The sequence below is a fragment of the Humulus lupulus genome, chromosome 9 (assembly GCF_963169125.1).
Source record: "Humulus lupulus chromosome 9, drHumLupu1.1, whole genome shotgun sequence".
In the NCBI taxonomy this organism is placed as follows: domain Eukaryota; kingdom Viridiplantae; phylum Streptophyta; class Magnoliopsida; order Rosales; family Cannabaceae; genus Humulus; species Humulus lupulus.
The window spans coordinates 70,268,225-70,412,403 of NC_084801.1; positions in this window are offsets into that span (position 1 = coordinate 70,268,225).

The following is a 144,179-nucleotide window of genomic DNA, read 5'->3' on the forward strand; positions in this document are numbered from 1 at the left end:
GACTAAAATGTCCCTACATGGGAAAAATGGTTTAGAATTATTAGGGAGGGCATTTTGGTCTTTAGGCTTGTTAGAGATAAGTTAAAGGGAGCTTTATACTTAGTGGAATTGTTAGAAAAAGTGTTAAGGCTGAAAAAGAAAGAAAGAAGGAAGTAATAGGAAAAGAGAGGAAAACAGAAGGGTTTTGTTCCAAAAGAATCGGTTTGTGGCTCTCCCACCATTTCCCTTCATTTTTCTTGGAGTTAAGCTCAGTGGCGAGCTAGGGTACGCGGAGCATCAAGGAACCTAAGCTAGACTTGAGGATTGGCAAGGGATTAGCAAGATCACATCAGAAATTTGAGGTGAGTTCTTGGAGATTTCAATCTTAGGGCTTGACTGGTTTGAGCTGTGTATTTGAGCTAAATTGATGGGATTTTTGGGGAAATCAGGTCAAGGTTGTGAAGGAGCAAGCTAAGGAGGTATATGGTTCAACTCAAGGTTGAATTTCTATCCACGGTATGATTTCTAAGACCTTATCTTTGATGTTTGAATGAATTTCTGGTTTTAGGGTTCATTATGGTGGACCTTAAGTTTTGGGTTGCTTGAGCTTGGGGTATGAGTTCTTGGGATGCTTGGGATGAGTGTGAGGTGTTGATAAGTTTGTTTTTGGGCTTGGGAAAGATTTGGACAAGTTTGGGGTTGAATTGGTAGAAGGAAATCGCAGGAAGCGATTTTGGGTATGGCCGGTCTGCAACTAGCGCTACAGCGCTAGTTAGTGGGCGCTGTAGCGCTAGCCCCTATTTCTGGGGGGTGTGGTTCTGCTTGTAGCACTACAGCGCCCTCTTTAGAGCGCTGTAGCGCTACACTGTTCACAGAAGGGGATTTTTGGGCTTTTGTTGAGGGATTTTGACCTAGGGTTCGGGGCTCGATTCCACCACTTTGTTTTGGGGATCTAGGACTCCCCGGGGGCTCGGGATTGGTCCCAAGGCTAGGTTTTGGACTTGAGGCTTGGTAATGACTTTGACTTATGGATTTTGCATAGGTGAGCGCTAAGGCTCGAGTAGGATCGTGCTCAAGGAGTCAAGTGATCAAGGCTATCGAATTGAAAGGTAAGAAAACCGTAACACCCGAGATCAGGGCATGGGCCCACAGTGCTATTGCAGGGCATAGCCCTAGATTGTATTATGTGAAAATGTATAACCTTAAGTGAATTATTATATGTTTGAATGATTATTTCGAAATGTACTATATGTGTGATTATAATGAAATTAACGGCTAAGGCCGAGAGCGGCGAAGGACGGGTACGGCCTTGGGGCCGAAAGTAACACTTAGCACATGGGGTGCTTATAGCCAGGGTGGGACCCAAGGGATACATGAGTTATCCTTACGGTGGGGACCGAGACCCCAGGCGTTGGTAAGGCCTCTGGGGCAGCATGGCCGTGCTTGTTCAGTCTGATGGTTTTCCTATTTATCAGTGGGTTATGTCAGCTATATTCTATGCATATGTTATGTACTATTTGGGTTTTCTTGCTGGGCCTCGGCTCACGGGTGCTCCGTGTTTCAGGTAAAAGCAAATAGTCAGTCAACCGGCCATGAGTATGGAGAGCGTGGGGGCGGTGCGTACATGTTCGGCCTGGCCGTCCGCTTTGGTTGGGGGCATTTTGTATATGGCTGTATTAACTTATTCTTTTGATAGTTATCCTGGTGTAAATCCATTTTTGAGTTGTAAATATCTTGTAAACCTTATTTTTGGGATCCCAGATGTTTGATACTTAATGTTTTCAATGAAACTAAATATTTTCAAAGAGTACAGCCTTAAACTCTGGTTTAGTCACACTTTTGGTTTTAGAAACCACGTAGGAGTCAGTCAAAAGCACGATTTCTGTTTTAAACTCACTTAGTAACGACTCTAAGGTAGTAGGGCCTTACAGCTTACCACTTTGAAGGGTTTTCTATGTCTTGGATAAAGACCTAAAGGCCTTGGAAGAGCCCAAGGAAGATGATACGCAAGAAGTTGTGAAATAAAGGAAGAAGTGCGAAGAAGATGAGTTGATATGTAGGGGTCACTCCTCAATGCCCTCTCGGATAGGCTCTACGATCTCTACACCAACACCAAGACCGCCAATGAGATTTTGGGAGGCCTTGGAAAAGAAGTACAAAGCAGAAAAGGAAGGTACAAAGAAATTCCTTATTACTCAATATATGGAATTTAAATTTTATGATGATAAAGCCCTTCTCCCTCAAAGTCATGAGCTGCAAATTATTGTGAATAAATTGTAAAGTCCTAAAATTGTATTGCCGGAACAATTTCTTGTTGGTTCCATTATAGCCAAGTTACCTCCTTCATGGAGAGGCTATAGGAAAAAGATGATCCATAGAAATGAAGAGATTTCTTTGGAGGAAATTCTCAAACACTTGAGAATTGAGGAGGAATCACATTCTAGATATTTGAATGATGAGAAGTCTAATAGAGAGATTTCTACGGCCAATTTTGTGGCAAATCCTCTTGACAAAGGCAAGGGAAATTTCAAGAACAAGGGCAAGGGTCAAAAACCCTTGGGGCCCAAGAAGAATAAAGGGCGATTCAAGAGTTCCAAGGACCTTGCTATGTGTGCGGCAAGAATGACCACTTTGCGAGAGATTGTAGGTTCAAGAGGAGCCATAACAATGATGCAAAGGTGAACTCGAGTTAAGAGGAGCTAGTAGCCACACTTAGTAAGGGAAATGCCATTCATGGAAAGAGGAATGGGTGATGGTATGATACTTATCCTACCATTCACGTAACCTATGATAGATCTCTATTCAAGACCTTTGAATCTTTAAAGGAAGGGAATGAAATTCAAATGGGCAATGAGAAAAGATCCAAGGTTGAAGGAATGGGAACTATTGACTTTTTCTTCACATTCAGCAAGAAGGTTCTCTCACTAATGTTTTGTATGTACCGAAAACGAGTAGAAACCTTGGGAGTGCAATTTTCTTGGAAAACCGGGTGTAGCACCCCAAATTTACTAATAAGGCTTAGGGTCTTGATTAGTGTGTCGGGAGGGCAATAATTGATTTAATTGTGATATTATATGAACTTGATAATTATGTGATTGGACATGCATGATTGCGTGTATTAAATATGCATGTGGGCCCATTTCTGTGAATAGGGGCGTGTTTGTAATTTTGGCCCGTTGGGGGGCATAAATGTGGATATGCATGTGTTGTGAGTGAGACCCTAGTATTATGGGGATATATTTGAGATGTGTGATCTGAGACAATCCTAGGGAGCAGTTTAGATAGAAAGTCATAACGGGGTCTGTTTACCGAGTTTTTCGGAAATGAATAACTGACAGAATAATAAAAAGATAAGAACTGTAGAAATACTGAAATGTAACTAAACAAACAGTGTTTTTACGTGGTTCAGGCGTTAACAAGCCCTAGTCCACGAGTCGATGTTATTATACTTGGAAAAGGTTACAGTAAGATGGCTGGTGCATAAGAACTTCACACACTCACAATGTTTCTCTCGGGTTCTCTTGAAGAAGATGAAGCTAGAGAGATTTTGGTAGAGTTTTTGCTATGTGATCTCTCGGTCCCCCCTCTTCTTGTAAAATGAAGGGGCCTTTATAGCTAGGGTTTCGGATTAGGGTTTTTCTCCACGTACATGGGTCTTAATTACACCAGCCATAAATAGGGGATACAATTACTGTAGTCGCATGGCTACAAGACTCTATGTGGATATATTTACGTGAAAGTATGGGGAACACACAAAGTCAGGCGTCTTTTCCAAGTTGTCAGCGGAACAGTAGGCGAAAAGGTACCTTTAGGCGTGTTGGGATGTGTGCGGCTTTGTCCTGACGGGCGTGTCAGGCGGGATCCTGTGTCAGACGGATATCATTCCAAATATGCCCTCTCCCGGACTCGACAGTTCGGTTTTGTTCTGTGCGAGGCACGGAACTGTTTCCGCGGAGACTACTCGAAGGGCCTCTCCTGGAAGGGGCCTCCCCGAGGGGTATCCTTCGGGAGTCCGGGAGAGTCAACGAGTTTCCGTGTTGTGCTTGCTTTGAATAGTAATCCGGATATCAAACAGGGGAGGCGAAGCCTTTCTGTCCATCCGCGAGCTCTGGTCACCTACCGTGAAAGACATCGATAATTCTGCTTCTCCGAAGTCATCAATCTAAACGCTATCCGGAAATCTGGATAACATTAACCCCCCAAGGTCCAGGAGCTTTGAGAGATCCGGGAGCTTGTACAATCAGTTTCTTAGACTAGGCGAGGGGGCACCTTCTGTGTTCCCGAAGAGGTTCCTTTTTCCCGCCTGAGTATTAGTATGAAAGAGAAAAGGAATTTCTTCTGTTTGAGACCAAGTACTCAAGTGCGGCAAGGATCACGTGTCATTCTGGGAATGGTTCTGCGACCAAGACGTGTGCGTGAGGCGACTGGTTGAGGATGCGTGCGTCAGTCATCTGACCAATGATTTGACGGTTTTTAATGGTACTCAGGGCCCGAGGTGGTGTAATGATGGGAAATAAATACTTTATTCCCATCCGAGGAGTCATAAATAGGATCGTCGCTTCCTCTCCAGCCGTTGGATCTGATGCACACGGAATGGGAAGAACGGGACCGTCCATTTGAGGAATTCGAAACGGCCTCTTCCCTGCTATAAAAACGAGGGAAAGGACCTTTCTTCCTCTTTACGCTTTCAGATTCTCCATCTTTAGGATTTTCAGATTTCCAAACCTTCGAACTCTCAGGCTTCCCAGCTTACGTTCCTCCGAACTTGCCATTTCTTTTGGTAAGTATCTGGAAACTTTTCTTTTTGATTTGGCAGTGGGTTTATTCCCCGAAGTTCCTGGTTTGAATCGCCGTTCGTCTTTGCAGCTTTTACTTCTCGCGATCGTGCTGTGCAGTGATCCAGTTACTCCTTCAACCTCCACCTACCCGAATATCAGTAAGTATTTCTACTTTGCTCTTTCCTCCCAAACCTTAGGTTGTTGGTAGTTGTTAGAGTAGAGGTTTCTGCCATTATTGCTTATGTGCATGTGTGAATAGGGCTTTGGTAGGCATGTGATTGATTGTGAGTCGATAAGTAGCCTTTTCTGCGTGTTTTGGCGATTTGCGTTTGGAAAGTCGTCCCTTGTTTTGCTGTTTTAGGGCATAAGCATGAACGCCTTTAGGGTGTCTTTCTCTGGAAAAACACTTCTTTTGGTGGGCTTAGGCTCGGGGTCTGAGTCTGGTTCCTTGCTGTCCTTCGGGTGGCATGGTGCCAATCCCTCGGCAAGCTCGGTGGGAGCCTCTCCAAGCAGTTTTCGGGGAGGGTCTCCCCGACGCCTTTGATACCACTAGGGTATGACAAGGGTGCTGACTGCATAGAGTGTTTTCTTCTTTCTTTTCTTTTGTCCAGTGACGAACATCTCGAAGGAACAAATCCTTGCTGCGGGGGAGGCTGAATCTGCCCAAGAGAAGGGCTCTCCTGTCGCTGGTGGAAAGGGGAAAGGAAAGGCGAAAGCGGTCGCGGCTAGCCCACCAACCTCCAATAGTTCCATCTGGGAGATGGACCAAAAACCGAACCTTTTCAGGAATTATGGCATGCTAGAGCTGTATTCCTCTGAGGCAGGCCTGAAGAACATCCCAGGTCTGATGTGGCACCGTCTGTCGGTGCTGGGCGAGTCAGCTAGCCAGAACCACGAGGGCTCTGGTGCCTGGAGCTGGGCACACATAGTGTGCGGAGCGCACTTGCCCCTAAGGAGTTACTTCGCCAATTTCTGTGTGAAGGCGGGGATTGCCCCCTTCCAGTTAATTCCTCCCAGCTACAAGCTCTTAGCGGGGTGGTTCATCTTTTGCAAGTCCCGGAGACTGGAAGCTCCTACCGCGGAGGAGGTGCTATATTTTTATGGGTTGAAGTCTCAGCCTATGAGGGGTCACTCAGACAAGGTGGGGTTTTACAGGCTAGAAAGGCACCCGGATGTGATGTGCCCCACTTGTCATACCGCGATGGTTCCAGACCTCCGGGAATACTGGTTCCTGACGACTGGCTTCCCGCTGAAGAGGGTGCCAGCCCTATCTTTGGACTTCAAAATCCCTGGTAAGTGTTCCTTCTTTTCCTTTTCAACTTTGTTTCTTTGCGTTTGATTTGCCTTTTGGGAGGATCTCTAACGCTTGTATTTGATTTTTGCAGAAGTCGTTCCGCGGACACCTCGCTGCGCGGAGATGATAAGGAGGTCCAAGTTCTACGAAGGGCTTTCTGAGGAAGAGTTGAGAGTGGAAGGACTTGTGACCTCCGAATCGTTGAGGGAGTATGGGTTACTCGCCTCCTTCCAAAATATCGAGCCAGTAAGTGGTAGGGGGCAGACTCAGGTGTCGGCTGACATCCGGGAGCAGATTGCCCTGGAGCTGTCTAAGGGAATCACCCAAGCCGCTCGGGACGAAAATACTCTACCTCCTAGTTGGGCGGAGAGGTTCCCCGACCCCCAGCCGAAGGGAGAGGAGATCGAGGCTCGCCACGCCGCGGCTTACCCTAACGAAGGGGCTCCGGGGGCTAGTTCCTCCGGGAGAGGTAAGACTAGTTTTCGATTGATCCACACCCCCAGCCTGTCTGAGGTTTCCCAGACCTCTCAGATGGGGTTTGATCCCCGTTTCCTTAGGCTAGATCCGCGTAGGATACCTTTCGACAGGTACTATGATAGGGTAGATGAGCTCCTCTGGTGTCTGAGTGATGGTAGTCTGCCAGAAGGTGTCATCATGGTTGACCCTTCTTCTCTCAGCATGTTCTTCCCGGACTTCAAGGAGTACGGGAGCTTCCTGGAGCAGGAAGCGATGTTTTGTTTTGCTCGGGGAAGGCCATCCACGTTTCTCGTGCATGGTCGTCCCTTTCAAACTTTTCTTTTTCTTGTTTCTTGTTCCCTGCTGGCGGGCATGCTTGTACTTTTATGTTGCTGATTGTCTTGTCTTCCGCTTATCTTCTTTCTCATTTCTTGTTGGTTCGTTAACCTTGCTTTGTACGTTTCTTGCAGAGTATCCCGAAGCCAAGATGTTGGGGAGGGTTACTTTGCTTATTAAGAAGGCTGCCACCAGCCAAGACCCGCCCACGGGGAAAGGACGGAAGACCAAGGCTGGTAGGGGAGGTAAGGCTGCCTCCCCCAAGAAGACAAGTGGCGAGGCGCAAGCGTCTCCGAGGGTAGAGAAGTCCCCTGCTGAAGGGCCTTCCGAGACTATGATGGTCTCGAGTAGCAGTAGCGACGGGGAAGGGCTTGTGTTCCCCGTGAGGACAACTGGGGTGAGCAAGCGTCCCGGAGAAGATGCTGAGGGTGCTAAGAACAAACGCCTTAGACACTCTTCTCCCGGTCGAAGGCAACAACAACAGCAACGACAGCAATCACAACTACAACAACAGCAGCAACAGGAACAAGAGAGACAATCACCAACGCAGCAGTAGCAACAAGGGCAATTACTTCTGCTACCGCAGCAGCAAAAGCAACAGACCGGGGCCTTAATACCCCGGCTGCCTCCTCCTCCAGCCCAAAGGGGGTCCACCCTTCCGGGGTCTCCGTCTTCTCAGACAACCAATCTTCCCCTGCCTGGCCTGAAGTTCCACTTTCCGCGGAAGCCAACCAGTTTTCCCGCTGCCCTCCTGGAGGGTGTAAGACGGGCCGATAGTTTTTTGAAGAGGCGGCTAGAGGCGGAGAAGGCCGTTACTCAGGGAAGGGCAGATAACTTGTCTGCCGTGAAGAGGGCTGAGCTGGCCGAGGGGGTGAGATCTCCTCACCCGGCCGGAGCGGTTCTGGATGGTCCAGCCTTGGAGAAGAGGCTGGTGCCTAGGCTCGGACGTGCATTGGCGCCGTTCGGAGCTGAGATGATGGAGGACATGGCCCTGAGCTTATGCGAGCTCAATTCTGAGAAATGGGCCATCAGCAGCAGCAAGGATCCGCTGTTGCTGACACACGCTGTGAAGCAGCAACTGTCCGGGGTAAGCCGTCAGTTGTTATTATTTTATTATTTTTTTTTTTTGTGGGACCACCTGTCTTTTGGTCCTGCTTTAGCTCATTCTGTTGTCTTTCCTTGCAGGCCTCTATGATCGCGGAACGCTCGTTCCGGGAGGTTGGTGCAGCTCTGGTTCAGCTGGAGGAGAGCCAACTGGCTCGCCAGGCCTTGGAAGCGGAGAAACAGAAACTGACCCAACAGGCCTTGGGGGCTTCGGAGAAGATTGATCAGGCCCGGCGCACGGCTGAAGAAGAGGCGGAGAAGAAATATCTTGCCAAATATCAAGAGTACCGGGCCAAGGCAGAGAATGAGTTTAGACAGCGGTCGGATGGGATTAAGACCGAAAACTCCAAGCTCTGGGAAGAGCTGTCCCAAGCCAAGGTGGAGAAAGATACCCTGGAAGCCCGCTTGCAATCAAAGAACGATCTCCTCCTTAAGCGGCAAGAGGAATATTCCACTCTTTAGAGTAAGCTGCACGACGAGGAGCAACTCCATAAGAGGAGCAGGGATCTCGTGTCTATGCTTCAGTTGGGGCTCGCCGAGAAGGATAAAGAGATCGGGGCTTTGCAATTCACTGCCAGGGGGCATGTGACCGAGAAGCAATCCGTGCTGAACCAAAATAGGGAGCAGCGTAAGGCGATTGATTCTCTTAAGGGGGAGCGGGATGCCTCCAAGGCCGAAATGGAAAAATTGAGGGCCCAACTAACTGCCGCGGAGGCACAGCTGGCAACCTCCGAGACGGAGCGGTTGAAGGAGAAGGAGGATGCTGAGGTGATACTGAACAGGACTATTAATATATCGCATGTGGTCCTCATGCATCAACTCTGGAAAGTGAACCCGGAGGTGTTAGGCTATCTGGGAGATGATGCCGAAGCCATGAGGGAGAAGCTACTCGTGTGGGATCAGGGCCCAGAGGCGTACGTCCAAACTTATAACATTGACGAACGTGCTGAAGCTCCTGAGGCGGGAGATCCCGGAGAGGCGGGGACCTCTGAACCTTCTCATGACCAAATCCCTCCTTCCAATGAGCCGACTCCGCCAGCCTCAGCTGAAACAGATGCCCCCGAAGCTGCGGTCGTGGACACTGTAGTTACCCCCAATGCTTGAAGGGGTTTTATCTTTAATTGTTTTTCATTTTGAGTTTTTCATTGCGGACATTTTTGCCATAATCATAGCATTCTCCTTTCTTTTCTGCCGAGTTCTTTATTTATCTTTGCGCTTAGGGTAGACATTTATACGGTAGAAACTGTTGTAGGGGCGTATGGGGTTTTGGTTCCAACGGCCAAAACTTATGCACTTCCCACTTGAAGCTTTAACGGATGATGTCTTTCCCCACGTAGTTTCTAGGTTACGAAGGTCTTCTGGTTCCAACGGCCAGGCTCCTTTCACCGTACTTTATCTTTCCTGAGGCAAATAGCCAATCCCGGGACTTGTAGTTATACTGTTCGCTGGGATTGCTAAGGTGAGTCGTTCCATTGTTTGGAACGGGAGTTCTTTTGGTGAGCGTCGCTAGACTTAAGGTTAGATCTTTGCGAAGCAAAACTAACTGTTGTTGCGAACCTCATGGTGGCTGGCTTCAGGGACCTGGCATGGAGCCCTGCGAGGCTAGATCCGCGCGAAGCAAAGCTTTAGAGCGCTCGCGAATCTTGCCATCTTTTGCCTTGCGGGATCCGGAGCTGGAGCATGCGAAGCAAAGCTTTACAGCGCTCGCGGATCTTGCCATCTTTCGTCTTGCGGGACCTGGAGCTGGAGCTTGCGAAGCAAAGCTCTTCAGCGCTCGCGGATCTTGCCATCTTTCGCCTTGCGGGACCCGGAGCTGGAGCTTGCGAAGCAAAGCTCTACAGAGCTCGCGGAGAATTCTGCAAAGGACTTGTCAAGGAGTTGGGGGTGTTTTGGCGTAGCTCTATGAACGTGCCTCAACCCCCAGTCCCGTCCATCGCTGGGCTACACAAGAGATAATTCTCATGATACATAATGGCAGGCATTTCTGTGGCAATTTTCACTTAAGCACATAATGCACATATGACACGTAATGCAAGCATGTTCATGGAAACAAATAAACCTAAGCTTAACAATTAGAGCAAAACAATTTAAAAACTTCAAACACAATGCTAGCACATAAGTGGTGTTCTGTGTACGTTTTGTTCAAGGGGCGTATGGCTAAGCCTTAGCCATGTATACCCCCCAAGTGAGCGTGGGGTCCGGACGTCTCCGGACCGCGTGGTCACTTGTTAAAACGCAGCTTTGAACATAGGGATAAAAAGTGCAGTAAAAGCGGAGTGAATCCCTCCGTGTTTCATTAAAATAGCCTGCTAGGCGTTAGTTTTACAACAGGGAGGATTATTTCCACATTTTTCACTTTTGTTATTTTCACCAAGGACTTCCGACTGGATGGTCCGGGGCCTACTGGTAGTAACGGCGGAGGTGCTCCGCGTTCCAGGCGCGCGGGACTTTAGATCCGTCGAGTCTCTTTAAGTGATACGTCCCATGGCCCACTTTTTCTTGGACTTCGTAGGGGCCTTCCCAGTTGGGTCCGAGGACTCCTACTCCCGGATCCTGCGTAGCAGGAAATACTCTCCGTAGGACAAGGTCCCCAACTTCGAATGCACGGCTCTGGACTCTCGTGTTAAAGTGTCGGGCTATCTTGCCTTGGTACATTTTTAGTTGGACCTGCGACTGCTCCCGGAGCTCTTCGATCATGTCTAAGGACTCCTGGAGGAGGGCATGGTTCCGGGTAGGATCGTAGGTGTCTTGCCTGTGAGAGGGGATCATAGCTTCTACTGGGATGACGGCCTCGCAACCGAAGGTCATGGAATAAGGCGTGTGCCCCGTCGAAGTTCTCTCTGTTGTGCGATAGGCCCAAAGTACTCGCGGAAGTTCTTCCGGCCAGTGAGCCTTGCAGGCTTGGAGTTTTTTCTTCAACGTGGTCTTTAATATTTTGTTTACAGCTTCCACTTGTCCATTAGCCTGGGGTCTGGCGACTGCGGAAAAGCTTTTGATAATTCCATGCGAAGCACAGAAGTTCGTGAAGTGTTCACTGTCAAACTGCTTTCCGTTGTCGGACACAATTTTCCGCGGAAGCCCAAAACGACACACTATATTCCTGATGACAAAATCCAGTGCTTTTTTAGATGTGACCGTGTTCATAGGTTCAGCTTCAGCCCATTTGGTGAAGTAGTCTACCGCGACTAGGGCGTACTTCACTCCACCCTTTCCAGTGGGGAGGGAACCTACTAGGTCAATGCCCCAAACGGCGAACGGCCAAGGGCTGGTCATTAGGGTAATTTCCGTAGGCGGCGCTCGCGGAACCTTGGCGTACCTCTGGCACTGCTCACACTTCCTGACATAATCCACACAATCCTTCTTCATGGTGGGCCAGAAGTATCCTTGTCGAAGGATTTTTTTGGAGAGGCTCAGCCCGGAGGTATGGACAACCCCCTGCGGTAAAGCTTTCCATCCATAACCACGTATCGGGGAGCTTGATACTGGAGCTTCCTTGCGTCAGCTTTATCGGTGGGGAGTTCTCCGGTGGTGAGAAATCTGAGGATGGGTCCTATCCAGGAGTGGGAATGGTCGATGATGGCGTTTATCCTTCGCGTCTCAGTACTGGGGGCTTCTAAGTGCCCGATGGGGACTAAGCCATACTTTTCAATCTCCGGGTCCGTTGCAAGCTTGGCCAGCGTGTCCGCGAGTGAGTTCTGGTCCCGGGGGACCTGGCGGATTTGGTAGCCTTTGAAATGCTGCAGTAGGTCGCGGGAGAGAGACACGTAGGCAGCCATCCTTTCGCCTTTCGTCTGGTATTCCCCGGATATTTGGTTTACCACAAGTAGGGAGTCGCTGTACACTTCGATTTTTTGGGCTCCGACTTCTCTGGCCAGTCGTAACCCAGCTAACATGGCTTCGTGTTCTGCCTCGTTGTTGGATGCTGGGAATGCGAAACGGATGGCGCTCTGGAGCTGATGCCCTTGGGGAGATACTAGGATGACCCCCGCTCCAGCTCCTTTTTCATTTGAGGCTCCGTCTACGTAGACCTTCCAGGTGGGAAGTTCCGGGACAGGATCTTCTGGGAGGTCATTCATTCCCGAGCACTCCACAATAAAGTCCGCGAGAGCTTGACCTTTTATGGAAACACGCGGTTGGTAGTGGACGTCGAACTGGCTTAGTTCCATGGCCCACTTAAGCAATCTGCCAGAAGACTCGGGCTTCTGCAGGACTTGTCGGAGAGGGTGGTTGGTGAGTACTTTGATGGTGTGCGCCTGGAAATATGGCCTCAGCTTCCGTGAAGGGATCAGCAAGCAGAGGGAGAGTTTCTCGATCATCGAATATCTGGACTTGGCGTCCAATAACCTCTTGCTTACGTAATACACAGGGAGCTGGATACGGCCATCTTCCCGGACGAGAGCGGCACTTACTGCGTGCTCCGTCACAACTAGGTATAAGAACAACGCCTCTCCTTCGACCGGCTTGGACAGAATGGGGGCTCGGGTTAAATGTTCTTTGAGGTGTTGGAAGGCCGCTTCGCATTCGGGGGTCCACTCGAACTTCTTGTTCCCTCGCAGAACATTGAAGAAGGGGATACACTTGTCGGTGGCCTTGGATACGAAGCGGCTGAGAGCAACTATCCTTCCGGTAACGCTCTGGACATCCTTATGCTTCCGGGGGCAAGGCATATCTATGAACGCCTTTATTTTCTCAGGGTTGGCTTCCACTCCGCGGGAGCTGACAATAAAACCGAGGAACTTCCCAGACGAGACCCCGAAGGTACATTTCTTTGGATTTAGTTTCATCCCGTACTTTCGGATCACGGTGAAAGCTTCCTCAAGGTCGTTACTGTGGTCCTCGGAGGTCTTGGACTTTACCAACATGTCGTCCACGTACACCTCCATGTTCCTCCCCAGTTGGTCCTTGAACATTCTGTTTACCAGACGCTGGTAAGTCGCCCCAGCATTCTTCAAACCGAAAGGCATGACCACGTAACAGTAGACACCCTTATCCGTGAGGAAGCTGGTGTGTTCCTGGTCCGCGACATGCATCTTGATCTGGTTGTATCCGGAGTACCCATCCATGAAGGATAAGAGTTCGTACCCGGAAGTAGCGTCCACCATCTGATCGATTCGCGGGAGAGGGAAACAATCTTTCGGGCAGGCCCTGTTTAGGTCCGTGAAGTCAATGCACATTCTCCAGGACCCATCGGGTTTCGGGACCAGAACTGGGTTGGCCAACCACACGGGATAGTGCGACTCCTGGAGAAAGCCTATGGACATCAATTTGTCCACTTCAGCTTTGACGGCTTCGGCTCTCACTGGGTCCAGCGGCCTCCTCTTTTGGCGAATTGGAGTTGCAGCTGGGTCTATGTTGAGTGCGTGGCACGCAACATTGGGATTAATCCCCGTCATATCAGCGTGGCACCATGCCAGGATATCCTGATTATCCTTCACAGTGGCCACGATCTTATCTCGAACGGCCGACGGCAGGTTTTTCCCCACCTGAATGACCTTGGTGGGTTCTCCCGGATTGAGGATCACCTCTTCGACTTCCTCCATCGGCTCTATTGCTTTCTCGATTCCCACTCTTGGGTCGAGTTCGTCAAAGTATGCCTCCTGAGCATCCCTAGTTTCTGGCAATACTTCCGCCAAAGGAATGGCAGCAAACGTCTCTCGGACCGTGTAGACGGCTCGGACGGAGACGTTATAACAGCTCCGTGCACTTCTCTGGTCTCCTCGGAGGGTGCCAATACGCCCATCGTCGCAGGGAAACTTCAAGCATAAGTGACGTATCGAGGTTATGGCCCCACAATCGATCAGGACCGGTCGGCCTAAGATGGCATTATACGCCGTGGGGCAGTCGACCACCACGAATGTGCTATGCTTGAAGGCACAAGCGTCGCTTTCTCCTCTGAGGGTGACCAGAAGTTGAATTTTGCCTAATGGCATGAGTGCGTCCCCATTGAAACCTTGAAGCTGGATGGGGCATGGGGCCAGGTCCGTCTCGGTCAATCCGATCGCGTGGAAGGCCGCTTTGAAGAGGATGTTCACGGAGCTTCCGTTATCGATCAAGATCCGTGAGACCTTCTTATTGGCAATCTGGGCTTCCACCACGAGGGGATCGTTGTGGGGGAAGTGCACATGTCGAGCATCATCCTCCGTGAAGGTGATGGGAAGACCCATCATTCGGGGACGTTGAGCAGGTGATTGGACCAAGGCGCACATCTCCTCGGCGTGCTCTAACTCCCTCAAGTACCTCTTCTGGGAGTTGCGGGTGCTTCCGGCAAGGTGTGGTCCTCCGGAAATGGTGGCGACGTGTCCGTCAACGGGTGGCGGAGCAAGGCCGGGTGGATATGGGTTGCCTGGCCCTGGAGCCAACAAGGCAATGGGCGCCGGAGCAGGTGGAGGAGGAAGTGCTGGGAACTGAGACCCGGGAGCTTGGGGGTGACCGGCTCCAGGAGCGCTAGCGGCCCCCCTCTGTCCCGGTGAATATGCAGCTCCGTGAACTATCCCCTGTCCGGGATAGATTATGGGTATTCTCACCCACTGACCGAGGTGTCCCGCTCTTGCCAGGGACTCGATCTCATCCTTCAGCTGAAGGCACTCATTCGTGGTGTGCCCCACGTCTCCGTGGAACTCACACCTCTTATTGGAGTCTCGCGGACGCCTTCCTCCGTGAGACACTTTCGGGGGCTTCCTGTAGTTGACCATATTACAGGTCGCCCGATAGACATTCTCTCGCGAGTCTATCAAACTGGTATATTCCGTGAACTTGGGCTCATAATCCTTTCGGGGTTTCTTTGAATGGTCTCCCCGGTTGGAGTTTCTTCCGCTTTGTTTGCTCTGTGATTGGCTCAAACTTCGTTCCGGGGCTTCCGCTTGCGGCTGCGGCATGCTAGGAGCGATACTACATCCAGTTTGTACTGCTCCATACCCAGAGAAATGGGTTTGACCCGGCGTCTGAGCAGACGCGGAAGGCCCATACACACTCGGAGTGAATCGGGCTCCTGGAAGCGTGAGGGCTGGTGCGGGAGCTTGCGAAGCAAAGCTCGGCGCAGTCACGGAAGGGGTTGGAGCCGGGGGAACACCAAAGGCTTGCTGGTAGGCATCCTCAAGGTTGATGATTCCCTGAGCTTTTGACATGAATTCGGACAGGGTTTCTGCCCGTCGCCTTTGCATTTCCCCCCATAGCAGGGAGCCGACAGTAAGGCCCGATTGAAGGGCGATCAGCTTCATGTCATCGCTGACCTTGGTTTTTGCAGCAGCTTCCATCATTCTCTGAATGAAAGCTTTGAGGTTCTCAGTGGGTTGCTGCTTGATGTTGGTTAAGGAACCAACCTCCATGTCGTGGTCGCGGGCAGCAATAAACTGCCTCCTAAACGCGGACTGTAGCTCCTTCCAACTGTGGATTGATCCGGGAGCTAATCTTTTCCACCAGTCCTCCGCGGATTTGGTAAGGGTGAGTGAGAAGCACATGCATTTGGCGTCCTCACTGACGCGCGCCACTTGCATCATTTTATTGTATTTAGCTAGGTGGGTACGCGGGTCTGTCCTCCCATCATATAATTCTATGTGAGGCATTTTAAAGTTATCCGGGAGGGACGTTTCCGCGATCCTCCTAATACATGGTTCCGGGTCTTCCTCCTCAGAATCTGACAGGGCCCCACTTTGCTTCCGGACCAGCTTGGTCAAGGCAGCAATCTGTTCCTCGAGCCTCTTCGTATCACTTTCCGGGAGGTCACGTCCCCGTAGCTTGTCATTAATATGATTTCGGAGGTCATCTCTGCGAGGCCGGGCTTTTTCCCCTTTGGCCTTCTCATACTTGGCCTCCAACCTTCTTCTTAGGTCCACCGTGGACCAGCTATCTTCGGAGTGCGAGTTCGCAGCCCGACCGTCCTGATTGACGGAATCATTGGGGAGGTTGTTCCTTCCCCTAGGCCTGGGTGCCTTAGCACCGGGCCCTTTAGGCACAGAGTGCCCCCTTGGGGCTGAAGGGCGTCTGGGCTTAGGAGCGCCAGAGACCTTCTGCGCGCGGGGGGGGGGCAGTCGGCCTGGTGATTCACGCCTTTAGGAGGTGCAGGGGCGTCAGCGCGCACAGGCTTTCCAACTTTTTCTTTGCCCTTGTTAGGGGCGGCTTTGGATGGTCCAGCAGTGGCTGGATCCGGCATGGGGGCATCAGCACCACCTCGAACAGAGGTATCCTCGTCCGAGTCGCCTAGATCTCCGAACTTACTTTGGAGGCGTTCCATCATGCGTTGCATTCTTTCGGAGACGCGCTCCTGCTCAGCAAGCTTGGCCTTAGTGGCCACCAGTTCTTCGTCTACTTGGACCAGTTCTGGGTCCTTCTCATAGTAGCAGCCGTCCTTGTAATAACCGTCTTGGACATACTCTTCTTCGTCTTCTAAGTATGTTGTATCTTCGGTACTGACCTGATCCTGGCGGGATGTCGGGTCTTCACCTCGGTAGTCTAAGGGTTCGCTTTGCACCACATCTTCCATCACGGTATCGGGGTTGACCGTAGCATTTTTGTCAACAGCGGATTTTCGCGTAGTCACCATCTCTTTAGTACGAAGTGAATACAAAAAACGTACACAGAAAAAGAGCTGACTAACAACTTCCTACAGCTCTCAATGAAAGCACCAAAATGTTTACCGAGTTTTTCGGAAACGAATAACTAACAGAATAATAAAAAGATAAGAACTGTAGAAATACTGAAATGTAACTAAACAAACAGTGTTTTTACGTGGTTCAGGCGTTAACAAGCCCTAGTCCACGAGTCGATGTTATTATACTTGGAAAAGGTTACAGTAAGATGGCTGGTGCATAAGAACTTCACACACTCACAATGTTTCTCTCGGGTTCTCTTGAAGAAGATGAAGCTAGAGAGATTTTGGTAGAGTTTTTGCTATGTGATCTCTCGGTCCCCCCTCTTCTTGTAAAATGAAGGGGCCTTTATAGCTAGGGTTTCGGATTAGGGTTTTTCTCCACGTACATGGGTCTTAATTACACCAGCCATAAATAGGGGATACAATTACTGTAGTCGCATGGCTACAAGACTCTATGTGGATATATTTACGTGAAAGTATGGGGAACACACAAAGTCAGCCGTCTTTTCCAAGTTGTCAGCGGAACAGTAGGCGAAAAGGTACCTTTAGGCGTGCTGGGATGTGTGCGGCTTTGTCCTGACGGGCGTGTCAGGCGGGATCCTGTGTCAGACGGATATCATTCCAAATATGCCCTCTCCTGGACTCGACAGTTCGGTTTTGTTCTGTGCGAGGCACGGAACTGTTTCCGCGGAGACTACTCGAAGGACCTCTCCTGGAAGGGGCCTCTCCTGGAAGGGGCCTCCCCGAGGGGTATCCTTCGGGAGTCCGGGAGAGTCAACGAGTTTCCGTGTTGTGCTTGCTTGGAAGAGTAATCCGGATATCAAACAGGGGAGGCGAAGCCTTTCTGTCCATCCGGGAGCTCTGGTCACCTACCGTGAAAGACATCGATAATTCTGCTTCTCCGAAGTCATCAATCTAAACGCTATCCGGAAATCTGGATAACAGGGTCAAATAACCGGCTCAGGAGGAGCCTAAGGTTATTTATAGGGATATAATATGTGTTCGAGAATTATTGAGTAATAGATGGTAATTTTTCAGTGACTTAGTATGTCGGGAATAAATGGGGATTTATAGGAAAACACGAGGACTTAACAAGATTTGGTAGATGACGAAATTGCCCTTAGAGACACTTGAGGATTTAAGATAAGCTTAGGGGCAGGTTGGTCTTTTTGATAAGTGGATATACACTGGGTTGGGGAATGTCCTGGAACAAAAAAAAAAAGGAAATGAATAGAAGGGATACTTAGCTTCTTTGGCTCTCTCTCTCTCTCTGCCGATTCTCTTTCTTGGGGTTTTGGAACTTTAGAGGAAATCTTGAAGAATTTGGGCTGGTGAATTGGGGGATTAAGGAGCTTGGAACTAAGGGAGTTGGTTCAGAGGAGTAATTAAACTCAGAGGTAAGACTTCTACTTGATCACTTAGGTTGCATCTAGCTGTTGAATTACTTTGAATGTGTTTAGGACTTAAGCTTGCATTTGAGGTGTGGTTTGGTTAGATATGCTTGGTTTGAATTTTGGTGTTGGTGAGGATTAGAGGGTTGTTCTTAAGTGGATATGATGCCTAGGTTATGTAGACAAGGAATCTAGGTTCAATTCTGAGTTTAAGTGGTGTTTGAATTGTGAGAATTTGGGTTAGGATTAAAGAAAACGTAGGAAAATGGTGGGGTTTCTGGGTGTGAGCCATGACCCAACGCTGGGCATGCCGCGGCTCGTGTGTGCGTGAGGCCTGGGGAGGCCTTTGTTCTTGAGGCGCGCCGCGGGGCTTGGCTAAGCATGACGCGGCCTGTGTCTTTTTCCAGGAAGGTGTTTTGCCTCTGTGTTGAGGGATGTCGCGGCCCTAGTTCAAAATATTGGTTGTTTTGTGGGTTTTTGGCTTGGGAATCCAATTGTTAAGGCTCTCGATGGATTTTATCACCCGGATTGATATAATTCAAGGTTCTGGGGATTAGAATGGTAGCTTGAAGTTATTTATTAGAATAGATATTGATGGATGGCTATTGTTGATGCGTTGTGGCTAGGTCTTACCACTCAGGATTAGGATCATGCTCGGGATCGCTTTGGATTGTCAGCTCGGGACACTAGGTAAGAGAATTGTTTGTACCTGTAGACCTATGTGGTGTATTGTACTATATGTATTGTTGGTATCTGTTATGTCATATATGTGAATATGACTGTTCGGCAGGAGCCGGGAGCGGCAAGAGTTGGGAGCAGCAGAAGCCGAGAGAGGAAATAGTTGAGTACGGCAAGGGGCTGAGAGCAGCATTAGCACGCAGAGTGCGAGTTGCCAGGGCGAGACCCTAAAGGATACCTGGGATATCCTCACGGTGTGGACCGCCAACCTAGGGCTTGGTAAAGCGCTTGGGACGACATGGCCACTATGTGTTTTAGCCTATTGGTGTTTTATTATATGCTATGTTTGTATTGAGCTGCTGCGTTGCTATGTTGTTGTATTACTACATTGTCCGGTTATATTACTAGTGTGTTAATGCACTGTTGTATTACTAGGCTGTTATGCTATTGTGCTTTTGAGCTGGTCTAGATGTTGAATCTTTGAGCATGCTAGTAGGATACTGTATCTGTTTGTTGCTCTGATTGAGTATGGTTTATTGCATGAGATATTCTTATTGCATGATATGCTTGTAGTTCTTTTGCTGGGCCTCGGCTCACGGGTGCTCTGTGGTGCAGGTGAGAGGTAGGAAACTGGGTCTTACAACCATGAGTTGGAGGGCATGGAGCGGTGTGTACATGTTTGGCCTGCTTGGCCACCACAACTGGGGTATTTTAAGGAACACGTGATAAATGTTCGGTTTTGTAGCTTAGGTCGATTGTACTATATCTTTTGTTTGTGACTGCATTTCAAAACATTGTTTTGGGATCCCAATGTGATATTTTTACGAATTTTAATAAAAGACCAAATTTTTATACTTAATGTTTATGACATGAGTCTTTATTTTTATCTGAACACACTTTCTAGTCTTAAACCTCGATTAGCAAGCAAATGGCACATTTATAAATCACTTAGTAATGGTTCTAAGGAAGTAGGGCATTACAACTTGGTATCAGAGCATGCCATGGTTTATGGTTCCTGGAGATTGATCAAACATGTACGCTCGCTGCCAAAGACAAGCTCGAATCATGGTTGGTATTAAGTGCGATATTTGTTTAATTGTTTGTGTGAGTTGCGTTATCTGCTATAATAGAGAGCATGATAAATATGTATGTGAATTGTGGGAATAAGGTTTGATGATTGATGCATGAGCACTTTGGTTTTGTATTGTAGTATATGTATGTTTTGGCTATTATGTTGATTGGCCTTGCTATGGTATAGCGTTGTATAAGAATATTGGGGCTAGAAGACTAGGCTGATGGCTGCAGACAGAGTTGGAAGTTTTGTGTATTTGAGGCAGGCGGTTGGATCTCGTGGTTTGTGTGATGGAAGTTAAGGCTAGAATCATCCACGTGGTTGCTAACAAACAAATAGGATTGTAAAGGCAAAAGGAAGAAATTAGGTGATTGAGATAGTGGGGTTCCATCAGGGAACGCTGTCTTATGAGGGCTGGCACTAATGGCACCAGTTATGATTTAACTTAATAGTGGAAATAGATGGGGATTACAACATGAAAAGTTTTAGCAGGGTTAACCTCCAGTCTCTGAGGGAGGCGTTGACTAATCTAGAATTGAGCGGTGGATGAGCATGGCTAGCCTCGTCCTCGACTTTATAGGAGTGAAAGGTGATGATGGGGTGGTTTGTGCCACGTACGTTTTGCGGGAGGATGCCCAAACGTGGTGGGAAGTTATATCCCAGACTCAAAATATTGTTGTGATAGGTTTAAAAGAAACTCAAACAAAGGTTTAGCAAAAGGCACTACAGAGACGCAGTTTGAGTTGCAAGGACTGATGAATTTATGAACTCGGTTCAGAGTGTGATAGTGACAGGGTATTGTAGTAAGTTTTGTAGATCGACCCAAATCTGTGTTGTGTTTGGTACCCATGGATGAGTCTCGAAAAGGGTGATCTACCCGAGGATTGAACCCTGGGATGGTCAGTGTGTCAAGATCGCTCTAGTGTAGGAGATCGTTACATATGCTTGGACAGTAGGGAGGACCCTTATTATGGAGGATGCAGGAATCGAGACATGAAGTAAGAGTGTCGATGGGTAGAAAGCTTTGCCAAAGATATCATCATTTGCAGAAGAAGGTAGGGACGGAGGCCCAGTAACCAGGGAAGAAAGATTTTTGATGGTTCTGTTACTCCTGGTCGTGATAGGAGAGTTCGTAATGTTCAGGACGGTCCTTTGGACAACAGTGAGGTCTAGAGGGGTTACATGGTATGTGTTGGGCGCAGGAGACATCATGTGAGTGAGTATTGATTGAAGGTATGTTATTAGAGAGAAATTGAAGGGCTTATCAAGGAGAGTTGCCCGAAGACATAGACAGAAGAACTACAGAGTACAGATAACTCTACCTCAGCTCACGTGAACGTTTTGATGTGGTTAGAATTCGAGGTTGGTCCTCAAAGGTGACTTGTTGGTTTTCTAGTTCTTGTTTCTGCTTATAAATTGAATTGAATAAGGTGGTTTTACGAGGACTATGATGAGGTGATCTTGATGGTGGATTTGCCGGTCAAATCAAGGACAACCGTGGATTGAAGAGGAAGATGGGGACTTCTGAGGTTAAAAGGAAAGGGCCTGGTTATAGTTGCTGGGTGCCTAGTTGTTGAGGAAGATACCACTGAGGTTATATCAGGTAGACCAGGAGAATACTAGATCGGTAGATAAGGTTCCAGATGGATTTATAACGATTTGGTGGGATAATTGCCACATTTGGGAAAAGTGCATGTAATGGAATTAAGGCAGAGATAGAAGCGATATCCAAGACATTATGAAGTATAGCTTTAGCTCAGCGGGAAGAATTAAGGCTTAGTTGAAGAAGTGTCTGACTTGAGGATTGATCATCATGGGACACGTCAATACGGGTTGACAAGAAAAGGGGCCAAGTCTACGGGGATAGGATAATGTGTAACGCCCTGGATAGCCAAGACCGTTACACTATGTGTTCATTAAGTGCTAGACTTGCTAATCAAGCCATTAAAGTAAAATCGTGTTACTGAAACAGTAGAGGAACTAGGGTTCAAAGCGTTTTGGTCTCAAAAGTCACATTTTCACTTCTAGACATTGTTTATTTACACGGGATCCCAAAAATGACAGTTTAAAAGCCATCTACAAAGGTTACAAAGTTTAAATACATTGACCAGCCATACTAAGGCAAAAACGAGCAGTTAGGTAATCCCTGTCCTGACACATTCCTCGACCATGGTGATCGAACAACTGGCTATGTACATTTCACCTCGGAGCTCTCCACCTCAGGCTTGGTCCAGCTTGCTCTTGCCTTTACCTGCACCACGAACCACCCGTGAGCCAAGGCCCAGCAAGAAAACACAGCAATAACAGAGCATGAACAACTAGCAGACAAGTCAATTACACGTATAGCATCTCATAAATTCAAGTATATCATCAGTCAAGTATCTCATATATCAAGCATCTCATCTCATAATACACAATGCATAGACGATAACCAGGGCTAGCGCTCACAGGCTGCTCCCCTTTGCTATCCTTTTGTTTCTGGCTCCCAGTGGCCAATTCGCGCCCCGTGCGCTAAAGTCATGTACGGTACTCTTAGACCGCTTTTACGTGTCCCTTGGCATAATACCAACATTGACACAATGCAATTCTCGGGAGCACTTAGTCCCATTACAACCATACACTCGGGTGCAGTTTTCTTACCTTTAGCTTTCAAATGAGTTAGTTACGGGCGATACTCCTTGAGCGCGATCCGATCCTCGAGCCCTAGCTCAACACCTAGTCACAACCATGAAGAAAGACACCGTTAACAACCTTAAATGAGCTTCCAAGCCAAGTTCTAGTACTCGAAACATTGAACTTCACCAAATATGGTAAAAGACTCAACCCCGAGCACCCTAGGTTAAATTCCCAAGCCTAAAATCTCAAAATCCCAAAATCCCTTAAGCGCCGCAGCATAGGCCACCCATGCCGCGGCATGTCCCCCAAACAGAGCCATCCAAGGCACAAAAACAGGTAAGGGCCGCGGCATTGCTTGGACCATGCCGCGGCCCGCCCTTCTTCCTCAGCATGCAACACCCTTGAAGGGCCGCGACTCTCCAAGAACCATGCTGCGGCCCGACCCTTCGAACCCAGAAAAAAAAACCATTTTCAACCTCCAAACCTCACCTAAAGCTATCCCAAAGCCCCCAAACCAAAACCAATTAACTCCCAACCTTTTTAACATGATCTAAGCAACATAATTCCCCAGAAAACACTACCCAACACACTTCAATCTCTTCCTTCCAACTTCTGAAATCCAAACCCAAAGAACTTAAAACCAGCCATGATAACCCCCAAATTCAACCATCAAACTATAATTTAAACCTTACCTCAGCTGTAGAATCGATTCTCCAAGAGTCCCCTGACCGATCTTCAAAGTCCCAAGCCTCAGTTTCCACCTTAAACGTCAAAACCATAACCATTTAAAACTCAGCCATTTCTTTAAGTTCCTAACCCCCAAAAATGAAAATTCAAAACTTACCTTAGCTCTATTTCAGACCTTGATCAGTTCCTGAGCTAATCCTTCAGATTACTTCCTTCAATTCCCAAAGGCACAGCTCAATTCCAGCAGTTCCCTCTCAAACTCAGTAGTTTTTCCTTTGTTTTTTCTGTGTTTTTCCTTTCTTTGGTTTCCTTTGAGCGTGTAAGTGAGCTGAGAGAAATATACTTAGTCGGTTTGTGCTTTCTTCTAAAGGCTTCCTTAAATCTAACTTATCCTTTAAATTAATCCCAAGGCTCGGGGTACCGGAAACGTCCCCGAGGTCAAAACAGTAAAATCCCCCAATAATCCCACCTAGACATCCTAACCTCAAATATATCTCCAATTATTTATTTTCATCACCCGATAGTCCAAATCACTACCTGATACTTAAAATACCCCTGACTTGTCCAAAGTCATTTATAATACCCCGTTGTGACTTTTCCCGCTATCTAGCCCTAGGATCGCCTCGAGTCATCGGCTGCAGATTCATCCACATCATAATGTGGTTCTCGCATATATCACATATCATATTATCGCATAGTATAATCAATTATCATATAAGCATCATTAAACATATAATTACTCATTAAATCACAATTATTCCAATAATGCCCTCCTGGCACACTAATCAAGGCCCTTAAGCCTTATTAGTGAATTTGGGTCATTACAACTATCCCCTCCTAATGAGAATTTTGTCCTCGAAATTTACCTGAACTACTCCTGATACTGATCTCGCATAGCTGTCTCAAGCTCCTAGGTCGCCTCTTCGACCTTACTGTTCCTCCACAGTACTTTAACCAAAGGAATTGTCTTATTTCGCAATACCTTATCTTTTCGATCTAAGATCTGAACTGGTCATTCATCATAGGCCAAATCTGCCTGTAACTCCAGATCTTCATGCCTCAATACATGAGTCACATCTGAGACATACTTCCGAAGCATGGAGACATGGAACACGTCATGAGCTCCAGACAACGATGGCGGCAAGGCTAAGCTATAAGCCACCTGACCAATCCTTTCCAGGATCTCGAATTGTCCAATGAATCTAGGGCTTAGCTTTCCCTTTTTACCAAACCTCCTCACCCCTCGCAGAGGTGAAACTCGAAGAAAAACGTGATCACCAACCTGAAACTCCACGTCTCTACGCTTAGGATCAGCGTAGCTTTTCTGCCTACTCTGAGATGCGAGCATCTTAGCCTGAATCTTCTCTATGGCCTCACCTGTCCTCTGAACCATATCTGGCCCCAAGTATCTCCTCTCACCCATCTCATCCCAATGGATAGGTGATCTACACTTCCTCCCATACAACATCTCATAGGGAGCCACTCCAATCGTTGACTGATAACTATTATTGTACGAGAATGCAATCAACGGAAAGTACTTACTCCATGAACCCTCAAAGTCAATCACACAAGCTCTAAGCATATCCTCCAGCACTTGGATCGTCCTCTCAGACTGCCCATCAATCTGAGGATGAAACGTTGTACTGAACTTCAACTGAGTTCCTGCAAACCACCCCAAACCTTGGAAGTGAAGATAGGATCCCGGTCTGACACAATAGACTTAGGAACCCCATGGAGACGTACAATCTCTTTCACATACAGCTCAGCGTACTGATCCACAGTATAAGTTGACCTAACTGGAAGGAAATGGGCTGACTTGGTGTATCTATCCACTATCACCCATACTGAGTCATGAAACCCTACTGTCCTAGGTAGACCTCCTACAAAATCCATAGTAATATCTTCCCATTTCCACTCTGGAATACCCAAAGGCTGAAGCAACCCTGCTGGTCGCTGATGCTCAGCTTTCACCTGTTGACAGGTTAAGCATCTGGCAACGTACTCTACCACATCCCTCTTCATCCCGGGCCACCAATACAAAGTCCGTAGATCCTGGTACATTTTTGTGGTACCCAGATGAAGCGAGTATGGCGTCGTATGAGACTCATCTAGTATCTCCCGTCTGATCCCCTCATCAGCTGGAACACAAATCCGCCCCTGATACCGAAGTAAACCAACCTCTGAAACAGAATAGCTCTTAGCTATTCTTGCTAAGACATCCTCTCTAACCCTCTGTAACTGAGCGTCTGTCAACTGCCCCTCTCTGATCCGCTCTAGCAGGGTCGACTGTAGAGTAATATTAGCCAACCGGCCCACAACCAATTCTATCCCCGCTCTAATCATCTCATCAGCCAACTCCCTCGAGATCTGAACAGCGCAATATAACTGACCTGGACCTCTGCGGCTCAATGCATCAGCCACCACATTGGCTTTCCCTGGATGGTAAAGAATATCACAATCATAATCTTTCACCAGCTCCAACCAACGCCTCTGTCTCATATTCAGGTCCTTCTGTGTAAAGAAATATTTCAGGCTCTTATGGTCAGTGTACACCTCGCACTTCTCCCCATAAAGATAATGCCGCCAAATCTTCAAGGCAAAAACCACTGCTGCCAGCTCTAGGTCATGAGTAGGATACCGCTGCTCATACTCCTTCAGCTATCGTGATGCATAAGCTATCACCTTCTCATTCTGCATCAGCACATAGCCTAAGCCCAACCTCGATGCATCACAATAAACAACAAACTTCCCTTCCCCTGAAGGCAAACTCAACACTGGAGCAGTAATAAGTCGTCGCTTCAATTCTTGGAAACTGCCCTCACACTTGTCTGACCAAATGAACTTTAGATTCTTTCTTGTCAATTCTGTCATCGGTGCTGCTATCTTCGAAAAGCCCTCTACAAACCGCCTGTAGTAGCCTGCCAAACCCAGGAAGCTTCGCACCTCCGAGGCGTTTCTTGGCCTCGGCCAATCTCTAACTACCTCTATCTTAGACGGATCCACCTTAATCCCATCTGCACCTACAATGTGTCCAAGGAATGTCACTTCAGGTAACCAGAACTCGCACTTCTTAAACTTAGCATATAATTGATGCTCCCTCAACCTCTAAAGAACCAGTCGAAGATGAAACTCGTGTTCTGCCTCTGAACTGGAATACACCAGGATGTCATCGATGAAGACTATAACAAACTGATCTAGAAAATCTTTGAATACTCTGTTCATTAAGTCCATAAAGGCTGCTGGGGCATTGGTCAAACCAAAAGACATGACCAGGAACTCATAGTGCCCATATCGCGTCCGGAAAGCTGTCTTAGGTATGTCCTCCTCCTTGATCCTTAGCTGGTGATAACCAGATCGAAGATCAATCTTTGAGAACACCATCATACCCTGCAACTGATCGAACAAGTCGTCAATCCTCGGTAGGGGATACTTATTCTTAATAGTTAACTTGTTCAATTCCCGATAGTCAATACACATTCTCAGAGTCCCATCCTTCTTCTTAACAAATAAAACCAGAGCACCCATGGCGAGTAGCTAGGTCTAATGAACCCTATATCCAGAAGTTCTTGCAGTTGTATCTTTAACTCCTTCAATTCTGCCGGTGCCATCCTATACGGTGCTTTTGACACTGGCTCTGTCCCTGGTGCCAATTCAATAACAAACTCAATCTCTCTACGTGGCGGCAACCCAGGCAAATCCTCCGGGAACACATCTAAGAACTCACAAACCAATCTGGTCTCCTCTGGTCCAACTGGTGTAACCTTGGTGGTATCCACCACACTAGCCAAGAAGCCTATACATCCACCCTGTAACAAATCTCTGGCTCTCAATGTAGATATCCTGGGTACGCGGGGTCCATGCACCTGTAACGACCCAAAATCGCTAATAAGGCTTAAGGGCCTTGATTAGCATGCCTGGATGGCATAAAGGGATTTATGTGTGATTTTATGAGTTAAATGCATGGTTATGATTTAAAGCATGTTATTTGGCTATTTGTTTATCTGAGATGCATGACTACGTATATTAGTATGCATGTAGGCCCGGATCGTGTTAGAAAGGGCGTAATTGTAATTTTGGCCATGTTGGGCATAACTGTATTAGTATGTGATAATTGTATTCTGTGAGTTGTACCACGTGAGTGTGGCTTTATTATTGTGATGCACGTGCCGAGACGGTCCTAGAGAGCTAGTTAACTCAAGAGTCACAATGGGATTTCTATACCCGGCTCGGGAGGAGCCTAGGGGTACTTTGGGAGTTTTATGGTTAAGTTGAGATTTAGCGGGTAATGGTTATTGGAGATTTAGTAACCTGGGTAACCATTAGTTACTGCTGTGGGTAACAAGTTTTAAGGTAAAAAGTGATAGAATTGAAATGATGTGTAAAGACTTAAGTGCCCTTGAAGGTTTAGTTAGGAGGGATTAGTAGGAAAGGGTAAAATGGTCTTTTGGCAAGGGTTATAGACATTTTGCAGCTGGGATTTAGGGATATACGGTTTGGGCATTTATGTCACTTGTGGCTTTGATAAAATTAGAAGAGAAGGAAAAGAAGAGGAGAGAAAGACTAGGGCAAGGAGAAGAAAGAAGAAGAGGTGTTGAAGGGGGCTGAAGTGGGAAGCTTAGGAGGGGATCAAGGAAGTTTTAGGGTGGATTCTACTCTTGAGGTAAGGATCTTATGCTTATTTAAGTTTGTTTTCTGTGTTGATTTGAGGAATGTAATGCTTGAGTTAGGATTTTCATGGGTTTTGTTTGAGTTACTGAATTTGAAGATCAAAGGTTTGGATCTTGGGTGTGTTGATGTTTTGATCTTGTTTCTAAGTGTCTATAGGTTATTAGATTGTTCATATGAAGTGGGGAATTGAGTTTGGGGTTGAGATATGTGTTTGGGGTTGGTTTGGAGGTATTTTGGATGAAGGATTTGAAGGAGAAAAACCCAGATTTTCGGGTTCGTAAGGGCGCGCCGCGGCCCTGTTCTTGGGCGCCGCGGCGCGAGGCTGGTTCCAGGCGAGGGGCTCTCTGACGTGCTTTAGCGCCGCGGCCCTGTAGGGCTGAGCTGCGCCGCTAGGCCATTTTCAGGGCACCAAAATTCCATTTTTGAGCTTTTGCTCCAGGGGTTCGGGGGATGTTTCCGATGAATTGTTTTAGGGATTTGGGAGTCCCGAGAGTGTGGGATTGGTCCCGGGAAGCAGTTTTTGATTTGATTAGTATTGAGGGATGTTTCTTGTGTGTTGTGACTAGGATGTTGGTGAGGCTCGTGCTAGAGGACCGTGCTCGCGGCTTTAGTGCATCAGGAGGCTCGGAATACAGGTAAGAAAACTATAACACCCGTAGGATAGGGCGTGGGCCCATAGTGTGATTGCGGGGCATGGCCCTATATTGCATGATGAGACGATTGCTGGGCATGGCCCTATATTGCATTACATGTTAGGGTGTAGACTTACATGTATTGATAATTGTATGAATGTTGTTTGATTTATGCTATGTAAGATTATAATGAAATGAACGGCAAGGGCCAAGTGCGGCGTAGGCCGGGTACGGCAGCGGAGCCGGAAGTAACACCTAGCACATGGGATGCTTATGGTGAGGGTAGGACCCAGGGGATACGTGTGATATCCCTGCGGTGAGGACCGAGACCCCAGGCTTCGGTAAGGCTTCGGGGGCGGCATGGCCGTGTTTGCTTAGTCTAGTGGTTGACTTGTTTGTATGTGGATTATCTGTTATGATAAACTGTATAAATTGCATATGTTATGTTCTGCGTGAGTTTTCTTGCTGGGCTTCGGCTCACGGGTGCTCTGTGTTGCAGGTAAGGGCAATGTCTGAGTCAACCATCCATGAGTACGGAGAGCGTGAAGCGATGCGTACATGTTTGGCCTGCCCGGTTGCTTTGGCTGGGGGTTTATTCGAAAAAATGGCTGTAATAATCTAGGATTTTTATGATTGATCAACTGTAAACTCATTTTAAGATGTAAATAGTTTTCAAACCTTATTTTGGGATCCCAAATGTTTAATACTAGAAGTTTTCATTGAATCAACGCATTTTCAAAGATTACAGCCTTAAATTTTAATTAGTCACACTTTTGTAAGAAAACCTCGGTTAGCGAGTTCTTTGCACACTGTTTTGTCTTAAAACTCACTTAGTAACGGCTCTAAGGAAGTAGGGCGTTACAGCACCGCTCCCACAAAAACGAAGGGATCCTCGCCCTCCGGCTCAAAGGTCACCATCTTCTTTCTACAATCAATGGTAGCTCCATATCTAACCAGCCAATCCATACCTAAAATCATGTCAAAGTCCTCCATACTTAACTCAATCAAGTCTACTGACAACTCTGTACCATCAACTAACACTGGCAGTGCCCTAACCCATCTCCTAGACACCACCAACTCTCCTGTAGGCATTATAGTCCCAAACCCTGAAGCACTAAACTCACTAGGTCTACACAATTTATCAATCACCCTATTAGATACAAATGAATGCGTAGCACCAGAATCAATCAAAACAGTAAAGGAAGTGCCAGCACTAGAAAGTTGACCTGTCACTACCAAGGGACTAGCCTCGGCCTCTGCCTGCGTCAAAGTGAACACTCGAGCTGGGGTCAAGCTGTCCACCTTCCCTGTCTCCCCCTTCTTCGTGGTCGGGCAATCTTTCCTGAGGTGTCCCACCACCCCGCATACATTACAGGCCCTAGCCTGACACTCGCCCAGATGGCGTCTCCTGCACCTCGTGCATTCTGGGTAAGTCCTCCACGAATCACCGCCTCCCCGACGGCCACCCTGAGTACCCCGACCTCCTCTATCAAACCTAGGAGCAATTGGGGCATCAGGAGTCTTCCTCTTCAAATCACTAATACCTCCACCTCTACTAGAACCAGAGTATGGAGGCACCGGCCTACAGCCCTCCCTTCTTGCTGCACTATCCCTCCATATCCTATTCTCTGCTTCCTCAGCAGTCAGAGCCCTCTCCACAGCCTGGGCATAGGTAGTCACTCCAGGAACTGTAGTAATCCTTACATCCCGAGCTATCATGACATTCAGCCCTCTAACAAATCTGTCTAACCTGGTCGCATCAGTAGGCACAAGATCTGGTGCGAACTTTGCAAGTCTGTCAAACTTCAAGGCATATTCTGTGATGGTCATACTACCCTGAATGAGCCCCACAAACTCATTCACCTTCGTTGCCCTGATGGCAACGTTATAGTACTTCTGATTGAACAAATCCTTAAACTCTTCCCAAGTCAACGCGGCAACATTTCTAGTCTGTGATGCCACCTCCCACCAGATTAAGGCATCCTCTCTCAGCATATAAGTGGCACAGGCCACCCTATCATGCCCTTCCACTTTCATAAAATCAAGTATGGTGGTGATCAGGGTCATCCACTGCTCAGCCTTTAGTGGATCTGGTCCACCCTCAAAGATCGGGGGCTGCTGCTTCCTGAACCACTCATACAACGGTTCCACTTTATTGCCAACATCAACGGGCTGTACCACAGGTACCAGTGCCGGTGGCCTAGCGGGGGCAACACTCCCAGATGGAGCCTGCTGCAGAATTCTGATCAATTCCTCTTGGCTTTGAAGCCTAGCTTGCATTTCTGCCACTAACTGTTGCCAGTTCTCAGGGGCTGGCGGAGGGGTTGGGCCCTGGTCATCCTCTCTAGCCCCAGACCTGCCGGCTTGTCGTGTGGATTTCCTTGAACGCATCACTATTCAAGTCAATCTGCAAACAAAAACTCGGCAATTAGGCTATGATGACAGGGTAATAATCTCTCCATAATCCACCACCGAAACTCCAATCATTCATAAGCAAACAAGTATAACAATTTATCCAAATATTCATTCACATGCACAGCAATGCTAATAAGCACGCCTCAATAGCATCATGCAATAGTACAGGGCCAGGCCCTATCAGAATCTCATGCTCCCTATTCATCAGACAGATATCAACATTCATAGCTCACTCAAATCACTTAAGCACATAATCATGCATATACAATTACCAAACCCTGAGTTGTGCTTGTCTCCCGCAGCGAATGTACATATCCAGCCAATCTTCAGGACCCATAAACCTAGGACTCTCTGATACCAAGTTGTAACGCCCTGGATAGCCAAGACCGTTACACTGTGTGTTCATTAAGTGCTAGACTTGCTAATCAAGCCATTAAAGTAAAATCGTGTTACTGAAACAGTAGAGGAACTAGGGTTAAAAGCGTTTTGGTCTCAAAAGTCACATTTTCACTTCTAGACATTGTTTATTTACACGGGATCCCAAAAATGACAGTTTAAAAGCCATCTACAAAGGTTACAAAGTTTAAATACATTGACCAGCCATACTAAGGCAAAAACGAGCAGTTAGGTAATCCCTGTCCTGACACATTCCTCGACCATGGTGATCGAACAGCTGGCTATGTACATTTCACCTCGGAGCTCTCCACCTCAGGCTTGGTCCAGCTTGCTCTTGCCTTTACCTGCACCACGAACCACCCGTGAGCCAAGGCCCAGCAAGAAAACACAGCAATAACAGAGCATGAACAACTAGCAGACAAGTCAATTACACGTATAGCATCTCATAAATTCAAGTATATCATCAGTCAAGTATCTCATATATCAAGCATCTCATCTCATAATACACAATGCACAGACGATAACCAGGGCTAGCGCTCACAGGCTGCTCCCCTTTGCTATACTTTTGTTTCTGGCTCCCAGTGGCCAATTCGCGCCCCGTGCGCTAAAGTCATGTACGGTACTCTTAGACCGCTTTTACGTGTCCCTTGGCATAATACCAACATTGACACAATGCAATTCTCGGGAGCACTTAGTCCCATTACAACCATACACTCGGGTGCAGTTTTCTTACCTTTAGCTTTCAAATGAGTTAGTTACGGGCGATACACCTTGAGCGCGATCCGATCCTCGAGCCCTAGCTCAACACCTAGTCACAACCATGAAGAAAGACATCGTTAACAACCTTAAATGAGCTTCCAAGCCAAGTTCTAGTACTCGAAACATTGAACTTCACCAAATATGGTAAAAGACTCAACCCCGAGCACCCTAGGTTAAATTCCCAAGCCTAAAATCTCAAAATCCCTTAAGCGACGCGACATAGGCCACCCATGCCGCGGCATGGCCCCCAAACAGAGCCATCCAAGGCACAAAAACAGGTAAGGGCCGCGGCATTGCTTGGACCATGCCGCGGCCCGCCCTTCTTCCTCAGCATGCAACACCCTTGAAGGGCCGCGGCTCTCCAAGAACCATGCCGCGGCCCGACCCTTCGAACCCAGAAAAAAAAACCATTTTCAACCTCCAAACCTCACCTAAAGCTATCCCAAAGCCCCCAAACCAAAACCAATTAACTCCCAACCTTTTTAACATGATCTAAGCAACATAATTTCCCAGAAAACACAGCCCAACACACTTCAATCTCTTCCTTCCAACTTCTGAAATCCAAACCCAAAGAACTTAAAACCAGCCATGATAACCCCCAAATTCAACCATCAAACTATAATTTAAACCTTACCTCAGCTGTAGAATCGATTCTCCAAGAGTCCCCTGACCTATCTTCAAAGTCCCAAGCCTCAGTTTCCACCTTAAACGTCAAAACCATAACCATTTAAAACTCAGCCATTTCTTTAAGCTCCTAACCCCCAAAAACAAAAATTCAAAACTTACCTTAGCTCTATCTCAGACCTTGATCAGTTCCTGAGCTAATCCTTCAGATTACTTCCTTCAATTCCCAAAGGCGCAGCTCAATTCCAGCAGTTCCCTCTCAAACTCAGTAGTTTTTCCTTTGTTTTTTCTGTGTTTTTCCTTCCTTTGGTTTCCTTTGAGCGTGTAAGTGAGCTGAGAGAAATATACTTAATCGGTTTGTGCTTTCTTCTAAAGGCTTCCTTAAATCTAACTTATCCTTTAAATTAATCCCAAGGCTCGGGGTACCGGAAACGTCCCCGAGGCCAAAACAGTAAAATCCCCCAATAATCCCACCTAGACATCCTAACCTCAAATATATCTCCAATTATTTATTTTCATCACCCGATAGTCCAAATCACTACCTGATACTTAAAATACCCCTGACTTGTCCAAAGTCAATTATAATACCCCTTTGTGACTTTTCCCGCTATCTAGCCCTAGGATCGCCTCGAGTCATCGGCTGCAGATTCATCCACATCATAATGTGATTCTCGCATATATCATGTAACGCCCTACTTCCTTAGAGCCGTTACTTAGTGAGTTTTAAGACAAAACAGTGTGCAAAGATCTCGCTAACCGAGGTTTTGAAACGAAAGTGTGACTAATTAAAAGTTAAGGCTGTAATCTTAGAAAAATGCGTTGTTTCAATAAAACTCCTAATATTAAACATTGGGATCCCAAAATAAGGTTTGAAAACTATTTACATCTTAAAAATGAGTTCACAGTTGATAAATCATAAAAATCATAGATTATTACAGCCATTTTCAAATAAACCCCCAACCAAAGCAGTCGGGCAGGCCAAACATGTACGCGTCGCTTCACGCTCTCCGTACTCATGGTTGGTTGACTCAGACATTGCCCTACCTGCAACACAGAGCACCCGTGAGCCGAAGCCTAGCAAGAAAACTCATGCAGAACATAACATATGCAATGTATACAGTTTATCATAACAGATAATCCTCAAATAAACAAGTCAACCATTAGACTAAGCAAACACGGCCATGCCGCCCCAGAGACCTTACCAAAGCCCTGGGGTATCGGTTCTCACCGCGAGGATAACTCATGTATCCCTTGGGTCCCACCCTGAATATAGCATCCCATGTGCTAGGTGTTACTTTCGGCCCACGGCCGCCCCGGCCTACGCCGTACTCGGCCCTTGTCGTTCATTTCATCATAATCACACATATAATATAACACAACAACATGCAATCAAATATTAATTCATTTAAGCCTGCACCTTAACATGTGATGCAATATAGGGCTGCGCCCCGCAATCATACTATGGGCCCACGCCCTATCCTACGGGTGTTATAGTTTTCTTACCTGAATTCCGAGCCTCCTGATGCACTAAAGCCGCGAGCACGGTCCTCAAGCACGAGCCTCACCAACAACCTAGTCACAACACACAAGAAACATCCCTCAATACTAATCCACCCAAAACCACTTCCCGGGACCTATCCCGCACTCTCGGGACCTCTAAAACCTTAAAACAACACCCCGGAGACATCCCCCGAACCCTCGGAGCAAAGGCCTAAAATTGCCTAAAAATGCCATCCTGAAATTTGCCTTGTGCCGCGGCACCCAGAAACCAGAGGCTCCCCGCCGCGGCAAGCAAAACCCGTGCCGCGGCACGCCCTCGCAGACCCAGAATTCTGGGTTTTTCCTTCGCGTTTTCCCGAGCTTCAACCTCTCCAAATCACCCTAGACTAATATCTAAACCCCAAAACTCAATTCCAAGCTTCATATGAACAACTTAACAACCTATAGGCACTAGATACAAGATCAAAACATCAACACACCCAAGAATCCACCCCTTGATTCCTATTTTCAGCCACCCAAACCAAAACTCAAACAACTAACTCAAAACTCAACAAAAACAACTTAAGCTTTAGATTTTACCAATCAAAACAGAAATCAAAACTTAGGTGAGTCTAAAAACCTTACCTCAAATGGAGAACCCACACAAAGTCCTTGATCTCCTCCTAGACTCCCACTTCTCCTTCTCTTCTTCTTCTTGCCCTAACCTTCTTTCTCCTTCTCTTTCTTCTCTTCAATTTCTATCAAGCCTCAAGTGGCATAAATGCCCCAAACCGTATACCCCCAAATCCCAGCTGCCATTTATCTATTTCCCAACCAAATGACCATTTTGCCCCTCCTTGCCTATCCTTTCCTACTTAAACCTCAAGGGCACTTAAGTCCTTTCATTTCTATTTCATTTCTACCATTTTCTTTCTAAAACTTGTTACTCTCAGCAGTAACTAATGGTTACCCAGGTTACTAAATCTCCAATAACCATTACCCGCTAAACCTCAACTTAACCATAAAATCCCGAGGTACCCCTAGGCTCCTCCCGAGCCGGGTATAGAAATCCCGTTGTGACTCTTGAGTTAACTAGCTCTCTAGGACCGTCTCGGCACGTGCATCACAATAAAACAACTACACCCACGTGGTACAATTCACAGAATACAATTATCACATATCAATACAGTTATGCCCAACAGGCCAAAATTACAATTATGCCCTTCTAACACGATCCGGGCCTACATGCATACTAGTAAACATAGCCATGCATCTCAGTTAAACAAATAGCCAAATAACATGCTTTAAATCATAATCATGCATTTAATTCATAAAATCACACATAAATCCCAACCTGCCCTCCTGGCACACTAGTCAAGGCCTTTAAGCCTTATTAGCGAATTTGGGTCGTTACATATCACATATCATATTATCGCATAGTATAATCAATTATCATATAAGCATCATTAAACATATAATTACTCATTAAATCACAATTATTCCAATAATGCCCTCCTGGCACACTAATCAAGGCCCTTAAGCCTTATTAGTGAATTTGGGTCGTTACATAATGTTTTCAAGAATTACCCTGATAAGGATCAAGGCAAGAAGCGTTACATGAATTTTCACTTGCACTAAATAGGATATGGTGGAGCCTTAATAAAGGTTTCAAAATTGACCAATGCATCAGTGGCTCAGGTAAGTTCGTTAAGCAGAAAGTATGGGGATAATGTTGACGAGGCATATTCAGATCGATCAAGGATGTTTCAGACTACTCCTAGCTAGAAGCAGATCACGAATAACACCTTTATTGATATTACCAAGGTTAAGGAAACAAGGTTACAGGTAAGGTACCAAGAGAGACAAATTCTGATTTCACCATAAGATTTTCAGTCATGTTATGGAAGGTAATGGGATTAAGTACAATGTAACTAAGATGGAAACCTTAAGAAATACCAAAGGAAGGCCTTAAGGGGCGAAGAGTATAGTGAAACCAGAGGAATACATCTATTTCTTTATGAGGCATGTTCGAGGACATCCATATTTTGACTGTGGTAACATGAGAATTGTTGATGGTGAGAACTCATCAACGAAGTTAAGTTAGAAAAATTAAACTATAATGCTTATAAATGAAGAGCTTCAAAAATCTAAAAAGAAACTTAGAAAATAGTTGCAGAAGGAAAATGTAGGAAAGAACTTGTATTTCGCTTTTGTGTCCAGCTACAGTGGTTTTTCCAACCCCCTTCCATGTGGAAGTGGGGTTCCTTTTATAGTGGGCTTTAATGGCTCCTGATAGATTGTGCTCCAGGGGACCAAATGTTACACAAGTACATTGTCAGGAGAGTGGTCTCAGAGGTAGTGGTGTTGGTTCCAGTACATGGTCAGATTCCGTGGGGATGCTCCACTACTTATTTAGTACGAGTGTCAGAGGAGTGGCGCCAGGCGTAGTGGTGCTGGTGGTGTCGACTCTGACATCTGGTTAGAAACATACAGGCCATGTCCCCTCTCCTAGTACTCCCACTACTTGTCTGGCGTGGGCCTTGTGTCCATGCTTTAGCTCCCCTCAATTTGTCAGGTTGCTCAGTATTTCTTCTGACTCTGCGTGAATCGCTATGAGGCTTATGTTATTCATTCTTAATGGTGCGTTAAAGAGGTCCTTGATCTTACCTCTTGTTAGGCCAACAGTAAGAGTGGGGCCCCGTTAGTAGCACTTATCTTAAGGGGAGAAATAAGGCTCCTCCAATGAGGCCCACTACGTAAGCGACCCCCAGTCTGGGGGTGTCTCTTGCAAGGCTTATGGCACGGCTGGTGCACGGGGTGAGGCGAGGGCATTGGTGTCGCGAGGCCCATGGCGCGGCTGGTGCGCGGGGCGATGCAAGGGTGATAGACTGGTCTCGCGAGGCCCATGGCGCGGCTAGTGCGCAGGGCAATGTCAGGGCGAGACAATCGTCTCGCGAGGCCCATGGCACGACTGATGTGCGGGGTGAGGTGAGGGCGAGACAACCATCTCATGAGGCCCATGGTGCGGCTGGTACGTGTGGGCAAGGTGAGGGCGAGACACTGGTCTCGCGAGGCCCATGGCGCGACTAATGCGTGGGGCAAGGTGAGGTCGAGACAACTGTCTTGCGAGGCCCATGGCGCGACTGATGCATGAAGCGAGGGGTGGGCGAGACACTGGTCTCGCAAAACCCATGGCGCGGCTAGTGCGCGGGGCAAGGTAAGGATGAGACAACCGTCTCGCGAGGCCCATGGTGCGGCTGATGCGCGGGGCAAGGTGAGGGCGAGACTACTGTCTTGCGAGGCCCATGGTACGATTGATGCGCGGGGCAAGGTGAGGGCGAGACACTAGTCTCGCGAGGCCCATGGCATGGCTAGTGCGCGAGGCAAGGTGAGGGCGAGACAACCGTCTCGCGAGGCCCATGGAGCGGCTAGTGTGCAGGGCGAGGCGAGGGTGAGATGGCTCGTGAGAGGCCTGGGGCACGCGAGGTGGTTGTACGACATCAGGGGCACGCGCAAGACCCTAATGCGCCTGCGAGGCGCCATATGCAACCGTGAGGTACGAGGCCCCTTGGCTAGTGCGAGCCGACGAGTCTCACGAGACGTCTGGGGCACTCGTGGGTGCCCAAGGTGATGTGGTCATTTGGAGAAAGGTTGGTTTGGGCATCCTTTCGAGGGATAAAATGTATTTCAGACCTAGTTGCTTTGGATTTCCCAGGGACCTTAGGCATGAGATGCGGGTCTTTTCCCGGTGTAGAATTTTCAGCATCCACACTTGCCCCCCAGTCTAGGAGAGGGCCTTTAGGCGCTCTGGTAGACTCTTCGGTATAGGCGGTGTCTGTGATGATCCTTGTTATTGCTTGAGCTTGGGTGTGAGCCCATTATTTGGGTTTGTGTATCCCAATGCAGGTGTTTAGCTTCATTTTTGACCATAGATCAAGCACTGGACTTAATGGCTAAGATGAGATCATGATCCTTATAAATAGCCCTTCATGTATAGCCTATCCTTGACCCTTTATTTCTTTGGCTTAGTGGTTTTGGAAACCTTACTCTTTTCAAGAGGTGAGGAGTTCGATTGCTAACTGCCTCACTTTTTATTATTTATGTCATTTCATTTTTTTATGCCCATATTCACGTGGGTGCTTAGGGACTAAAACATCCTTTTCCTTTGTTTGTGCAGACGCATACTTTCGACCGTTTGCCTCTCTTTGACCGTGACGGTCCTTTTGGCCCTCGACCTCTGTTTGACCATTACAGTGCCCAATTCCACTTGCTTGAGGTATACTTTCTTTCTTCCTTATGTTTATTGGGTCCAAATTAGCAACACTCGGGATTCTGGCCTGAGCTCGTCGTGAGTTAACCTAGTTGCATGCCCTCATTCATACCCCATAGTTGGTTATTTAGAGCGCTTGTGCCTAGAGCTTTTGAGCCCATTATTTTGTGTTTTTTAGCAATCCTCTCATTTATACATGAACCCTTTTTGCTTTCGGGATGAGGTCTCATGGCATGTGAAGGATCATTCGACGCTCCTCCAGGGGCTGAGTTTGTTGACTTGTCTTCAGACTCGAAGTCCCCCGAGGACAACCCTCACCAAGACTACGACTTCTTAAGGCAGGTCCGTATTCGTCATCTTGAGCACATGGCTGAACTTAGGCGTAAAATCTGGGTGGTAGAGAGTGAAATAGACTCAGGTTTGAGGGGAGACAGAGTGCCTTTCCCTCTTGACCTTAACGACCATGTAGTGACCCTTAGGGTGACCCTTTTACATTTGTAGACGGAGTTGGATTTTATGGAGGGAAATCTCCCGCCTAAGCCTCCTACCCCATTTTTCCCTAATAATTGTCATGGGGTCATCCCGTCTTCTCCGTAACCTTTATTCTCAATCTACCCTTGCTTTGCGCTTTCACACCCACTGCCTCGGTTAAGACACTTGCTAGGAAGAAAAAATGGAGAATAAAGTGCCCTGTTTCCACCTCACCTTTTTCTTTTGGTTTTGCAGATATGTCGAAGAGAGCGCAACGACAGGTGACTGCTGAGGATCAAGACACTGGCCCCCTGCTGGCATCCACCCTAGTGTCCCATGTGTCTGAAAAAAAATTGTTGGAGATAATGGGAAACTACCGTGTTGGTCTGGAATACAAATTATACGTTCCTTCGAACAAGTGCCGGGCCGATCACCCAAATCCGGGTTACGTGGCCATGAGCAAGCATACTTTGAAAGCGGGTGGCACAATCCCATTACACCCATTTTTCTTCACGGTTCTCAACTATTTTGACCTTGCTCCGCTCCAGTTGGCGCCCAACAGCTGGCTGACCTTGAGTTGCCTTTTTATTGCATATATGGAGTGCTTCAAGTGTGCTCCCACGACCCAAGAGGTGAACTTCATGTACAACCTCATGCCCTCTCCTAAATCCAAAGGCTTTTATTTCCTGCAAAAAGCCAATACTTTGGTCTCCTTGATAGAGGGTTATGTATCCAACCCAGGGTCTTGGAAGCAGGACTTCCTTTTTGTGAAGGGTCCCCTATCTGTTCGTGAGCACTTTCGCTCAGCTCCTAGTAAGTACTTCAAGTTCTTTTTTTTTGGAACTTATTATTTTGGAACTTATGTTTGTGTCGGCAACTGTGTTGATTGTGTACAGTATTTCACAGTGCCTGAAGTTATCGGGTCAGAGGTGAATGCAGTGGATAAATTCCTCGAGGCCCCAAAAAAATGGTTGTACATCTCTTCACCGTGACCAAACTCAACTTTCACAAGCTGTCCCCGGTTTCGGAGCCCGAGTTGTTGTGGACTATTTCTGGAACAAAGAAGAAAAAGGTTGTTTTGGCTGAACATCGCTCAGATGGGGGTGAGGCTGAGCATGTGCTAGAGGGGGTCTCCCCAGGACATGGGCAACCCCACCGACCATCTTTGTCTCCCAGGGGGTGCCCTCCTTTAGCCCCTACAGACCATGACATGGCATCCCACTCCCAGGATCAATAGGCCATGCCGAGGGGTTTCGTCTGTCCTTATTCTGAGGAATTCGATGCTTTCCCTTAGGCTTCCCTTGATCCTGGTCCATCAGGGGCTCATTTTTCCGATCTTCCTGCGCCCCCTCCTCCTTCGGTGAGCGGGTCATATGTCCCTACTCAGCCAAGCTCCCTTGGCTCGGAAGGGGCACCCTGGGTGGGCCGCATGGCGGCCTCTTATGGGCGACGGTATGTCCAGGTCGCCACGGATCTTCCTGAGGCTGATTGGAGTGGTCTTGGGAATTTTTCCATGTCGGAGCTCGGCGAGACTCTTGCACATTCCGCCGCTTGGGTGATTTTATACATCTTACGTCAGCCTTATCCCTTTTCTCTTTTTTTTTGTTGCTTATCATTGTTATTGTTATTTTTCTTGTGCAGACCTATACAGTGGCTCAGTGTTTTGCCAGCTCGGCTTAAGACATCTCCACGTTGAATGCTGAGAGGGACCGTCTTACGGTCCAGGTCAAGGGGCTCGAGAGGGAACTTGCTAAAACCAAGCTTAAGCTAGAGAAGGCCCCGGTGAAGGCCTCTTCCTCATCAAAAAAAGAAGAAGAGGGCGATTGCCAAGGCCACGATGTTGCAGGAAAAGGTCAGTTGCTTAGAGACTGAACTTGAGGGTGCAAAGGCTACCATCACAGCGTTGCAGGGGAGGGTCGCTTCCTTAGAAGCAGGCAAGGCGGATATTGAGCATAGATCCATAGAGTGCGCCCTCTACAGAGTATGGAGGCAGAATTCTAACTTCGATTTCTCCTCCTTTGGTGAGCACACTGTTGCCTGAGCGGCTCAGTGGAACGCCCATGGCAGGAGGCCTTGAGATTATCATTCTATGATTTTTGACAGTTAGTCCAATGTGGATGTATGCTCATTTGAGCCCTATTTTGCTTGTAATTTCTCCGAGTCCTATTATGTTATCAAAACTATTTTTTTATATCTATACATATGTGATCATTCATCTTTATTCCTCTATGTTCGAGGTCCTTTTGAGCCCGCACAATGGGGTTCGATAGGTTCTCTTTTTTTTTTATCAGGCTTGAGGTCCTTTGGAGCCCATGCAAAGGGGTTCATTAGGTCCCTCTTTGGTGCCTCTTGATTGTTCCTATAAGGATATATTGAACCCTTGGGTTCTAGTTATCCCTTTATATATTTTTTCGCGCGCTTATTATTTCTTGCGAGAAACGTCCTTCTCGTCATTATTCATAGTACTATTTTTGCAAGGGTCTCTTTTAGGACCCTTTTTGGCTAAACGGCTTGGTGGCCGCTCTAGGCTTATCGAAGGGTGCTTCCCCTGAGGCATTTCCTCTTTTGGAAGCATTTACTCTTATTTAGATGCTTTTCTTGTAGTTCCTTTTGGCCTCCTTGATGTTCATAAGGGTAGCTAATCCTTGTGAACTCAAGCGATACCTTACAAGGTCTTCTTCTTGATTTATAAGGGGTTATATATATATATAAGGGTTTAATTTAGGATCCTGAGATAAGGGGTCCTTTTAGGGTCCTCCTGATAAGGGGGTCTTTTTAGAATCCTCTTGATAGGGGGTCCTTTTAGGATCCCTCTGATATAAGGGGTCCTTTTAGGATCCTGAGATAAGGGGTCATTTTAAGGTCCTCCTGATAAAGGGGGCCTTTTAGGATCCTCCTGATAGGGGGTCCTTTTTGGATCCCTCTGATATAAGGGGTCCTTTTAGGATCCTTTTGATATCAGGGGTCCTTTTAGGATCCTTTTGATATAAGGGGTCTTTTAGGATCCTCCTAATATAAGGGTCCTTTTAGGATCCTCTTCTTTGCTATATATTTTGCCTCCTGTCCTCCTGGCCCTTTCTGTCTTGGCTTCCAACAGGTCCAAATTCCTGACCAATGCTGCAATATTAGCCTGGTCATCATATTCTTGCGTGCGGATGGAGTTAATCTTCATTTCTATCGGAAGGACATCCTCGCAGCTGTAGGCCAAGGCGAAAGGCGTCTCCCCAGTGGTGGAACGAGGGGTGGTCCTGTAGGCCCAGAGTACATTGGGGAGTTCCTCGACCCAGGCCCCTTTCAACTTTCCAACTTTGTTTTCAAGTTCATTTTTAGGATCTTGTTGATGGCCTCTACTTGTCCATTGGCTTGTGGTTGTACTACTGCGGAGAAACTCCTCTTGATTCCTTTTTCCTTGCAGTATTACTCAAATATTCCTCCTTCAAATTGCGTTCCATTGTTGGAGATAATCTTGTAGGGTACTCCAAATCAACAGACGATATACCTATTGACAAAGGTGGTGATTTACTTAGCTTTTATGTTGACTAAATGCTCTGCTTCCACCCACTTAGTGAAATAATTGACTGCTACCACTGCATATTTAGCTCCTCCTCTTCCTGTTGGCAATGCTCCAATAAAGTCAATTCCCCACACAACGAAGGGCCACAAACTGGTCATGTTCACCAGCTCATTTGGTGACTGTCGAGGGTAATTTGCATGTCTCTGGAACTTGTCACACCTTCTCGCAAAGTCACTCGCGTCCTTCTCCATTGTAGGCCAATATTACCCCTGGTGGATGGCATTTTTTGCCATGGATTGCCCCCCAGCATGATTTCCACATTCCACTTCGTGTATCTCTTGTAAAAAATTTAAAGCCTCTCCCTTATCTACACACCGCAAGAGCGGGGTAGAGAAGCCTCTCTTATATAAGGCTCCATCTACTAGGGTGTACTGAGCGGCTTTGTAAGTCAGTTTACGGGCATCTTTTTTGGCCAAAGGTAAGGTCCCATCATTTAAGTACCTCACGATGGGTGCAAACCATGACTCCTCAGTGCTATTGATGATGTTGATCCTTTCTTCTGCTATGCTTGGCTTGGGGAGGTATTCGACCGGGATGGACTCAAGCGTGTCTTAGTCTCGTGTGGAGGCGAGTTTCGTGAGTGCATCGACGTTTGTGTTCTGCTCTCTTGGGATCTGTTCTATGGTGTATTTTTCAAACTGATCCAAATAACCATTCACCTTGGCAAGATATGCAGCCATTTTTGGACCTCTAGCTTGGTATTCACCCTTCACCTGAAACACTACCAGTTGTGAGTCACTAAAGACATGCAAATGGATTACCTTTAACTCCCTAGCTAGCCGCAGGCCGACCAACAGCGCCTCGTGTTCTGCCTCATTGTTGGAAGCTTCGAATCCAAATCTCAAGGCATAATACATCTTGTGCCCCTCAGGTCCCGTCATTACTATGCCAGCGCCGTCTCCTCCTTCGTTAGATTCCCCATCTACATGGAGGCTCCATTCTTCAGGGTGTTTTTCCTCTTCATGCGCCGATTCATTCTCTTCTATTTCTCCCTCCTCATGGTGTCGGTGTGCTAACTCGACTATAAAGTCTGCAAGTACATGCCCGTTGACTGAGGTCGTTGGGTGTAAGTGATGTCGAATTGGCTCAATTCAATCGACCATTTTAACAGCCTTCCCGAAGTCTCCAGCTTGTGCAAGACTTGATGTAGAGGGGTGTTTGTAAGCACCTCGATAGCATGAGCATGAAAATTGGTCCTCAACTTTCGAGAAGCCACTATCAAGGCATATGCTAACTTCTCTATGTCTGGGTACCGGGCTTCTGCGTCTATTAACCGTTTGCTCACATAGTACACGGACTACTGGTGCTTCTTTTCTCCTTTGCCCAAGGTAGCGCTTATAGCATGCTCTAATACAGATAGATACAAATACTTCTCCTCTTTTTCTGTCTTGGCCAAAAGGGGTGGTTTTCCAAGGTGTTCCTTTAGGTTGGTGAAGGCATCCTGGCATTCATCATCCCAAGCGAACTTTTTGTTCCCTTTTAGGATGTTGAAGAAAGGGAGGAATTTGTCAGTAGACCTGAAGATGAACCTATTGAGGGCTGGTACTCTCCCCGTTAAGCACTATACCTCCTTCTTGCTTCATGGTGGGCTCATTTCTATCAATGCCTTGATTATTTCAGGGTTAGCCTCGATACCTTGGGAATTTACCATAAAACCCAAGAACTTTCCTGATGAAACTCCGAAGGTGCACTTTAGCGGGTTTAGCTTCATTCTAAACTTTCGAAGGGTGTCGAACATTTCCATGAGATCGTTGGTGAGCTCTCCCGCCTTCTTTGTCTTTACAAGCATATCATCCACATATACTTCCATATTCCTTCCTATTTGATTTGCAAACATTTTGTTCACCAGCCTTTGATAAGTAGCGTCTACATTTTTTAAACCAAAAGGCATCACTTTGTAGCAATACAACCCCTTGTCTGTTATGAACGAAGTGTGCTCTTCATCAGTCGGGTTCATGGGTATTTGGTTGTACCCAGAATATGCATCCATGAAGCTAAGTAGCCCGTGCCCCGCTGTGGCGTCTACTAACTGGTCTATCCTAGGAAGAGGGAAGCTGTGCTTAGGGCAGGCCTTATTAAGGTTAGTAAAGTCCACACAAGTCCTCCACTTTGTTGGGCTTCGGGACTAGCACTGGGTTTGATACCCATAGTGGGTAAAATGCCTCTCGGATAAACCCATTTGTCTTCAACTTGTCAACCTCCTTTTTCAGGGCCGCGTATCTCTCCGGGTCCAGCGCTCTCCTTTTCTGCCTCATAGGCCTTGCTTTTGGGTCGATGTTCAGGTGGTGGCACATGACCGCTGGGTCTATCCCTACCATGTCCTCGTGACTCCTGGCGAATACATTGAGGTTGGCTTTCAAGAATTCTATTAGCTTCTCCTTCACGTCACCCATAAGGTTTTTCCCTAACTTAAACTTTCTCAACGGCTCATTCATGACTGTGACTTCTTCCAACTCTTCAACCGGTTCGGCTCTAGGTCCCTCTACGACTCGTGGGTCTAACTCGTGTGGGTTTGTGCCTTCATGCACAACCATTTCCATAGGCACCGATGGCTTTGTGGCCGTGCAGAGGGATGTGTTATAACATTCCCTCGCTTCCTTCTGCTCTCCTTTCATGCATGTTATTCCCCCGGGAGTTGGGATTTTCGTAGCTAAGTGGTACACAGAAGTTATCACCTTCAATTCTCTTAGGGAAGGTCTCCCTAATACCGCATTGAAGGCTGAGGCGCAATCTACCACAACAAAGTTTGCCATTATGGTAGTTTGTCTGGGATGTTCTCCCATAGTGAGGGTGTAACGCCCTACTACCTTAGAGCCGTTACTTAGTGAGTTTAAAATAGAAATCGTGCTTTTGACTGACTCTAAGTGGTTTCTAAAACCAAAAGTGTGAATAAATCAAAGTTTAAGGCTGTACTCTTTTACAATGTTCAGCTTCATTGAAAACGTTAAGTATAAAACATCTGGGATCCCAAAATAAGGTTTACAAAATATTTACAACTCAAAAATAGATTTACACTTGATCAACTATCAAAAGAATGGTTTAATACAGCCATATACAAAATGCCCCCAACCAAAGCAGTCGGGCAGGCCGAACATGTACGCGCCGCCCCCACGCTCTCCATACTCATGGCCGGTTGACTGACTCTTTGCTTTTACCTGAAACACGGAGCACCCGTGAGCCGAAGCCCAGCAAGAAAACCCAAATAGTACATAACATATGCAAATAATATAGCTGACATGATCCACTGATAAATAGGAAAACCATCAGACTAAACAAGCACGACCATGCCGCCCCAGGGGCCTTACCAAAGCCTGGGGTCTCGGTCCTTACCGTAGGATAACTCATGTATCCCTTGGGTCCCACCCTGGCTACAAGCATCCCATGTGGTGAGTGTTACTTCCGGCCCCTAGGCCGTACCCGGCCTTCGCCGCTCTCGGCCTTAGCCGTTCATTTCATTATAATCGCACATATAATACATTTTGAAATAACCATTCAAACATATAATAGTTCATCTAAGATTACACATTTGCACATAATACAATCTAGGGCCATGCCCTGCAATCACATAGTGGGCCCATGCCCTATTCTCGGGTGTTACGGTTTTCTTACCTTTAAATTCGATAGCCTTGATCACCTGACTCCTTGAGCACGATCCTACTCGAGCCCTAGCGCTTACCTAAGCAAAATCCACAAGTCAAAGTCATCACCAACCTCAAGTCCAAAACCTAGCCTCGGGACCAATCCCGAGCCCCCGGGAAGTCCTAGATCCCCAAAACAAAGTGGTGGAATCGAGCCCCGAACCCTAGGTCAAAATCCCTTAACAAAAACCCAAAAATCCCCTTCTGTGAACAGTGCAGCGCTACAGCGCTCTAAAGAGGGCGCTGTAGCGCTACAAGCAGAACCACCCACCAGAAACAGGGGCTAGGGCTACAGCGCCCCCTGACTAGCGCTGTAGCGCTAGCTGCAGCCAGACCAAACCCAGAAATCGCTTCTTGCGATTTCCTTCTACCATTTCAACTCCAAACTTGCCCAAACCTTTTCCAAACCCAAAAACAACCTTATCCACACCACACACTCATCCCAAGCATCCCAAGAACTCAATCCCAAGCTCAAGCAACCCAAAACTCAAAATCTATCATAATGAACCCAAAAACAGAAATTCATTCAAACAACAAGGATAAAGTCTTAGAAGTCATACCGTGGTTGGAATTTCGACCATGAATTGAACCCTAGACCTCCTTAGCTTGCTCCTTTACAACCTTGACCTGATTTCCCCAAAAATCCCATCCATTTAGCTCAAAAACACAGTTCAAACCAGTCATGCCCTAAAACTGAAATCTCCAAGAACTTACCTCAAATTTCTGATGTGATCTTGCTAATCCTTGCCAATCCTCAAGTCTAGCTTAGGATCCTTGATGCCCAGCCTACCCTAGCTCTCCACTGAGCTTAACTCCAAGAAAAGTGAAGGAAAATGGTTGGGAGAGCCACAAACCGATTCTTGGAACAAAACCCTTAAGCTTTTCTCTCTTTTCCTTTTTCTTCCTTCTTCTTTCTTTTCAGCCTATAACTCTTTTTCTACAAAATCCACTAAGTATAAAGCCCCCCTTTAATTTATCTCTTACAAGCCTAAAGAGAAAAATGCCCTCCCTTAATAATTCTAAACCTTTATGCCCATAAAGGGCATTTTAGTCATATTACCCAAATTCCCACTAATTCCTCAAGTGTTCCTAATAATTTCCCGCTTGCTACCCAATACCTGATTAATCATCAATATACACTCCTCATCAAATATATTAATCAAAATTCTCATTTAAACTCCCCAGGCTTAACCCAAGCCGGGTATAGATTCCCGCTTTGACTTTTCCGCTAACCCGCTCATCTAGGATTGTCTCGAGTCACATATCATAGATTTCAACACAGACATGCCCAAAATGGCCAAATTACAATTATGCTCTTTTTAAGACAATCAAGTCTACATGCATACTAATTCACATAGTCATGCATCTCAAATAATCAAATATTCATATAACGTGCATTAAATCATAATCATGCATAAAACTCATTAAAGACACACACCAAATCCCATTATGCCCTCCAGGCACACTACTCCAGGCCCTTAAGCCTTAATAGTGAATTTGGGGTCGTTACAGAGGGCTAACTCGATCGCTCCTAGGAGTTGTATTGAATCTCCCGTAAATCCATACAAGGAGGTACTGCAAGGCTTTAGGTGCCGGATGTTTAGTCCCATCTTCTCCAAGGCCGGGCGATATAAGACGTTCTTAGAGCTTCTGTTATCCACTAAGAACCAATGCACCCTCATGTTTGCAAGCTGGACAATCAACACTAGAGGGGTCATTATGGGGGAAATGTACACCCCGGGCGTCTTCCTTAGTGAAGGTTATTGAGTCATTTTCACCTTAATACTCTTCGGGGGGCGTTGCTCCAAACTTAAGATGCACGGTGGTGGACTTCGTCTGGCCTCCCTGGCATATTTATCTCGCCCCTTCCTTGATTCGCCTCCGAATCCTGGCCCTCCAAAAATGGTCCTGACCTCTCCTTATATTTCTGGGGCCACCTTTCGTGCCCGCGGCGAGGATGCTCCTTCTTCTGGCCTTTCGATCTTTTTTCGGACATATCTACCCAAATATCCTCTGCGTATAAGCTCCTTGATTTCTACCTTTAAATGGTTGCATTCCGCGGTGGTGTGGCCGATATTTTTGAGATACTAGCAATATTTGCTAGGATCTCTTTTGGACCGGTCTCTTTTCATTGGCAGGGGTCTTCTGAAAAGGACATGGTTTTCATTCGTGATGAAAATATGTTCTCTAGCGTGGGTGAGGTCAGTATAAAAGGTGTAGGGGCCCTGCCTACGCTCATCAGTGTGCTGGGGCTTTCGAGGCCGATCATCCCTTATTCCTTCATAGGCCCTCTTCTTCTTTGCACTGCTTTGGCTTTCCCAGGTTGAGGGTTTTGGTGGGGATTGGCCTTTTCCAGCCTTAAGGCTCTCGTAACCATCTTCTACGCGAATGTATTTTCATGCCCGCTCGTAGAAGTCATCCAAATCTGTGACCTCCCTCTTGAGCATGTTATCCCATAACTTTCTTCCCGGGCGCACTCCGGCTATGATGGCCATTTTTAGCTCTCTACAAGTCAAACTCTCTACTTTGGCTACCTCCATATGCGAACTCATCCAAAACTACCCCAATTCCACAACTCAACTACCCAAAATCTTCCCACAAGATTCCAACAACATAACCCAGTTGAAACCTAGACTAGAAACCTATTTCAATCACTGAAACTATCTAACTCAAGAACACAAAACCCAGCCATGGAAACACTATAATTCAGCCATTAAACCTTGAATTCGAGCTTACCTCAACTGCAGAACCACTCCTTCAAGAGATTTCTGGGCTAACTTCCAAGGTTCTAGCTTCAATTTAATCTTCAAATCCAAAAACCCAAAACCTCTTAGAACACACTCAAAAACACAGAATTTCAACCACAGAAAATGGGATTCAATGCTTACCTCAACCTTGCTAAAGTTCCTTTCATAATCCTTGAGCTAATCCTCTAAATCCCAACTTTAATCTTCAGAATTCCAGCTACAATTCTATGTTCCATTGTTTTTCCTTTTACAAAGAAAGAGAGAAGGAAGGAGAGGGTCGGTCTATTTGATGTTCCACTATTATCTAAAATTTTCTTAAATTTATCCTTAAGCAATAAAGCTAATCCCAAAGCTCGGGGTACCAGAAACATCCCCGAGGGAAAAATGGTAAAATTCCCCAACGTTCCCACCTAGACTTTCTAACGTCAAATATATCTCCAATTATTTATTTTCATAACCCGGTAATCTAAATAACCACCCGATACCTGAAATACCCCTTGACTTGTCCAAAGTCAAACGTTAGGCCCCGTTGTGACTTTCCCGCTATCTAGCTCCCTAGGATCGCCTTAAGTCGCCCGCTGCAGATTTAACCACATAATAATGTGGTTCTCACAAATATAACATTTAACCACATTTACATTTATATAATCATACAAGCATGCTTATCATGTAATCATGCATTAAATCAATAAATTCACACAAAAGCCAATTATGCCCTCCTGGCATAGTAATCAAGGCCCTTAAGCCATATTAGTGATTTTGGGTCGTTACAACTATCCCCTCCTAATGAGAATTTCGTCCTCGAAATTTACCTGAATAGCTCATACTGATCCCGCATCGCTGTCTCTAACTCCTAGGTCGCTTCCTCGACCTTGCTATTTCTCCACAACACTTTCACTAACGGAACTGTCTTATTCCGTAAGACTTTGTCCTTCTGATCCAAAATCTAAAATGGTCGCTCTTCATAGGACAAGTCTGTATGCAACTCTAAGTCCTCATACTTCAGCACATGTTTCGTATCTGAAACATACTTCCACAACATGGAGACATGGAATACAGCATGAACTCCTGACAGCGACGGTGGCAAGGCCAACCTATAAGCCACATGTCCAATCCATTCTAGAATCTCGAAGGGTCCAACAAACTGAGGGCTCACCTTGCCCTTTACCCCAAATCTCCTCACCCCTCTTAGTGGTGAAACTCACAGAAACACATGGTCCCCAACCTGGAACTCCACGTCCCTACGATTAGGATCAGCGTAGCTCTTCTGTCTACTCTGCGAAGCAAGCATTCTGGCTCGAATCTTCTCAATAGCCTCATTGGTCTTCTGAACCATATCTAGCCCCAAGTATCTTCTCTCACCCATCTCATCTCAATGAATGGTCGATCTACACTTTCTTCCATATAACATCTCATAAGGGGCCAACCTAATCGTGGACTGATAACTATTATTATATAAGAATTCGATCAACGGAAGATACTTACTCCAAGATCCCTCGAAGTCAATCACACACGCCCTAAGCATGTCTTCCAGTACCTGAATCGTCCTCTCAGACTATCCATCAGTCTAAGGATGAAAAGTTGTGCTAAACTTCATCTGAGTTCCCATGGCTCTCTGTAGAGCTCCCCAAAACTTGGAGGTAAAGATAGGGTCTCGATTAGATACAATAGACTTTGGAACCCCATGGAGACGAACTATCTCCCTCACATACAACTCTGCATACTATTCCACTGAGTACGTCGACTTCACTGGCAGAAAATGAGCTAACTTGGTGTATCTGTCCACTATCACCCACACCGAGTCACAAAGTCCCACTGTCCTTGGTAGTCCTCCAACAAAATCCATCGTGTTATCCTCCCACTTCCACTCTGGGATACCCAAAGGCTGAAGCAATCCCACTGGCCGTTGATGCTCCGCCTTTACCTGCTGACATGTCAAACATCTAGCCAAATACTCTACCACATCCTTCTTCATCCCAACCCACCAATATAATGTCCGTAGATCCTGATACATCTTTGTGGTACCTGGATGAAGCGAGCATGGCGTAGTGTGAGACTCATCTAGTATCTCTCGTCTGATCCCCTCATCTACCGGAACACAAATTCATCCCTGATATCGAAGCATACCAGTCTCAGAAATAGAATAATCCTTAGCTGTCCCCACTAAGACATGCTGCCTAACATCTTGCAACTGTGCATCCACCAGTTGTCCCTCCTTGATCCGCTCTAATAGGGTCGACTGCAAGGTAATATTAGCTAACTGGTCTACTACCAATTCTATCTTTGCCCTGGCCATCTCATCAGCTAACTCCCTCGAGATCTGGGTGGAACTATACAATTGTCCTGGGCCCCTCCTACTAAATGCATCTGCCACCACATTGGCCTTCCCAGGGTGGTAAAGAATATCGCAGTCATAATCCTTAACCAGCTACAACTAACGCCTCTGTCTCATGTTTCGATCCTTCTGAGTAAAGAAATACTTCAAACTCTTATGGTCAGTGTATATCTCGCATTTTTCCCCATACAGGTAATGTCACAACACCTTCAGTGCGAATACCACTGCTGCTAATTCTGAATCATGAGTAGGATACCGCTGCTCATACTCCTTCAGCTGCCGCGATGCATAAGCTATAACCTTCTCATTCTCCATCAACACACAGCCTAAACCCATCCTCGATGCATCACAGTAGACTACAAACTTTCCTTCCTCTGAAGGAAGACTCAACACAGGTGCAGAAATAAGTCGTCGCTTCAACTCTTGGAAACTCTCCTCACACTTCTCTGACAAAACAAACTTCTGATTCTTCCTCGTCAACTCTGTCATTGGTGAAGAAATCTTTGAAAACCCTCTACAAACCGTCTGTAATAACCTGCAAACTCAAGGAAACTCCGCGCCTCCAAGGCGTTTCTTGGCCTCGACCAATATCTTACTACTTCTACCTTGGACGGATCCACCTTAATCCCTTCTGTTCCAACTATATGCCCAGGAAAAGTCACCTCTAGCAACCAAAACTCACACTTCTTAAACTTGGCGTATAACTGATGCTCCCTTAACCTCTGTAAAACCTATCGAAGATGCTGCTCATGCTCTGCCTCTGAACTGGAGTATACCAAGATGTCGTCGATGAAGACAATGATGAACTGATCCAAGAATTCCTTGAACACCCTGTTCATAAAATCCATAAAAGCTGCCGGGGCATTGGTCAAATCCAGAAAGTACCCTACATCAGGAATGGCTCAGGGACCAGTGAAATTATTAAGAAACGTTAAGGTCATAGGTGTCTAAGTTATTATTAGGACATGAGAATACGCAAGTCCAGTTATGGGAACGTGGAGTTCTGGGAGCATGAACTTTGTGTCCTCCAAGTGTCATGAACTAACAGAAGTATGGAAATTAAAGATGAAAAAAGGAGTTGATTTTTTCTTGTGGAATCCTAATAGAGATTAGGCCATGGGCCTATAGTTTGACCTTAACCCAGTCTAGGAAGAGGCTTACGAAATGTTACTGGTGCCAATATTGGAGAAAGGGGTGGCAAGTGCAACCCCTGATTGGGAAAGGAGACCCTGGAAATTTTGTGGAACTTACTATGTAAGAAAAAGCCAGTGAAATTCGTGATAAAAGTAAGAAGGTCTTAAAGATTAAGACTATTGTTCTTGTGATAATGTTGCAAGTAATGACCAAGTAAAAGACCTGAATCGGGGATTATAATCAGGTTTGCGGGATTAGTGTTTCGATGTGTGTGAATAAATTTCCAGGACAAAATTTTGATAAGGAGGGGATAGTTGTAGCGTCCCAAATTTTCTTATAAGGCTTAGGGCCTTGATTAGCGTGTCAGGAGGGCAATAATTGATTTAATTGTGATATTATATGAACTTGATAATTATGTGATTGGACATGCATGATTGTGTGTATTAAATATGCATGTGGGCCTATTTCTGTGAATAGGGGCGTGCTTGTAATTTTGGCTCGTTGGGGGGCATATATGTGGATATGCATGTGTTGTGAGTGAGACCCCAATGTTAAGGGGATATATTTGAGATGTGTGATTTGAGACGATCCTAGGGAGCAGTTTAGCTAGAAAGTCATAACGGGGTTGGATACCTGGCTCGGGAGGAGCCTAGGGGTATTTTAGGGATATAATATGTGTTCGGGAATTATTGAGTAATGGATGGTAATTTTTCAGTGACTTCGTATGTCGGGAATAAATGGGTATTTATAGGAAAACTCGAGGACTTAACAAGATTTGGTAGATGATGAAATTGTCCTTAGAGACACTTGAGGATTTAAGATAAGCTTAGGGGCAGATTGGTATTTTTGATAAGTGGATATACACTAGGCTGGGGAATGTACTGGAACAGAAAAAAAGAAAGAAAGGAATAGAAGGGACACTTAGCTTCTTTGGCTCTCTCTCTCTCTCTCTGCCGATTCGCTCTCTTGGGTTGTTGGTACTTTAGAGGAAATCTTGAAGAATTTGGGCTGGTGAATTGGGCGATTGAGGAGCTTGGAACTAAGGGAGAGGAGTAATTAAACTCAGAGGTAAGACTTCTACTTGATCACTTAGGTTGCATCTAGGTATTGAATTACTCTGATTATGTTTAGGACTTATGCTTGCATTTGAGGTGTGGTTTGGTTAGTTGTGCTTGGTTTTAATTTTGGTGTTGGTGAGGATTAGAGGGATGTTCTTAAGTGGATATGATGCATAGGTTGTGTAGACAAGGAATCTAGGTTCAATTTCGAGTTTAAATGGTGTTTGAATTGTGAGAATTGGGGTTAGGCTTGAAGAAAACGCAGGAAAATGGTGGGGTTTCTGGGTTTAGGGGTGCCAGCCGTGGCCCGTGTGTGTGTGAGGCCTGGGGAGGCCTTTGTTCTTGAGACGCACCGCAGCGCTTGGCTAAGCATGTCGCGGCCCATGTCTCTTTCCAGGAAGGTGTTTTGTCTCTGTGTTGAGGCATGTCGTGGCCCTTAAGGGGTTGGATCGCGACCCTAGTTCAAAATGTTGGTTGTTTTGTGGGTTTTTGGCTTGGGAACCCAATTGTTAAGGCTCTGTATGGATTTTATCACCCGAATTGATAGAATTCAAGGTTCCGGGGATTAAAATTGTAACTCAAAGTTATTTATTAGAATAGAATTTGATGGATGGCAATTGTTGATGTGTTGTGGCTAGGTCTTACTACTCAGGCTCAGGATTAGGATCATGCTCGGGATCACTTTGGATTGTCAGCTTGGGACACCAGGTAAGAGAACTTTTTGTACCTGTAGAGCAATGTGGTGTATTGTACTGTATGTATTGTTTGTATCCGTTATGTCATATATGTGATAAGACTGATCGTCAAGTGCCGGGAGCGGCAAGAGTCAGGATCGATAAGAGCCAGAAGCGGCAATAGCCGAGAGCGGTAGAAGTCGGAAGAGGCAAGAGTCGGGATCAGCAAGAGCCGGAAGCGGCAAGAGCTGGCAGCGGCAGAAACTGGGAGAGGCAAGAGCCGAGTACGGCAAGGAGCCGAGTACGGCAAGGGGCCGAGAGAAGTGTTAGCACGCGGAGTGGAAGTTGCCAGGGCAAGATCCTAATGGATACCAGGGATATCCTCACGGTGTGGACCGCGAACCCAGGGCTTGGTAAAACGCTTGGGACGGCATTGCCGCTATGTGTTGAGCCTCTTGGTTGTTTTATTATATGTTGTGTTTGTATTGAGCTGCTGCGTGGATATACTATTGTATTACTACATTGTCCGATTATAGTACTAGTGTGTTAATGCAGTGCTGTATTAATTGGCTGTTATGCTATTGTGCTTTTGAGCTGGTCTAGATGCTGAGTCTTTGAGCATGCTAGTAGGATCTGCTATCTGTTTATTGCTCTGATGGAGTATGGTTTATTGCATGATATTCTTGTAGTTCGCTTACTGGGCCTCGACTCACAGGTGCTTTATGGTGCAGGTGAGAGGTAGGAAGCTGGGTCTTACAGCCATGAGTTAGAGGGCATCGAGTGGTGTGTACATGTTTGGCCTGCCTGGTGTGGCATGCTACCCCTTTGGCACACCCACATGGGGCCATTTTGTAAGTGAGGATGCTTGGTGCTTGATCATTAGTCAAGTCTTGCACCAAGCAACCTCATGGGATAGGGTAGTGGCAGTTTTGTAATTATGCATATGTCTCCCAGAAAAAAATCATATATGTTCCTGGGAAGACCTTATTTCCCTAGAAGGCTCCTTACGGGGAGGTGACCTGGTGACTTAGGGAAGTACCATGGCCAACAGCAGATAGGGGCCAAAGCTGTGTACTCCCTTGCCCTATCAAGGCTATATATTAATAAAACAATATTTATCCATACTTGCCCCTGTTTGCTTCCTTGTTGCCTATGTGTTACTTGCTTGTTATCTTCGTTGGGCCATTGCGTGCCACTTGCGTTGTTGTGTGCTTTGTGTTGTGTGGACGTTCCTAGGAATGACTTGCTTTATGCTTGCTCATACTTTGTTATTTTCCGTTGCATGTTCGAGATGTGTATGTGTCTAACCACTGAGTTTGTTTGCCTGTAGGTGTGTGTTGTAGGCTGACTTGCTAGCTTGAAGAGTCTGCAAGTGCCGCACGTTACGTCTACTTGGAGCACCCAAATAGCTGGCTCGTGACAGTTGGTATCAGAGCCAAGTTGGAAAGAGCTTGGTAAAACACACTAATGGTGAGCAACACTCAGAGGATTGAAGCACTTGAGAAGTGTGTGGGGGAATTAGATGGCTTGGACGAGAAGGTCGGGGATCTTTCCACTGCAAGTCATAACTATGGATCGTCTGATGCAAACAATCGCATAGCTGCGCTGGAAAAGGAAAATGTTGTTCTCCTATCCCAAATAATCGCGTTGGAGCAAAGAAACACTCCAACAAGTACTTCTATTTCCCCTTGGTGGGAAGAGCGCATTACGGCAGTGGAGCGCATGCTGAAGGAACAAGAAGTTTCCATAAATAACACTACGGAAGACTGCAGGGAGGTAGTTGGCGTGCTCAGAGAAGAAATGGTTGAGCTAACTGCCAAGGTAAACCTGACCATGCAAGCAGTTGGGAATGCCCCTGCAACAGGACCGATAGGTATGGAATATGACCGAGTTAAAGTACCCGAGCTGAGGCCCTATAACGAGGCCAGAGACGCAAAGGACTTGGAGAAATTCCTCTTCGACATGGAACACTATTTTAGAGTTGTGCGAGCCAATTCATAAGAAGAAAAGGTCGCCATGGCTACCATGTACTTGTCTGGGGATGCCAAGGTGTGGTGGAGGACCAAGTTTGACGACATAGAGAATGGTAGGTGCAACTTCACATCTTGGGTAGACCTGAAGAGAGAATTAAAGATGCAATTTCTGCCAGAAAATGTCACTTACATGGCTCGACGCCAGTTGAGAGAGCTTAAGCAAGTTGGGACAGTCCGAGAATATATGAAGAAGTTTTCGGGACTAATGCTCCACATAAAGGACATGTCCAAAGTAGACAGCTCTTCGGCTTCCTCGAGGGATTTAAATTGTGGGCCAAGCAAGAACTTCAAAGACAGCGTGTGTCCGACCTAGCCACCGCTCAAGCAGCTGCTAAACGCTTAACAGACTACACTATGAAGAGTAGCCTGCCGAGAAGGGCTACCCCTCCAACCAACTCAAGTAACATTGGGAGTAAGAAGTCTAGGAAGTAATGGCAGGGCAAGAGTGGGGGAGAGAAGAGGACAGCTGAGTCTAATTCTTCCAGCGGTACAGATGCTGCTGCCGGGAGGAAGCTGCTAGCTTGTTGGCTCTGCAAAGGCCCACATATGTCGGCAGTTTTCCCTTACCGGGGCAAGTTGAATGCCCTCATTGGCCAAGAACAACAGGGCGGAGGAGAAGAGGAAGACAAAGAGTACGCGCACATTGGCGCTGTCTACCTGTTGAATGCTCTCAAGAAACACGACGAAAAAGGGAAGAAGACCCTGAGAAAGGGGCTAATGTTCGTGGATGCCACCATCAATGGCAAGCCCGCCAAAAGTGTGATGATCGAAGCAAAGTGACTGGGACTAAATCTAGAGAAAGATGCCGGCCGTATGAAAGCGGTCAACTCCAAGGCCTTGGCCACAACTGGCGTGGCTAAAGGGGTCAAAGTTAGAATCGACACGTGGGAGGGGCAGACTGACTTAGTGGTAGTCCATATGGATGACTTCGATGTAGTCTTGGGAATGGACTTTCTAACTGAGAAAGGTGTCATTTCGATCCCTGCCACTGGGAGCTTGCTCATAATGGGAGAAACTCCTTCAATGGTGCCTGCAAAGGTGAAACCACCCCCTGGTGTGAAGCTCCTATCAGATTTACAGTTCAAGAAGGGTGTGAAGAAGCAGGAGCCCACTTATGTAGAGGTACCCACCATGTTCGAAGAAGCAGTGGAAGAGATTGTTCCACTAGAAATTACAAGGGTCTTAAAGATATATGGGGATATGATGCCAGATAAACTCCCCAAAGCCTTGCCACCAAAGAGGGGGATTGACCACCAGATAGAGCTGGTACCGGGAGCGAAACCTCCAACAAAAGCGCCGTACAGAATGGCACCCCTTGAGATAGAAGATTTGAGGAAACAACTAAAAGTGTTATTGGATGCAGGCTTCATCAGACCGTCGAGGGCACCATTTGGCGCACCGGTGCTATTCTAGAAGAAGCACGATGGGAGCTTGAGACTGTGCATTGATTATAGGGCTCTCAACAAGGTGATAGTTCGCAACACCTACCCCATCCCTCTGATCGCTGATTTGTTCGACCAGCTAAGTGGAGCCAAATACTTCACAAAGTTGGACTTGAGATCACGCTACTATCAGGTGAGGATTGCATATGGGGATGAACCAAAGACAACGTGTGTTACTCGATACAGAGCATTTGAGTTTCGAGTAATGTCGTTTGGGTTGACAAATGCACCTGCTACTTTCTGTACACTGATGAACCAAGTATTCAACGAGTATCTAGATAAGTTCGTCGTGGTGTACTTGGATGATATCGTGGTTTATAGCGCCACGATTGAAGAGCATCAAGAACACTTGGCTCAAGTGTTTCAGAAGTTGAGAGAGAACATCCCATATGTGAAGCGCGAGAAATGCTCATTTGCACAGGAGAGCATCAAGTTCCTAAGCCACGTTGTGGAACGTGGCCGAATTCGTATGGATCTGGAGAAGGTGAGGGCAATCCAAGAATGGAAAGCCCCCACAAACGTGAAAGAACTCTGCTCCTTCTTGGGCCTAGCCAGCTACTATAGATGATTTGTGGACGACTACTCAAGAAGGGCGACACCCTTGACTGAGCTTCTGAAAAAGGGTGTGACTTGGGCGTGGACTGACAAGTGTGCTGAAACATTCAGGGGTTTGAAGGAAGCCATGATGAAGGATCCTGTTCTTTCCTTGCCAAATGTTAGCAAGCCCTTCGAAGTATAGATAAATGCCTCAGATTATGCTCTGGGAGGGGTACTAGTACAAGAAGACCACCCAGTAGCATATGAGAGCCGCAAGCTGTCTGAAGCTGAGAAGCGATATATTGCCCAAGAGAAGGAACTTCTCGCAGTTATCCATTTCTTGTGAGTGTGGAGACATTACTTGCTGGGGTCAAAGTTCATGGTGAAGACGGATAATGCAGTTGTTAGTCATTTCCTTACTCAGCTGAAATTGACCCATAAGCAGGCTCAATGGCAGGAGTTCGTGGCGGAATTCGACTTCCGTTTTGAGCACAGGGTAGGACGCTTGAACCAGGTAGTTGATGCCTTGATTCTCAAAGCAGAATTGGCAAATCTAAGATCTTGGCTAGTTTGTAGGCCCGGTTGTCAGGACCATCCTGAAGCTTGTAAAAGAAGGAAAGACTCGCCAGTTCTAGGTGGAGGATGATCTTCTATGGGCTAAAGGCGGTCGCTTGTATGTTTCGAAAGCTGGAGATTGGCGGAGGAAATTACTAAGCAAGTGTCATGACACCTTGTGGGCAAGCCATCTAGGGTGGTAGAGAACCTATGCCCTCTTGAAGCAGGGATACTACTGGCCACAAATTCGAGATGATGTAGTGGAGTACACCAGGACCTGTCTCATTTTCCAGCAAGACAAGGTCGATAGGAACAAGACACCTCGGTTGTTTGATAAGTTTTAAGATTGAATTTTTGTTGGGTTTTGTTTCTAGGAAGATGTTAGAACTATTGTGAGGATTGAATTACGATTTTGGGGTGAAATTGGGTTAGTTTGGATTGAAGTTGGCTGGTGAAAGTTGAAGAAAAATTGGGTTTGTTGGGTTTTGTTGCTAGGAAGATGTTAGAACTATTGTGGGGATTGAATTACTGTTTTGGGGTGAAATTGGGTTAGTTTGGATTGAAGTTGGTTGCTGAAAGTTGAAGAAAAATTGGGTTCAAGGGGCCAAGTCACGTGTAACGCCCTAGATAGCCAGGACCGCTACACTGTGTGTTTATAAAGTGCCAGACTCGCTAATCAAGTCATTTAAGTAAAAACGTGTTATTGAAATAGTAGAGGAACTAGGGTTAAAAACGTTTTGGTCTCAAAAGATACATTTTCATTGCTAAACATTGTTTATGTACATGGGATCCCAAAAATGACAGTTTAAAAGCCATACTACAAAAGTTACAAAGTTTATATACATTAACAGCCATACTAAGGCAAAATGAGCAGTTAGGTGATCTCCGTCCTGACACACTCCTCGATCGTGGTGATCGAACAGCTGGCTATGTACATTTCACTTCGGAGCTCTCCACCTCAGGACTGGTCCAGCTTGCTCTTGCCTTTACCTGCACCACGTAGCACCCGTGAGCCAAGGCCCAGCAAGAACACATATCAACAATAGAACATGCACATTTAGCTGTCAAGACAATCTCACATATGGCATCTCATAAACTTCAAGCATATCAATAGTCAGGTATTTCATTTACAAAGCATGTCAATAGTCAAGTATTTCATATACAAAGCATATCAGCTCATATAGCATAATGCACAAATGATAACCAGGGCTAGCGCTCACAAGCCGCTCCCTCTGTTATCCTTTCGTTTCTGGCTCCCAGTGGCCAATTCGCGTCCCATGCGCTAAACTCATGAACGGTACTCTTAGACCGCTTACACGTGTCCCTTGGCGTAATACCAACGATGACACAAAACAAATCTCGGGAGCACTTAGTCCCATCACATTCATACATTCGGGTGCAGTGTTCTTACCTTTCAATTTACTGATTTCCGATGCCACGTAGCCACAAGCACGGTCCTCTACCTCGAGCCTCTCCAAATTCCTAATCAAAACACAAATATAATATTCTTTGTCATTAACCAATTCAAGACTACCTTCCCGGTACCTAATCCACACTCTCGGAACCCCCAAGACCTTAGAATAACACCCCTGAGGCATCCCCCGAACCCCCAGAGCAAAGACCAAAAATTGCAAAATTTAACTCCCTGAAATTTTCCTTGTGCCGCGGCACCACATTCCTTGTGCCGCGGCACCCACCTCCAGAGACCCCTAGGCCGCGGCAAGCAAAATCCGTGCCGCGGCACACCATCGCAGACCCAGATTTCTGGGTTTCCCTTCGCATTTTCCCGAGCTTCAACCTCTCCAAATCACCCCAAACTCTATCCTAAGCCCCAAAACCAACTCTAAACCCCTAACAAACCTCACAACAACTCAAAGACATCATGCCCAAGCTCACTCACACCTTCAATCCTAAAATTCACTCTTGAATTTCCCACTTGACATCTCAAACCAGAGAAATTATGAACTGCTTGAACTCAAGCACAACCCACACTTCAAACTCCCTATACCTTAATAAAACAAACCTAATAAACATACAGAGACCTTACCTTAAGTGATAGGTTCAACCTTCAGCTCTTGACCTCCTTCCCCCTTGGTTCCCAATTCTGAAATTACATAAAACCAGCCACCAACTTGCCTCAATTCACCTTCCTTAACTAAAATTCAGACTTAAAACTTGGATATAGCATAATCAAAATCTTACCTCTGAGTTTTCTTGGCCTAAGCTTGGCTGATAACCTCAGTCACCCCCTTGATTTTCCTTCCAAGAGCTAGAGTTCAGCTTCTCCTTTCTATCTCCTTTTTGCTCTTATTCTAGGTCTCCACAATTCAGCATAACCAACTCCCAAAGTGTTACACGTATATGATATTCCCTCTTCAGCTGAAACTCATCTACTAACTGCCAAAATACCATTTTAACCCTCCATTAATATCACTTACTAACTAGACCTCAAGGGCTTATTTGTCCTTTCCCTAACTTTGCAATTCTACCACTTTCCCAATAAGACCTGTTACTCTCTATAGTTACTAACGGTTACGCAGGTTTCCAAATCACCAGTTACCATTATCTAGTTTCCTAGGACCGTCTTGGCACGTGCATCACGTTTGTATCACAGCACCCACACAGTACAATTCACATATCATAATTATCACATAATATAATTCACATAGTCATATAACATGCTTAAAATCACAATCATACATCTTAATCATAATAACCACACATAATTCCCATCTTGCCCTCCCAGCACACTAATCAAGGCCCTTAAGCCTTATTAGTGAATTTGGGTCGTTACATCACGGCTTCGTTCTTGAGCGGCCGCGACTCAGCTTGAACCCAGGGCCTTGGGAGCTCTCTGTCTGGGGGTTGCGTCGCGACCCTCAAGGGCAATTCGTGGCCCATGTCCCTTTGACAAAGGGGGAGGCTCTCGGTTCAGAGGGGGCGCACCGCGACCCTTAGGGTAAGGTCGCGGCCCGCCTGGGCATTTTTGGCCTTGGGAAGTTTTTAAAAATAGGAACATTTTTTCTTAGGGCTTGGGATCGATTCCACTACCCAATTTAGTGGTACTCGAGGCCCCGGAGGCTAGGACTCAGTCCGGAAGCCTTTATATGCTCATTATTGATAGAATCCTATTTTATGTTTATGACTAAAGTATCGCTAGGGCTCAGAACCAAGATCGTGCTCAAGGGTCGTTCTTATTTACGCTATACTCGGACCTGAGGTAAGGAAACTGCACCCAATATGTGTTATATGTAATTAGGGCTTGGCCTGACTGTTATCAATTATCATGACTTGGGCTTGGCCCTGAGGACATTTATATTTACGCTATTGCTTCACATGTTTGTTAATACTTGCTTAAGTGCTTTATGATTGTTGTATGAATTCCGTGTGGTTAGGGCATAGGGCCCCATCAAATAGGTATGATTAGTATTGTGAGAATGATTATTCAATGGTGTTATGTGATTAACATGCATACATGCGTATTTTGTTGGGATATGCCTATCCATATCTGTTTCTGTATTGAGGTCTGTGTTTCTGGATTAGGGCTTGACTTATTAGTCAAGGACGGCAAAAGTGCGTTGTGCACTAGTTGAATGGCTTAGGCCTAAACCAGCAACGTTCTATTACGTTGGCCAACTATATGGTCGTTGGTAAACCAAGGGGTTGGGCGAGCTCTATGGCTATTTATTCAGAGCAAAGTGCGAGCGCCCCAGGTGACTCTATGGTCACATAGCTAGGGTATAGGTCCCGTGGTTGGTTCTATGGCCAACTATTTAGGGTAGCAGCCCCAAGTTGGTCCAATGACCACTTATTTGTAACTGAATGACTATTTATGTAGGTTATTATTGTTGGGCAAGCTAGATGATTATCTGGGAATTTATATTTTCTGTGTTATGCACATATTGAGTTTTCTTGTTAAGCCTTAGTTTACGGGTGCTTTGTGGTGCAAGTAAGGGGAAGGGAAAGCTTAAATAGCCATGATTTGGGGAGCTTTGGTGGTGGCGTGTACATATGCGGCTACTCGACCACCATGGTCGGGGTTATCTCAGAGGAACTAGGATTGTAGTCCTGTTTTTCCCGCTTAGGCCGGTTGAATGTAACTTTTGATGTATATTTTCCTTATTAAAAGTTTGGTTGTAATATTTTGGGTTCCCATAAATGTTTGAATCTTTTCAAATAAAAGTCAACGGTTCTCTGACCAAAATCTTTAACCTTAACCCTTGACATTGACCATAGTTACACATTTTAAACCAAATGACTTTGTTAGCAAGTCGAGCACTATCTAAAGTACACAATGTAACGGTCCTAAATTAGGGGGACGTTATTAATTAGAACTTCTTGAAAATGTGTAGAAGGTTGTAACGCCCTACTTCCTTAGAGCCATTACTAAGTGATTTTTAAGACAAAACAGTGTGCAATGAACTCGCTAACCGAGGTTTTGAGACAAAAGTGTGACTAATTAAAATTTAAGGCTGTAATCTTAGAAAATGCGTCGTTTCATTTAAAACTGCTAGTATTAAACATTTGGGATCCCAAAATAAGGTTTGAAAACTATTTACATCTTGAAATAAGTTTACAGTTGATAAATCATAAAATCATAGATTATTACAACCATTTTCAAATAAACCCCCAACCAAAGCAGTCGGGCAGGCCAAACATGTACGCGTCGCTTCACGCTCTCCGTACTCATGGTTGGTTGACTCAGCCATTGCCCTTACCTGCAACACAGAGCACCTGTGAGCCGAAGCCCAGCAAGAAAACTCATGCAGAACATAACATATGCAAATAATAATATTACTGGCATAATTCACTGATAAATAGGAAAACCATCATAATAAACAAGTACGGTCGCGCCGCCCCCGAGGCCTTACCAAAGCCTGGGGTTTCGGTTCTCACCGCGAGGATAACTCATGTATCCCTTGGGTCCCACCCTGAATATAAGCATCCCATGTGCTAGGTGTTACTTCCGGCTCCACTGCCGTACCTGGCCTACGCCGTTCTCGGCCCTTGCCGTACAATTTACTATAATCACACATATAGTATAACACAACAACATTCCAACAAGTATTAATTCAATTAAGTCTACACCCTAACACATAATGCAATATGGGGCCGTGCCCTGCAATCATCTCATCATGCAACATGCAACATAGGGCCGTGCCCTGCAATCATACTACGGGCCCATGCCCTCTCCTACGGGTGTTATAGTTTTCTTAGCTGTATTCCGAGCCTCCTGATGCACTAACGCCGCGAGCACGGTCCCCTAGCACGAGCCTCTCCAATAACCTAGTCACAACACACAAGAAACATCCCTCATCACTAATCAAATCAAAGACCGCTTCCCGGGACCAATCCCACACTCTCGGGACTCCCAAATCCCTAAAACAATTCATCGAAAACACCCCCCGAACCCCCGGAGAAAAAGCTCAAAAATGCAAATTTCCAACCCCTGAAAATGGCCTAGCGCCGCGGCGCTGCCCTATAGCGCCGCAGCTCCCAGCAAGACAGAAAGCCACCCTCGCCTGGACACAGCCTCGCGCCGCGGCGCCCAAGAACAGGGCCGCGGCGCTCCTTCGCGAACCCAGAAAACTGGGTTTTCTCTTGCATTTCCACCGAGCTAAAACCTTCCCAAATCAAACCAAACCAATACCCAAACCCCAAAATCAAATTCAAACTTCATATGAACAACCTAACAACCTATAGGCACTAGATACAAGACCAAAACATCAACACACTCAAGAATCCACCCCTTGATTCCTATTTTCAGCAACTCACACCAAAAACTCAAACACACAAACTCAAGCTCTAGATTTTACTAATCAAAACTTAGATGTGTATAAAACCCTTACCTCAAATGGAGAACCCACACAAAGTCCTTGATCTCCTCCTAGACTCCCACTTCTCCTTCTCTTCTTCTTCTTGCCCTAACTTCTTTCTCCTTCTCTTTCTTCTCTTCAATTTCTATCAAGCCTCAAGTGACATAAATGCCCAAACCGAACCCACCTAAATCCCAGCTGAATTTTGTCTATAACCCTTGCCAAAAGACCACTTTACCCTTTCCTACTAATCCTCCTAACTAAACCTTCAAGGGCACTTAAGTCTTTACACTTCATTTCAATTCTATCACTTTTTACCTTAAAACTTGTTACCCACAGCAGTAACTAATGGTTACCCAGGTTACTAAATCTCCAATAACCATTACCCGCTAAATCTCAACATAGCCATAAAATTCCCGAGGTACCCCTAGGCTCCTCCCGAGCCGGGTATAGAAATCCCGTTGTGACTCTTAAGTTAACTAGCTCTCTAGGACCGTCTCGGCACGTGCATCACAATAATAAAACCATACCCACGTGGTACAATTCACAGAATACAATTATTACATATCAATACAGTTATGCCCAACATGGCCAAATATACAATTACGCCCTTCTAACACGATCCGGGCCTACATGCATACTAGTAAACATAGCCATGCATCTCAGTTAAACAAATAGCCAAATAACATGCTTTAAATCATAACCATGCATTTAACTCATAAAATCACACATAAATCCCAACCTGCCCTCCTGGCACACTAATCAAGGCCCTTAAGCCTTAATAGCGAATTTGGGTCGTTACAACTATCCCCTCCTCATAAAAATTTCGTCCTCGAAATTTACCCAAACACATCAGTCAGCAACCCGCAATCTGACCATAATCTCCAAGGTCCATCGCCTTACTTTAGTTCCCACCAACGCTCTTTCAGGAGAACAATCTTGGCTCGCAAGATCTCATCTAATAGCCATACCCTCGATAGCCCCTTTTAACACCGCAACCCTGCCAAAGCCCAGGGTCTGCCTAGATTACAATGACCAATTCATTGTCTTATTCCTGATTCCATAGATACTCAAACGTCATCACCTCTACTAGGTGGGATCAGCTTGTAGGCCCCACTGGCCTAACACTTAGTACAACTTCGAAATTTTATGTTGAATCAAGAGTCCGAACTCTCCCTTCTTTCTCTGAACACCTTACAGATCCTCGTCTATTATTACGCAGAGATGCAACTCTTTCCTTCCGGAGCTTTATTTCCTCATAATTTAACAATTCACAAGCTCTTTATTCTTTCAGATAGGCAGACACTCCTGCCTTAAGAATTCCAACAGCCTCTCTGGCTTCCTCTTTGAGCCATTGCCAAATAGTAGTATCCACTATCCTTCACCTTTTACCATGTCCTATGTCGCGTTTCATAACCAGACACCAGCAACTGCTACCACGACTAACTCATCAGGGATTACACTTCCCTTAATACCTCAAGTATTCGCCTACTCAGCGTTCAATCCCTAAAGATATCTGATAAACTTTCAGACTGGCATTTCACTTGCAATCAATTGATAATTCCAGGTTCCCACTCTGTTCTTTTCGTTCACTAAATCCATTCCAAAATTTAAATTACAAAAGGGTCTCAATTCGATATCATCGACGTTCCATCCCGAAACCAGTTCACTTGACCCAACTACACTAACTCGATCAACTGAGTTAAAACTTTTCTTATGCGGATACCTTACTTAAGGTCTAATGTGGTCTATTCCCACGATACGCCACCACATCACCTAACCCCTCAGGGTCCAAAGGACAACACTAGATCTTGTCACCCGCTCAACCCTCCCGGTACCGCGTACCCTAGGAGGAGAAATGATGTCCACTCAGAACCCTCATTCAAAACCAAATCCTAACTGGATCCCCCACTCGATCCTGGTGTCCTACTTGTACCACCATGACAGGGTCCTTCCCTGTTCAACTCAAGCCAACACTTTGAATTCCGTAGCTCAGTGACACCCACCAGCTAACCATTTCCTACTAACAATATGTCGATCTCGGTCGTTGCTTTGTCCACCCCATTACAATCTATGGTGCTATTCCTTGACTGACACACGCCTCACAGCTAGGAGTTCCGCCTCCAATTATCTCCCCTCGCTCAATCGAGGATCTCAAACACTGATCATCCGTCTGTTACTTTTCACCACACCTGGGTCTCAACGCTATCTTTCTTACTAACACCCAATACTTGAGTACCTTATGCCATGCACAACAGTCGACTTAACGTTCCAAGTGTATCAACCAGGTTCATACCTTCATCTCCCGCAAGGTTCGAACCATCCTCGCGCCAGATGCGCCTGGGCGTGCACAATCCGTGACGCACTCCCACAAGTCCATACCCTTACCATAGATCAATTCCTTTATGCCATCACTTCTTTACTTAACCATAACACACACGCATTCCAGCATTACCAGATACTAAACACTTCTTACCTTGCCTTCTGAATTTCCTTCTGATTTGACATCACTCAGTCCGTCTAATCCTCAAGTTTTACTGTTCTCCTCATCGCTGATGTAGTTGTCCCCGGAGGTGCTTATGCAATAGATGACGCGCTTACCAGTCTTGTTAGGCTTTCTGTTCTTCAAACGCTCTTCATTAGCTTCTTTACGGCTTCGGATCAAATCTCCTCATGCCTGTCCTTTCTCCTTGTAGCTCTAATCTGAGTATTCCTGACGACGCTCAAACTAACAATCCGTAGAACCTTACCTGAGACTCCGCCTTCTGGGTACAAACGTCTTTCGCGTAGTCACTTGCTCACCATTTCCGTCTGGGAGTAATCCACATGTACTGCTCGTGAACTTGAAGGGAACTTGCCTGAACCATTCTTGTATTCTCTACTTAAAGAACTTACCTGTGCTGCCGTAGCTTGAACCAAATCTAGAATCTTTGTTACCAACTCCTCACACTTTACTCAGTTCAAAACAAAATTCCTGAAATGTCTCTTTCCTTGGTTTCCATCTGGTAATAAACAGGTCATAGATCAATTCTTAGGGACATTGTCCCACCTTGTATCCAACCTTGCACATTCCGTTCTAACCCGACGATGCTAATAATCCTCGCAATATAACACACTGGCTACACCAGGCTCAGATTCCTTCGATTGCTTCAATAGACTTTTCTGTCAGCCAAAACCATCTTTCACAACATTCCCTATACCAATCCTATCCGCAGTCTGATCTTGAAGTATTCCCTAAATCTTCCTTTGCATACCCACATAACTTTCCCACTGGTCTGCACAGTTTCCATTCAGTCTCCTTTACCTACTCCAGATGATATCCACAACAATCCATCTGCCAGAGTTTGTAATTCCTTCTCAATAAGTATTACTGTCCTCAGCCTCTCAAATGGCACCATTGAGGCAACCTCACTATGCCCATCACCCTCTCGGAGCATTCACAACACTGAGTCCTTCCAGTTCGTTACATGTCCAAAGCATAAACCATTCTGTTAAATACCCACCCTCGAGGAATCGGCCTCGAACTACGAATGTAGCGAGGCATTCAAGTTCTCCGTTCCCTCACCACGGGAATTCCATTCTATCATACCGAGTCATTCCATGTAGACGTCATGCCCTCGCCTGACCTCCTCTCAGGTGGCATCCTCTCCCTCACGCATACCAATAACCTCCCTGGTTCCTATCGCCATCTTGATAACTACCTCTTCCATCAGGCTTCTTTCCAATCTCAATCTAGGTGCCCAAGCACTGTCTGGGGTCCTTTTACCTCAAAAAATCGAGAATTCGACCTCGCTGCGTCCTATCAACAAAAGTACCATCTTCTCAATCAGACCTTTCCCCCTTTCTGGCAAAACCAGAAGCCACAGAACTATCCGGGGTTCCATCAACTTGATTATCACGAATCTACCTTTACTAACTCCATCAAAGGAAGCACCGCCCTTGCGGCTCTAGCACTCATGCTCTAAACACCGACCATCAGTTCCTCGAACAACATGGCCCTCTCCGCCATCCACATGCAGACGATAAACTCATACCTCAGAGCAGCCCAAATACCTTAGACTATTCTCGATCTCAAATCCTTAAATGGGTCGCCATCAATTCCGGATACATCCGCCAGTATAACTTTCCGAAATGAATTACCCAATTCACCAAAACCATTGATTTACACTTTTGTTACCCTAACAGTCCAAACCAAACTTGTAAGTCCACCAGTCTCCATAGTTCAAATCATGTCTTAATAATCCCTTCTAACCATTCATCAACTAGGTTCTTTCCGACCCATTAAGCCAGTACCTCAGCCCGAGTACCACTTCCAGGCAACTCTCTGCCTCAACATTTAACGCAACCCTCTAACAGGATCTCTCTTCCTCTTAACCAAGGGTGGAATTAACTCTGCCCGTCTATTGATAAATTCCTTGTCAATCTGAACTCTCCTCAAAACCCGAGGATAACACCCTTTAAGCCTCTCATTAATACCCTTATCTGTCCATACCTCACAGTAAACCAACACCGGTAACCTTTACTGTTAAAACATAAAAATCAGTTATTTCCCCAGAGAAATCCGCTGTTCTTCTATCCCGTCTCAACTAACAAGTCCACAGCTACTCACACCCTAGTGACCCTCTGTTGCTACTTTCAGGAATAACTGGAGATCTCAATTCCAACTCATATCTAGAAACCCCCTTTCAACACAATATCAGGTCCCCAAACCCTTCTAGGAACCAACAACTCGAGTTCATCCGTCAAAACTGACCAAGCTCCTGAACTCAGAGGTTCATACCCTGAACCAACTCACAACTAAATCCAAATATCTGCAGGTATAATGCACACACAAGCATATACTAGGTCAAATCCACAATGATATACATTTAGTTACCAAATTCAATCATCAATAAGTATATCCATACTCATCATGCTTCATACAAGCCAATAAACAGATATAACATATGAATTTAATCCAGAAAATTAACCACATACACTCAATATGCGAACCATTATGCCAATATTCATCCATATGCATAATAGTATTAATCAGCATGCATCAATCTCAACATGCAATAGTCAAGGGCCAGGCCCTATCAGTATCTCATGCTTATGTCATTTCATTCCTCATGCTCCATATAAATAAGCAGGCAACCAGGGCATTCAAACATATATTCAAACATGTCAATCATTCATACCAACCAACCCTGAGTCGAGCTTGTCACTGACAGCGAGCGTACATGTTCGGTCATTCTCCAGAACCAATAAACCTTGGCTCACTCTGATACCAAGTTGTAACGCCCTACTTCCTTAGAGCCATTAATTAGAACTTCTTGAAAATGTGTAGAAGGTTGTAACGCCCTACTTCCTTAGAGCCATTACTAAGTGATTTTTAAGACAAAACAGTGTGCAATGAACTCGCTAACCGAGGTTTTGAGACAAAAGTGTGACTAATAAAAATTTAAGGCTGTAATATTAAAAAATGCGTCGTTTCATTTAAAACTGCTAGTATTAAACATTTGGGATCCCAAAATAAGGTTTGAAAACTATTTACATCTTGAAATAAGTTTACAGTTGATAAATCATAAAATCATAGATTATTACAGCCATTTTCAAATAAACCCCCAACCAAAGCAGTCGGGCAGGCCAAACATGTACGCGTCGCTTCACGCTCTCCGTACTCATGGTTGGTTGACTCAGCCATTGCCCTTACCTGCAACACAGAGCACCCGTGAGCCGAAGCCCAGCAAGAAAACTCATGCAGAACATAACATATGCAAATAATAATATCACTGGCATAATTCACTGATAAATAGGAAAACCATCATAATAAACAAGTACGGCCGTGCCGCCCCTGAGGCCTTACCAAAGCCTGGGGTTTCGGTTCTCACCGCGAGGATAACTCATGTACCCCTTGGGTCCCACCCTGAATATAAGCATCCCATGTGCTAGGTGTTACTTCCGGCTCTGCTGCCGTACCCGGCCTACGCCGTTCTCGGCCCTTGCCGTACAATTTACTATAATCACACATATAGTATAACACAACAACATTCCAACAAGTATTAATTCAATTAAGTCTACACCCTAACACATAATGCAATATAGGGCCATGCCCTGCAATCATCTCATCATGCAACATGCAACATAGGGCCGTGCCCCGCAATCATACTACGGGCCCATGCCCTCTCCTACGGCTGTTATAGTTTTCTTACCTGTATTCCGAGCCTCCTGATGCACTCACGCCGCGAGCACGGTCCCCTAGCACGAGCCTCTCCAATAACCTAGTCACAACACACAAGAAACATCCCTCATCACTAATCAAATCAAAGACCGCTTCCCGGGACCAATCCCACACTCTCGGGACTCCCAAATCCCTAAAACAATTCATCGGAAACACCCTCCGAACCCCTGGAGCAAAAGCTCAAAAATACAAATTTCCAACCCCTGAAAATGGCCTAGCGCCGCGGCGCTGCCCTATAGCGCCGCGGCTCCCAGCAAGACAGAAAGCCACCCTCGTCTGGACACAGCCTCTCGCCGCGGCGCCCAAGAACAGGGCCGCGGCGCTCCTTCGCGAACCCAGAAAACTGGGTTTTCTCTTGCGTTTCCACCGAGCTAAAACCTTCCCAAATCAAACCAAACCAATACCCAAACCCCAAAATCAATTTCAAACTTCATATGAACAACCTAACAACCTATAGGCACTAGATACAAGACCAAAACATCAACACACTCAAGAATCCACCCCTTGATTCCTATTTTCACCAACTCACACCAAAAACTCAAACACACTAACTCAAGCTCTAGATTTTACAAATCAAAACTTAGATGTGTATAAAACCCTTACCTCAAATGGAGAACCCACACAAAGTCCTTGATCTCCTCCTAGACTCCCACTTCTCCTTCTCTTCTTCTTCTTGCCCTAACTTCTTTCTCCTTCTCTTTCTTCTCTTCAATTTCTATCAAGCCTCAAGTGACATAAATGCCCAAACCGAACCCACCTAAATCCCAGCTGAATTTTGTCTATAACCCTTGCCAAAAGACCACTTTACCCTTTCCTACTAATCCTCCTAACTAAACCTTCAAGGGCACTTAAGTCTTTACACTTCATTTCAATTCTATCACTTTTTACCTTAAAACTTGTTACCCACAGCAGTAACTAATGGTTACCCAGGTTACTAAATCTCCAATAACCATTACCCGCTAAATCTCAACTTAGCCATAAAATTCCCGAGGTACCCCTAGGCTCCTCCCGAGCCGGGTATAGAAATCCCGTTGTGACTCTTAAGTTAACTAGCTCTCTAGGACCGTCTCGGCACGTGCATCACAATAATAAAACCATAACCACGTGGTACAATTCACAGAATACAATTATCACATATCAATACAGTTATGCCCAACATGGCCAAATATATAATTACGCCCTTCTAACACGATCCGGGCCTACACGCATACTAGTAAACATAGCCATGCATCTCAGTTAAACAAATAGCCAAATAACATGCTTTAAATCATAACCATGCATTTAACTCATAAAATCACACATAAATCCCAACCTGCCCTCCTGGCACACTAATCAAGGCCCTTAAGCCTTAATAGCGAATTTGGGTCGTTACAAAGGTACCCTATAAATGTACACCGCCATATAAAAAAATTAGGGTTACAGCTTATCTATGTGCTGAAAAAAAAAAGTTCCTACCGATAGGTACAAAATATAATCCCTACTGCAGTAGCCCCCTTTATGTAAATATATGTGTATACTATGTATATATATAATTATAATGTATTTATGTAATTATTTAACTATACCGTATATTTCTAATCACTTTTCCTTATGCTTGTATCCATGTAAAGTAGGGGGTATCCAAAGGTACCCTATAAATTCACACTATTTTGCTCATAATTTATCTGATTTGCACTAAGTGTGAATTTTATATTTTAGATCCAATCCAAGTCACAATAGTACAGATTGAATCAGTTATTTTCGTGTTGATTTTTTTAATATTAAATTATTTAATAATTTTTATTAAAATACTTTTTTTTCTCACAACCAATAAATCACGTAAATATTGGAATAAATTATTCATTTTAAATTTAAATATCCAATAACAAAAAAACAAGCTCCAATTGCACATAACATCAAGCTCCTTAAGATTTGAATCTCCAACAAATATATATATATATAATACAAGCACATAACTTTTCAACAACACGGTTATTTAAAATATTAATAAATTTACTTGCAAATGTTTAAAATATTAAATATTGTTTTTAATTTTTTTAAATATATATAAATAGATGCGGATTAGATTGGTTACTTTTACAAGTGAAAGTGTATTCAATCCGCACAAGTGCGGATTTTAGATTTTCCAATCCAATCTTATAACTGATATCTACACTTCTATTTCCATTTCAACTTTATTTACAAAAAGACCATAGCCACTTTTAATTACAAAAAATACTGAAACTCTAAATACCAAAATAAATAATAAAGCATAACCGAATACTGAGTCCCCCCCCCCCCCCCCCCTCTCTCCCCTTCGACTACTACATGTGTTGACCACTATGGAAGTTTGTTCGCCAACAAACTAATCTCGTTGGTAGAGAGGTACCTCACAGTCGCTGGATACACTAGTCAAAGTCACCAGAGGTGTGATTTTGACAGCATTTTTTGGCCACTCGAAGGCCAGGGAGTGGTACCATTGGAGAATTATCACTTGAGGGGAATAAAACCCAACCACCCATTCCCCATATATGGTCACCATTATTTTGTGACACCAAAGACCATTTGGGTTCAAGACTACAGGTACCAATGCGACCTATTCTTTGATGGGGCCATTTTGGTATATGACAAGTATATATTTTTTGTAATCGCCATAAAAGATGATTTGAAGAGGTTGGTTTTGTGTTATGATTCAAAAGTAACTTTCAGTTACTTTTATTCTATTTGATTACCAAAAGAATAAATTCAATTCAAACATAAATGCAATGAGTTATGAAAAGTATATTTTTATTTTACATTTAAAAGTTACCATATAGTATCTTACACAATGCTAAAAGTTATTTTAGAGACCTATCAAAGTAAGTTTTTAAAAGAGGTTTGTTTAGGCTACTATTCAGTAACTTTTAAATAGATATAACAAGACAATTTTTGGTAACTAATTAAGTTAGTTGTTTTAAAATTGTGTTATAAGTTAAAAATTAAGTGGTGTTTTAAAAGGCAACCAAAGGTATCATATATAGTTTCTAAGGCAACCAAAAGGAAACCTAACTTTCCTATGATTATTTTACCACCTGAAGTCATATTTTAAATAGTAACCAATAATTTTTTTTTTAAATGAAAACATTCGGAAACAACTAGGAAACCAACAACTAGAAATTAAGAAAAACTAAGGAATAGTCCTATCAAATAATACAACATGAAAGGAAACTAAAGGAATTTCCCCATTCCATGAAGCACTAGCGTTTTTAACTAATGCATCTTTGGCTAATATATGAGAAACTAAGTTGGTGTCTATCGAATTGTACAATATTCCAGCACATGATGATGAATTCTTCAGTAGCCTGATCTCTGCCACTAAGCCTTCATTGTCCGAGCAGCCTTTTCGAGTGCTGTGTTATAGTAGAAATTGCATTGGAGTTGTTTGAGACAAGAATAAAGTTGTTGAGATCACCTTTTGTAGCTAGACGTAACCCTTCCCTTATGGCCAGCAGCTCTGCATCTTCCATACCACAAAGCTTGTCTTTGAATACACACTTTGTCACCAGCACCTGACCATTAGAGTCTCGAGCCACCACTCTAATGCTATGACAACCATCCTCTACACACACACCATCGTCAACATTAATTTTTATTTGATTCGTCTGCGGTATCCAATCGACTTTGTTTGTTTCAGTTGGTTTGTTTTCGGCTTCACTTTTACCTTAAAATTGTTGTAGATATTTTGAACTCTGCTCCACCAAGTTATCATCCTTTGGATTCACCTTCACATGCTTAATTCAATTCGTAACATATCATATTTGCCAAGAAATGAATGCACAAAACTCAAAGTCAGATCATGGCAAAGTATTTGAAATGTATGTTAAGAATGAAATCATGTCATTGATGGGAGGGCCTTTGAGATAGCAATCAAAAAACCAATAAGTAACTTAAATAGTTATAAAATCAATCAAAAAGATAATCTTAGTTTTTTTGTAATTATTTATTCTTTAAAATATCCATATTTGTGTAGTTATTTTAGTTTTACAGTTTCTTTTTCAATTATTTTTAAAGTGTTGTTATTTGACACCTTAAGGTGTCCAACACCACATGAAGTGGCACCCTATGGTTGGTTAGCGATATCCCATAACACTTAGTAAATTCAAATATCTAAGACTCGATATTAGATTGCACACCTCTTTGTGGTTTTGGGCACCGGTAATATTCTGTAGTAATTCTCTTTTTTTTTTTGTAATTATATCTTGTTTTAGATACACTTTTTAAAACTTCTCATTTTTGTTTCCCAATAAATTTTAGTTAAAATTTTTTGTAATGAATAAATGTTTATTGATATGATTATTTGCTCAACCTTTTTATTATGTAATTGATAAATTACCCATAAATCCGCCAAGGTCGTAGATGCAATTTGCCTTAATAAATTATAAATAATAATATTAAAACACTTTTTACACCAATACAATAATAATGCATACTTTATAACTAAATATATAAATAGAAAGTAATGACAAAGTAGATGCTTTTTTTAATATCTCTTTGTAAAATTTATATATATAATTAATTTGTAAAGTAGTGTTCCTGAAACACTCAACACTTGAGATGCACAATTTTTCTATAGGGCCACGCCCCTAATATAGCGAGAATTCCTTACCTATATACAAAAAATGATTAGATGAGGACGAGAATCCCTTTATATGAAGAATCGCTTAATACGAAGTTGAGGCAAGGATGACACTCCTCGCTCAATTTATATAATATAAAGATTTATTTATATATATTTAATATACATACATAAATTTATATTTATACTTAACTATATATTAACACATAAATATATGTATTTTTACAATATATATTATATAAAATTTTCTATCTTCAAGCCCGCGAAGATTCCTAGCCTCACCACTCTAGGGGATTAAGCAGAGATCAATGACGAAGACAAAGGATGCAATCCCCACCTCCATGTGCACTCAATACTTTGTCGAAAACTGCTTTGTTAATTTTCATAATAACTTTTATAAAAACCCCAAACTTAATACTATTTAATTTTCGAGATTTGTTTTTTAAGTCTTATTTTATTGATTACACTTGAGTTACTTGTTCAACAATAAATCTCATCATGTGGGGCAGGTTATCGCAATGCCCTACCCTTCCCTAAACCTGCCTCATTCAATTTAGTTTAGTTAAGTTTTAAAAAAAAAAGAATAGAAAATAAAAAGAGATAAACCCTTCATTTCTGAATCATTCCTATCAGGTCTTGAGTGACGATGGTAGATTATATGTTTTTTTATCCCATTATAATCTTCAAACTGCCATAGACCATAGTTTCCAGTTTAGGACTATCATCATTCTTTTTTATTCTGATAACCATCTTATTAGTAACAACTCTATAAGAACATATAAATATAAAATAGAGAACGGAAAACATATACTAGCTTCACGTACCCCATTCTGCATGTTTGTTTGCTTTCTCTTTTTTCTGTAGCTTTAGAACTTTTTTTTTTTTTGGAAATTTGCAACTAAAGTAATCAAGTTTTACAAAAAGTTGCACTTAAATATCTAGGTTATATTTTTTATGACAAAAGTATCCAAGTTTAACTTTTACTTGCACCGTTAGTACCCATCGTTACCATCTAACTTCGGTACTTAAGTGCATCAATTTGTATAACTTTGGTACTTTAGTTGTGTTAACTGCATTTTTCGCTGTCAACTAATTAAACAAAAGTTTAAAGAAATACAGTAAAGGACACATGGATTTACGTGGTTCAGGTTATCAATTAACCATAGTGCACCAGGAAATTGTATTAGGATTTGAGGAACTTTAGGATTCAAGCATCTATGGGGTTTCAGGCAGCGTGAATTGCCAATAAAGATCCTAACAGTGGTGTAGTAGCTCCACAATGCTTTAGGTAGCTCCTCGGGCCAAGCGTCTTTCACCTATTCTAGCCTTTTCTTCAAAGTGGCCTTAAGCATCTTGTTGACTGCTTCCACTTGCTTGTTTTCCTACAGATGAGCTACGAAGGAGAAACTCTTCATGATTCCATCCCTCTAACAAAAGTCAGTGAACAACTCGCTATCAAACTGCAGGTCATTTTCGTAGACTATCTTCCTTGGGAGTCCGTAACGATAAACAATTTTCTTGATGATAAAATCTAGTGCCTTCTTGGATGTGATTGTAGCGAGAGGTATGGCCTCGACCCACTTCGTGAAGTATTTGACTGCCACAATAGCATACTTCACTCCTCCCTTTCCCATGGGCAAGGATCTGATTAATTCAATGCCTCAGACTACGAAGGGTCAAGGACTTGTCATCTATGTGAGCTCATTTGGAGGAGCTCGGGGGATGTTGGCGTAGCGTGGGCACTTGTCGCATTTCTTGACATAGTCCATTGCATCACCATTCATAGTAGGCCAGAAGTAACCTTGTCTCAGAATTTTCTTTGCGAGACTTTGCCCCTCAGCGTGGTCCCCATAGAAGCCCTCATGCACTTCTCGGAGGATGAGGTTAGCCTACTGCTTGGACATGCACTAAGTAGTGGTAATGAATATCCTCGCCTGTACCACTTACTTTCCATGATTACGTACTGAGGAACTTGGTAAAGCAGCTTCTGAAATGCTTTCTTATCATGCGGTAACTCTCCGGAGAAAAGGTACTTCACAATTGGCTCCATCCAACTGTCCTAGGGCTGGACCACTTCTACCTCCTCGAGCGTTGAGATGCTCGGAGAGGCCAAGTAGTTTATCAGGATCACATTGATCAACTCGGCATCCTTAGTGGTAGCAAGCTTGGCCAGGGCATCTGCATTGGAATTTTGTTCCCTTGGCACTTGTCGAATGACGAACTTCTTGAAGTTGTGTAGCATTTCCTAGGCCTTGGCCAAATAAGCGGCCATCTTTGTCCCCCGGACCTGGTTCACTATGAGCTGAGAGTCGCTGAAAATTTTGAGGCCTTCAGCTTTGATTTCTACGGCTACTCGGAGTCCGGAAATGAGTGCTTCGTACTCAGCTTCGTTGTTTGAGGCGTCAAACCCAAATCTTAAAGCATTGTGAACCCTGTGCCCCTTGGGAGATACCAAGATAAGGCCTGCTCTAGCTCCATTTTTTGTTGGAAGACCCATCAACAAATAGCTTCCACGTGGGCCTGACCACCAGGGCCTCCCCTAGTCGCTCATGTGTTCCTGTGCACTCGACAATAAAATTCCATAGTGCTTTCCCTTTATGGCAGTCCTAGAGAGGTAAGTAATGTCGAGCTGACTCATTTTGACCGCCCATTTTAGGAGTCTCCCAAAGGACTGCAGCATCTGGAGGATTTTCCTTAAAGGATGGTTGGTGAGCACCATAATTGAATGCGCCTGGAAGTAAAGCCTTAGCTTCCAAGAAGCTATCGTCAGGCAAAATGTCAGCTTTTCCATGAGCGAATACCTGGACTCCACTCCAAGGAGTCGTGTAACGACCTGGTAATTAGTGTTTGTTACCATGTGTGTTTAAAATTTGTGCTGGACTCACTAAATGAGTCATTTGGACTAAAACATGTGATTAAGCCACTAAGGATTCAGGTATTAAATTTTTTTGTCAAGAAGTAAAAAATTTCATTCAAAGAAAACTTTAGTCTTTACATGGGATCCCAAGATAAAAGTTTACAAGTTTGTTACAATCCAGAGATTAAAAAATAAGTCAGCCAAAGTGGCAAAACAGGGTCCGACCCTAGCTCCCCTGTGATATCTCAGCCGTGGCGGTCGAGCGGACTGCACATGTACGCATCACCGCTATTTCTTTCCAACTCATGGCTGGCCAAGCTTCTCCTTATCCTTCGTGCACCACAAAGCACCCGTGAGCCAAAAGACTCAGCATGAAAACATATTTAGACAATTCACAAAATATAACAACGTGCTTAGCAATAATAACTGGAATTGAGCATAAACACTACACAGATAAGTGGTCATAGGGTCACACAAGTGTATGTTTCACTCCCATTTATTCATATGGCATCCGAGCCAGTCAAGTGCATGGGGCACTTCTGGGGTTACCTAGCCATAGCGACCTGCACTCAACGCACACTATGCCGATCATGACTTATAAGTCGAGCCTTGGGAACCCTCGAATTATAAGGCGAGCCCCTTTTTAACCAAATATACCCTTGACTAACAGGTCAAGCTTTAATCAAATGCAACAGGCAGATTCTCGGCTCATAAACGGAGCTTCCTAGACAGGACAACATCCACATAATACATTCATTATACATGCATTACAATACACTAAAGCAGATACACACATAGGCATAATTATAATCATTCTCACTAGTTGGGCTCGAGCCCTAATCACATTTACATTTAGCAAATGGGCCATGCCCCAATCATATTACATTATTAATTGGACCAAGCCCCAAACATGCATCTCACATATCGGGTGCAGTTTTCTTACCTTTGGTCCAAGTACAGGCTACCAATGAACAACCCTCAAGCATGATCCTCATTCTGATCCCCTAGCGATAACCTAGTCATAACCACAATATAGGATCCGTGTAACGACCCCAAATTCGCTATTAAGGCTTAAGGGCCTTGAGTAGTGTGCCTGGAGGGCATAATGGGATTCTTTGTGTGACTTTTATGAGTTTAATGCATGATTACGATTTATTGCACGTTATATGACTATTTGATTATTTGAGATGCATGACTATGTGAATTAGTATGCATGTAGACCTGATTGTCTTAGAATGAGCATGATTGTTGTAACGCCCTACTTCCTTAGAGCCGTTACTTAGTCAGTTTTAAGACAAAACAGTGTGCAAAGATCTCGCTAACCGAGGTTTTGAAACGAAAGTGTGACTAATTAAAAGTTAAGGCTGTAATCTTAGAAAAATGCGTTGTTTCAATAAAACTCCTAATATTAAACATTGGGATCCCAAAATAAGGTTTGAAAACTATTTACATCTTAAAAATGAGTTCACAGTTGATAAATCATAAAAATCATAGATTATTACAGCCATTTTCAAATAAACCCCCAACCAAAGCAGTCGGGCAGGCCAAACATGTACGCGTCGCTTCACGCTCTCCGTACTCATGGTTGGTTGACTCAGTCTTTGCCCTACCTGCAACACGGAGCACCCGTGAGCCGAAGCCCAGCAAGAAAACTCATGCAGAACATAACATATGCAAATATATATGGTTAATCATATCAGATAATCCACAAATAAACAAGTCAACCATTAGACTAAGCAAACACCGCCATGCCGCCCCAGAGCCTTACCGAAGCCTGGGGTATCGGTTCTCACCACGAGGATAACTCATGTATCCCTTGGGTCCCACCCTGAATATAGCATCCCATGTGCTAGGTGTTACTTTCGGCCCACGGCCGCCCCGGCCTACCCCGTACTCGGCCCTTGCCGTTCATTTCATCATAATCACACATATAGTACATTCAAAATAATCATTCACACACATCATGATTCATTTAAGGTTAAACATTTGCACACAACACAATCTGGGGCCATGCCCTGCAATCATCTCATCATGCAACATGCAATATAGGGCCAAGCCCGGCAATCACACTATGGGCCCACGCCCTATCCTACGGGTGTTATAGTTTTCTTACCCGTATCCCTTGCTTTCCGAAGCACTACAGTCACGAGCACGGTCCACAAGCACGAGCCTCCCCGAAATCCTAGTCACAACACACAAAAGACACTTTTAACAACCTTAAATGAGCTTCCAGGCCAAGTTCTAGTACTCGGAACGTTGAAATTCACCAAACATGGTAAAAGACTCAACCCCGAGCACCCTAGGTTAAATTCCCAAGCCTAAATTCTCAAAATCCCAAAATTCCTTAAGCGCCGCGGCATGGCCCCCAAACAGAGCCACAAAATGCCCAGAAACAGGTAAGGGTCGCGGCCCTACAAGGACCATGCCGCGGCCCGCCCTCCATCCTCAGCACAACTTAGCCTTCAAGGGCCGCGGCCCTCCAAGAACCATGCCGCGGCCCGACCCTTCGAACCCAGAAAAACCCACCATTTTAATCTCTAAACCTCACCTTAAACCATCCCAAACACATATCTCAATCTCAAAACTCAATTCCAAACCTCATATGAACAACTTAACAACTTATAGGCGCTATATACAAGATCAAAACATCAACACACCCAAGAATCCACCCCTTGATTCCTATTTTCAGCCACCCAAACCAAAACTCAAACAACTAACTCAAAACTTCAACAAAAACAACTCAAGCTCTAGATTTTACCAATCAAAACAGAAATCAAAACTTAGATGTGTCTAAAAACCTTACCTCAAATGGAGAACCCACACAAAGTCCTTGATCTCCTCCTAGACTCCCACTTTTCCTTCTCTTCTTCTTCTTGCCCTAACCTTCTTTCTCCTTCTCTTTCTTCTCTTCAATTTCTATCAAGCCTCAAGTGGCATAAATGCCCCAAACCGTATACCCCCAAATCCCAGCTGCCATTTATCTATTTCCCAACCAAATGACCATTTTGCCCCTCCTTGCCTATCCTTCCCTACTTAAACCTCAAGGGCACTTAAGTCCTTTCATTTCTATTTCATTTCTACCATTTTCTTTCTAAAACTTGTTACTCTCAGCAGTAACTAATGGTTACCCAGGTTACTAAATCTCCAATAACCATTACCCGCTAAACCTCAACTTAACTATAAAATCCTGAGGTACCCCTAGGCTCCTCCCGAGCCGGGTATAGAAATCCCGTTGTGACTCTTGAGTTAATTTGCTCTCTAGGACCGTCTCGGCACATGCATCACAACAATAACACCACACTCACGTGGTACAAATCACAGAATACAATTATCACATATATGCCCTCAGCGGGCTAAAATTACCAATTTACCCCTATCATGCAAACGGGGTCCACATGCATAATTATTTCACCTAACATGCATACTAACCACGTAGTCATGCACCTCAACGTTCAATTAATCATATAACATGCTTTAAATCATAACCATGCATTAAACTCATAAAATCACACATAATTTCCATTATGCCCTCCTGGCACGCTAATCAAGGCCCTTAAGCCTTATTAGCGAAATTGGGTCGCTACAATTGTAATCTGGCCATGTTAGGGCATAACTGTGATAATTGTATTATGTGAATTGTGCCATGTGAGTGTGAGTTTTTATCGTGATGCACGCGGCGAGACGGTCCTAGTGAGCTATTTAGTCTAAAAGTCACAACGGGATGTTGTACCCGGCTCGGGAGGAGCCTAGGGGTACTTTAGGAATTTCGTAAGTTGAAGTGAGAACTAATGGTTATAGTTTTGGCAATTGAGAAACCTGGGTAACCGTTTGTAACTGCTGTGGGTAACAAGTTTTATGATAGAAAGTGATAGAATTGAAATAGAAGTGTAAAGACATAAGTGCCCTTGAAAGTTTAGTTAGGAAGGATTATTAGGAAGGGGTAAATTGGTCTTTTGGCAAGGGGATTATGAAACTTTCAGCTGAGATATAGGGGGTACGGTTTGGGCATTTGGCGTCACTTGATGCTTTGATAGAAATTGAAGAGAAGAAAGAGAAGGAGAAAGAAGAGCTAGGGCAAGTAAAAAAGAAAAGAAGAAGAAGGGTAGAAGGGCTGAAGTGGGAGCTTAGGAGGAGATCAAGGAAGCTTGTTGGGTGGATTCTTCACTTGAGGTATGGATTTTATACACACTTAAGTTTGGTTTCTGTGTTGATTTGAGGAATTTAATGCTTGAGTTAAGCTTTTCATGGGTTTTGGTTTGAGTTGCTGAAATTAGAGATCAAAGGTGTGGATTTTGGGTGTGTTGATGTTTTGATCTTGATTCTAGTGTCTATAGGTTGTTAGATTGTTCATGTGAAGTTTGGAATTGAGTTTTGGGGTTGAGATATGTGTTTGGGCTGGTTTGGAGGTATTTTGGATGAAGGAATTGAAGGAGAGAAACCCAGAAATTTTGGGTTCGTAAGGGCGCGCCGCGGCGCGAGGCTGGTTACAGTCAGGGGGCTTTCTGACTTCTCTGGGCGCCACGGCCCTTGCGGGTAGCGCCGCGGCGCTACGCCTTTTTCAGGACTTAAAATTTTACAAATTTGAGCTTTTGCTCCGGGGGTTCGGGGGATGTTTCCAATGATTTGTTTTAGGAATTTGGGAGTCCCGAGAGTGCGGGATTGGTCCCGGGAAGTGGTTTTGGGTTTGGTTAGTATTAAAAGTGTTTTATGTGTGTTGTGACTAGGATTTCGGAGAGGACCGTGCTTGTGACCGTGGTGCATCGGAAAGCTCGGGATACAGGTAAGAAAACCGTAACACCCGAGAATAGGGCATGGGCCCACTGTGTGATTGCAGGGCACGGCCCTAGATTGTATTGTGTGCAAATGTGTAATCTTAGATGAACTATTGTATGCTTGAATGGTTATTTCAGAATGTATTATATGTGTGATTATAATAGAATGAACGGCTAAGGCCGAGAGCAGCGAAGGCCGGGTACGGCAGTAGGGCCGGAAGTAACGCTCAACAAATAGGATGCTATAGCCAGGGTGGGACCCAAGGGATACATGAGTTATCCTACGGTGAGGACCGAGACCCCAAGCTTTGGTAAGGCCTCTGGGGCGGCATGGCCGTGCTTGTTTAATCTGATGGTTTTCCTATATATCTAAGAATTATGCCAGCTATATTATTTGCATATGTTATGTGCTATTTGGGTTTTCTTGCTGGGCTTCGGCTCACGGGTGCTCCGTGTGGCAGGTAAAAGCAAGGAGTCAGTCAACCGGCCATGAGTATGGAGAGCGTGGGGGCGGCGCGTACATGTTCGGCCTGCCCGACTGCTTTGGTTGGGGGCATTTTGTAAATGGCTGTATTAATCCATTCTTTTGATAGTTAACCTGGTGTAAATCTATTTTTGAGTTGTAAATATTTTCTAAACCTTATTTTGGGATCCCAGATGTTTTATACTTAACGCTTTCAATGAAGTTAAACATTTTTAAAAGAGTACAGCCTTAAACTTTGATTTATTCACACTTTTGGTTTTAGAAACCACCTAGAGTCAGTCAAAAGCACGATTTATGTCTTAAACTCACTAAGTAGCGGTCCTAAGGTAGTAGGGCGTTACAATCCGGCCAATAACGAGTGAATAAAGGCTTTCGGATCGAAAACTAGCCTTCGGGACATTGAATTGTACTAAGTCGGGTAGTAGGATCGATCCCGAGCCCTTAGGGTTGAGTTCCCGCACTCAAAAACCCTCTCAGGGCTCAAAACCTCTTAAGCGTCGCGGCCCCAAGCACCTGTGTGCAGCCCGCCGCAGTCAGAGGCTCCAACCTCCATTTCACTGAACACGTGCCACAGCGCTACCTAACAGGCGCCATGGCACGCCCTCGCGTTAGAGCCCTTCCCTGGCCCCTAGGTTTAAGAGGGTCGCAACCCAACTCTATGAACCCAGAATTCATTGTTTTTCCTTCAGCCAAACCCAATCAAAATCACCTTCAATCAAACCTAGAATCTCAATTCAATTCCCAATCCTCAAATTCTCAAAATTTTCAAGTTCCCAAGGTGGGAGAGAGAGAGTTGGAGCTTTTCCTTTTTTGTTTTCTGAGTGTTTCTCTAGTTCTCTACACCCTTCCAAACTGGCTGAGTCAAGCCAAGGTCTACCCAAAACACCTAAATACCCTTGACCCCAATTTTCCTCTCCAAGACTCACAAGGGCACTTTGGTCTATTACCACCATTCCCTCTAGTTCCTAATAAACTCCACATATCCAAATAAATCCCCACTACCTCCAAATAATAACCATTTAATCTCCCATTACCCGGTAAACCCCAGTAATGTGCTAAATTACCCTAGGCTCACCCCGAGTCTGATATTTGACCCCGTTGTGACTTTTCCACTAACTTGCTCACTAGGATCACCTCGTGCCGAATAACCCAAATATATCCACATAATAATGTGGTCTCACTCATACACACACATATTTATAATTATACCCTATACTGGTCAAAATTACAAAAATGCCCTTCTAATAAGAAACAAGCCCACATGCATATTTAATACTCCTAAACATGCAAGCATAATTATATTATAATATAATTCACATAATTACATGCTCATAACCCATAAGCACACAATTAATATAGTTATTGCCTCCCAGACCCCTAATGCAGGCACTAAGCCACATTAGGGAATTTGGGGCGCTATAATTATCCCCTCCTTACAGGAATTTCATCCTCGAAACATTACCTGAACAACTCGGGATACTAGTCCCACATGGTTGATTCCAACTCCCAGGTCCCCTCATCGACCTTGTTGTTCCCTCCATAATACCTTAACTAAATGTATGGTTTTATTCCTCAGGACCTTGTCCTTTCTGTCTAATATCTGGATTAGCTGCTCCTAAACGGATAAGTCTGTCTGCAGCTCCAGGTATTCATAGTTCAGTACATGAGTCTCATTAGATACATACTTCTGCAGCATCAAAATATGGAACACATTATGCATGGCCAACAATGCTGGAGGTAATGCCAATCCATAGGCTACCTGACCGATCCTTTCCAGGATCTCAAAAGGTCCTACAAATCTTGGGCTCAGCTTGCCCTTCTTCCCAAACCTCCTCACCCCCTTTAGTGATGAGACTTTAAGGAAGACATAGTCTCTCACCTGAAACTCCACATTCCTGCACTTTGGATCTGCATAACTTCTCTTTCTACTCTGTGAAGCGAGCATCCGAGCTCTGATCTTCTCGATAGCTTCATTGGCCATATGAACTGCCTCAGGACCCAAGTATCTATGTTTGCCCATCTCATCCCAGAGAATGGGTATCTGCATTTCCTACCATACAACATCTCATAAGGAGCCACTCCTATAGTTGCCTGGTAGCTATTGTTGTAGGAAAACTCTATTAGAGGTAAATATTTACTTCAGGACCCCTCAAAGTCTAGTACACATGCTCCCAACATGTCCTCCAATATCTGGATAGTCCTCTCAAACTGAACATCGGTCTGAGGATGATAAGTTGTACTAAACTTCAGCTGCTTGCCCATCGCCTTCTGCAGACCTCACCAAAACGTGGAAGTAAATGTGGGGTCCCAATCTGACAAGATCGACCTTGGACCTCCATGAAGACATACTATCTCTTGTACATAGAGACATGTGTACTGGTCAACAGTATAAGTCATCTTCACTTGTAAAATGTGAGCTGATTTTGTAACGACCCAAATTCGCTAATAAGGCTTAAGGGCCTTGATTAGTGTGCCAGGAGGGCAGGTTGGGATTTATGTGTGATTTTATGAATTAAATGCATGGTTATGATTTAAAGCATGTTATTTGGCTATTTGTTTAACTGAGATGCATGGCTATGTTTACTAGTATGCATGTAGGCCCGGATCGTGTTAGAAGGGCATAATTGTAATTTTGGCCATGTTGGGCATAACTGTATTGATATGTGATAATTGTATTCTGTGAATTGTACCACGTGGGTGTGGTTGTATTATTGTGATGCACGTGCCGAGACGGTTCTAGAGAGCTCGTTAACTCAAGAGTCACAACAGGATTTCTATACCCGGCTCGGGAGGAGCCTAGGGGTACCTCGGGGATTTTATGGTTAAGTTGAGGTTTAGCGGGTAATGGTTATTGGAGATTTAGTAACCTGGGTAACCATTAGTTACTGCTGAGAGTAACAACTTTTAGAGAGAAAATGGTAGAAATGAAATAGAAATGAAAGGACTTAAGTGCCCTTGAGGTTTAAGTAGGAAAAGATAGGCAAGGAAGGGTAAAGTGGTCATTTGGCAAGGTTAATAGACAAATTTGGGCTGTGTATATGGGGTGTACGGTTTGGGGCTTATTTATGTTTAGTCTTGATAGAGTTTGAAGAGAAGAGAAATGAGAGGGAAAAGCTAGGGCATGAGGAAGAAGAAGAAGAAGAAGAGAAGGAGAAGTGGGAGTCTAGGAAGGGGTAAAGCAAGCCTTGGGTGGATTCTCCATTGGAGGTTGTTGGTGAGGCTCGTGCTTGAGGACCGTGCTCGCGGCTTAAGTGCATCAGGAGGCTCGGTGTGCAGGTAAGAAAACTATAACACCCGAGGTTAGGGCATGGCCCCAGATTGTATTATGTGCAAATGTTTAAACCTTAAATGAATCATGATGTGAGTGAATGATTATTTTGAATGTACTATATGTGTGATTATGATGAAATGAGCGGCAAGGGCCGAGTACGGCGTAAGCCGGTGCGGCCGTGGGCCGGGTACGGCGTAAGCCGGGGCGGCCGTGGGCCGAAAGTAACACCTAGCACATGGGATGCTATATTCAGGGTGGGACCCAAGGGATACATGAGTTATCCTCGCGGTGAGAACCGATACCCCAGGCTTCGGTAAGGCTCTGGGGCTGCATGGCCGTGTTTGCTTAGTCTAATGATTGACTTGTTTAATTGTGGATTATCTGTTATGATAAACTGTATACGTTGCATATGTTATGTTCTGCATGAGTTTTCTTGCTGGGCTTCGGCTCACGGGTGCTCTGTGTTGCAGGTAAGGGCAATGATTGAGTCAACCAACCATGAGTACGGAGAGCGTGAAGCGACGTGTACATGTTTGGCCTGCCCGACTGCTTTGGTTGGGGGTTTATTCGAAAATGGCTGTAATAATCTATAATTTTATAATTTCTCAAACTGTAACCTTATTTCAAGATGTAATTAGTTTTCAAACCTTATTTTGGGATCCCAACTGTTTAATAATAGAAGTTTTGATGAAACGATGCATTTTCAAAGATTACAGCCTTAACTTTTAATTAGTCACACTTTTGTTTCAAAAACCTCGGTTAGCGAGTTCATTGCACACTGTTTTGTCTTAAAAACTCACTTAGTAACGGCTCTAAGGAAGTAGGGCGTTACAACTTGGTATCAGAGCGAGCCAAGGTTTATTGGTTCTGGAGATCGACCGAACATGTACGCTCGCTGTCAGTGACAAGCTCGACTCAGGGTTGGTTGGTATGAGTGATGGACATGTCTAAATATATGTTTGAATGCCTGTTTGCCTGCTTATTCATATGGAGTATGAGGAATGAAATGACATATGCATGAGATACTGATAGGGCCTGGCCCTTGACTATTGCATGTTGGGATTGATGCATGCTGAATAATACTATTATGTATGTGGATGAATATTGGCATAATGGTTCGCATATTGAGTGTATGTGGTTAATTTTCTGGATTTAATTCATTAGTTATATTTGTATATTGGCTTGTTTGAAGCATGATAAGTATGGATTTACTTAGTAATGATTGAATCTGGTAGCTAAACGTATATCATTGTGGATTTGACCTAGTATATGCTTGTGTGTGCATTATACCTGTGGATATTTGGATTTAGTTGTGAGTTGGTTCAGAGTATGAACCTCTGAGTTCAGGAGTTTGGTCGGTTTTGACGGATGAACTTGAGTTGTTGGTTCCTAGAAGGGTTTTGTGGACGTGATATTGTGTTGAAAGGGGGGTTTTAGATATAAGTTGGAATTGAGATCTCCAGTTACCCCTGAAAGTAGCAGCAGAGGATCACTAGTGTGTGAGTTAGCTGTGGAGTTTGTTAGTTGAGATGGGATAGAAGAACAGTGGATTCCTTTGGGGAAACTAGCTGATTCCGATGTGTTAACAGTAAGGTTACCAGTGTTGGTTTACTGTGAGGTATGGACAGATAAAGGTATTACATGAGAGGTTTAAGGGGTGTTATCCTCGGGTTTTGAGGAGAGCTCGAGTTGGCAAGGGATTTATCAATAGACGAGCAGAGTTAATTCCACCCTTGGTTAAGGGGATGAGGGATCCTGATTAGAGGGTCGTGTTAATGTTGAGGCAGAGAGGTACCCGGATTTGGTACTCGAGCTGAGGTACTGGCATAATGGGTTTGGAAGGACCTATATGATGAAAGGTTAGAAGAGATTTTAAAGACATGATTTGCACCATGGAGATTGGTGGGCTTATAAGTTTGGCTTGGACTGTTGGGGGTAACAACAGTGTAAATCAATGGGTTTGGTGATCTGAGTAATTCATTTCGGAAAGTTATACTGATGGATGTATCCGGAATTGATGACGACCCATTTAAGGATTTAAGATCGGGAATAGTCTAAGGTATTTGGGCTGCTCTGAGGTATGAGTTTATCGTCTGCATGTGGATGGCGGAGAGGGCCATGTTGTTCGAGGAACTGATGGTTGATGTTTAGAGCATGAGTGATAGAGCCGCAAGGGAGGTGCTTCCTTTGATGGAATTAGTAAGGATAGATTTGTGATAATCAAGTTAAAAGGACCCCGGATAGTTCTATGGCTTCTAGTTTGCCAGAAAGGGGGAAAAGTCTGATTGATAAGATGGTACTTGTGGTGATAGAACGCAGTGAGGTCGGATTCTCACTTTTGAGGGGAAAGGACCCCAGACAGTGCTTGGGAACCTAAATTGAGATTTGAAAGAAGTTTGGTTACTAAGGTGGTTGTCAAGATGGCGATAGGAACCAGGAGGTTAATTGGTATGTATATGAGGAAGAGGATGCCACCTGAGAGGAGGTCAGGTGAGGGCATGACTTCTACGTAGAATGACTCGAGATGTTGGGATGGATTTCCCATGGTGAGGGAACGGAGAACCAGAGTGCAGCGATACATTCAAAGTTCGAGGCCGAGTCCTCAAGGGTGAGTATGTATCTGACGAGCTTATGCTTTGGTCATGTAGCGAACTGGAAGGATTCGGTGTTGCGAATGCTCCGAGAGGGTGATGGACATAGAGAGGGTGCCTCTATGGTGCCATTCGAGAGGCTGAGGACAGTGATACTTATTGAGAAGGAATTAGAAACTCTGGCAGATGGATTGTTGAGGATGTCATCTGGAGTACGTAAAGGAGACGGAGCTGATCAGTGGGAAAATTATGTGGGTATGCAAAGGAAGATTTAGGGAATACTTCAAGGTCAGACTACGGATAGGATTGGTATAGGGAATGTTGTAAAAGACGGTTTTGGACGACAGAAAGTCTATCGAAGCAATTGAAGGAATCTGAGCCTGGTGTAGCCAGTGTGTTATACTTCGGGGATTGTTGGCATCGTCGGGTTTGAACGAAAAGTACAATGTTGGGTACCAGTGGGGACGATGTCTCCAAGAGTTGATCTACGGCCTGGTTATTGCCAGTTGGAAACCAAGGATAGAGACATTTCAGAGAATTTTCTATTCTGCACCGGGTTGGGAGTGAGGAGTTGGTAACAAAGATTCTGGAATGGTTCAAGCTATAGTAGCACAGGTAAGTCTTTAGACAGAGAATGCATGAACGGTGGGGGCAAGTCCCCTTCAAGCTCACGAGCAGTGCATGTGGATTACTCCCAGACGGAAATGGTGAGCAACTGATTATTATGCTGAAGACGTTAGTACCCAGAAGACAGAGTCTCAGGTAAGGTTCTACGGAGTGTTAGTTGGGTGTCGTCAGGAGTTCTCAGATTACAGCTACAAGAAGAAAGGTCAGGTATGAGAAGATTTGATCTGAAGTCACAAAGAAGCTAATGAAGAACGTCTGAAGAATTGAAGGCATAACAAGACTGGTAAGCGCGTCATCTATTGCACAAGCACCTCCGGAGACGACTACATCCGAGATGAGAAGAACAGCAAAACTTGAGGTTAGACGGATTGAGTGGTGTCAAATCAGAAAGAAATTCAGAAGACAAGGTAAGATTTGATTGGTTACAGACGATGATGGAATTTGCGTGTGTTTTGGTTAAGTAAAGAGTGATTGCATAAAGGACCTGATCTATGGTAGGGTTATGGATATGTGGGAGTGTACCATGATTGGACACGCCCAGGAATAATTGACGCGAGGATGGATCGAACCTAGCGGGAGGTGAAAGAATGAACGTGGTTGATATACTTGGAGCGTTAAGTTAACAGTTCTGCATATCATAAGGTGCTTGAGTATTGGGTATTAGTAAGAAAGATAGCGTTGAAGACACAGAGGTGGTGAAAAGTAACGGACAGATGATCTGTGTTTGAAATCCTCGATTGAGCGAGGGGAGTTATAATTGGAGACGGAACTCCTAGCTGTGAGGCGTGTGTCAGTCAGGGGATAGCGCCATAGACTGTAATAGAGTGGACAAGGCGACGACTGAGTTTGGCGTAACGCTAGTAGGTATGATTAGCTGGTGAGTGTCAATGATCTATGGAATTCAAAGTGTTGGCTTGAGATGAAGCAGGGAAGGACCCTGCTAAGGTAGTACAAGTAGGATACCAGGATCGAGTGAAGGATCCAGTTAGGATTTGGTTTTGAATGAGGGTTCTGTATGGACATCATTCCACCTCCTAGGGTACGTCGTACCGGGAGGGTCGAGCGGGTGACGGAATCTTGTGTTTTCCTTTGGACCCTGAGGGGTTAGGTGATGTGGTAGTGTATCACGGGAATAGACCACTTTGGACCTTGAGTAAAGTGATTGGACATGAAAAGTTTTAACTCGGTGGTTTGAGTTGATGTAGTTGGTTCAGGGGAACTGGTAGCAGGGTAAAACGTCGATGATACGGAATTGAGACCCAAGAGTATTTTAAATTGTTGGAATGGATTTAGAGGACAAAAAGAACAGAGTGGGAACCTGGAATTATCAGTTGATTGCAAGTGATTGGCAGTCTGAAAGTTATCAAATGTCTTATCGAGTTGAGCGCTGAGTAGGCGAATACTTGAGGTATTAAGGGAAGTGTAATCCCTGATGGATTAGTCATGGTGGCAATTGCTGGTGTCTTGATTAATGTAACGCGACATAGGGCTTGGTAAGAGGTGAAGGATAGTGAATGCTACAGTTTGGCTTTAGTTCAGAGTGAAAGCCAAAGAAGTCGTTGAAACTTCTTAAGGCAGGAGTGTCTGCCTATTTTGAAAGATTAAAGAGCTGGTAAATTGCTAATTTATGAGGAAATAAAGTTCCGGAAGGAAAGAGCTGCGTCTTTGCGTAATAACAAACGAGGATCTGTAAGGTGTTCAGAGGACGAAGGGAGAGTTCTGACTCTTAATTCAGCCTAAAATTCTGAAGTTGTATTAAGTGTTAGGCCAGCGGGGCCTACAAGCTGATCCCGCCTAGTAGAGGTGATGACGTTTGAGGATCTCTGGAATCAAGAATAAGACAATGAATGGGTCATTGTAACCTAGGCAGACCCTGGGCTTCGGCAGGGTTGCGGTGTAGCGAAAGGCTATCGAGAGTATGGCCGTGAGACAAGATCTTGTGAGGCAAGATTGTTACTCCTGTAAGACTGTTGTTGAAAAGTAAAGTAAAGGCGGTGGACCTTGGAAGTTATGGCCAAGAGCTGCGGGTTTATTGACTGATATGTTGGATAAATTTCGAGGACGAAATTTTTATGAGGAGGGGATAGTTGTAACGACCCAAATTCGCTAATAAGGCTTAAGGGCCTTGATTAGTGTGCCAGGAGGGCAGGTTGGGATTTATGTGTGATTTTATGAATTAAATGCATGGTTATGATTTAAAGCATGTTATTTGGCTATTTGTTTAACTGAGATGCATGGCTATGTTTACTAGTATGCATGTAGGCCCGGATCGTGTTAGAAGGGCATAATTGTAATTTTGGCCATGTTGGGCATAACTGTATTGATATGTGATAATTGTATTCTGTGAATTGTACCACGTGGGTGTGGTTGTATTATTGTGATGCACGTGCCGAGACGGTTCTAGAGAGCTCGTTAACTCAAGAGTCACAACAGGATTTCTATACCCGGCTCGGGAGGAGCCTAGGGGTACCTCGGGGATTTTATGGTTAAGTTGAGGTTTAGCGGGTAATGGTTATTGGAGATTTAGTAACCTGGGTAACCATTAGTTACTGCTGAGAGTAACAACTTTTAGAGAGAAAATGGTAGAAATGAAATAGAAATGAAAGGACTTAAGTGCCCTTGAGGTTTAAGTAGGAAAAGATAGGCAAGGAAGGGTAAAGTGGTCATTTGGCAAGGTTAATAGACAAATTTGGGCTGTGTATATGGGGTGTACGGTTTGGGGCTTATTTATGTTTAGTCTTGATAGAGTTTGAAGAGAAGAGAAATGAGAGGGAAAAGCTAGGGCATGAGGAAGAAGAAGAAGAAGAAGAGAAGGAGAAGTGGGAGTCTAGGAAGGGGTAAAGCAAGCCTTGGGTGGATTCTCCATTGGAGGTTGTTGGTGAGGCTCGTGCTTGAGGACCGTGCTCGCGGCTTAAGTGCATCAGGAGGCTCGGTGTGCAGGTAAGAAAACTATAACACCCGAGGTTAGGGCATGGCCCCAGATTGTATTATGTGCAAATGTTTAAACCTTAAATGAATCATGATGTGAGTGAATGATTATTTTGAATGTACTATATGTGTGATTATGATGAAATGAGCGGCAAGGGCCGAGTACGGCGTAAGCCGGTGCGGCCGTGGGCCGGGTACGGCGTAAGCCGGGGCGGCCGTGGGCCGAAAGTAACACCTAGCACATGGGATGCTATATTCAGGGTGGGACCCAAGGGATACATGAGTTATCCTCGCGGTGAGAACCGATACCCCAGGCTTCGGTAAGGCTCTGGGGCTGCATGGCCGTGTTTGCTTAGTCTAATGATTGACTTGTTTAATTGTGGATTATCTGTTATGATAAACTGTATACGTTGCATATGTTATGTTCTGCATGAGTTTTCTTGCTGGGCTTCGGCTCACGGGTGCTCTGTGTTGCAGGTAAGGGCAATGATTGAGTCAACCAACCATGAGTACGGAGAGCGTGAAGCGACGTGTACATGTTTGGCCTGCCCGACTGCTTTGGTTGGGGGTTTATTCGAAAATGGCTGTAATAATCTATAATTTTATAATTTCTCAAACTGTAACCTTATTTCAAGATGTAATTAGTTTTCAAACCTTATTTTGGGATCCCAACTGTTTAATAATAGAAGTTTTGATGAAACGATGCATTTTCAAAGATTACAGCCTTAACTTTTAATTAGTCACACTTTTGTTTCAAAAACCTCGGTTAGCGAGTTCATTGCACACTGTTTTGTCTTAAAAACTCACTTAGTAACGGCTCTAAGGAAGTAGGGCGTTACAGATTTGGTGTATCTATCCACAATCATCCACATTGAATCGTGTTGACCCACCTTCATAAGAAATCCCACCACGAAATCCATTGTGATGTCTTTCCATTTCAACTCTGGGATGTCTAAGGGTTGTAGTAGCCCCGCTGGTCTCTGATGTTCAACTTTGATCTGCTGACACGCCAAACACTTGGCTACATACTTAGTTACGTCCTCGTCATCCCTGGCCACCAATATAGAGTTCTCAGGTGCTGGTACATCTTCGTGGTGTCGGGATGCAAAGAATACGGGGTAGTGTGAGATTCGTCCAAAATCTCCCGTCTGATAAGAGTATCCATCGGAACAAAGATACGACATTTATATCTTAGCAAACCCATATATGATATTGTATGGTCCCTAGCCACTCCAGCTAGGACGTCCTCTCTAATCTTTATCAGCTGTGGCTCTTGTAACTAACTCTCATTTACCCTTTCTAGAAGAGTAGACTGTAGGGTAATGTTGGCTAACTGGCCCACTACAAACTCAATCCCTGCTTTGGTCATATCCTCTGCCAACTCCTTGGATATCTGCCTTGAATTGTACAATTGCTTCGGACCTCTCCGACTTAGGGCATCTGCCACCACATTGGATTTCCCTAGATGATAAAGGATATCACAATCGTAGTCTTTCACCAGTTCCAATCAAATCCTCTACCTCATATTCAATTCCTTCTGCATAAAGAAGTACTTGAGGCTCTTGTTGTCAGTATATATCTCACACTTCTCACCATAAAGGTAATGTCTCCATACCTTTAATTCAAAGACCACTACTGCTAACTCTAGATCATGAGTAGGATACCTCTGCTCATAATCTTTCTCTGCCTGTATATGACACAACCTAACACTTGTCTTGAAGCATCACAATAAACCATGAACTTCTCCTGATCTCTCGGAAGACTCAAGACTGGGGCAGTAATCAGACCTCGCTTTAACTCCTAGAAGTTGTTCTTGCATTTGTCTGACCACGCAAACTTTTGACTCTTGCATTTCAATTCTATCACTGGGGTAGCTATCCTTGAGAACCCTTCCACAAACTTTCTATAATAACATGCCAATCCAAGGAAGCTTCTAATCTCTGAGGCATTCCTTGGCCTCGGCCAATTCTTAACAGCCTCAATCTTAGCTGGGTCTACCTTGATTCCATCTCTACTAACCGTACATAAGGATGTCTTTGAGAACACAATTTTATCTTGTAATTGGTCAAATAAGTCATCTATCATTGGCAGAGGATACCTGTTCTTAATGGTCAACTTATCCAGTTCCCTGTAGTCTATGCACATCCTCAGACAACCGTCCTTCTTCCTCACAAATAGGATTGGCGCGCCCCATGGCGAGAAACTGGGTCTGATAAAACCCAAATCTAAAAACTCTTGTAATTTTACCTTGAGTTCCTCAACTCGGATGGGGTCATTCTGTAAGGTGCCCTAGACAGTGGCCCCTATCCCTAGTGCCAGCTCAATAACAAATTCTATCTCCCTGTGTGGTGATAACCCTGGTAACTCCTCTGGGAACACATCTAGGAATTCACAAACTAACCTAGTCTCTTCTGGTCCGACTAGCATAACCTGAGTGGTATCCATCACACTGGCTAGGAATCCTATGCAACCTCCTCGCAGTAGGTCTCTAGCCCTTAATGCTGAAATCATAGGTACTCGGGGTCCATGCATAGTAACAACAAATACGAAGGGGTCCTCACCCTCGGGCTCAAAGGTTACCATCTTCTTCTTACAATTAATGGTTGCCCCATATCTAGTTAGCCAGTCCATCCCCAAAATCATATCAAAGTCGGTCATAACCAACTCTATCAAGTTAACTGACAACTCCCTGCTGTCCACTATCACTTCCAATGATCTGAACCATCTCCTGGAACCCACTAACTCCCCAGTGGGTAGTAACTACACAATCTATCAATAATCCTACTAGAAACATAAGAATGTGTAGCACCAGAGTCGATCAGCACAATATAAGAAATGCCAGCACTAGAAAGTTGACCTGTGACCACTGAGGACCTAGCCTCAACCTCAGCCTACATTAATGCAAATACTCGAGCTAAAGTCAAGCTGTCTGCCTTCTTTGGTTCCTCTTTCTTCATTCTTGCGCAGTCCTTCTTGAGATGCCCCACAATCCCACATAAAAAGCAGGCCTAAGCCTGACACTCCCCCAGATGATGTCTTCTACATCTGGCACACTCTAGATATGTCCTCCAATTTTCATTGCCGCCCTGGCGGTCAATTTGTACACCTCGTGGCCTCTTATCAGGACCACGAGCCAAAACAGTATCTGGGGTCTTCCTTTTCTGGTCACTGGGAACTCTGCCCTTACCTGATCCTGTGAAGGGAGGTCTCGTTGTAACGCCCTGGGTAATCAAGACCGTTACATTCTGTATTTTAAAATAGTGCAAGACTCGCTAATCGAGTCATTTGAATAATAATGTGTTTCTAAAGTCAACTATGAGGTTAGGGTTAAAAGATTTTGATCCTAAACGGATAACTTCCATTAAAATAGATGTTTGGTACATGGGATCCCAAAAAGCATGGTTTAAGAGACAATTTACAACTCTCAAAAGTTTTATACAACAAAAAGCCACTCTAATGGCAAAATACAAATTTTAAGGGTCTGTCCCTGCACTTTCTCTCGACCGCGGCGGATGAGCAGCTAGCAATGTACACCTCACCCCCAGAGCTCTCCAACTCATGGTTGGTCCAGCTTTCATTTACCTTTATCTGCACCATGTAGCACCCGTGAGCCAAGGCCTAGCAAGAAAACCAAAGAAAAAACCAGATACATGTAGCAATAATGGTATTCGATCAATCTTAACTCTTTCAATTCAATCATAAAATAGAGTACGAATATTCAACTAATCAATGATAAACACATAACCTCAAGTTCACAACTATTCAGGGTTGGCACAGTTAGGCCGAGCCCCCTGATGATCTTGCTGACTGTACCGACCCCAAATTCGCTAATGAGGCTTAAGGGCCTTGATTAGTGTGCTAGGAGGGCATTATTGGGTTAAATGTGATTTGAATGATTTTATAGATTTAAATGCATAATTATATGATTAATAATGCTTGTATGACTATATTGATGTTAATGTGATATATATATGATATTTGTGAGAACCGCATTATTATGTGGGTAGGTTTGCGGAGCAAGACTCAAGGCGATCCTAGGGCTAGATAGCGGGAAAAGTCACAACGGGGCTTAATAGTTGACTTTGGATAAGTCAGGGGTATTTTAGGTATCTGGTAGTTATTTAGACTATCGGGTTATGAAAATAAATATATGGATATATATTTGAGGTTAGGAAGTCAAGGCGGGAATATTGGGGAATTTTACCGTTTTGCCTTCGGGGATGGTTCCGGCACCCCGAGCCTTGGGATTGACTTAACGGGATAAGGTTAGGTTAAAGTTTAAGGAAAACAGTAGAAAGAAATAAACCGACCTTTTTTTTTTCCTTCTCAGCTCTTTTCTCTCTCTCAAGGAAACTAAGAAGAAAACACAAGGAACACTGAGAAAATTTGGAGAAATTGTTGGAATTTGAGCTGGGACTTCAGAAGAATTCAGAGGGGAAATTAGAGGCTAGCTCAAGGATTATCCAGGGAACATTTAATCAAGGCTAAGGTAAGAATTAAACTGTGTTTTGAAGTTAGAAATCTTGAGCTTTTGGTTGAGTAATGAGATGATTGTGATATTGATGTTTAAGGTTGAATTGGAGCTGGAAAACTTGGGAATTAATAGGGATTCTGCTTAGAATGGAGTTCAGCTGAAGAGGTAAGTTATAATTCATGATTTAGAGGCTTAAATTCGAGTTTTCCATGGATGGTTTTAGTGTTTGAAGTTCTTGAGTTTCAGTTATTGAAGATGGGATTTCCATGAGTTTTAGGTTGAGTTTCAGTTGAATTATGTTGTTTAAGTCACTCTAAAAGTTTTGAGATTAATTGGTTTTGAATTAGGAAGCTTTGGGGTGATTTTGGGTAAGGTTTTAAGCTTGGAATGGAGGGATTTCTAGGTTTGAAGGGAAGGGCCGCGGCTCTATTCTAGAGCGTTGCGGCCCTAGGATGAAGATGAGCTAGGAGGGCTCTGACAAGGGTGAGGGCCGCGGCGCCCAAAGCATGGGTCACAGCGCGTGTCTTCTTTCAGGCATGCCCTTGGTTCTGTTTTGAGGTCAGGGTTGCGGCTAGGTTTCAAGGGCCGCAGCCCTTAGATGCATACTTGAACATTTAGGGTTTTTAAGCATGGGAATCGAGCCTAGTGTGCTCGGGATCTATTTCACTACCGTGCTTGGTGGGATTTGATTTCTCGGAAGTTAGTTTCAGTCCGAAAACCTATATTTGAATATTAATGGAACCCAATACCTTGGTTGTGACTAGGTGATAAAAGCTAGGGCTCAGGAACGGATCGTGCTTGAGGAGCATTGCTCGTAGTCAGTAACCGCAAAGATCAAAGGTAAGAAAACTGCATGTGGATGTATATCTATAATGGGACTAAAGGTTCCCTATTGTGTATGCTTGAAAGGATGGTATTATGCCATGCAAGCTAATCAGTGAACCAACGGCCTAAGAGTGCCAAGGGTTACACTAGCGCACAGGGCGCGGCTTGGCCACTGGTAGCCGAGGACAGCTTAATATGCACTGAGCTCGGTTTAAGTTGGCCGGAGTCAGTGGGATAAACAGAGGCTGCGGCCTAAGTTGTCGACCCTGATTATTATGTGATATGAATGTTATAAGTGATTGATTGCATCCTTGATTCTGAATATATGCTGAATGGTTAATGTGGATTATTTGATGAGAGTTCATGCTTAGTGAGTTTACTATCTGTTATTATTGTTCGTGTTGCACATCATGTTTTCTTGCTGGGCCTTGGCTCACGGGTGCTACGTGGTGCAGGTAAAGGCAAGGGAAAACTTGATCATCCTTGATTTGGAGAGCTCTGCGAACGGAATGTACATGACCAGCTGGTCAGCCGCGATGGTTGAGGTTTAGGTAGGGACGCGAGACCCAGAAATTGTTCAATTTGCCTTAGTATGGCTGACAGTTGTTTGTATTTTGGGAAGTCTGTAATCCAACTTTTAAAACTCTGTTTCTTTTGGGATCCCATGTAAATAACTGCTTAATTATATAAAGTGAAACTTTTGAGACCAAAACCTTTTTAACCTTAGCTCATACATGTTCAGTGACACGTTTTTAAATCAATGACTTGATTAGCAAGTCTTGCACCTTTATAAGTACACAGTGTAGCGGTCTTGGCTATCCAGGGCATTACACTGACCCTGACTCACTTAGGCCGACTTGAGTTCAGTACGTTTACTGTCAGCCTAGGCTCTCTTAGGTCATTCATTCTCGTATATCACGTCAACTTTACAAAGACACAGTACAAGTAATCAAAAATTGGGAACCTCAATCCCATTCACTACCACACAGGGGTGCATTTTTCTTGCCTCGTATCCCGAGCAAAGAATACAGAACGATCTTGAGCATGATCCTCAGTCTTGAGCCTTAGCGCTAAACCTAGTCGCAGCATCAATGGGTGATCTTCAATTTCTAATCCAAATAAATACTTAGAAAACAATAGCCATTCTCTGAGTCCTCCATTTCCATTAAACCGGGTAGTAGAAATCATCCCCAGCACTTAGGTTCGAACCCCCGAGCCTTCCTAATCCTAAAACCAACTTACGCCAAAATTCCCTAGGCGGGCCGCAACCTGGCCCTAAGGGTCGCAGCGCGCCCTCAAAACAGAGACACGACCCCAAGCATCTGCGAAAGGCAGGCCGCAACTTGCCCCCTAGGTCCGCGACGCACCATCAAGATAGAGAGCCCTCCCAAGGCATTCTGGGCTTGCGAGCCGCAGCGCCCACGAGCTGGGTCGCGGCGCACACCCACTAACCTAGGATTTCCGGGTTTTCTCAGCATCTTTCCCAACCAAAACCTCCAAAATTCAACTTTAAAGTGCACCCCAATCAAAACCAAACTCAGACTCAAGCCCAGAAAGCTTTACCCCATAACCTAAGCATCAAACTCAATCCATAACAATTTCTTACTCCCTTCAAACACCCAAAAATCAGACCCTACAATCAGTTTCATGCAAGCTCCTAAGTCCCACTATCAGCTCAACAAAATTAGTAATCAAAGAGTCAATTTTACCTGAATTGCTAGTCTAAATTCCTCAGGAGCCTTGATCAGCCTTTCACCCTGTTTTTCCCAGCTTGAACAAGCCCAAATCCCAACTTAGTCTTGAATTTCTCTTTAGCTTGCTCAAAGTCCCATCACAAGAGGGAAAGGGAGAGAAAATCGTGAGTGAGAGGGGGTGAGAGAGAGTTAAGAGCCTTCCACCACTTTCTGGTTATTCCTTAGAATTTTACTGAGTATAATGCTTAACTTTGAAAAGACCAAACTACCCCTTATCATTAATCCAACCCTTAAATTACCCCTACAGGTAGTAAGGTCATTTTCCCCTGGTTCCCACTAATTCCTCAAATGTTCCTAATATTAATCAATTAACCATGTCACGTCTAATTAGTTACCAAATACTTATTCATTACCCAATAAACCCCAAAATGTTCTCTATATTCCCAAAATACCCCTAGGTTCCCCCCGAGCCAGGTATTAAACCCCGCTGTGACTATTTCGCTAATCCGCTCGCTAGGACCGTCTCGAGCCATATACTGCAAATATATCCACATAATAATGTGGTCTTAACCATATATCACATAAAATTTTCATGTATGCCCTCAATGGGCCAAAATTACAATTATGCCCTATTATGGTATAAAGGGCCCACATGCATATCTAATACCCATAAACAAACATATAATATATTCATATAATTATATTAATCATGCATGCCACATAGTCACGCACTTAACCAATTAAACACACATATAAACCAATTATGCCCTCCCAACACGCTTTTCAAGGCACTAAGCCCTATTAGCAATTTTGGGTCGTTATAACCCGTCCTCCTCATATTCCTTCTGGCCGCGTACTCCACTACATCTTTCTTCATCCAAGGCCACCAATATAACGTCTGTAGATCCTGATACATCTTCGTGGTGCCCGGATAGAGTGAGCACGGTGTAGTATGGGATTTATCAAGTATCTCTTGCCTAATACCCATATCCATCGGAACACAAATCCGATTCTTATATCGTAGTAACCAAGTCTCTGAAATGACATAGTCCTTAGCTACTTCGGCTAGGACATTCTCTCTAACCTCCTGCAACTGTGTATCATCCATCTGACCCTCTCTTATTCTCTCTAAGAGGGTCGAATGTAAGGTGATATTGGCAAACTAGCCCACAACCATCTCTATCCTCGCTCTAGTCATCTCCTGCTTACTCCTTTAATATCTTTGTAGAACTAAATAACTGTCCCGGGACCCTCTGGCTCAACGCATCTGCCACCACATTGGCTTTCCCTGGGTGGTAAAGGATATCACAATCATAGTCCTTCACCAACTCTAGCCAACACCTCTGCCTCATATTCAGGTCCTTCTAGGTGAAGAAATACTTCAAGCTCTTATGATTGGTGTATGCTTCGCACTTTTCTCCATAAAAATAATGTCGCCAAATTTTCAGTTCGAATACCATCACTGCCAACTACAGATCATGGGTAGGGTACTGCTGCTCATACTCCTTCAGCTGCCATGATGCATAAGCAATAACTTTCTCATTCTACATCAACACGCATCCCAATCCCAATCTCAATGCGTCACAATATACCACAAACTTCCCTCCCTCCGAAGTAAGACTTAACACAGGAGTAGTAATCACCATTCACTTTAGCTCCTGGAAGCTATTCTCACACTTGTCGAACCAAGTGAACGTCAGATTCTTCCATGTCAATTCTGTCATCGGTGCTGCAATCTTCGAGACCGTCTGTAATATCCCGCTAATCCAAGGAAGCTCCTAACCTTTGTGGTGTTCCTTGGCCTCGGCCAATCTCTCACTTCCTCTACCTTAGCTAGACCACCTTAATCCCATCTTCACCAATAATGTGTCCAAGGAATGTCACTTCTGGTAACCAGAACTCACACTTCTTAAACTTGACATACAACTGGTGCTCTCTCAATCTCTACAATACCTGTCGGGGATGTTGTTCATGTTCCGCCTCTGAACTGGAGTAAACCATGATATCATCGATGAAGGCAATCACAAACTGATACAAGAAGTCCTTGAATGCCCTGTTCATCAGGTCCATGAATGTTGCTGGGGCATTGGTTAGACCAAACGACATGACCAGAAACTCATAATGCCGATACCTCGTTCGGAAGGTTGTCTTCGGAATATCCTCGTCCTTGATCCTTAGCTGGTGATAACAAGATCGAAGATCAATCTTCGAGAATACCGTTGTTATCCCAAAAATTTGAAAAGAATGACGTGGCGGTGAAATGGACACGTGGCATGAGTTAGTAGGGTGATCTGGCTTAGTAGTGGCCTAATACATTAGTTAAGGAATGGGACAGAGGGTCAGGCCAAATACGCCCAATCGAAGAGAGTATTTAGACTGGGGGTTGCTTGGCTCAGACCTCAGTTTAAAGACCCATATAATTAAATTGGTGCCAAGACCAATAAAGTGAAGGGGAGGTATGAATTTTAGTTCAGGATATAAAAACAGTAGGTCCGATCGGACCTAAGCTTAGGAGACCTCTTGTTAAGATTGGTTCGAATAAGTTCAAAAAGAATAAGGCTCAAGTTTTACTCAAGGGGAAAGCCACATAGTGGCCGATCGGGTATGATATGGAAGAAGTGAACTTGGGCTTGAATGAAATGAGGAGTAGAAATGGAGGTGTCCGATCGGACATGATGCGTGTGGATACTTTGGACCATTTTGGTCCAAAGGGATGACTATGACCGATCGAACATACACCTAGGAGGTACCTTGGACCATTCAGGTCAAGGAGAAGTAGATGGTGGCTCGGACCACCTTGGTCCGAGGAGAAAAGCCTAATGCCCGATCGAGCGTTTGGTTGAGCGAAGAGGTTCGAACCTTGTTGGCCCAAGGAGAAGGATGTGTGCCCGATCGGACGTGGTACTTATGAGTACCTTGGACCATTTTGATCCAAGGAGAGGTGGTGGCTCAGACCACCTAGGTCCGAAGAGAGAGGACCAAGGTCCGATCGGACCTTGGTTAAGCAAAGGAAGCTTGGACCATTTAGGTCCAAGGGGCATTATGCCCGATCGCACAAGACCTCCCCCGATCGCACATGACCTCCCCCGATCGCGCAGGACGCCTGCAGGAGCTCTTGGACCATGTTGGTCCGAGGATATGTTAGGAAGAAGAGGGCTCGGACCATATTGGTCCGAGGAGCAAAGTGTAAGGTCATATTGGACCTTGATTGAAGGAGTCAAATAAGATGGTTTGAACCACCTTAAGCCAAAGAAGACAACCATTGTGTCCGATCGGACACAATGGAGGAGTATACCTCGAGTGTAGTTGGCCTTTGGTCCAAGGATAGCCATGCGTATGCCACCTTTGACCTACGTAAAGCTTGAAGAATAGTCAACATGCATGAGAAGCTATGTCAAACTGCCCGAAACTACTTCAGTGAGAATTGGTCCAAGCATCCGGGAATCACTCAATCCTCACTCGAAATTAGGGATCAGTTATATTTTGAATGTTTATTTTGTAATATAAATATTAGGTAAATAATAGAATATCCCTATCAAAAGGGGATATCAGTTGAGAACCCAGGTCTATAAATAGGGACTTGGGAGGATCGTAAAGGGACTTTTTGGCAAAATCGAGAGTGAATCTATATTCTAGAGAGAGAAAATGTGTTGTTCTTGAGAAAAACCCATTTTTATGTTCTGGAATATCTCACACTGAAGAAACTCAGTTGACACGGTTCATCTGATCTTGAGTGCGGATACAGTAATAAAATCTCTAAGTGGATTAGGCTATTACCGATCATCGGGGCTGAACCACTATAAAAACCTCGTGTTATTTACTTTCGTTCATAAAAAACTGTCTGTTGTCGTTTATAATTCTCTTGAAGGTTGTCGTAGTTGACGTTCTCACGCCGTTGGCTAAATTCATAGTCAACATTTTGGTGCTTTCATTGAGAGCCTGAAGAGAAAACAGACAGTCCCTAAAGTGATATGGCGCCTAAGAACACCACTGCGGCCTCCAAGAGGGCAAGCACCTCCAGGGAGCATGCTAGATCGGAGAATCCTAACGTTCAAGATCGTGAGAATGAGCCTAGGGTCGTGCTTGAGGATGTAGCTCCTGAAGTTGAGGAGCTCCAAGAGACCATGAGCGCGTTCCAGGATGAGTTGGCCCAGTTCAATGCTAGGCAGGAGGCCTTTGCTGAGGAAATGGCCAAGCAGAGACAAGAGATGGACGCTAGGACCGAGGAGATCCGTCGATAGCAGGAGGAGGCTGACAGGCGACACCGCGAAGCTGCACTTGCTCTGGAGGCAGCTGCGCAGTTGACCCGAGCCAATGCTCAAGCTGCGCCTGGGGTGATACCCACTCAAGAAGCAAGGACCACAGAGGCCGGTCAAAAGAAAGCTGATAGACCAGCAAGAGGTGGTGGTAACCCGCCTGGTCATGAGGAGGAGGGAGTACGATCACGCACTGCCTCTACCCAAAGGGGGAATTCTAAGACCCCCTCAAGGAGCCACAGATCAGAGACTTCCAGGTCAGGAAGTCATAAGTCTGGCAGTAAGAAAACACCTTCTGAGCAGGGGCACAACAAAGCCCCTCGTGGCAAGGAAACTTCACACTTCAAAGATGGACATGGGCGTGATGAAGGTGACAGTTACCACACCAACCAGTCGAAAGAGAAGAATAATAACCGACGAGGGGGAGATAATCAACCAGCTCAAACGGGGAAGCCACCACGACATCCCAACCAGCGTAATGGCAAGGAGCACGCTCCACCTAGTAGACCCTCCGAAAAGACTCGGAGTACGGTGTTCGACCGGTTGGGAAAGAACACTGCTCAGAAGGACCTAAGGGACATCATTGATGACAGAAGGAGGACCGCTCCGGACGAAGGGCAGGAGCCAATCCGTCCTACTAGTCGAGTAGAAATACTTGACGTGGATACGCCTGATAGGAGTGCCCGACCAAGCGGTCCCGAAAATGCATCCCCAGCAGTGGCCCCAGCCATCCAAGCCCAGCTTGATGCTTTGACGGCGGCAGTGCAAGGTTTATCCAAACAACCAGTTATTGATCCAGTAGACCACAGAAGTGGTAGCCCTTTTTGTGCTAGAATAAGAGCAGCCCAACCACCAAGGAAATACAAGGCGCCGGTATTGCCAGTTTATACAGAAAAGGCAGACCCGGTGAGACACGTTGGAAAGTTCGAAGATCAGATGGAGCTGCTTGGGGTGAGTGACGATTACCGCTGTAGAGTCTTCCCCACCACCTTGTCAGACACTGCCCAAGAGTGGTACTGAAAGTTCAAACCCGACTCCATCACCTCTTGGGAGAGCTTTAGGAAGGAGTTCTGCAGGCAGTTCAGCACTGCCCGAACCCCTCCAGTTTATGCCAACCACTTGGTGGATATTAGGCAAGGCAAAGATGAATCTCTCAAGAACTACATACAGAGGTTTATGAGAGAAGCCAATCGGGCTACCGCTGTTGGAGATGAAGGGAAGATGGTCGCGATCTCCTCGGGTATTATTTATCGAAGTCCTTTGTGGGACAGCATTCACCGCCATCCAATTTCAACTTTACAACAGTTCTTGGACCGTGCAGATAAGTACATGAAGTTGGACGATGCCATTGAGAAAGGAGAGAGCGGGTTGAACAACCCAAGTGGATCGGGGGATACTCCAAAGGATAGCGGAAATGATCAAGGCGGTAGTAAGAAACGTGGGAATAACGGGTCTGACCACCGCAGTGAGAAGAAAGCTAAGTCTGGGTCGAATGACAAACCTACGAAGTATGAACCTCGATTCACCAACTACACTACTCTTTCGGCAACCCGAGCGGAGATCTATCTAGCCAGCCATCAGGAGGTCCCTTACCGAAGGCCCCCTCCAATCAAGAAGGAAATGAGTAAGAGGGATAAGAACAAGTTCTGTCGTTTCCATGGAGACTATGGTCATGACACGAACGAGTGTAACCACCTTAAGGATGAGATAGAGTTTCTCCTCCGTTCGGGGAAACTAAAAAAATATAAGGCAGAGAAGACCCAGGGAGAGGGAAGCAACAATAATCCTGGGTTCAAGCGACAACGGTCCCCACCTTTGCAACCTGAACCTGTGGACTTCACACTAGATACAATATGTGGAGGACCACATCTTGCGGGTGATAGCAGCAAGGCGAGGGAAAGATATGCTCGCACCCTTCGTCATGAGTTGGAGGCAGCGTCCACATCCGAGGTTAGGACGGTGGAGGAAAGACCATCAAAGAACCCAAGGTATGAAGGTGAGTCCCTCACCTTCACTGAGGAAGATGCCAAACACGTAAGGTATCCTCACAATGACCCTCTTGTAGTGACAGTTCAAATAGCTAACATGAAGGTGAAAAGATGTCTGGTTGATACGGGAAGTTCCGTAAACATTATTTATAAGTCCTCTTTTGAAAAAATGAAGCTATCCATCAATGACTTGAAGCCATGCTCTCACGTCATTTACGGGTTTACTGGAGAGGGACTATCACCAGCTGGAACAATAAAGTTACCAGTCACCACGGGGGAAGCTCCCAAGCATGAAACCGTGATAACTGAATTTTTGATTGTTGACTGCCCGTCTGCCTACAATGTGGTTATTGGTCGACCACTACTCACCAACTTGCATGCGGTAGTTTCAATTTGGCACCTCTCTATGAAGTTCCCGACCAGCGCTGGCGTAGGCTGCGTCCAAGGAGACCAAAGGGAAGCTAGAGAGTGTTATAATGCCTCCATAGCTAAGGCAAAGAAAGGTGCCAAGGAAAACAACATGATTGTGTGTGTTGAAGGAGGGGAAGTGGATGAGATGGACGTAGACCAGAGTCTTGTCGTAGTAAACGATGAAGAGGTGTTGAAGGAGTGTGACCAGGAGAGCACTCCCAGTTTGAAAAAGCAGAAGACCCCATCAGGTGATGAAGTCACCAAATAGGGCGTTGCCCAAAGCGAGGGAAGAGATATTGATCCTCGCTTTGGGGATTATGAGAGTGATGTGGGACCGTCCGAGGAGTTAGAGGAGGTCCCTATAGATGAGAATGACCCGACAAGAGGGGTCAAGATTGGGAAGAAGTTGAAAGCTGAGGTGAGAGCACAGCTGATAGAGTTCTTGCGAAGGAATCAGGATGTCTTCGCCTGGTCTCACAAGGATATGGTAGGTATCTCACCAACTGTGATCAGCCACGTGCTCAACGTGGATGAAAGGTATCCAGCGGTACAGCCGAAGAGGAGGTTACTTGACAAGGATCGGGCAAAGGCTCTTAAGGAGGAAGTAGAGTGGTTGAAGGAGAACGAGTTTATTAGAGAGGCATACTACCCAGCTTGGGTTTCAAACCCAGTCTTGGTGCCTAAACCCAATGGAAAGTGGAGGACTTGTGTAGATTTTACTGATCTAAACAAAGCATGCCCGAAGGATTGTTTCCCTTTACCAAGAATAGACCAGTTGGTGGATGCAACCTCTGGTCACGAGACCTTGTCCTTCATGGACGCATATTCGGGATACAACCAAATCAGCATGCATCCTCCTGATGAAGAACATACCAGCTTCCGAACGGATATAGGGCTCTATTGCTATAGAGTGATGCCCTTCGGGTTAAAGAACGCAGGAGCTACCTACCAGCGCTTGGTGAATGGCATGTTTCGTGACTTAATCGGAAAAAGCATGGAGGTATACGTAGATGATATGCTGGTGAAGTCGAAGGAAGCTGGGGGGCACGTGGGAGACATAGAGGAGTGCTTTGCAATCTTGAGGAAGTATAACATGAAATTAAACCCCCTCAAATGTTCGTTTGGAGTGGGTTCTGGGAAATTCCTTGGGTTTATTGTCAACTCCCGAGGAATAGAAGCAAACCCTGAAAAGATCAAGGCTCTCATGGAGATGAAGTCTCCCACAAGAATAAAGGATGTGCAAAGCTTGACTGGGCGGATTGCGGCTCTAAGCAGGTTCGTCTCAAAATCAACGGACAAGTGCGTCCCGTTTTTTAACCTGCATAAAGGAGGCAAGAAGTTCGAGGGGACCGCAGAGTGTGAACAAGCTTTCCAGGCGATAAAGGAACATTTGGCTCAACCTCCTGTTCTTTCTAAACCAGTTGATGGAGAGGACCTACTTGTATATCTAGCAGTCACGGAACACGCTGTTAGTGCAGCTTTAGTACGTGAGGAGGATAAGGCACCCAGTGTATTACGTTAGCAAGCGTTTGATAGGAGCGGAGTCCCGATACCCCATGATTGAGAAGTTGGCTTACTGCTTGGTACTTGCATCACGAAAGTTGAGGCCGTATTTCCAAGCACACCCCATCAAGGTCCTCACTGACCAGCCTCTTCGCCAAGTTTTGCAAAAACCGGAGTCGTCTGGTCGGCTACTTAAATGGGCGGTCGAGCTAGGTGTAACGACCCAAATTTGCTAATAAGGCTTAAGGGCCTTGATTAGCGTGCCAGGAGGGCATGATGGGAATTATGTGTGATTTTTATGAATTAAATGCATGATTATGATTTAAAGCATGTTATATGACTATTTGTTGATCTGAGATGCATGACTATGTATATTAGTATGCATGTGGGCCCGGATCGTGTTAGGAGGGCATAACTGTAATTTTGGCCATGTTGGGCATAACTGTGTTGGTATGTGATAATTGTATTCTGTGAATTGTACCACGTGTGTGTGGTTTTATTATTGTGATGCACGTGCCGAGACGGTCCTAGAGAGCTAGTTAACTTAGATGTCACAATGGGATTTTGTACCCGGCTCGGGAGGAGCCTAGGGGTACCTCGGGAATTTTATGGTTAAGTTGAGATTTAGCGGGTAATGGTTATTGGAGATTTAGTAACCTAGGTAACCATTAGTTACTGCTGAGAGTAACAAGTTTTAGAAAGAAAATGGTAGAAATGAAATGAAAGTGTAAAGACTTAAGTGCCCTTGGAGGTTTAGCTAAGGAGGATTAGTAGGAAGGGGTAATTTGGTCTTTTGGCTGGGGATTATGAAAATTCTCAGCTGGGTATATGGGGTTCTGTTTGGGCATTGGTTTTATGAGGCATTGATAGAGTTTGAAGAGAAGAGAAAAGAGAGGAAAAAGCTAGGGCAAGCAAGAAGAAGAAGAAGAAGAAAAGGAGAAGTGGGAGTCTAGGATGAGATCAAGGACTTTGTGTGGGTTCTCCATTGGAGGTAAGTGTTTTATACATATTTAAGTTTGGGTTTTGGTTTTGATTTGAGGAAATTAAATGCCTAAGCTAAGCTTTGTTGGGTTTTGGGATAGTTGCTGAATTTTAAGATCAATGGGTGTGAATCTTGGGTATATTGATGTTTTGAGCTTGAATCTTGAGTTATGGGTTGTTATATGGTCTATTTGATGTTTGAAATTGGTTTTGGGGTTTGGGTATTGGTTTGGTGTGATTTGGAAGGTTTTAGCTCGGAGAAAACGCAGGAGAAAACCCAGAATTCTGGGTCTGCGAAGGCGTGCCGCGGCACAGGTTTTTCGTGCCGCGGCGAGGGAGCCTCTGGCTGTTGGGTGCCGCGGCACAAGGATGTGGTGCCGCGGCACAAGGCTATATTCAGGGCATCATTTTTAGGCAATTTTAGGCCTTTGCTCCGGGGGTTCGGGGGATGTCTCCGGGGTGTTGTTTTAAGGTTTTAGAGGTCCCGAGAGTGCGGGATTGGTCCCGGGAAGTGGTTTTGGGTTGATTAGTATTGAGGGATGTTTCTTGTGTGTTGTGACTAGGTTGTTGGTGAGGCTCATGCTTGAGGACCGTGCTCGCGGCTTTAGTGCATCAGGAGTCTCGGAATTCAGGTAAGAAAACTATAACACCCGAGGTTAGGGCATGGCCCCAGATTGTATTATGTGCAAATGTTTAAACTTAAATGAATCATGATGTGTGTGATTGATTATTTTGAATGTACTATATGTGTGATTATGATGAAATGAGCGGCCGTGGGCCGAGTACGGCGTAGGCCGGGGCGGCCGTGGGCCGAGTACGGCGTAAGCCGGGGCGGCCGTGGGCCGAAAGTAACACCTAGCACATGGGATGCTATATTCAGGGTGGGACCCAAGGGATACATGAGTTATCCTCGCGGTGAGAACCGATACCCCAGGCTTCGGTAAGGCTCTGGGGCGGCTTGGCCGTGTTTGCTTAGTCTAATGATTGACTTGTTTATTGTGGATTATCTGTTATGATAAACTGTATACATTGCATATGTTATGTCCTGCATGAGTTTTCTTGCTGGGCTTCGGCTCACGGGTGCTCTGTGTTGCAGGTAAGGGCAATGACTGAGTCAACCAACCATGAGTACGGAGAGCGTGAAGCGACGTGTACATGTTTGGCCTGCCCGACTGCTTTGGTTGGGGGTTTATTCGAAAATGGCTGTAATAATCTATAATTTTATAATTTCTCAAACTGTAACCTTATTTCAAGATGTAATTAGTTTTCAAACCTTATTTTGGGATCCCAACTGTTTAATAATAGAAGTTTTGATGAAACGATGCATTTTCAAAGATTACAGCCTTAACTTTTAATTAGTCACACTTTTCTTTCAAAAACCTCGGTTAGCGAGTTCATTGCACACTGTTTTGTCTTAAAAACTCACTTAGTAACGGCTCTAAGGAAGTAGGGCGTTACAACTTGGTATCAGAGCGAGCCAAGGTTTATTGGTTCTGGAGATCGACCAAACATGTACGCTCGCTGTCAGTGACAAGCTCGACTCAGGGTTGGTTGGTATGATTGATTGATATGCTGAATATATGTTTGAATGCCCTGTTTGCCTACTTGTTAATATGGAGCATGAGGAATGAGATAACACATGTAAGAGATACTGATAGGGCCTGGCCCTTGACTATTGCATGTTGAGATTAATGCATGCTGAATGACATTGTGATGTAGATGGATGAATATTGGCATATTGGTTCGCGTTTTGTGTATATGCGATTAATTTTCTGGATGAAATTCATATGTTATATCTGTATATTGGCTTGTATGAAGCATGATGAGTATGGATATACTTAGTGATGATTGAATCTGGTAGCTAAATGTATATCATTGTGGATTTGACCTAGTATATGCTTGTGTGTGCATTATACCTGTAGACGTTCGGATCTAGTTGTGGATTGGTTCAGGGTATGAACCTCTGAGTTCAGGAGTTTGGTCGGTTTTGACGGATGAACTCGAGTCGTTGGTTCCTAGGAGGGTTTCATGGTCCTGATATGGTGATAAAGAGGGGCTTCTAGACATAAGTTGGAGTTGAGATCTCCAGTGATCCCTGGAAGCAGCAGCAGTGAGTCACTAGTGTGTGAGTAGGCTGTGGAGTTTGTTAGTTGAGATGGGATAGAAGAACAGCGGATTCTCTGGGGAGATGGTTGAATTAGATGTTTTAACAGTAAGGTTACCGGTGATGGTTTACTGTGAGGTATGGACAGATAAGGGTACTATATGAAAGGCGTATAGGGTGTTATCCTCTAGAGTTGAGGAAGGTACGAGCTGACAAGGAATTTATCAATGGATGAGCTGAGTTAATTCCACCCTTGGTTAAGAGGATGAGAGATCCTGATTAGAGGGTTGTGTTAAATGTTGAGGCAGAGAGTCGCTTGGAAGTGATACTCGGGCTGAGGTCCTGGCTTATTGGGTTGGGAAGAACCTAGATGATGAATGGTTAGAAGAGATTTTAAAGACATGATTAGAACCGTGGAGACGGGCAAATGTTTAAGTCTGGTTTGGACTGTTAGGAGTAACGACAGCGTAGATCAATGGGTTTGGTGAATTGGATAATTCATTTTGGGAATTTATACAGATGGATGTATCTGGGATTGGTGGCGACCCATTTAAGGGCATGAGATCTGAAATAGCCTAAGGCATTTGGGCTGCTTTGAGGAAAGAGTTTTTGTCTGCATGTGGATGGCGGAGAGGGCCATATTGTTTGAGGAACTGATGGTTGATGTATAGAGCATGAGTGCTAGAGCCGCAAGGGCGGTGCTTCCTTTGATGGAATTAGTGAAGATAGATTCGTGATAATCAAGTTGAAAGAACCCCGGATAATGTTGTGGCTTTTGGATTGCCAAGAAAAAGGGGAAAACTCTGACTGATAAGACGGTACTTTTGTTGATAGAACGCAGCGAGGTCGGATTCTCGATTGTTGAGATAGAAGGACCCCAGACAGTGCTTGGGCACCTAATTTGAGATTTGAAAGAAGCCTGATTGAAAAGGTAGATATCGAGATGGCGACAGGAACCAGGAGGTTAATTGGTATGCATATGAGGAAGAGGATGCCACCTGAGAGGAGGTCAGGTGAGGGCGTGACTTCTGCGTAGAATGACTTGAGATGTTAGGATGGATTTCCCATGGTGCGGGAAACGGAGAACTGGAATGCATCGATACATTCGAGGTTCGAGGCTGAGTCCTCAAGGATGAATATTTAACTGATGAGCTTATGCTTTGGACATGTAACGAACTGGAAGGGCTTGGTGTTGAGAATGTTCCGAGGGGGGAGATGGACATAGAAAAGTTGCCTCAAAGGTGCCATTTGAGAGGCTGGGGACGGTAATGCTTACTGAGAAGGAGTTAGAAACTCTGGTTGATGGATTGTTGAAGATATCATCTGGAGTATGTAAAGGATACTGAATGGAAACAGAGCTGACCAGTGGGGAAGCTATGAGGGTACGTAAAGAATATTTAGGGACTACTTCAAGGTCAGACTACAGATAGGGTTGGATTAAGGAATGTCGTAAAAGACGGTTTTGGCCGACAGAAAAGTCTATTGGAGCAATCGAAGGAATCTGAGCCTGGTATAGCTAGTGTGTTATACTGCGAGGATTGCTAGTATCGTCGGGTTAGGACGAAAAGTACAATGTTGGATACAAGATGGGACGATGTCCCCAAGAGTTGATCTACGACATGGTTATTGCCAGTTGGAAACCAAGGATATAGACATTTCGTGGATTGTCTAGTTTGCGCCGGCTAGAGTGTGAGGAGTTGGTAACAAAGATTCTGGAATGGTTCAAGCTACAACAGCACAGGTAAGTTCTTTAGACAGAGAATGCATGAACGGTGTGGGCAAGTCCCCTTCAAGCTCACGAGCAGTGCATGTGGACTACTCCCAGACAGAAATGGTGAGCAACTGATTATTATGCTGAAGACGTTAGTACCCAGAAGACAGAGTCTCAGGTAAGGTTCTACGGAGTGTTAGTTCGGTGTCGTCAGGAGTTCTCAGATTGCAGCTGCAAGAAGAAAGGTCAGGTATGAGAAGAATTGATCTGAAGTCGCAAAGAAGCTAATGATGAGCGTCTGAAGAATTGAAGGCATAACAAGACTTGTAAGCGCGTCATTTATTGCACAAGCACCTCCAGAGACGACTACATCAGAGATGAGGAGAACAGTAAAACTTGAGGTTAGACGGATTGAATGGTGTCAAATCAGAAAGAAATTCAGAAGACAAGGTAAGATTGTTTAGTATCTGGAATTTGTGTATGTTTTGGTTAAGTGAAGAGTGATGGCCTAAAGGACTTGATCTATGATGAGGACGTGGACTTGTAGGGGTGCATCACGGATTAGGCACGCCCAGGCGCACCTGGCGCGAGGTTGGATCGAACCTTGCGGGAGATGAAAGTATGAACCTGGTTGATACACTTGGAGCATTAAGTTGACAGTTATGGATATCATAAGATGTTTAAGTCTTGGGTATTAGTGAGAAAGGTTAACGTTGAGACACAAATGTGGTGAAAAGTAACAGACGGATGATCAGTGTTTGAAATCCTCGATTGAGCGAGGGGAGTTATAATTGGAGACGGAACTCCTAGCTGTGAGGCGTGTGTCAGTCAGGGGATAGCGCCATAGACTGTGATAGAGTGGACAAGGCGACGACTGAGTTTGGCGTAACGCTAGTAGGTATGATTAGCTGGTGAGTGTCAATGATCTATGGAATTTAAAGTGTTGGCTTGAGTTGAAGCAGGGAAGGACCCTGCTAAGGTAGTACAAGTAGGGATACCAGGAATGGATGAAGGATCCAATTAGATTTGGTTTATGAACGAGAATTCTGAATGGATATCATTCCACCTCCTAGGGTACGTTGTACCGGGAGGGTCGAGCAGGTGGCGGAATCTAGTGTTTTCCTTTGGACCCTGAGGGGTTAGGTGATGTGGTAGTGTATCACAGGAATAGGCCACTTTGGACCTTGAGTAAAGTGATTGGACACGAAAAGTTTTAACCCGGTGGTTTGAGTTAACGTAGTTGGTTCAGGTGAACTGGTAGCAGGGTAAAACGTCGATGATATCAAATTAAGGCCCTACAGTATTTTAAATTTTGGAATGGATCTAAAGAACGAAAAAGAACAGAGTGGGAATCTGGGATTATCAGTTGATTGCAAGTGAAATGGCAGTCTGAAAGTTTATCAGATATCTTAAAGAATTGAGCGCCCGGTAGGCGAATACTTGAGGTTTTAAGGGAAGCGTTATCCCTGGTGAGTTAGCCGTGGTGGCAAATGTTGGCGTCTTGTTAAAGTAACACGACATAGGACATGATAAGAAATGAAGGATAGTGAATGCTACGGTTGGTTTCAGTTCAGAGAGAAAGCCAAAGAGGTCGTTGGAACTTCTTAAGGCAAGAGCGTCTGCCTATTTGAAAGGGAAAAGAGCTTATGAATGGTTAAATTATGAGGAAATAAAGCGCCGGAAGGAAAGAGTTGCATCTCTGCGTAATAACAGACGAGGATCTGTAAGGTGTTCAGAGAAAGAAGGGAGAGTTCTGACTCTTGATTCAACATAAAATTCCGAAGTTGTACTAAGGGTTAGGCCAGCGGGGCCTACAAGTTGATTCCACCTGGTAGAGGTGATGACTTTTGAGTACCTCTGGAATCAGGAATAAGACAATGAATTGGTCATTGTAATCTAGGCAGACCCTGAGGCTTCAGCAGGGTTGCGGTGTAAACGAGGAGCTATCGAGAGTATGGCCGTTAGACAAGATCTTGTGGGGCAAGATTGATGTGCCAGTAAGAGTGTTGTTGGAAACTAAAGTAAAGGCGGTGGACCTTGGGATTCATGGTCAGAGTTGTGGGTTTTCTGACTGATGTGTTGGATAAATTTCGAGGACGAAATTTCTATGAGGAGGGGATAGTTGTAACGACCCAAATTTGCTAATAAGGCTTAAGGGCCTTGATTAGAGTGCCAGGAGGGCATGATGGGAATTATGTGTGATTTTTATGAATTAAATGCATGATTATGATTTAAAGCATGTTATATGACTATTTGTTGATCTGAGATGCATGACTATGTATATTAGTATGCATGTGGGCCCGGATCGTGTTAGGAGGGCATAACTGTAATTTTGGCCATGTTGGGCATAACTGTGTTGGTATGTGATAATTGTATTCTGTGAATTGTACCACGTGTGTGTGGTTTTATTATTGTGATGCACGTGCCGAGACGGTCCTAGAGAGCTAGTTAACTTAGATGTCACAATGGGATTTTGTACCCGGCTCGGGAGGAGCCTAGGGGTACCTCGGGAATTTTATGGTTAAGTTGAGATTTAGCGGGTAATGGTTATTGGAGATTTAGTAACCTAGGTAACCATTAGTTACTGCTGAGAGTAACAAGTTTTAGAAAGAAAATGGTAGAAATGAAATGAAAGTGTAAAGACTTAAGTGCCCTTGGAGGTTTAGCTAAGGAGGATTAGTAGGAAGGGATAATTTGGTCTTTTGGCTGGGGATTATGAAAATTCTCAGCTGGGTATATGGGGTTCGGTTTGGGCATTGGTTTTATGAGGCATTGATAGAGTTTGAAGAGAAGAGAAAAGAGAGGAAAAAGCTAGGGCAAGCAAGAAGAAGAAGAAGAAGAAAAGGAGAAGTGGGAGTCTAGGATGAGATCAAGGACTTTGTGTGGGTTCTCCATTGGAGGTAAGTGTTTTATACATATTTAAGTTTGGGTTTTGGTTTTGATTTGAGGAAATTAAATGCCTAAGCTAAGCTTTGTTGGGTTTTGGGATAGTTGCTGAATTTTAAGATCAATGGGTGTGAATCTTGGGTATATTGATGTTTTGAGCTTGAATCTTGAGTTATGGGTTGTTATATGGTCTATTTGATGTTTGAAATTGGTTTTGGGGTTTGGGTATTGGTTTGGTGTGATTTGGAAGGTTTTAGCTCGGAGAAAACGCAGGAGAAAACCCAGAATTCTGGGTCTGCGAAGGCGTGCCGCGGCACAGGTTTTTCGTGCCGCGGCGAGGGAGCCTCTGGCTGTTTGGTGCCGCGGCACAAGGATGTGGTGCCGCGGCACAAGGCTAAATTCAGGGCATCATTTTTAGGCAATTTTAGGCCTTTGCTCCGGGGGTTCGGGGGATGTCTCCGGGGTGTTGTTTTAAGGTTTTAGAGGTCCCGAGAGTGCGGGATTGGTCCCGGGAAGTGGTTTTGGGTTGATTAGTATTGAGGGATGTTTCTTGTGTGTTGTGACTAGGTTGTTGGTGAGGCTCATGCTTGAGGACCGTGCTCGCGGCTTTAGTGCATCAGGAGTCTCGGAATTCAGGTAAGAAAACTATAACACCCGAGGTTAGGGCATGGCCCCAGATTGAATTATGTGCAAATGTTTAAACTTAAATGAATCATGATGTGTGTGAATGATTATTTCGAATGTACTATATGTGTGATTATGATGAAATGAGCGGCCGTGGGCCGAGTACGGCGTAGGCCGGGGCGGCCGTGGGCCGAGTACGGCGTAAGCCGGGGCGGCCGTGGGCCGAAAGTAACACCTAGCACATGGGATGCTATATTCAGGGTGGGACCCAAGAGATACATGAGTTATCCTCGCGGTGAGAACCGATACCCCAGGCTTCGGTAAGGCTCTGGGGCGGCTTGGCCGTGTTTGCTTAGTCTAATGATTGACTTGTTTATTGTGGATTATCTGTTATGATAAACTGTATACATTGCATATGTTATGTCCTGCATGAGTTTTCTTGCTGGGCTTCGGCTCACGGGTGCTCTGTGTTGCAGGTAAGGGCAATGACTGAGTCAACCAACCATGAGTACGGAGAGCGTGAAGCGACGTGTACATGTTTGGCCTGCCCGACTGCTTTGGTTGGGGGTTTATTCGAAAATGGCTGTAATAATCTATAATTTTATAATTTCTCAAACTGTAACCTTATTTCAAGATGTAATTAGTTTTCAAACCTTATTTTGGGATCCCAACTGTTTAATAATAGAAGTTTTGATGAAACGATGCATTTTCAAAGATTACCGCCTTAACTTTTAATTAGTCACACTTTTGTTTCAAAAACCTCGGTTAGCGAGTTCATTGCACACTGTTTTGTCTTAAAAACTCACTTAGTAACGGCTCTAAGGAAGTAGGGCGTTACACTAGGCCAGTTTGAAATCAAGTACCAACCAAGGACTGCTATTAAGGGTCAAGCCTTGGCAGATTTCATCGCTGAGTGTACCGGAATCGTTGAGGTCCCTAACCAACAGGAGAGAGTTACTGAGTTAAAAGAAGAAGTTCCTGCTTGGCAACTTTTCGTTGATGGATCGTCGAACGAGCACCATTCAGGAGCTGGGATTATACTAGTCACACCAGAGAAGCACCGAATTCATTGTGCACTGAGGTTCGGGTTCAATGCTTCTAATAACGAAGCGGAGTATGAGGCCCTCTTAGCAGGCTTGCGACTGGCTAGAGATGTATGTGCCCGGTCGGTGGAGATAAACAGTGATTCCCAATTGGTGGTTTATCAAGTATTAGGGGAGTACCAGGCGAGTGGCCTACACATGGTGGCATACTTAAACAAAACAAAAGATTTACTAGCCCAGTTCGAGGAGTATACCATCAAGCTAGTACCAAGGGAGCAGAATTCCAATGCTGATGCTCTGGCAAAGCTTGCAAGTGCGAAAGATGCCGAAACACTGAATATAGTTCCAGTAGAGTACTTGGCAGAGCCAAGTATTAATAGAGAAGAGGCCATGCCGATTATGATAGTCGACACCTGGATGACTCCCATCATTGCTTACCTTGAACATGGGACACTCCCAGATGGTCGTAATGAAGCAAGGAAAGTTATGAGGCAAGCTGCTAGGTACACCATGGTGGATGGAGTGTTATATAGGAGAGGATACTCCTTACCTCTCCTCAGGTGCATAACCCCCGACCAGTCAAAGAGCTTATTAGCGGAAGTGCATGAGGGGTTTTGTGGAGATCATGCTGGGGGGCAGAGTCTATCTAAAAAGATCTTGAGGCAAGGATTTTTCTGGCCTACTATGAACGAAGACTCTATGGAATATGTGAAAAGATGTGACAAATGCCAAAGATTTTCTAAGGCACCCAGAGCACCCCCAAATCTTTTGAAGCAAATGCAAAGTCCGTGGACTTTTGCAGTATGGGGCATTGATTTGATCGGGAAGTTACCCAAAGGAAAAGGAGGAGTGCAATTCGCTGTGGTCGCGATAGATTATTTTACTAAATGGACTGAGGCCGAACCATTAGCCACGATTACATCGAAGAAAGTGTTGGACTTTGTTGTTAAAAATATAATATGTCGCTATGGTCTACCTAAAAAGATAGTGTCTGACAATGGCACCCAGTTTGACAGCGACATATTTACCGATTTTTGCACTCGGCATGGCATCACCAAAAGTTTCTCCTCGGTGGCCCATCCTCAGGCCAATGGGCAGGTTGAAGCAGTGAACAAAACATTGAAGGACACTTTGAAGAAGCGCCTGGAACAAGCTAAGGGTGCTTGGGCAGATGAGTTACCAGAGGTCCTTTGGTCGTATAGGACTACCGCTCGGACGGCAACTGGCCATACCCCATTCTCTTTAGCATATGGGTATGAAGCCATGTTACCTATGGAGGCAGATCCACCCTCTCATAGAAGGACCGTTTACAACCAAGAGGAGAACCATCAGTTGTTGGCAGAATCATTGGACTTCCTCGAAGAAAGAAGAGAGGAGGCAAGCCTCAGAGTAGCAGCTCATCAGCAAAAAGTGGCACGCTACTTCAATTCCAGAGTGCGAGATCGAAAGTTCCAGGTCGGAGATTTAGTCCTAAGGAAGGTGTTTGTTAGAGACCCAGCAGCTGGTGTGCTAGGACCGAACTGGGAAGGACCATATCAAATTGAACAAGTCTTACCGCCCGGCACTTACAAGCTTGCTCGATTGAATGGGGAGCTGATCAGAAACTATTGGAATGGCGAGCACTTGAGAAAATATTATCAATAAATACTACTTGCAGAGTAGTAGCTTTGTATCAAGTGCTTAACTTGTTATTTAAGTTCTTTGTTTGTGAACTGGTTATTTGCTACCCAGTCGCATTATTTTGAACAATGTTATTTTGTTTGGAACTCGTTGTTAGACACGTTTTGTCATTTATTATTACGAGTAATAAAAGAGACCACACGCATTGTGGTCGTACCTTGCTACAAACTTTGCATATGTGTTGATTATTTTTGCTAGGCAGTGTTCAACTGTCATAATGATTTAAACAAAACAGGTCTTTTAAAAACTAAGTGTAAATATATACTGGACAGTGTTCAACTGGTCGGTATCACAATATGAAGGACCAACGTTTAGATAATATTTATGTAGTGGTCAACTACTGATATATTTTCGTATATTTCATGTGTTTCACGAGTAGTAACTACTCGAACAAATCCGATCAAGTAGCAAGTGATCAAGGATTTATCCACCCTCAATCACTTGGGGGGCACATAGGGTATACTGGTATGTATTTCAACACAGGCAATAAGAGCACGAGCAAATATGTTTGTTTTTGAGCTGACTTGTAAGTTTAGAAGTCTAAAATAGCCGTAAAGCTAACTTGTTTTACAAAGCTTAGGTAACTTAGAATTTTTCAAATTCTAAGTTAAAAACTGACATTCGTGTAACAAGACATTTACGCTCATAAAAAGTTAGAGCAATAAGAGCATGAGGAAGTATATTTGGTGTGAACTTATGGAATGGTAAAAAATTTCTATGTTAAAAAACTAAATTCTCATGTGAAATTAAAGGCATCTAAAAACTTTGTTATGCACAATAAAAACTTAAAAGTTTGAAATTGTCAGCAAGGAAAGAGTAAAGTGCTAAATGTCAAAATAGCTCACTAGTTCGAGCAACAAAATACAAAGTAAAGTAGACTGTGATGAACTGTGAGAGGGAGTCACAGGCGAGCCCCTCTAGAGGGTTGATCGACTCCCTCCTCCGCATCAGCTGCTCCTCTCGCTCGAAATGATATAGCAGAGCAGGTTGGGGCGAGTGCAGAAGGGTTGGCAGCCTCTTCAGCGGCTCTTGCTTCACATCTGGCAAGATCCTCCGCTTGGGCCTCCTTGGGGAAACAATCAAGATTAAGAGGCTTGTTCAGCTTCCAGACCTTATAGAAGCAGTCAAAACTGGCCTCCTCAAAGCGAATCCGGTCAAGCTCTTTTTCTTGCTTCAGCTCTTCGTTCTCGCTAATCAACCTCTCATTGTCTCAAACTAACTCTTTAATATCAAGAGATTTCTTCTCCAATTGAGTTGTCAAGGAAGCATTGTTTTGAGCCTGTTTTTTGAGAGACTCGTCCCGTTCAGCTATAGTTCTCTCTGCTTGCTCCAGCTTGGACCTGGCCTCCACCAGTTGATCGTCCTGCACCTTGATCAACTCCTTGTAATCTACGGCTCGAAGCTGAGCATGACCGATGGTGACAAGTGACTGCATGGAAGACAAAAAGTTAATACAAGTAAAAATACTAATAACAAAGTATCTCGAGGAAAAATGCTTACCTTCATCAATTGAGCGAGTCCTCTCTTCAAGACAACTTCGACACTAAGTCGAGGGTAGGAGTCTAGGCTTTGAAGCGTCGATGCATCACGGCCAATATCCTCAAGAAGCCCCTTGCCCAGGTCGCTAACAGCACGAAAAAGCTCACTCGAATTACCCTGGTGAGTAGGAGTTAGGCTCGCAGAAGGAGGAAGGGAAGAGGGGGTCAATGGCGGAAGTGTAGTCGGTCCCCCAGGTTGCCTCCCTTGACTTGGCGGTACTACCTTCTGAATCTTCTGTGGAGGCATAGAGCCACTTCCATCACCAGTTTTCCTCTTTGAAGCAACGCAATCTCTGAACATGTCTGAATCTGCCAAGGATGAAAAAACAAGATTGTTAGAGAAATAAACATAATGAAACGTATGCAAGTGTATACTACAATTGTGATACTCTCTAATTACCAATTATCAAAAATATTCCTATTTTCACTAGGCATGTGTTACCTGCGTTGAAGATCTGATCAAGGAACACATCCTCGTCGTCCGAGGATGAGCTAAGTTCCCCTTCAATCTGGATAGCTTTTCCTTTCCCAGGTTGAGCGGGAATAGTAGATCTACGCTGAGGATCAGGCTCTCTAATGACTAGGTCGCTAGGTCTATGGGAAAGCGGAGAAGGCCCAGGAGAATGCCGATCAGTCATTTGCTCTGTGCCCTCGTTAGACTGACCAGGCGTGTCGTTCTCCCCGGTAGTACTTTCCACCACCAGATCCTGCTCACATGGCACCAGACTCACCATCTGAAGAAGGTCCAGCGTGACCAACTTTTTTACATCCTTCTCTTTAAGACTCATGTTAGCCAATTTCTTGGCCCGCCTAAACATCCCTTCAGTAGGCAATGGTCGCTCAAACGGACCCGAGCGCGTAAAAGCCAAGTTGTTGGCCTCAATATCCAATGTGAGGAAGTATTCCTTATGATACTTCCCGGCATTTGACTTATGGGAGATGCCATTGAGATATGTAACCCCCCTATGCCTGTGATAGAAATGGAAGAAACCTGAGTTGTTGTGAGAAGGGTTGGTCCGAAGATCAAGCAGGTAATGCACCTCATGAAGGGTGGGCTCGTCCCAACCATTCAGAAAATAAAGAATATACAGCGTAGAGAGTGCCTGTATCCCATTCGGCGTGATCTGAAATGGGGAGATGTTGAAGTAGTCTGCTACGGACCGGAAATAGATGTGCAGCGGGAGTGTCGCTCCAGCTTGTACATGGTGCCTGGACCAGGCGCAGTACCTTCCACCGGGCCTATTGGCTCTTTGATGTGAGCCCGGACATGTCACGTTTGCCCCGCTCAAGCCTAAAGCTTCAAGATGTTTCTGGAATAACGCGGGAGTAAGTTTGGAAGCTTCGGCAACAAACCAGGAGGGTTCTTCTTCTCCCTCATCACGTGGCTTCTGGACAGCCAAATCCTGAATCGCGGTAGCAAGTTTCAGGGACGGCTTTCTTGAAGCTGTGGTAATGCGGTTTTGATTGCGCTGTACCACCTTCTGTACTGCTCTGTGGGCGACCTGCGGATCGTGTTCCTGAGGGAGCCTGTTAGATTGCTTCACCCTCATCGTCGACTCAGAAGTTTGTCGAAGGAACTGTTCCTCGTGGAGAAGATATAAGGCTGAGCGAGGGAGGATCTGTTTGAAGCGGCGAAGACGATCCTCTGGAGTGTAACCGGTAGACGAGCCTGGTGAGGAATCGCTATTCAAGGGAGTTTCGATTGTCTGCGGGGCAGATGATTCAGAGTCCGTATGATTGTCACCTCCCCTGTAGTCAGAGCGATTCATCTACAAAAATGAATAAAAAATGGGGAGGTGAGTAACCAAACAGAAAAAATTCATCAAAAGTAAGATTTATTTTTATACTTGGAAAATTTTGTCTAAGTTATAAAAATATAGCGCATGTGGAAAAAATAATATTAATGCTCAAAAGTGCCTAAAAGGCACTTAAAGTATTGAACTTATTAAACTTTGTAGAAGGAGGCATTTTTGGGATTTTCCTATAAGGCTAGGTTCCTTATGTACGCAGTTAACATACAGAGGTTGGTTACACGTTTGGAAGGAAAAAAGGCCAAAGCCTAAGAAAAGTATGTGTGGTCCGATCGGACCACATTTTGAGCTCAGGAGGGAGGTTCTATGCATCCGATCGTACATAGCTTGGCTGGGAGGGCATTCGACCTTACCTCCATGCGAGCCTAACCCCAAAGCGCCTGTGACACGCCCGATCAGACGAGGCATGACCAAAGAGATGTTCAGAGCCTATGGGTCAAAGAGTCGTGCATCCACGCGAGCCCAGAAAAAAATACAATTGGTCCGATCGGACACATTCCAGCCAAGAGACGTCCTGCCTCGCCACCGCACGAGCCTCGCGCAAGCCTCCAGAACGTCCGATCGGGCGTAGCGTGCCCGAGGAGAGGTGTGCACCCAGGTCCCGAGAGTTCGCCTGGTGTGCCTCGTGCCTCCAAAGCTTCTAGCCAGCAGCAACAATTTAGGTTCGATCGGGCATTGGTGTCTAGGGAGGTTCGGATTTAACTATTAAAAATCTGGGCACTAAAAAGCAAGGGGAAGAGAGTGTGGTCCGATCGGACCACACACTTATCTGAAGTATTTCAGAGCCCGATCGGAGGTGGTTGTCTCGCCTCGTTCAGAAGGGATGCACACCTCGAGCTCGACCACACTCCAGCGTCCCCGATCGAGCATGGGCTCACGATGAAGACAAAGTGTGGTCCGATCGGACCACACGCTTATGCCCAGAATTTCTGGGCAAAACTAGGTAAAAAATGGTCCCTAAATGGCATACTTTGCCTACCCCGAATCCTAACCAAATAGATAGCCCTAAAAATCCCTAGCCTCAAACACATTCTATCATTTACACAAACAAAAAACAAGATCAAAACGTGAAAATGAAAGGTTTTCTGCATGATCTTAAAAACCCATTACAATATCAAAACCCTCAAAACCCATGTTCATGTTCATGTCAAAATAGCAAAAATGTCTTGAAAGTCCTATGAAATTAAGGGAAAATTCGGGTTACCCATGCCACAAACCTCATCAAAACAATAAGCAAACACATTGGGCAAAACATATTCAAGAACTTCAAGAACATTCAAGGCACTCAAGCATTTTGGCCATGATTTTTTTTAGAATTTCTAAAAAAAAAAATGTAACAATCTAAGAGGCATGGAGAAAGGAGGCTTACCCAAGGTTGGAGAACTTTGAGTTTGCTTGGAGGGTGCTTGAAGATGAAGGACTCCCTTTGAAGCTTGTGAAGTCGGCAAGGTGGGGAATTTCGGCCAAGAGAGAATATGGAGGGTTTTTAAAGTGATTTTGTATATGTGAAGAAGAGAGTGTAGAGTGGGGATATTTAAAGGGAAAAAAGTGAATTTTTCATTTACTTTTGGACCTTTGGTATTCTGAGATTATCTTTCCTCCATGATCATGGGTGGATTTTTGCAGTGATCGTGGGTCTGGTGCATGAAGATGAACAGTTATTATTTTTTATAATGACGTCAGCCGGAGAAAAAGTTTATTACGTGAATAAATCATATAATAAACTTGGGGGGCAAATGTTATCCCAAAAATTTGAAAAGAATGACGTGGCGGTGAAATGGACACGTGGCATGAGTTAGTAGGGTGATCTGGCTTAGTAGTGGCCTAATACATTAGTTAAGGAATGGGACAGAGGGTCAGGCCAAATACGCCCAATCGAAGAGAGTATTTAGACTGGGGGTTGCTTGGCTCAGACCTCAGTTTAAAGACCCATATAATTAAATTGGTGCCAAGACCAATAAAGTGAAGGGGAGGTATGAATTTTAGTTCAGGATATAAAAACAGTAGGTCCGATCGGACCTAAGCTTAGGTGACCTCTTGTTAAGCTTGGTTCGAATAAGTTCAAAAAGAATAAGGCTCAAGTTTTACTCAAGGGGAAAGCCACATAGTGGCCGATCGGGTATGATATGGAAGAAGTGAACTTGGGCTTGAATGAAATGAGGAGTAGAAATGGAGGTGTCCGATCGGACATGATGCGTGTGGATACTTTGGACCATTTTGGTCCAAAGGGATGACTATGACCGATCGAACATACACCTAGGAGGTACCTTGGACCATTCAGGTCAAGGAGAAGTAGATGGTGGCTCGGACCACCTTGGTCCGAGGAGAAAAGCCTAATGCCCGATCGAGCGTTTGGTTGAGCGAAGAGGTTCGAACCTTGTTGGCCCAAGGAGAAGGATGTGTGCCCGATCGGACGTGGTACTTATGAGTACCTTGGACCATTTTGATCCAAGGAGAGGTGGTGGCTCAGACCACCTAGGTCCGAAGAGAGAGGACCAAGGTCCGATCGGACCTTGGTTAAGCAAAGGAAGCTTGGACCATTTAGGTCCAAGGGGCATTATGCCCGATCGCACAAGACCTCCCCCGATCGCACATGACCTCCCCCGATCGCGCAGGACGCCTGCAGGAGCGCTTGGACCATGTTGGTCCGAGGATATGCTAGGAAGAAGAGGGCTCGGACCATCTTGGTCCGAGGAGCAAAGTGTAAGGTCATATTGGACCTTGATTGAAGGAGTCAAATAAGATGGTTTGAACCACCTTAAGCCAAAGAAGACAACCATTGTGTCCGATCGGACACAATGGAGGAGTATACCTCGAGTGTAGTTGGCCTTTGGTCCAAGGATAGCCATGCGTATGCCACCTTTGACCTACGTAAAGCTTGAAGAATAGTCAACATGCATGAGAAGCTACGTCAAACTACCCGAAACTACTTCAGTGAGAACTGGTCCAAGCATCCGGGAATCACTCAATCCTCACTCGAAATTAGGGATCAGTTATATTTTGAATGTTTATTTTGTAATATAAATATTAGGTAAATAATAGAATATCCCTATCAAAAGGGGATATCAGTTGAGAACCCAGGTCTACAAATAGGGACTTGGGAGGATCGTAAAGGGACTTTTTGGCAAAATCGAGAGTGAATCTATATTCTAGAGAGAGAAAGTGTGTTGTTCTTGAGAAAAACCCATTTTTATGTTCTGGAATATCTCACACTGAAGAAACTCAGTTGACACGGTTCATCTGATCTTGAGTGCGGATACAGTAATAAAATCTCTAAGTGGATTAGGCTATTACCGATCATCGGGGTTGAACCACTATAAAAAACCTCGTGTTATTTACTTTCGTTCATAAAAAACTGTCTGTTGTCGTTTATAATTCTCTTGAAGGTTGTCGTAGTTGACGTTCTCACGTCGTTGGCTAAATTCATAGTCAACAACCGTCTTTCCCTGCAGCTGATCGAACAGGCCATCTGTCATGCCCCACTTCCTTAGAGTCGTTACTATGTGAGTTTTAAACATGCATTTAACTCGCTAATCGAGGTTTTAGGTCAAAAGTGTAATTAAATCATAAACAGTGACTTTGAAAATAATTCCATTTACTAAAAATCATTAAGTGTTTGACACTTGGGACCCCAAGATACTGTTTAGAAATATTTACAACATATAATTACAAATCAAGTCAACTAGACGACAAAATCTAGGTTTTAATACAACCATCTCCCAAAAAACCACTGGTTGTGGCAGCCAGGCAGGCCAAACATGTACGCGCCGCCTCACGCTCTCCGTACTCATGGTTGGTTGACTTTCCCCTTGCCCTTACCTGCACCACAGAGCACCCGTGAGCCGAAGCCCAGCAAGGAAACCCTCACAAGAAGATAACATATGCATAACAAACACTTAGCATATAGTCAGGCCACCAATAGGCTAAACACATACGGCCATGTCGTCCCAGGCGCTTTACCAGGCCCTGGGTTCGCGGTCCACACTGTGAGGATATCCTAGGTATCCTTTAGGGTCTCGCCCTGGCAACTCGCACTCCACGTGCTCAACTCTGCTCCCAGCCCCTTGCCGCTCTCGGCCTTGCACTCCACGTGCCTAACGCCGTTTCTGGCCCCTTACCGTTCCTAGCCTTGCCGACCTCGGCTTGCGCCGTTCCTAGCTCTTGCCGAACATTTACACATATGCATACATAGCATAATAAAGCAAATACTAATCATGAACAAATCAATCAAAGGGATACACCCTGCAACACAGTCATATAGGGCTCAGCCCTGCATACAAGCTCTATGGAAAACAGTGGTTCTCTTACCTGTGTCCCGAGCTTCTTAAGCACTAAACTCCCGAGCACGGTCCTCTAATCCGAGCCTCACTGAGAACCTAATTACAACACATAAATAGCACTCCCATTACTAACCAATTCAAAAACATCTCCCGGAACCAATCCCGAGCACTCGGGACCTCCCGGATCCCCACACAAGGTGGCGGAAGCATCCCCCGAGCCCCCTAGGCAAAAGCCTAAAAACTGACATTTCCCCTGCCCAGAAATGGCCTAGTGTCGCGCCACTAGCCTCTAAGGGCCGCGGCGCCCAGCGTGGCTCCCTTCCCTGAAGCAACCTAGCGCCACAGCGCAGAAGAACAGGGCCGCGACTGTAACGACCCAAAATCGCTAATAAGGCTTAAGGGCCTTGATTAGTGTGCCAGGAGGGCATGTTGGGATTTATGTGTGATTTTATGAGTTAAATGCATGGTTATGATTTAAAGCGTGTTATGTGACTATTTGATTATTTGAGATGCATGACTATGTATATTAGTATGCATGTAGACCCGGATTGTGTTAGAAGGGCATAATTGTAATTTTGGCCATGTTGGGCATAACTGTATTAATATGTGATGATTGTTGAGACCACAGTGGTATGTGGGTATATCCGTGATTTGTAACTTTCGGCACGAGGCGATCCTAGAGCTGGATAGCGGGGAAAAGTCACAACGGGGCATTATGATTGGCTTTGAGCGAGTCAAGGAGTATTTTTGATATTGGGTTATGAAAATAAATAATTGGAGATATATTTGAGGTTAGGATGTCTAGGCGGGAATACTGGGGGATTTTACCATTTTTGCCTCGGGGATATTTTGGTACCCCGAACCTTGAGGTAACCAGCTTAAGTTATAAAAACAAAACAAATAAACCATTTGGAGACTTAGAGAAACCGACCCAGCCTCCACCCTCTCTTCTTCTTCTTTCTTTCCTCTTTCTTTCATGAATCCACAGAAATCTTAGGAGAAATCAAGCTTGAATTTCTGAAAATTGATTGTGGGATTTGGAGGTTTAGCTCAAGAGTTAATCAAGAACAAATCAGGGTAAAGGTAAGCAATTAATTCTTTTTCTCAAGTTAAATTCTGAGATTTTGTTGGGTTGTGAATGTTTATGGATTTTGATGTTCAAGGTGGAGTTTGAGGCTTGAAACTTTGAAGATAGGTCATGGGATCCTTTGGGAAATGATTCTACAACTGAGGTAAGGTTTAAATTAAAGTTTGATGGTTAAAATTGAGAATTTCCATGGTTGGTCTTGAGTTTTAGGTTTGAAATTTCAGAAATTTGGAATCGGGATCTTGGTGAGTGTTAGGTTGGATTTTTGGTGGAATTGTGTTGTTTAAACCATCCTAATGTTGTGATTATTAATTGGTTTTGATTTGGGAGCTTTGGGATGGCTTAAGGTGAGGTTTTAAGCTTGAAAATGGTGGGTTTTTCTGGGTTCGAAGGGTCGGGCCGCGACATGGTTCTTGGAGGGCCGCGGCCCTTGAAGGCTAAGTTGTGCTGAGGATGGAGGGCGGGCCGCGGCATGGTCCTTGTAGGGCCGCAGCCCTTACTTGTTTCTGGGCATTTTGTGGCTCTGTTTGGGGGCCATGCCGCGGCGCTTAAGGAATTTTGGGATTTTGAGAATTTGGGCTTGGGAATTTAACCTAGGGTGCTCGGGGTTGAGCCTTTTACAATGTTTGGTGAATTTCAACGTTCCGAGTACTAGAACTTGGTTTAGAAACTCATTTGAGATTAATCTTATTGGTATCCATTATCTTGGTTGTGACTAGGTGTTAAGCTAGGGCTCGGGAAGTGGATCGTGCTCGGGGGCCGTCATTTTTCTATTTAAAGCATTTGGAATTAAGGTAAGAAAACTATAACACCCGTAGGATAGGGCGTGGGCCCATAGTGTGATTGCCGGGCATGGCCCTATATTGCATGTTGCATGATGAGATGATTGCAGGGCATGGCCCCAGATTGTGTTGTGTGCAAATGTTTAACCTTAAATGAATCATGATGTGTGTGAATGATTATTTCGAATGTACTATATGTGTGATTATGATGAAATGAACGGCAAGGGCCGAGTACGGCGTAGGCCGGGGCGGCCGTGGGCCGAGTACGGCGTAGGCCGGTGCGGCCGTGGGCCGAGTACGGCGTAGGCCGGGGCGGCCGTGGGCCGAGTACGGCGTAGGCCGGGGCGGCCGTGGGCCGAAAGTAACACCTAGCACATGGGATGCTATAGTCAGGGCGGGGCCCGGTGGATATATTTGTTATGTTATATTCAGGGTGGGACCCAAGGGATACATGAGTTATCCTCGCCGTGAGAACCGATACCCCAGGCTTCGGTAAGGCTCTGGGGCGGCATGGCCGTGTTTGCTTAGTCTATTGGCTGACTTGTTTATCTGTGGATTATCTGTTATGATAAACTGTATTAACTGCATATGTTATGTTCTGCATGAGTTTTCTTGCTGGGCTTCGGTTCACGGGTGCTCCGTGTTGCAGGTAGGGCAAAGACTGAGTCAACCAACCATGAGTACGGAGAGCGTGAAGCGACGCGTACATGTTTGGCCTGCCCGACTGCTTTGGTTGGGGGTTTATTCGAAAATGGCTGTAATAATATATGATTTTATGATTAAACAACTGTAAACTTATTTCAATATGTAAATAGTTTTCAAAACTTATTTTGGGATCCCAAGTGTTTAATACTAGAAGCTTTTTTTTAATGAAACGACGCATTTTCAAAGATTACAGCCTTAACTTTTAATTAGTCACACTTTTGTTCAAAACCTCGGTTAGCGATTTCATTGCACACTGTTTTGTCTTAAAACTCACTTAGTAACGGCTCTAAGGAAGTAGGGCGTTACAACTTGGTATCAGAGCGAGCCAAGGTTTATTGGTTCTGGAGATCGACCGAACATGTACGCTCGCTGTCAGTGACAAGCTCGACTCAGGGTTGGTTGGTATGAATGATTAATATGCTTGAATATATGTTTGATTGCCCTGTTTGCCTGCTTATCTATATGGAGCATGAGAAATGAGTTGACGTATGCAGGAGATGCTGTTGGGCTGAGCCCTTGATTATTGCATGTTGAGATTGATGCATGCTGAATAATACTATTATGCATATGGATGAATATTGGCATAATGGTTTACATATTGAGTGTATGTGGTTAATTTTCTGAATTAAATTCATAAGTTATATCCGTTTATTTGCTTGTATGAAGCATGTTGAGACCTGGATATACTTAGTGATGTTAAATCTGGTAGCTAAATGTGTGACATTGTGGATTTGGCCTAATTATGCTTGTGTGTGCATGACATCTGTGCATATTTGGATCTGGATGCGGTTTGGTTCAGAGTAGGAACCACAGAGTTCAGGAGTTTGGTCAGCTTTGACAGATGAACTCGAATTGTTGGTCCCTAGAAGGGTTGGGGATCTGATGTTGTGATATAAAGGGGGTTCTAGATATAAGTTGGAGTGGAGATCTCCAGTTATCCCTGGATGCAGCAGCAGAGGGTCACTAGTGTGTGGGTAAGCTGTGGAGTTTGTTAGTCGAGATGGGATAAGTGATCAACGGATTTCTCTGGGGAAATAGCTAATTTTGAGGTTTTAACAGTAAGGTTACCGGTGTTGGTTTACTGTGAGGTATGGACAGATAAGGGTACTATATGAAAGGGGTATAGGGTGTTATCCTCTAGTGTTGAGGAAGGTTTGAGTTGACAAGGAATTTATCAATAGATGAGCAGAGTTAATTCCACCCATGGTTAAGAGGATGAGAGATCCTGATTAGATGGTTATGTTAAATGTTGAGGCAGAGGGATGCCTGGAATTGGTACTTGGGCTGAGGTACTGGCTTAATGGGTTGGAAAGAACCTAGATGATGAATGGTTAGAAGAGATTTTAAAGACATGATTAGAACCGTGGAGGCGGGCAAATGTTTAAGTTTGGTTTGGACTGTTGAGGGTAATGACAGTGTAAATCAATGGGTCCGGTGAATTGGATAATTCATTTCGGGAATTTCTACTGGCAGATGTATCCGGAATTGATGGCGACCCATTTAAGGATTTGAGATCGGGAATAGTCTAAGGTATTTGGGCTGCGCTGAGGTATGAGGTTATCGTCTGTATGTAGATGGCAGAGAGAGCCATGTTGTTCGAGGAACTGATGGTTGATGATTAGAGCATGAGTGCTAGAGCCGCAGGGGCAGTGTTTCCTTTGATGGAATTAGTGAAGAGAATTGTGATACTGGAGTTGAAGGGACCCCGGATAGTGTTGTGGCCTCTGGATTCGCCAAGAAGGGCAGAAAGGTCTGATTGATAAGATGGTACTTTTATTGCTAGAGCGCAGCAAGGTTGGATTCTCAATTGTTGAGGTAGAAAGGACTCCAAACGGTGCTTGGGCACCTAGATTGAGATTGGAAAGAAGCCTGATCGAAAAGGTAGTTATCGAGATGGCGACATGAACCAGGAGGTTAATTGGTATGCACATGAGGAAGAAGATGCCACCTGAGAGGAGGTCAGGTGAGGACATGAATTCTACGTAGAATGACTCGAGATGTTAGGATGGATTTCCCATGGTGCGGGAAACGGAGAACTGGAATGCATCGATACATTCGAGGTTCGAGGCTGAGTCCTCAAGGATGAGTATTTAACTGACGAGCTTATGCTTTGGGCATGTAACGAACTGGAAGGGCTCGGTGTTGAGAATGTTCCGAGAGGGAGATGGACATAGAGGAGTTGCCTCAAAGGTGCCATTTGAGAGGCTGAGGACAGTAATACTTATTAAGAAGAATTAAGAAAACTCTGGCAAATGGATTGTAGAGAATACCATCTGGTGTATGCAAATGAGGTGGAGTGGAAACTGAGCTGGGCAGTGGAAAAATTATGTGGGTATGAAAAGAAATATTTGGGAGTACTTCAAGGATTAGCCAGAGTGTTATACTGAGAGGATTGCTAGTATCGTCGGGTTAGGACGAAAAGTACAATGTTGGATACAAGATGGGACGATGTCCCCAAGAGTTGGTCTATGACCTGGCTATTGCTAGTTGGAAACCAAGGATAGAGACATTTCGTGGATGGTCTAGTTTGCGCCGGCTAGAGTGTGAGGAGTTGGTAACAAAGATTCTGGAATGGTTCAAGCTACAGTAGCACAGGTAAGTTCTTTAGACAGAGAATGCATGAACGGTGTGAGCAAGTCCCCTTCAAGCTCACGAGCAGTGCATGTGGATTACTCCCAGACGGAAATGGTGAGCAACTGATTATTATGCTGAAGACGTTAGTACCCAGAAGGCAGAGTCTCAGGTAAGGTTCTACGGAGTGTTAGTTGGGTGTCGTCAGGAGTTCTCAGATTTCAGCTGCAAGAAGAAAGGACAGGTAAGAGAAGAATTGATCTGAAGCCGCAAAGAAGCTAATGAAGAGCGTCTGAAGGATTGAAAGCATAACAAGACAAGGTAAGATTTGATTGGTTACGGACGATGATGGAATTGGTGTGGGTTATGACTAAGTAAAGAGTGATGGCATAAAGGACTTGATCTATGATGAGGACATGGACTTGTAGGGGTGCATCACGGATTAGGCACGCCCAGGCGCATCTGGCGCGAGGTTGGATCGAACCTTGCGGGAGACGAAAGTATGAACCTGGTTGATACACTTAGAACGTTAAGTTGACAGTTATGCATATCATAAGGTGCTTGAGTATTGGGTATTAGTAAGAAAGATAGCGTTGAAGACACAGAGGTGGTGAAAAGTAACGGACAGATGATCAGTGTTTGAAATCCTCGATTGAGCGAGGGGAGTTATAATTGGAGACGGAACTCCTAGCTGTGAGGCGTGTGTCAGTCAGGGGATAGCGCCATAGACTGTAATAGAGTGGACAAGGCGACGACTGAGTTTGGCGTAACGCTAGTAGGTATGATTAGCTGGTGAGTGTCAATGACCTATGGAATTCAAAGTGTTGGCTTGAGATGAAGCAGGGAAGGACCCTGCTAAGGTAGTACAAGTTGGGATACCAGGAATGGATGAAGGATCCAATTAGATTTGGTTTATGAATGAGAATTCTGAATGGATATCATTCCACCTCCTAGGGTACGTTGTACCGGGAGGGTCGAGCGGGTGACGGAATCTAGTGTTTTCATTTGGACCCTGAGGGGTTAAGTGATGTGGTAGTGTATGATGGGAATAGACCACTTTAGACCTTGAGTAAGGTGTTTGGGCATGAAAAGTTTTAACTCAGTTGATGGAGTTAATGTGGTTGGGTCAAGTGAACTGGTTTTAGGATGGAGCATCGATGATATCGAATTGAGACCCTATAGTATTTTAAATTTTGTAATGGATTTAGAGAACGAAAAGAACAGAGTGGGAACCTGGAATTGTCAGTTGATTGCAAGTGAAGTGGCAGTCTGAAAGCTTATCGGATATCTTAAGGAATTAAGCGCTGAGTAGGCGAATACTTGAGGTATTAAGGGAAGTATAATCCCTGTTGAGTTGGTCGTGGTGGCAAATGCTGGCGTCTTGATTAAAGTAACACGACATAGGACATGGTAAGAAGTGAAGGATAGTGAATACTACGATTTGGCATTGGTTCAGCGAGAGCGTCGAAAAGGTTGTTGGAACTCTTAAGGCAGGAGTGTCTGCCTATTTGAAAGCATAAGAGCTGGTAAATTGTTAAATTACGAGGAAACAAAGCTCCGGAAGGAAAGAGCTGCATCTCTGCACAATAACAGACGAGGATCTGTAAGGTGTTCAGAGAAAGAAGGGGGAGTTCTGACTCTTGATTCAACATAAAATTCTGAACTTGTACTAAGGGATAGGCCAGCAGGGCCTACAAGTTGATCCCACCTGGTAGAGGTGGTGACTTTTGGGTATCTCTGGAATCGGGAATAAGACAATGAATTGGTCATTGTAATCTAGGCAGACCCTGAGGCTTCAGCAGGGTTGCGGTGTAAACGAGAGGCTATCGAGTGTATGGCCGTTAGACAAGATCTTGTGGGGCAAGATTGTTGTGCCTGGAAGGGTGTTGTTGGAAACTAAAGTAAAGGCGGTGGACCTTGGGATTCAGGGTCAGAGTTGCGAGTTTACTGATTGATGTGTTTGGATAAATTTCGAGGACGAAATTCTTATGAGGAGGGGATAGTTGTAACGACCCAAAATCGCTAATAAGGCTTAAGGGCCTTGATTAGTGTGCCAGGAGGGCATGTTGGGATTTATGTGTGATTTTATGAGTTAAATGCATGGTTATGATTTAAAGCGTGTTATGTGACTATTTGATTATTTGAGATGCATGACTATGTATATTAGTATGCATGTAGGCCCGGATTGTGTTAGAAGGGCATAATTGTAATTTTGGCCATGTTGGGCATAACTGTATTAATATGTGATGATTGTTGAGACCACAGTGGTATGTGGGTATATCCGTGATTTGTAACTTTCGGCACGAGGCGATCCTAGAGCTGGATAGCGGGGAAAAGTCACAACGGGGCATTATGATTGGCTTTGAGCGAGTCAAGGAGTATTTTTGATATTGGGTTATGAAAATAAATAATTGGAGATATATTTGAGGTTAGGATGTCTAGGCGGGAATACTGGGGGATTTTACCATTTTTGCCTCGGGGATATTTTGGTACCCCGAACCTTGAGGTAACCAGCTTAAGTTATAAAAACAAAACAAATAAACCATTTGGAGACTTAGAGAAACCGACCCAGCCTCCACCCTCTCTTCTTCTTCTTTCTTTCCTCTTTCTTTCATGAATCCACAGAAATCTTAGGAGAAATCAAGCTTGAATTTCTGAAAATTGATTGTGGAATTTGGAGGTTTAGCTCAAGAGTTAATCAAGAACAAATCAGGGTAAAGGTAAGCAATTAATTCTTTTTCTCAAGTTAAATTCTGAGATTTTGTTGGGTTGTGAATGTTTATGAATTTTGATGTTCAAGGTGGAGTTTGAGGCTTGAAACTTTGAAGATAGGTCATGGGATCCTTTGGGAAATGATTCTACAACTGAGGTAAGGTTTAAATTAAAGTTTGATGGTTAAAATTGAGAATTTCCATGGTTGGTCTTGAGTTTTAGGTTTGAAATTTCAGAAATTTGGAATCGGGATCTTGGTGAGTGTTAGGTTGGATTTTTGGTGGAATTGTGTTGTTTAAACCATCCTAATGTTGTGATTATTAATTGGTTTTGATTTGGGAGCTTTGGGATGGCTTAAGGTGAGGTTTTAAGCTTGAAAATGGTGGGTTTTTCTGGGTTCGAAGGGTCGGGCCGCGACATGGTTCTTGGAGGGCCGCGACCCTTGAAGGCTAAGTTGTGCTGAGGATGGAGGGCGGGCCGCGGCATGGTCCTTGTAGGGCCGCGGCCCTTACTTGTTTCTGGGCATTTTGTGGCTCTGTTTGGGGGCCATGCCGCGGCGCTTAAGGAATTTTGGGATTTTGAGAATTTGGGCTTGGGAATTTAACCTAGGGTGCTCGGGGTTGAGCCTTTTACAATGTTTGGTGAATTTCAACGTTCCGAGTACTAGAACTTGGTTTAGAAACTCATTTGAGATTAATCTTATTGGTATCCATTATCTTGGTTGTGACTAGGTGTTAAGCTAGGGCTCGGGAAGTGGATCGTGCTCGGGGGCCGTCATTTTTCTATTTAAAGCATTTGGAATTAAGGTAAGAAAACTATAACACCCGTAGGATAGGGCGTGGGCCCATAGTGTGATTGCCGGGCATGGCCCTATATTGCATGTTGCATGATGAGATGATTGCAGGGCATGGCCCCAGATTGTGTTGTGTGGAAATGTTTAACCTTAAATGAATCATGATGTGTGTGAATGATTATTTCGAATGTACTATATGTGTGATTATGATGAAATGAACGGCAAGGGCCGAGTACGGCGTAGGCCGGGGCGGCCGTGGGCCGAGTACGGCGTAGGCCGGGGCGGCCGTGGGCCGAAAGTAACACCTAGCACATGGGATGCTATAGTCAGGGCGGGGCCCGGTGGATACATTTGTTATGTTATATTCAGGGTGGGACCCAAGGGATACATGAGTTATCCTCGCGGTGAGAACCGATACCCCAGGCTTCGGTAAGGCTCTGGGGCGGCATGGCCGTGTTTTCTTAGTCTATTGGTTGACTTGTTTATCTGTGGATTATCTGTTATGATAAACTGTATTAACTGCATATGTTATGTTCTGCATGAGTTTTCTTGCTGGGCTTCGGCTCACGGGTGCTCCGTGTTGCAGGTAGGGCAAAGACTGAGTCAACCAACCATGAGTACGGAGAGCGTGAAGCGACGTGTACATGTTTGGCCTGCCCGACTGCTTTGGTTGGGGGTTTATTCGAAAATGGCTGTAATAATATATGATTTTATGATTAAACAACTGTAAACTTATTTCAATATGTAAATAGTTTTCAAACCTTATTTTGGGATCCCAAGTGTTTAATACTAGAAGCTTTTTTTTAATGAAACGACGCATTTTCAAAGATTACAGCCTTAACTTTTAATTAGTCACACTTTTGTTCAAAACCTCGGTTAGCGAGTTCATTGCACACTGTTTTGTCTTAAAACTCACTTAGTAACGGCTCTAAGAAAGTAGGGCGTTACAGCGACGCCCCTTCGCAAACCCAGAAATCTGGGTTTCTCCCAACGTTTTCCTCGAGCCAAAACATTCCCAAACCAATACCAATGCATACCTAAGTCCCAAATTCAATTCAAAACCCCATATAAACCATCTAACAACTCAGAAACATCAATAACAAGCCTAGATACACAATCAAACCCATGATTCACAAATTGGTTTAAAACTTTATAAAACTTAAACCGTCCCTCAGAATTCTTAAACCACACCAGCAATCAACCTCAGGGGTGCACGAAATTCTTACCTTAAGTTTAAATTCAACTCTGACCTTCCTCCAATTCATGCTCCAAGTTAATCCATCTTGATTCCCAAGCTGAATTCCCACAATTATTAAACCAAAACCCAACTTTCAGAATTCAACCCAAACTCTAAAAGAACTTCCAAGAACACTAAAATTCAGAGATGAAGCTTACCTCTGGATTAATCTTGACCTATGCTTGATTTTAGTTGCCTCAATTCAGCCTTGATTCTCCTCCTTAGCCTCAAAAATACCCAGCTCTCTCTCTTCCACCTTTCTCTCTAGCTTCTTGATTCCTCTAGTCTCCCCAACACCACATTCAGATTATACCTAGAATAAAGTAACGTGAATGACTTTTCCCTCAGCCAAACTTATCTACTCCCAAGGCCAAATGACCCATTTGCCTTCCCTTCTAACCTATAATCTAACTAATCCTCAAGGGCAACCTAGACTTTTCCCTATCCTTTTGCAAGAATACCACTTCTACACCTAAAGTAACTATCCTCAAAGGTTACCTATAGTTACCCAAGTTACCAAAGTGCCATCAACCATTACCCAAAAATTCCCACACTCAAGTTATAATATTCCCAAGATACCCCTAGGCTCCTCCCGAGCTAGGTATATGTCCTCATTGTGACTTTCTAGACAAACAGCTCCCTAGGACCATCTCGGAATGTGCATCACAAATATGTCACCATTATATCACATATATCATATTTATCCCTCAACGAGCTAAAATTACAAATATGCCCCCTAGCAACCAAATGGGCCCACATGCGTATTTAATTACCTAAACATGTATTCTAACCACATATTCATTAAATTCACATAAATTAATAAAGTATGACAATTATTTCCCTCTCGGCACACTAATCAAGGCCCCAAGACTTATTAGAAAATTTGGGTTGTTACACCATCGATCCTTGGTAAGGGGTACTTATTCTAGATGGTCAACTTGTTTAACTCCCTATAGTATGTACACATTCTCAGAGTCCCATCCTTCTTCTTCACAAACAAAACTGGAGCACCCCATGGCGAGAAGTTAGGTCTGATAAACCCCAAATCAAGAAGTTCTTGCAACTGCATCTTCAATTCTTTCAATTTTGCTGGAGCCATACTATATGGTGCCCTCAACACTGGCTCTGTACTCGACGCTAACTCGATGACAATTAAGTCTCTCTGTGCGGCGGAAATCCTGCTAAATCTTCAGGAAACACATCCAAGAACTCACGTACCAATCTGGTCTCTCTCGGCCCTACTGGCATAACTTTGGTGGTATCCACCACACTAGCTAGAAAACCTACAAAACCTCCCAGTAATAGGTCTCTAGCTCTCAATGCAGATATCATGGGTATGTGGGGTCCATGCACAGCGCCCGTGAAAACAAAGGGATCCTCACCTTCAGGCTCAAAGGTCACCATCTTCTTCCTACAGTCTATAGTAGCCCCATATCTAACTAGTCAATCCATCCCCAAGATCATATCAAAGTCATCCATACTCAACGCAATCAAGTCTAATGTTAGTTCCTTACTATAGACCATCACCGACAGTGCTCTAACTCATCTCTTAGAAACTACCAATTCCCCTGTAGACAATATAGTCCCAAACCCTGAAGTATAATACTCACTAGGTCTACACAATTAGTTAATTACCTTACTAGAAACAAATGAATGTCTATCACTAGAGTCAATAAATACGGTATAAGAGAAGCCAGCGCAAGAAAGTGACCTGTCACCACTAAGGGACTAGCCTCGGCCTCTGCCTGTATCAAGGTGAACATCGAGCTGGAGTCAAGCTGTCCACCTAACCTAGTTCCTCCTTCGCTGTTGGGCAGTCCTTCTTGAGATGTCCCACCACCCCGCAAAAGTAGTAAGCTTTCGCTCGACATTCGCCCAGATGGTGCTTCCTACATCTCGTGCACTCTGGATAACTTCTCCATGTCTCACCGCCTCTTTGGCAGCCACCCTGAACACCCCGACCTCTCATATCAGGACCAGTAGTGGTCGAAGTGTCAGGGGTCTTCCTCTTCAGCTCACTGGGGCCTCCACCCCTACCAAACCATGTGGATGGAGGCACTGCCCTGCGAACATCCGGTCTAACAGCGTTCTCCCTCCAAATTTATTTTCTGCCTCTTCTGCGGTAAGAGCCTTCTCAACAGCCTAAGCATAAGTTTTATGCCCAGGTACTGATATAATCCTCCATTCCTGGACTGTCAAGACATTAAGCCCCCTAATGAACCTGTCCTGTCTAGCCGCATGTAACAACCTAGATAACCAAGACCGTTACACTGTGTGTTTAAAATAGTGCAAGACTTTCTAATCAAGTCATTTAAATAAAAATGTGAATATAAAGTCATAAATAGGTTAGGATGAAAGATTTTGGTCATAAACAGGTCGTTTTCATTAAAATGAATGTTTAGTACATGGGATCCCAAAACAGGGTTTAAAGGACATATTTACAAAATTTCCAAAAGTTTTAAATAATCAAGGCCACTCCAATGGAAAAATACACATTTTAGGTTTCCGTCCCTGTACAATTCCTCGATCGTGGTTACTGAGCAGCTGAGAATGTACACTTCGCCCCCAGAGCTCTCCAACCCATGGTTGATCCATCTTACCCGTGCCTTTACCTACACCACGAAGAACCCGTGAGACGAGGTCCGGCAAGAAAATCATAACATCATAGCATAATCAATATCTGTTATCCCCAAAATTGGAGATCGATGACGTGGCAATAGAGGTGACAAGTGGCAGTGCATGGTTCATAAATGACACATTAATAGTCAATAAATATATTGGCTCCTCAGAGTTGTGATAAAGTGATCTGGCTTAGGAGTGACCCGGTAGACCAATGAAGAATTTTGACTGGCCAGTCAAGTGTCATGACCGACCAGGCATGACCTTGTCCGACCAGTCATATGATTGTCTGCCCAGGCATGACCTTTTCTGCCCAAGCATGACCTTGTCTGCCCAGTCATGACCATGTCCGACCAATCATGACCTGTCTGCCCAGCCAAGTGCATGTCTGCCCAGTCATGACCTGTCTGCCCAGCCAAGTGCATGTCTGCCCAGTCATGACCTGTCTGCCCAGTCAAGTGCATGTCTGCCCAGCCAAGTGCATGTCTGCCTAGTTAAGTGCGTGTCTGCCCAGTGAAGGTTTGGCCGACCAGACCGAATGTGATATGGATCGACTAGATAGAGCAGGACTACGTCAAGATTCCCAGAAACGGCTTCAACAAGAATCAGTCTTGGCATACGCGGGAATCTCTCATTTATCCCATGAATATAGTGTACTGTTACATTTTGAATATTATTGCAATTTCAATAAAATGTGAATATTAAAATATCCCGATTATGGGGGATATCATCTGTACGATCCTGAGCCTATAAATACAAGGCTTATGGCATCATAAAGGGGACTTTTGGGAACTTTTGATTCGAATTCTAATTTTCTAGAGAGAGAGAGTTCTTGTATTTGAGAGAATTCTCGTATACTTGTAATCTGCACTGAAGAAACTCAGTGGACTCAGGTTCATCTGATCTTGAGTGTAGATCTATAATCACAACTCTAAGTGGATTAGGCTATTACCAACATATTGGGGCTGAACCACTATAAAATCGTCTGTGTCGTTTATTTCTCTTGAAGGTTTTTGTCATTTTTTACGTCTACACGTCGTTGGCCAAAAACGCGGTCAACATTTTGGTGCTTTCATTGAGAGCGTGAAGAGAAAGACAGACGGTCCCTGAAGTATTATGGCACCTAAGAGCACCAATGCAGCCTCCAAGAAGATAGGCTCCTCTAAAGAGCCTGCTAGATCAGAAGGTCCTAGCCCACAAGACCGTGAGAATGAGCCTAGGGTCATGCTCAGGGACGTGACTCCAGATGTCGAAGAACTCCAGGAAGCCATGAGCGCCTTCCAGGAGGAGATGACACAATTTCACGCCAGACAGGAGGCGTTCACTGAAGAGATGGCCAGGCAGAAAGCCGCGTTAGAGCAGCAAAGGCGCGATATGGAGGCCAGAAGCGAAGAGCTCAGACAACAACAGGAGGAGGTCAACTGGAGACATCGTGAAGCAGCACTTGCTCTAGAAGCAGCTACCTAATTGGCCCAAGCCAATGCTCAAGCCGCAGCATAAGCAACCACTTAGGGAGCAAGAAATAATAATGTTGGTCGGAGGACCACTGACAGAGCCGATTCTCGAGGACCGGGCAGAAGCAGGAGTACCCCCCCTGGTCGGGAAGATGATGGGGACCGATCCAGAACTTCCTCGACGCAAAGGGAGCACTCTAGAACCACCTCCAGTAGCCACCGATCAGAAACTTCAAGATTAGGAAGTCACCGATCGGGTAGTAAGAAGACTCCACCTGGGCAGGAGCAAAATAAAGCTCCTCGAGATAAGAAGACTTCACAGTTCAAAGATGGGCATGGTCGTGATGAGGCTGATAGTCATCGCACCGACCAGTCAAAAGAAAATGAGGGCCATGACCAACAAGGAGGAAAAGACTACCCGGGGCGTACCAAAAAGCCTTCACTGCACCCCGGCCAGCAGCATAGTGGGAGAGAGCAAGTCCCGCGTAGTAAGCCCTCTGGGAAATCGAAGAGTACGGTGGTCGATCGAGCAGGAGAGCAGGCTTCCCGGAAGGATCTAAGGGATGTTATCACCAACAAGAGGAGGACCATCCCGGTCGAAGGGCAAAATCTGGACCGCCCTGCCAGTCAAGTAGAAATACTTGACGACGGCACGCCAGATGGTAATGCCCGACCAGGCGGTCAAGATCTTGGGACTCCATTAGTTGCACCAGCCATCCAAGCCCAGCTGGATGTACTAGCAGCTGCAATGCAAGGTTTGTCAAAATGACCTTCGGGATAGATGCAATAGACCACCGGAGTGGCAGCCCATTTTGTGCCCGGATTAGAGCACCCCAGCCACCGGCAAAATATAAAGCACTGGTACTGCCAGTATATACAGAAAAGGCAGATCCCATCAGACATATTGGGAAGTTTGAGGACCAGATGGAATTGCTAGGACTAAGCGACGATTATCGGTGTCGAGTTTTCCCAACTACATTATCGGATACTGCCTAGGAATGGTATTGGAAGTTTAAGCCGAACTCCATTACCTCTTGGGAAGCATTCAGGAAGGAGTTTTGTAGACAATTCAACACTGCCCAGACTCCACCAGTTTATGCAAACCACTTGCCAGATATCAAACAAGGAAAAGATGAGTCTCTAAAGAATTATATACAGAGATTCATGAGAGAAGCTAATAGAGCAATTGTTGTAGGAGACGAGGGGAAGATGGTTGCCAAATCGGCTGGAATAACTTATCGGAGCCCTTTGTGGGACAGTATACATAGAAATCCAATTTCAACACTTCAGCAATTTCTGGACCGGGCAGACAAGTATATGAAATTGGATGATGCAATAGAGAAAGAGGAGAATGGCATAAACAATCCGGGCGGATCAAGTGACTCTGGTGGAAGGAAACGTGGAAATAATGGGTCTGACCACCATGAGGAAAAGAAAGCAAAGTTGAATTCAAATGAAAAGCCAACCAAGTATGAGCCTCAATTCACTAACTACACCACTCTCTCGACCAGCCGAGCGGAGATATATCTTGCTAGTCATGAAGAGGTTCCCTACAAGAAACCTCCACCCATCAGGAAAGAGATGAGGAAGGGAGACATGGATAAGTTTTGTCTTTTCCATGGAATTATGGTCACGACATGAATGAATGCAATCACCTCAAGGATGAGATAGAATTTCTTCTCCGGTCGGGCAAGTTGAGAAAATACTAGGCAGAGACACCCCAGGGAGAAGGAGGCAGCAGCAATCCTGGTTTCAAGCGACAAAGATCTCCACCCTTGCAGCCCGGACCTGTGGACTTTACCTTAGACACTATATGTGGAGGGCCACACTTGGCTGAGGAAAGCAACAAAGCCAAGGAGAAGTATGCTGAGCGGGAGTGCTAGGATTAGAAACCACTGGAGTGGCGAGCATCAGAGGATATATTATTTTTAAATACCGCTTTCAGAGTGGTAGCTTGATTTCGAGTTATTTGACTTGTTATTTAGGTTTGGTTTATGAGCTGGTTATTTCCTAACCAGTCATTTTATTTTTGAACAATTTTGGTTGTTTAAGACCCGTTATTAGACATGTTTTGTCCTTTTTAATTTACGAGTAATAAAAGAGACTACGCGCAGCGTGGTCAATTCTTGCTACAAATATGCATGTGTGTTAGTTATCTGAGCAGTGTTCAACTGGTCGGTAAAATCGGACAGTGTTCAACTGGTCGATACGTTCAAGCAGTGTTCAACTGCTCGAATATTTTCAATATATTCTTTGTGTTTCACAAGCAATTAACTGCTCGAACAGATTCGGTCAAGTAGCAAGTGACTAAGGATCTTTCAACCCTTGATCACCTGGGGGGCACATGGGGTATACTGGTATATAATTTAACACAAGCAATAAGAGCACGAGTTAATATATCTGTTTTTAGGCTGACTTGTAAATTTTCGAAGTCCAAAAAGGCCATTAAGCTAACTTGTTTGACAAAGCTTAAGTAACTTGGAATTTTTTAAAATTTCAAGTTAGGATCAGATATTCGTGTGACAATAAACATTATGCTCATAAAATGTTAGAGCAATAAGAGTGTGAGAAAGTATACTTAGTATGGACTTATGAAATGTCTAGAATTTCTAAGTTAGAAAACTACGTACTCATGCGAAAATATAAGGCATACATCAGAGTGACTTTACTATTCACAAAAAACTTATAACTTTTTAAGTCTAAAAAGACTTAGAATGTTTTAAGTTAACAAAGAAAAGTAAAGTATAAATGCCAACAACTCAGTTGTACGAGAAAAATATCAAAGCTACTAAGCAACAATTGTCTTCACAACAAAAAAGAGTAAACTACTGGCAAGGTACAAAGTCTAGCTGATTAGGTGCAACGTTTTCCCGGTCGGGAGGGATACAACTTCCCTGGTCTGCTGAGCATGTATCACTGGTCGAGTAGGAAACTCTATTGTTGAGCATGACTAACAACGAAGAGGCGCTACTTGGAGGAGTATCGCTCGATTGCGGGATGGACGTATCAGAATTAGTGTGGTTGTCACCTCCCCTACAGTCAAAGTGATTCATCTACAAAAAATAAAAAATGGGGAGGTGAGTAACCATACAGATAAAATTCAACAAGAGCGAAATTTATTTTTCTACTTAGAAAAAATTTATCTAAGTAGTGAAAATATAGTATGTATGGAGAAAAAATAAATTTTGTGCCTAAAGTGCCTAAAAAGTGCTTAAGGTCCCTAGGGTGAGCGTGAATTAAAAGTTTTGGACATAGAAATTTTTTTGGTCCAAGTGGTGTGCCAAGTGCCTAAGGCTTGCCATGCTTGGTCCGAGGAGCCAAGAAAAATTTTTGGTCCAAGTGGCGCGCCAAGTGCCTAAGGCATGCCATGCTTGGTCCAAGAAGCCAAGAAAATTTTTTGGTCCAAGTGGCATGCCAAGTGCCTGAGGCATGCCATGCTTGGTCCGAGGAGCCAAGAAAATTTTTTGGTCCAAGTGGCGCGCCAAGTGCCTAAGGCATGCCATGCTTGGTCCGAGGAGCCAAGAAAATTTTTTGGTCCAAGTGGCGCGCCAAGTGCCTAAGGCATGCCATGCTTGGTCCGAGGAGCCAAGAAAATTTTTTGGTCCAAGTGGCACGCCAAGTGCCTAAGGCATGCCATGCTTGGTCCGATGAGCCAAGAAATTTTTTTTGGTCCAAGTGGCGCGCCAAGTGCCTAAGGCATGCCATGCTTGGTCCGAGGAGCCAAGAAATTTTTTTGGTCCAAGTGGCGCGCCAAGTGCCTAAGGCATGCCATGCTTGGTCCAAGGAGCCAAGAAATTTTTTTGGTCCAAGTGGCGCGCCAAGTACCTA